This window comes from Callorhinus ursinus, unplaced genomic scaffold (assembly GCF_003265705.2).
Source record: "Callorhinus ursinus isolate GAN/ISIS: 27379988/994484 unplaced genomic scaffold, GSC_fseal_2.0 scaffold38, whole genome shotgun sequence".
NCBI lineage: Eukaryota > Metazoa > Chordata > Mammalia > Carnivora > Otariidae > Callorhinus > Callorhinus ursinus.
The window spans coordinates 10,598,348-10,730,879 of NW_027397100.1; the positions used below are offsets into that span (position 1 = coordinate 10,598,348).

Genomic DNA, 132,532 nt, shown 5'->3' on the forward strand with positions numbered 1-132,532 from the left:
ATATTATTGATTAAATCCCTATGATATACTTTTCATCTCTGTGACTTATTTCGTAACTGGGAGTTTGTACCTCTTAATTCCCTTCACCAATTTACCCATTCCCCCACCCCCCTCCCCTCTGGCAACCACGAGTTTTCTGTATTTATGAGACTGTTTCTGCTTTTTTGTTTATTTGTTTTGTTTTTAGATTCCACATATGAGTGAAATCATATGGTATTTGTTTTTCTCTGTCAGACTTATTTCACTTAACATGATACTCCCTAGCTCTATCCATGTTGTCAAAAATGGCAAGATCCCATTCTTTTTTATGGCTGAGTAACATTTCATTGTGTATATATACACCACATCTTCTTTATCCATTCATCTATGAATAGACACTTAAGTTGCTTCCATATGTTGGCTATTGTAAATAATGTTGCAATAAACATAGGGGTACATGTATCTTTTTGAATTAGTGTTTTTGGGGTGTAAATACCCAATTCTTCTCTAAGTACCCTAAATAAACTCTTATTCTTTCCCATTTCAGGACTCTTGCCCTCAAATCTTCTTTCCCTTTCTCACCCCCCCAATACTTGCTGATAAAAATAGCATGTTCAGAGTCACTTCCCATGGCCAGCTCCTATTCATCCTTTGGATCTCAACTTACATGCCACCTCCTCAGAGAGGCCTTATCTGGCCATATTATCTAAAGTGTAGTTTCCCATGTTATTCTCAAGTTTAGCTCTTTGTTGTTTCTTTCAAAGCACTTACCATATTTTTTTTCATAATTTTATTTTTTCATTGGTTTACTAGACTTTTGCATGCCTCCCCCACCAGTCTAGGAGCTCCACAAAGCCATTATCCACACCTGCCTTGTGACCAGCGCATAGCGAACATTTACTGGGTCTTTGCTGACTGAATGAAAGGAGCTTCCACCCACACGCCTTTTCTCCTCTACTGCTCTTGGGATACAATGGAAGAGATGTTCCAGCCAAGGCCATTCTCTCCCACCTCCTCAAGAAACTCCCTGCATCCTTGATTCTTTCTTCTGTCAATACTCAAAGATGTTCCCATGAAACAACCAACCTGCCAGAAACCCCAAAAGTTCCCTTCAGGCCTCAGGTCAGCCCTTGACGGCCCTCTTCCCCTGACTTTCAGGACTCAGCTGAACACTCTCCTGTGCTCCTCTACAACTCTTTCTCAGGCCCTTTTTTTAGGGAACCCTTAAATGTTGGGATCCCCCAAAGTCCTTTTTTTTTCAACCCCCCAGTGACAAGGGGGAGGGATTCCCGTGGGGGGTAGAGTCTGGAAGCATTCTGACAATGGGGCGCTGAGGAGTGAGGTTGGGTGAAGCGGGGTGGATAAGGAGAGAGCTATGAAAAGCCCGAGGCCATTGGTCAAGGAGGACAGGTGCTGCGGAGAGGACTTGTGCGTCTGTGACGTGTCGTGGGGGGGAAGACTGGAGAGAACGGGAGGCGCGCGCCCGAGCCAGACTGCCTCGCGCTCCGCGGAAAAAAGCGCGCGCTCGTGAGCGCGGCGGCCTCTGTACGCCTGCGCCGCCGTTGCCGGGCACCCGCCGGCGAAAGGACAACATAGGCAAGGGGTGGGGGCCGCGGGAACGCCGGAAGGCCACCCTTTACCCGGAAATGGTTGTAGAGGAACATGGCGTTGCTGGTGCGAGTCCTTGTGAGTGAAGGAGTAATTTGCTGCGGTCGCCCGCTGGGCTGGAGTGGGAGAGGGCAGGGCGGGAGAAACTGGAGGAAAGTGCAGGAGGGGAGCTTGTGCGGCAGCGAGGCTACGCGATCGCCTCTCTTGCGGGGAAACTGAGGCAGCGTCGCACTTCCCCCTACCCGCTGTTTGGCTGTGGCTTCCCCCTCTTTGGAGGAGGGAGAGAGTGACATGGGACCTAAATTTGGCGAAGTTCGCTTTTTCTTAGTCACCTCATGCGACCTCTTTCCCGCAGGGAGAGGCAGCACGTGGGGGCACTGATTGGAGTGTCGGGAGACCTGGGTTCTAGTTTCTGTTCTGTCACTGATGCCCAGTGTGACCTTGGACGAGTCACTTTCGGGCCTTTTCCGGATAGGAAAAACGAGGTTAATCTGCAGTCCCTTTGGTTTCTGAGGTTCTCTGGGTTTGTTTCCGAGATCAGTAAGACGATTCATAACTGTACAGTTAAGTGGAATACTATTACAGGTTGCTAGGTTGAAAGCTGCACGAAAACGGGGCTCAAATCTGTCGTTTTGACTTTGTCTAGTACAGTGTATGGCACATCATAGGTGTTCAAGAAATATTTATTGAAGGAATTAATGAATAAGGAAGGAAGGATTACTAGACTGCTTAAGGGAAACTGCTGCGCTTGTCATTCAGTCCTTTTCCTTCTCCATACTCTGACATCTGGGAATTCAAGGAGAAAGTGACAGCAGAAAAAGGTTAGGGAGATACAGAACTTAGTTACTGATCATTGAGGGATGGAAGGGTTTATAATTTTAGTGAGTCTTTCAAAAATTGGGTCAAGGATATTGTTTTTCAGAGCAGACACTTTCCATTCCTGCCTCTGGCTATCTTGTGAGTTGTTATTTACACTTAACGTTTCTGATCTTTTTATATATGGTTTACAAGGACTGCTGTTTTACCTCTTGTATTTCTTGTCAGCCTAGCAAAGGCAGTACACTCTATTGCTGCTCAGTAAGTGTTTGAAGAATAATAGCTCATTTAACTTACAGAAAGATTGATTTGGTGAAGTAATTGTTGATGCCAGGGCAGAAGTTGATTCAGATTTGAGAACTGCTGTTGGAAATGGCAACTAGGATGTCCTTATTTAGTTTTTAAGGTGGGTATGTCAGGAAAAAGGTAAAAAGTTTATTGGGCTGTATATCCAAAATGAACACCTTGATTTGTCTTGGGAGTTAGTGGCTGTCTGATATATTAAATATTCTTGTCCCCTGAGTGTGTGGACTGTTGCAGGTTTATTCTTAGGTGGTAGCATCCATTGAAACCACCCAACTGCCCTCTGTTAGTCAGATTTTTTTCTATTTTTTCGTTTCTGTTCATCTTTTTAGATAAAAACGAAGTTTAGATAAGGAAAGTCACTTTTACTTTTTTAGGTTTTAAAATCACTTTCACTTTATACTGTGATTGTTTAAAGGCCTCTTATAAGATACAATCTCCCTTAGGACTAGTTGAAAGTGGCAGTAAACATGAAAGCAGCAGGTATTTATTGAATACCTATTCTGAAGAGGCATTTGCATTAGGTGCTGAGGAATTCACAAATACAGGCAATGTACCTGTCTAGGAGCCTGAAGAGCCTTGGTTGAAAGCTTGGCTCCATTACTTACTATGAATGTGGCCTTGAGCAAGTCATCTAATTTCTCTGAGCCTCAGATTTTCTTAAGAGTAAGTTTGATAGGATTGATCAGAAAATCGATTGATACAGGTGACATTTAAGTGCTTTTCTTCCCTTCCTTTTAGTTTAGCAACCGTTTTGAGAGTTTACTACATTCTAGGAACTATCCAAGGGACTGAGGATGAAAAACACTTTCTCTCAAGTTTATAATCTAATAGGAGAGACAGAAAAGAGAACTACTAATACAATACTTGAAAGGCTGTGATAGAAGTCTGTACCAGGTGCTACAGGAGCAGAGCAGAGACATACCTAACCCAGCTTGAGGATAAGCATCCATCAGGGAGAGATGCCTGAACTAAATGAGAGCACTAGAGAATGGGAGAGAGAGCATAGAAGAGAAGCATTAGCTTATGCTACTAATGCCAGATGACCAAGAACTGTATATGAATCTTTGGCTTGACTCAGGGACACTTATGGGGAAACGGCGGGAGAGGAGTCAGGGCCCCTTGTGTTTCATGGTTAGGATTAGAGGCTTCTCCTGAGGCAGAGGGGAGCCTTTGAAATATTTTAAGCAAGGGAAGATTTATTTTTAATAGGGTTTTTTCCAAATTTTATTTATTTATTTTTCAAATAATTTTCAAGTTGAAAACAACCCGATCTTCATTCTCAAGTTGTTATTATGCCTATAATATAAACCACTAAGGTACTTCTATAGGGTGAGACCCTGAGTCTTTCAAATGGGCTGAGGAGATGCATCATGGGTAAGTTGCAAATGCACACTGAGGAGGTTTGAATGGTGTGCAACTTAATGTGAACTGATAGCAGCCCAGTGTCCAGGCTGGTTTCCTGTGGTCCCCTGTTTGCGCCTGGCCCTGGAGACTGGGTTCTAGGACAAGGTTATGCACTCCCTGACTTTTTGTGACTTGTGCTGGAGATAGGTAGTCTGTGATAGTCATGTATATATATATTGTTGGGCATCATCTGTCATGCTGTAGATGGCATTTATGTCAAAGCTTCTGTTTTTCGGGCAAAAGGGTTTTTGATACATTTACTTTTTTATTTAAATTTTTAAAGTTAAAGAATAATTGACATACAATAAGTTATACTTATTTAATTATACATAACTGTTAACATAGATATACACTTGAAAAGCTATCACCACAATAAAAATGATGAACATGTTTCTCACTCCCCCACATTTCTTTGTGCTCTTTTTCAGTCCTTTTCTCCTATTGTTCTCCCCCTGCAACCACTACTGGTCAGGGGAACACTAGTTTCTTTCCTCATTTTTTATTTTTATTTTTTAAAATTTTATGTATTTATTTTTTAAAGCTGTAGTCTTTTTAATTTTATTTTTTTAAAAGCTCTACACCCAATGTGGGTCTTGAACTCATGACCCTGAGATCAGGAGTTGAATGCTGTACCAACTGAGCCAGCCAGGTGCCTCTCTTCTCTCATTTTTAAGTTGAAATTTAAAAATTTTATTTTGAAAGTATAAAAAAGTTAAAAAAAAAAGAGAAACTTGTCATCGTAAACTCTCATACTCACTATTAGATTTTTGCTTTACTAGATCCCTGTAGCAGTTGTGGATGGATCAGTCAGACGGCTGAGATTCAAGTCCTGAAGGCCAGTCAGAAGCTACTCAAGCAATCCTGGAAGAAGTGAGGAAGGCCTGTACTAAGAGGGGAAAGTGTGGTTAAAGAGGAAGGGATGATTTCAACAGGTATTGAGGAAACCATCTACAGGGCTTGGTGAAAGGTTAGATATTGAGGGTGAGGGAGAGGGATGTCTTAACAGTGAGTCCCTGGTCTGCCTTGGATGACTGAGTTAATATAGCAGTGTCCTTCACTGAGGACTCATATTCAGCTGAGAGGATGGTGGTGTTTTGTTGTTACTGTTTTTTTTTAAGTAGCTAGAGAGTTGGTGTTCAGGAGAGAGTAAGGAAGCTGAGATAAAGGTTGTAGTTGAAATAAGACGTTGATATTTCCTGGGCAAGAATATAGATAGCTAACATTTTTAGGGCATTTATCGGGGTGCCCTGGGTGGCTCAGTAGGTTAAATGCCGGACTCTTGATTTCAGCTCAGGTCATGATCTCAGGTCCTGAGATTGAGCCCCACATAGGGCTCTGTGCTCAGCAGGCAGTCTGCCTGAGATTCTCCCTCTCCCTCCACCCCCCTCAACCTCTGTGCGTGCACATAATCTCTCTCTCCTCCCCTAAAAAAAAGTTTAACGTTTTTAGGGCATTTACCTTGTGGTAAGCACTCTTATTAAATACTTTATACATGTGAATTTACTTAGTCCTGACAACAGCCCTTTGAAAAGGTAGGCACTGTTGTTTTCTCCATTTTAAGATAAGAAATTTGAACTCCAGAGATGTAGTATTCCTAAAACATTCTCATTAGTTTCCCCTTAAGTTTTTCTTCTCTTTTCCCTTCTCCAACAATGGGTTTAGGAAACAGGAGGAAGCTAAAACACTGCTATTGCTGAGTAGCTCTAGCAGAGGAACTGGACATTAGAGCAGTGCAGTGTGACTTGTTTATGGTTTTATGAGCTGACCTGGGCATTGGTGATTGTTTTTGCTTTACTTTGACAGTAGTAGAAATTGCAGAGAGCCACTCTGTACTTTTTACAAAAAGATTTATTTATTTGAGAGAGAGAGAGTGTGTGTGTCGGGGGTGGGAGGAGCAGAGGGAGAGAGAAATTCAAATAGACTTTGCGCTGAGCACAGTTCTGGATGTGGGGCTTGATCTCACAACCCTGAGAACATGACCTGGCACATTAAAATGTACCATTTTAATAATTTTTAACTATACAGTTTAGTAGCATTAAATACATTCACATTGTTGTGCTGCTATCACAACCATCACAATCATAGAACTCTTTTTTATCTTGCAAAACTGAAATTCTACCTATTTAATAAGTCACCATGCCCCCTTCTACGTAGCCCCAGGCAACCACCATACTTTCTGTCTTTATGATTTTGACTACTCTAGGTACTTCATATTAATGGAATCATATGGTATTTATCCTTTTGTGACTGGTGTATTTTACTAAGCATAATGTCTTCAGGGTTCTTCTATGTGGTAGCATGTATCAGAATTTCCTTCCTTTTTAAGGCTGAATAATATTCCATTGTATGTATATACCACATTTTGTTGACTCAGTCATCTGAGGACAGACACTTGGGTTGCTTCCATCTTTTGGCTATTATGAAATAGTGCTGCCGTGAACATGGGTGTATGTATATCTGTTCAAGTCCCTTTTCTCACTTCTTTTGGGTATGTACTCAGAAGTAGAATTATTGGATCATATGGTAATTCTATGTTTAATTCTTTGAGCATTTGCCATTTTATTTTCCACAGTGGCTGCAGTGTTTACATTCCCACCAAGAAAGCGTAAGGGCTCCAGTCCAGTTTCTCCACATCTTTGCTAATGCTGGTTATTTTTCCTTCCTTTCTTCCTTCTTTTCCTTCCTTCCTTCCTTCCATAGTGACCATCTTTTTTTTTTTTAGAGAGTGTTATCAAATTATATATTTATACATTGTGTGCCCATCAGCATAGATTTACAATTATTCTTTATGCAGTTGCCTTTGAAATTAAAAATAACAATGGAAATAAAAAATAATTATAAACAAAAAATAGATTCATGCTTTATTTTTTATTTATCTAAGTAGTTACCTTTATCAGTGTACTTTATTTCGTCATGTGGATTTGAGTTACTATAGTGTCAGAGGTCTCATTTCAGCCTGATGTTTTCCCTTTAATATTTGCTGTAGAGCAAGTCCGCTGTTGACAGATTTTCTTAGTTTTTGTTTATTTAGAAAGTCTTAATTTTTCATCTCACTGCCTTCTGTCTTCCATGGTTTCTGAGAAGAAATCAGCTGTTAATATTATCAATGATCTCTTATACATGTTGAATAGCTTTTCCTGCTTTTAAGATTCTATGTCTTTGTCTTTCAGCAGCTTGATTATGATATGTCCATTTATAGATCTATCTGAATTTATGCTACTTGAATTAGTTGAGCTTCTTGGATTTCTAGATTGATGTTTTTCATCAAATTTGGGATATTTTCTGCCAGTATTTCCTCAAATATTTTTCTGTCCCTATATTTCTCTCTTGTTTTTCTGAGACTCCCATTATATGTTGGTACATTTGATGGTATACCATAGTTCTCTGAGGCTCTGTGAATTTTTTTTTTCATTCTTTTTTCTTTCTGTTCCTTAGTATGGATAATCTCAGTTGGCCTGTTCTCATGGTCACTGATTTTCTCTTCTTCAAATCTACTGTTTAACCCCTCTAGTGAAATGTTTATTTAGTCTTTTCAACAGAAGAATTTCTATTATTTATTTATTTAATTTATTTGTCAGAGTGAGAAAGAGAGAGAGAGAGAATGCACAAGCAGGGGGACTGGCAGGCAGAGGGAGAGGGAGAAGCAGGCTCCCTGCTGAGCAGAGAGCCTGACATGGGGCTTGATCCTGGTACCATGACCTGAGACAAAGGCAGTTGCTTAACTGACTGAGCCACCCAGGCGCCCCAAGGATTTCTGTGTTTTAAAAAAATAATCTCTCTGTTGATATTCTCTATTTGGTGAGATAGCATTCTTATACTCTGCTATAGTTCCTTAGACATGGTTTCCTTTAGATTTTAAACATTTAAAATAGCAGGTTCAGAGTCTTTGTCTAGTTTGTCTAACATCTGAGCTTCCTCAGGGACAGTTTCTTTATTTTCTTTCTTCAGGGACAGTTTCTATCAATTTTTTCCCCTTTGTGTATGGACCATGCTTTTTTGTTTCTTTATATGCTTCATACTTTTTTTTGGTTAAAAACTGGACATTTTATGGGGTGCTTGGGTGGGTCAGTTGTTAAACGTCTGCCTTTGGCTCAGAGTCCTGGTATCGAGCCCCGCATTGGGCTCCTGCTCTGCGGGAGGCCTGCTTCTCCCTCTCCCACTCCCTCTGCTTGTGTTCCCTTGAGACACAGTGAGAAAGGGAACAGAAGCAGGGGCAGAGGAAGAGGGAGAGGGAGAAGCAGGCTTCCCGCTGAGCAGGGAGCCTGATGTGGGGCTCAATCCCAGGACCCTGGGATCATGACCTGAGCTGAAGGCAGACGCTTAATGTCTCAGCCACCCAGGTGCCCTGGATAAATAAAATCTTTAAAAAACAAAACAAAACAAAAAAACCTGGGCATTTTAAATAATATAATGTGGCAATTTTGGAAATCAGATCTGCCCTTTCTCAGAGTTACTATTTTTCTGTTTAGTGACCTTTCTGAATTCTGTAAAGTTTGTATTCTTTGTTGTGTGGTCTCTGCTCAGTTAGCTTAGTGGTCAAATAATGATTGGAGACTTCCTTAAATACTTGGAACCAGTAAGTCTCCTGCTTTTTTTTTTTTTTTTTTTAAGATTTTCTATATTTATTTGATAGAGAGAGTTAGTGAGAGCAGGAACACAAGCAGGGGGAGTGGGAGATGGAGAAGAAGGCTTCCTGCTGAGCAGGGAGCCCGCTGTGGGGCTTGATGTGGGGCTTGATCCCAGGACCCTGGGGTCATGACCTGAGCTGAAGGCAGACGCTTAACAACTGAGCCACCCAGGTGCCCCATTGTCTCCTGGTTTTTGCTGAGGGACTCTGTGCACATGTTGGGGCACACGATCAATGTTCTGCAGGTCGTTTAACATCTCTGTCTTAAACTTCACTTCCTAAGAGCCTCAAGGTCAACCAGAGGTCTCAGGTCTTTCCTGTTCCTGTACACAGCTCTGTGCATAAGCATGGCCTTCAGATTCACAGGAATATGTCAGACCTTTTCAAAGCCCTTATGAGCTCATTCTCTTGCTTTTCCTTTTAAGCTTTTTTATTAGCCTATTGTTTTCCCCAGGTATTATCCACTACCTCAGGCAGCCATGAAGTTGAACAATTGCCTTTATTTGTTTTCAACCAATGTTCCTGGGGGCATGTTTTTTCATATTGGATGAGTTCCAGGACAGCCTTGCAAATGAAGTCTTCCAAAGAGCCACTAACAGATCAAATAATGCTAGTGCTTTGCAAATAAAGCTTTAAGGAGCATCAACTCCATTCAGAAGTCAACTTTTCTCCAGAGAACACTAATTCTTTTTAGTGAATATTGCTATTTTGAAACCAAACCTGGATGCTAGATGTAGTCATTGCCTCCAGGACCTATCAAGACAGGGATAAGAAGTATATGTAAGTTTATACATATACATAAATACACATCTGTTTCTATATTTATATGCATTAAAAACCCATACCAATTATTCTAAATCCATCCTAGTAACAGGGTTTATTTTACCCTTCTGTCTTTTCATATTTGTTAACTCCTTTCTCTAATAGGAACCCTTAATATTTGTAATAATATATATGCCTATTTGCTCAATCTTAATGTATTTACTGATTTGCTCAAATCTTTCCCAGATTTAATCAGTCTTTTAAAGCTTAGATTGGACACCCCAACAAAGTGGGAGGAGGCAGAGTATTCAGTAATTATGAACATTCTCTGCTCTTCCTGTCCGTGTAAGTATCCTTTTATAGTATGCCACTTTGTAACTTGCAGGACAGTTTGCTAAGGTAGTGTTTATCTTTCGGTTTATGGAATTGAATTAGTATCCATGGTATTCAGAGTACAGGAGCCAGTGGACATTTGCAGAGTAGTTTTGGTGACTGTGGTTGATCTTCATTATTCACAAATTCTGTATTATTGAATTCATTATACTTGCTAAAATTTATTTGTAATCCCAAAATCAATACTCATGGCACTTTTGCGGTCATTTATGGATATGTGCAGAGGAGTGAAAAATTTGAGCTGCAACATGCAACAACACAACCTGCTTGTGTTCCCTCGCTTTGTCTCTGTCTGTCAAATACATAAATAAAATCTTAAAAAAAAAGATTTTATTTATTTGACAGAGAGAGAGCATGAGCGGAGAGAGGGGCAGAGGGAGAGGGAGAAGCAGTCTCCCAGCTGAGCAGGGAGCCCGACACCGCACTCGATCCCAGGATCGATCCTTTTCACGGTCTATTTAATGCCATGTTTTTTTTTTTTTTCTGCATTTTTGTGCTTTGTTGGTGATTTCCCTGTTTAATATGGTCCCCAAATGTTAGTGCCATTTAGTGCTATCAAGTGTTGCTAAGTGCAAGAAGGCTGTGATGTTCCTTACAGAGAAAATTTATGTGTTAGGTAAGTTTTGTTCAGGAGTGAGTTATGGTGCTATTGGCCATGAGTTCAATGTTAATGAATCAACTATATATGCATATATATACACATACGTAATAAAACAAGATGTCTTTAAACAGAAACACACAAGGTTATGTATTGATTGGTTGATGAAAATGTGACCGGAGGCTTGCAGACACCTAAGCCTGTATTTACCCTAGGAGCAATGGTTCAGTATTTACTAACTCAGTGTTTGTGTGCACTTTATAAAAGAACACTATGGGGAATAGGAGAATGGACTCCCTGTAAAGCCTTTTCCAGCTCATGAGTAAGCTGAGGAAAATACTATGTATCTTAAAAACCACATGCGGCAGGGCACCTGGCTCGCTCAGTTGGTTAAGCGACTGCCTTCAGCTCAGGTCAGGATCCTGGAGTCCCGGGATCGAGTCCCGCATCGTGATCCCTGCTCGACAGGGAGTCTGCTTCTCCCTCTGACCCTCTTCCCTCTCGTGCTCTCTATCTCTCATTCTCTCTCTCTCAAATAAATAAATAAAATCTTTAAAAAAAAAAACAAACCACATGTGGCAACAGGCTGGTCAGTGGACTGATTAAGGTATAGTTGAAAAATTGGTCTGTCAGAGTATTTTGAAATACAAATGTAAAATCACCAGCAATTTACAATATGCACAGGAAATAAAAACGTGAAACCTGTCTTTAAAATTTTGGTTTTGAAGTGTTGGTGAGGCAAAAAGACAATAAAACAAGTTCCCATTTAATTATGGTGTATATATTATCCTAAGTTAAAGCAATAATTTTAACCATTGGAAATGGCTATAAATGTTTTCCTAAACTTGGGAGTTGAGGTATGCTAATTGTTACAGGCCTGAAATGTCAGTATCTTTAAGAGGGAGAGAAGTACGTCCACAGATTTATATTCATTTATAAATATAAATCTGGGAGAGGTGCGGAGGAAAATGGGCCGAATAGAGTCAGTAGAACCAGTACCTGGAGTTTGGGGAGACTTCTTGAAGCTAATGAGCTCATGGGTTGGGTAAGAGGGAGGAAAAGAGTCCCAGAGGAACTGACCAGAAGGGGATTAGCTTGTGTGGAGAGGAGCAGTAATTCCCAAACCAGGGAATCTGAGTCAGGTTTTGGAACTGCTGAATGGAGAATACAAGGCAGGGTATGTAAGTATAAAGTTGAGTCTAGAAGGGTCCCGTTGGTAAAGATCAGGTGTTTAAGTTTGACTAAAAGGGCACTTGGAGGCACTGCAAACTTTTGAGAAAGGGAATACCAGGTTCAAAACAATATTTTAAGAAAGTAGTTCTTGCTGCTCTGACAGTTTGCTGTGAAAGGAGAAGCTTATGTACATAATTCAGTAACAATTGTTAAAATGATGCTTTTTTGTGTGTTTTAGATTTTAGTTATTTGACAGAGAGAGAGAGAGAGAGAGAGAGAGAGAGAGAGAGCGCACAAGCAGGGGGAGCTGGAGAGGGAGAAGCAGGTTCCCCGCTGAGCAGGGAGCCCGATGTGGGACTCAACATGACTTGAGCCGAAGGCAGACGCTTAACCATCTGAGTCACCCAGGTGTCCTGTGCTTCAGTGTTCTTGAGGTGCTTTTACAAATGATGCTTGGAACACTCCTGTGAGGTAGCTTTTATTATTCCCACTTTACGTAAGGGAAAATGGAGGTCTAGAATGTTGAGTAACTAGTTCAGGGTCACACAGCTATTTAATAACTGTCTTGGGATTCAAATACCCTTTCTGCTGCACCTCAGTTTCAATTAAGGGTTTGGACAAGAAATTGTTGTTGTAGGACTGGAGAAGGAAAGAACAGAGCTGATTGCTTCTTTCTTCTAATAAGAACTGATTTAAAGTATTGGCATAAAACCAAGTAGAACCAAAATTATAGAGAAAAATTTTGTTGATGTGGGGAAAAAATATGATGAAATTCTTCAGAAAATCTTTCAAAAGTTTGTATTGTTCCTACTTGTAATTTCCCATTACTTTTCTTCCCCTGCTTTGGGCTTGAATCTGCAGAAGTTTATCCCGTATTTACATTTTTAGGAAAGGAACATCTAACATTGAATGATTCTGGCAAATGATTCAGTGTTAATAAACAAAAAGCCAGTAACTGTCTCTTATTTGAATATTATCCCAACAGATCAAATCTCAGCTGAAATAAAATATTTTGAAGCTTTACTTTTCATTTAAAACATAAAGTGTTGTGAGTGGTCTGTTAAAAATAGTTACACAGTTTCGGGGTGCCTGGGTGGCTCAGTCCTTAAGTGTCTGCCTTTGGCTCAGGTCATGATCTTAGGGTCCTGGGATCGAGCCCCGCATCAGGCTCCTTGCTCAACGGGAAGCCTGCTTCTCCCTCTCCCACTACCCCTGCTTGTGTTCCCTCTCTCACTGTGTCTTTCCCTGTCAAATAAATAAAATCTTTTAAAAAAATAAAAATAGTTACACAGTTTTGAAACTGTGAGGCACTTTAGAAAGCATCTCTAGGTTTAAAATTCCTGTACCTTTCTCCACATCACCCTTACCCTTTCCTGCCTACACATGAGGAAATGGAGATTCAGATTCAACTTAATATTTATTTGGACATGCTGCAAGGTACATTTGTTGATTTTTCTCAAATCCTGAGAAGTAGGGATTTTTTCTTTATTTTATAGAAGAGGCAACAAAGGCTTGTAGCTCATCAGTGGAGCAAAGAGTCAAATCAGTGCTTTTTGAGTCCAAGTACATGGCTCTTTCCACGGTACTATGCTGTGTTTTAATTGTTTCAAGACTAGATCATAGAGTGTTAGGAGAGACTTTGGAGATACTCCTTTTACCCTTTCATCTCATAAATAAGCATGGATTCTGGAGTTGGGCTGCCTGGGTTCAAATCTTAACCCTGTCATTATATTAACTATGTGACCTTGGGAAATTACTTATCCTATCCATACCTCAGTTTCTTTATCCATATGAAATAATGGCAATATTCTTAGGTCATTGGGTGGTGATTGTGAGCTTTAAATGAGTTTATATATGTAAAGTACCTAGAAAAGTGCCCAGCACATATCAAGTGCTCATAAGTATTACTAATAATTGCTATGAGGAACCTGTGCATTTTAGAGGGTAAATTACTTGTAAAGATCATATTAGAATAGCTGAGTTTAAACTAGAATCCAGATCTTTGGCTCCTAGTACTGTAGTTTATGTGTTTTTTTTTTAAATTAATTAATTTTTATTTATTTATCTTTTAGAGAGTGTGTGCACATGCATGTGCACATGAGTGAGGGTGGGGGGTGGGGGGCAGAGGGAGAGGGAAAGAATCTCAAGCAGGTTCCATGCTCAGCATGGAGCCTGAAGTGGGGCTTGCTCTCATCACCCTGAGATCATGACCTGAGCCGAAATCAAGAGTCTGACGCTTAATCTACTGAGCCCCTGGCAAAGCTTTTTAAACAGGTGCCCTGGCAAAGTGTTTTTAAACAATTTATGTATCCAGTCCTTATTATGGCCCTATAAAGCCTATAGGTCAAGTAGAAAGAAACCCCTTGGATCCCTGAGTTGGTTTCTAGAATAGAGATCTCCAGTACTGTGTACATGAATGCCATTTATACAGTGGAATGTATTTCAGGTTTGTAAAATAAAGCAGGCTTCTCATTTACAAAATGGAGCTCTTCTTTTCCCCAGCCTAGTCTTTTACTTTGGCTGAGGCCTTTCTGAGGTCATTTAATACCAGAGGGGAAAACTGAACTCCAGTCATAACTCTAACAGCCATTTAATCCTCCTCTTTTGTTTTGGAAATCAAATTGGCCTGCTGTGTTTTCCCACCCTAAAAATTTCAGCCCTAGGATCTTCATCCTTTTGAGGATAATAATGATCCCACACGGCTTACTATAAAGGGGTTCTGTAAAGATCAGACAAGTCTGTGTTTACGAAAAGGCATTGCAAACTCTTGTTTAAATGATAATCTAATTGTAAAATGCCTGAAGTCTGCTTATTTTGTTACTTTTCTGAGAGGGAACCATGTCCCCCTTTTTGAGTCAGCCATTACTAGAGTTGTTTTGGTTCATGGATCAGGAATAGACAGGGGTTCATCTTATCCTTAGAGAGATGAGCATGGGGAGGTTTGGTCCTGGTCCTATTTTGGAAGTTCTCTTTTTTTCTTAAAAGATTTTTTTCATTTATTTGATGGGGCGCCTGGGTGGCTCAGTCATTAAGCGTCTGCCTTCGGCTCAGGTCATGATCCCAGGGTTCTGGGATCGAGCCCCGCATCGGGCTCCCTGCTTGGTGGGAGGCCTGCTTCTCCCTCTCCGACTCCCCCTGCTTGTGTTCCCTCTCTCGCTTTGTCTCTCTGTCAAATAAATAAATAAAATCTTAAAAAAAAAGATTTTATTTATTTGACAGAGAGAGAGCATGAGCGGAGAGAGGGGCAGAGGGAGAGGGAGAAGCAGACTCCCAGCTGAGCAGGGAGCCTGACACCGCACTCGATCCCAGGACCCTGGGATCATGACCGGAGCCGAAGGCAGACGTTTAACTGAATGAGCCACCAGGCGCCCTGGAAGTTCTCTTTTCATGTACCCTGTTCTGGCAGGATTTCTACATTTCTATACATGGAGTTGGAAATAATTCTTGACAGACACTTTTTTTCTTTCTCTAGAGGAACCGGATTAACATTTCCCAGTGGTTTCCAGTATGCAGCCGATTGGTACCTGTGTATTCTACACAGGGACAGTGGGGCAGGGCTCTGTCTGGTACTTTCCAGGTAAGGTTTGTTGTTCCTTTGCTTGGTATGAAAACCTTAGTGTTTATTTGCAAATGTCATATATTTATAGATTAACCAAACAAATTGTGTGATGGAAAAACCTCATGAGACCACTTCTGGGTCTCTGTGGTGCCAGCTCAGGACTGATTCCTACAGTATGGTGTCTAGGGCGTTGCTTCTAAATACCCCAGCAGTGGAACTTAGCCTAGGATACCATGCTACAGTCTGATGATTTTTGCTGTTGGGAATGTTCCAGATATTCGTCTCAGAGTTAACTTCGGTTTTCTTTTTGTAGCCACATTGTGCCACTTTTATTTGGGGTAAGAAATGTTTCTTCCATTTTTTTTTTCTTTTTATGAACACCAAATCCAAAGGAACAATTATTTGAGGCCTTAGTTTACCATTGACCACGTGATTCATTACCTTGGACCCTCCTTGAGAGTTTTTTCTCCTGATTTTTGTTAATTATACAAATAATTTAGTAATAAAGGAAATAAAAATCATCCATGACCTCAAACGTGAAAACATCTGCTGGTTTTTTTTCCAGTCCTTATGTGTGTGTATGTGTGTACTAATTTTTTCCTTAGATACCTTAACAAATATCCACAGAATTTTTTCTTCTGGTGTGTTTTCACTTATTAGAGCAGACATTATTCATGTTAGTTAGATTGCATAATTAAATTTTTTAATGGCTACGTGTTATTCTCTTAGGCTTTGTTTGATATTAAAATTATTTCCAATATTTTTTTGCCATTATAGGCTTTAATATAGTTACCATTTTCTTGATATATAGTTTTTTTTTTTAAAGATTTTATTTATTTATTTGAGAGAGAGAGAGAGAGAGAGAGAAACAGCATGAGAGGGGAGAAGGTCAGAGGGAGAAGCAGGCTCCCCGCCGAGCCGGGAGCCCGATGCGGGACTCGATCCTGGGACTCCGGGACCATGACCCGAGCCGAAGGCAGTCGCCCAACCAACTGAGCCACCCAGGCGCCCTTGATATATAGTTTTTAAAATTTTTAATAATTTATTAAAGATAAATTACTAGGAGGGTATACCCTGGGTCAATGAGCATGAGCAGTTTCTCTCTCCATAAGGAGGTTGTTTTAATTTATAGTGCCACCAGCAATGTATATATAACTAGTCTTTCATTATTAACTCCTCTGAATTGGGTGTTTTAAAAAAAATTAACTGGGTAGAAAATGTTACCTTGTTTTGCTTTTTTTTTTTTTTAAAGATTTTACTTATTTGACAGAGACACAGAGAGAGAGGGAACACAAACAGGGTGAGTGGGAGAGGGAGAAGCAGGCTTCCCACGGAGCAGGGAGCCTGATGTGGGGCTTGATCCCAGGACCCTGGGACCATGACCTGAGCCGAAGGCAGACGCTTAACAAGTGAGCCACCCAGGTGCCCCCACCCCCCACCTTGTTTTGCTTTGTATTTCTCTGTTTATCTATCAGGGCTAAACATTTTTCTATGTTTATCTTATATTCTAGTTTGTAAAAATCATAAGCTTGTATAATTTCTCCATTTATCTATGGGAATTTATTTTTCTTACTAATTTATATGAATTCCTTCTGTAGCCACTAACTTCTTTTTCATATTTGATGCAATTAAAAATATTTTTGATATAAAATTGTGTTACATAATTTATTTATGTAAATATACCAAAATAATTTAAAATAGTGTAATTCCCTCTAGTGTGTAAGCCTTGCCCTTCTTTTTTTTTTTTTTAAGATTTTGTTTATTTGAGAGAGAGCAAAAGTGAGAGAGATCACAGGGGGAGAGGGAGAAGCAGACTCCCCACTGAGCAGAGAGCCAGATGTGGGACTCGATCCCAGGACCCTGGGATCATGACCTGAGCTGAAGGCAGACGCTTAACCAACTGAGCCAGCCAGGCGCCCCAAGCCGTGCCCTTCTGAGGACGTTTTGTTTGTGCCTGTACTTCCTGGGCTTCTCACTCACCCTGGCACAGAGTAGGCACTAAATATATGTTGAATGAGTAAAGAATATGTCTGTACAGAGGAGGCATTCTACTTTGTGTAGTCATGCAGCTATTTCTTTTCAGAGTTGGGGTATGTTCTATGCATTGGAAACTTTTAATGGAATTTATCATAGAGTTCTAAGTCATTTGTTTTTGTGCATACATCGGTGGTGGAGGGGGAAACTCATCATGTGACTCTCAGACTTGTGCCTCGTTCTGTGAATCAGTAAACATTTCTTGAGTACCTAATATGTACCAGGTACTGTATTAGGTTCTGGGACAGCATTAAAGCAAATCATCCATGTAAATAACTTAGGGTGGTTTATCTCATGCTGACAAGATGTAATTTTAGCTAATGTTAATAAACTGGACATTTTGTCGTGCCTCATTGACACATTTTCCCACTTTGAGGACCCCTGGTTGGAAAACTCTGGTTTTCCTCAGGTACATGTCTGACAGATTTAGCTCAGAATGGAGAAGAACTTTGTGTTAATTAGAATTGTGGGGTCATGGAATGTGTGGCTTGCATTTTGACATAGTAAATTTCCTGTTACTGGAAGTATTCAGGCAATGGTTGGAAGACTGTATGTTAAGGGCATGACATAAAAGAATTCTTCATTAGTTGAGTCATAGTATCAGATGATCTGCAAAGTAATGTCCAATGCTATAATCCTGTTATCATTTTCAAAAAGCTAGGGACATTGTATTCTCATCTCTGTCTTTCCTAAATAACCTTTTGAAGTTCTGTCATACTTTGATGAGTCTACTTTAAAAACACTTTTTTTAGGGGCGCCTGGGTGGCTCAGTAGGTTAAGAGTCTGCCTTTGGCTCAGGTTGTGATCCTGGGGTCCTGGGATCGAGCCCCCGTGTTGGGCTCCCTGCTGAGCAGGGAGCCTGCTTCTTTGTCTTCCTCTGGCTCTGCCCCCCACTATGTTCTCACTCACTCTGCTCTCTCTCAAATAAATAAATAAATAAATAAATCTTAAAAAAAAAAAATGAAACAGGGTACCTGGGTGGCTCAGTCGGTTAAGCGTCTGCCTTTGGCTCAGGTCATGATCCCAGAGTCCTGGGATCAAGCCCCACGTCGGTCTCCCTGCTCAGAGGAGAGCCTGCTTCTCCCCTGCCTGCTGCTGCCCCTGCTTGTGCTCTCTCCCTCTCTCCCCCTCTCTCTGTGTCAAATAAATAAAAAATCTTAAAAAAAAAAAAATAAAAACTTTTAAATTTTGAAATAAATTACACTTACAGAAAAATTGTAGAAATAGTAGGTGGCTCAGTTGGTTAAGCGACTGCCTTCGGCTCAGGTCATGATCCTAGAGTACCGGGATCGAGTCCCACATCGGGCTCCCTGCTCGGCAGGGAGTCTGCTTCTCCCTCTGACCCTCTTCCCTCTCGTGCTCTCTCTCTCTCAAATAAATAAATAAAATCTTAAAAAAAAAAAAAAGAAATAGTAGGGTTCCCATATACCTTTTGCCTAGTTTTCTCTAATGCTAATATCTTCTGTAACCATAGTGCAATTATTGAAACTAGGAAATTAACACTGATATAATACTATTAACTAATCTATGTAACTTAGTCCAATTTTACCAGTCTTTTTTCCATTAATGTCCTTTTTTTGGTTCTTCAATTTGAGTTTGTTTAATATTTTCTTATAATTAGGTTATGCAGTTTTGGCTAAAGTGATGTTCCCTTCTCAGTGCGTAATTACAGGGGATATATGATGCCAATATGTATTGTTACTGGTGATGTTAACTTTGATTACTTGATTATTAAGTTGATGTCTGTCAGGTTTCCCTACTATAAACTTACTATTTTCCCCTTTGTAATTAATAAGTACCTTGTGAGAAGATACTTAGAATCTATGCAGATATCTTGTTTCTCAGCATACTTCTGCTCACTACTTTTAACACCCACCAGTGGTTCTTTTTTTAAGATATATAATATTAAATAATTAATTAATTTAAAAGTGGGGGCCCCTGGGTGGCTCAGTTGGTTAAGCATCTGCCTTCAGCTCAGGTTGTGATCCCAGGGCCCTGGGATTGAGCCCCACATCAGGCTTCCTGCTCGGCGGGGAGCCTGCTTCTCTCTCTGCCCCTCCCCTTGCTTGTGCTGTCTCTGTCTCTGACAAATAAATAAATAATAAAATCATAATAAATAAATAAAAAGCTGTAGTTAGAAAAATCACATAGCATTAAATTTACTACGTTAACCATTTTTTAACTATATAGTTTAGTAGTGTAAAGTATATTCGCATTGTTTCATTTTTATTTTTTTAAAAGATTTTATTTATTTGACAGAGAGAGACACAGTGAGAGAGGGAACACAAGCAGGGGGAGTGGGAGAGGGAGAAGCAGGCCTCCTGCCGAGCAGGGAGCCCGATGCGGGGCTCAATCCCAGGACCCTGGGACCATGACCCGAGCCGAAGACAGGCACTTAACGACTGAGCCACCCAGGTGCCCCGTATATTCACATTGTTGTACAGTAGATCTCTAGAACTTTTTCATCTTGCTAAACTGAAATTCTATACCCATTAAACACTAATTCACCCCACCCCACTCCACCCCTGGCAACCACATTTCTACTTTCTGTTTCTATGATTTAGACTATTTTGGATACTACGTATGAGTGGAATCATATAGTATTTGTCCCTTTGTGACTTACCTTGCTTAGCATAATGTCCTTAAGGTTCATCCATATTGTAGCATGTGACAGGATTTTACTTTTTTAAGGCTGTGTAATTTTCCATTACATGTATATACCACATTTGCTTTATCCATTTTGATGGACATTGGGTTGCTTCCACATCTTGGCTATTGTGAATAATGCTGCAGTGATATAGTGTGCAAATATCTCTTCAAGGTCTTGCTTTAAATTCTTTTGGATGTATACCCAGAAGTGAGATTACTGCATTATGTGATAATTCTATTGATGGTTCTTGACTGCAATAATCATTACTGTGGTGTTTGTATAATGATTTTCTGTTTCCATCATGACTATTATGTTTATGCTTGGAATTCTACCGTAAGGAAGAGTTGTTACTTCTCCATTTATTTATTCAATTAATTATATCAGTATGAGCTCATGGATATTTATTTCCCTCTGTGAGTTATAATTCATCTTGCATATTATTAATTTTGTTGATCAAATTGTCCCAGGTTTGGCTCTTAGGAACTCCTTCAAGTTCCTTTCTACATGCTTTCATCATTTTTGAGCACTCTTTGTTTCCTGGCACCACAAGATGTTTCAAGTTCATGTCGTATTTTCTTTTCTTTAGCCCTGGATTCAGCAATTTCTTTAAGGAGCACTGGTTCCTTTAACTGGAGAGTGGTATTTGGAGTGTTTAGAAATTAAGATATTTGTGTTCAGTGTGCAGACCATAATGTCATTGACCTCTACTTAAGTTTTTGAAAGCAGCTTGATATAGGGGAAAGAAGGTAGCTCTGAATATATGTTTAATCCCTCAATGAACTTTTCTTCTTTGGGCCTTAGTGTCCTCATTTCTTTCTTTTTTTAAATTTTTTTTCTTTTAAAGATTTTATTTATTTATTTGACAGAGAGAGACACAGCGAGAGAGGAAACACAAGCAGGGGGAGTGGGAGAGGGAGGAGCAGGGAGCCCGATGCAGGGCTCGATCCCAGGACTCTGGGATCATGACCTGAGCCGAAGGCAGACGCTTAATGACTGAGCCACCCAGGCGCCCCTAGTGTCCTCATTTCTAAAATGGGAGAAAATAGTATCAACTTTGTAGAGTTGTGAGATAATTTAAGTAAAATGTCAGGCATATAGGTGTGGGGTATATAGGAGATGTTCAGTAAATTGTAATTGCTGTTTTTTTTTTTGCTATCTATGTTCATGCTACTTGGGTAAGTTTTATCCTCACTGTATAAATTGAAACTTAAAAAAAAAATTGTCCTGAAACTACCTCAAGTTGCAAGCTTTCCCTGGGTCTTAGTTTCCTCATCTGTGAAATGAAAAGGTTGGACTTAGATCTATGAGATTTTTTCCAGCTCAACTGTTATTCTGAGTTACTCCTTAGTTCTTCAGTTGCTTTTTCTCCAAACTCAACAGCCTCAATTCATTTTAACCCTTCCACTAGGACCTTTTATTCATCTCTTTGATCATTCCTCTGGTTCTTTTCTGGACCTTCTCCAGATTGTCCTTCTATTTAAAAAAAACAAACAACAACAACAACAACAAAAACCATTGGAAAAAAATCCACCTAAGTTTTATTGAGTGCTGACTCCATGCCCAGAATGATATTGAGCAATGGGACAGAAGATAAAAGAAGTATAAGATAGACTGTGCCCTGGGAGAGCTTATAGTTTTGCTAAAAGGATCAGTTATGTACACCATGATATTCCAGAATTGCTGGAGTCCTTCCTTCCTTCCTTCCTTTTCTTCCTTTTTTCTTTTTTCCTTTCTCTTCCCTTCCCCACCACGCCCCTCCCTTCCCTTCCTCCCTCTTTCTTTCTTTCAGATCAGGGAGGTCTCTTTACTTTCAGAACCTTTCTGAAAGCAAAAGAAAAAAATAAGGGTCAAATCTTATATTTATTTTAATGAGGGGCTGCCTGCAAAAGAGCTTATCATTGGAGTTGTCTGGAATAGGTCTTTGCATTTATGTTATGCCTTATAGCTTGCTTATCTTTTTCACGTACACTGTTTTATTTGGTTCTCAAAACAAATTTATGACAAGCAGAGCTGGTTGTTCTGCTTCTGTGCTTTTCCATTCTACTGCGCTTCCTCCACTTTGACTTCTCCCCTTCTCTATTCTGCCCACTTCTTAAGGCTTCTTTGTGAAGTCTTTTTGGATGACTATGTAATTCTTTTCCCCTCCAAATTTCTGTATTTGTTTATTACACACCTTTAAGCATTTTTGTACATTTTATTGAAGCATAATAAAAATATAGATAAGGCATAAATCATAAGTGTACAGGTCAATGAATCATTACAAAGTGAACTAACCAGCACCCAGAACCAGAAATAGAACCCAGGAAGCTCCTTGAGCCCCCAGTCATTACCCATAGCCAAGGTTAATCACAGTCTTCACTTTGAATATCCTAAAATAGTTTTGCCTTTTAAACATATAGTAGGTACTCTATGTACAGTATGTCTGCTTCATCAGTATTGCTCTGTGTAGTAATAGTTTATTCATTCTTATTGTTGTATAGCATTTTATTACATAAATATACCATGACTCGTTTACATATCTATTGATGGGATTTGTATTTTTTCCAATTTGAGCTGTTAATAATAGTGCTGCTATGAACATTCTTTTTTTTTTTTTTGCTATGAACATTCTTATACATGGTTTTTGGTAAACATATGTACACTTTTCTGTTGGTGTATATACTTAGAAGTGGAATTGCTGAGTTTTATAGAATGTGATACTCAGCTTATGTAGATAATGCCAAGTAATTTTCCGAAGTGATTGTGCCATTTTACACTCCCACCAGCAATGTATGAGAGTTCTGGTTGCTCTGCCTCTTCGCTAACACTTCTGTGTATGTGTGTGTGTTGGGGGGGGTACAAGATCTTTAACCATTTTATTTATTTTTATTTTTTATTTTTATTTTTTTAAGATTTATTTATGAGCGAGAGAGAGAGAGAAAGAGCATAAATAAGGGGAGGGGCAGAGGGAGAGGGAGAGAGAGAATCTCCAGCAGACTCCCACTGAATGCCGAGCCCTGTTGCGGGGCTTGATCCCATGACCCTGAGATCATGACGTGAGCTGATCAAGAGTTGGATGTTTAACTGACTAAGCCACCCAGGTGCCCCTTTAACCATTTTAAAATGTGATATTTAGTTCTGTTTCTTGTGTAGTGAGTCTTCTTTCTGTTCTCCTTAAGACTATGAGCTGCTTGAGGATAGGAATTGCTTGTATCCTAAAACCTCACACAAAGACTTGCATGTTGTGGGCGTTTAATAAAGTTTGGGTGAATGAATGTATACATGGCGTATATGTAATTAAAGACAGAAGGAAATAATAAGAAATAACCATATAAGTGGTTGGGTTTGTTCATTCAACAAATATTTGAGTGTTTCCCATATCTAACACACTGTATTTGATTCTGGTAATATGCCTGATTTCTACCCTCATGGTTCTTTTTGGTAGTGGTGATAGAAAATAAGCAAGTTTCATATATATATAATTGTACATTATAATGAGTACTATGAATGAAATGAACAGGCTACTGCTGTGATAGAGAATAATGGGATGATAAGAAACTGTTTTAGATAAAATGGTCAGAGAAGGCCTCTTTGAAAAAGTGACATTTGAGTATTTCAGGGTATTTTTTTTCTTTTACAAAAAGTTGTTTATTGGTATCTTTTCATTTTAAAGAAAGGAAAAATTGATGCCTTTAAAGGTCAAGGGAATCTTTTTGAACAACAAATAGTAAATGTGTCTATTTATAGATATGTGTAGGTATGGGGAAACTAGGTGGTGTTCTTGGTACTAGATACCTAGTTACTTCAGTATTTCAAATAGTGTTAATGTTAACTCATGAATAATGGTAGGACAGAAATATAGCAGTTGGTGAGACAATCACACAGGAATCCATTGGTTACTCCTGGAGCTATGGGAGAAGAGAAGGATCATGTAATCTAGTAAAAGAGAATTTGCGCCAAAGCCCAGATAGTTGAAATTGTTGTTGGTTGTTCTTTGAATCTGTTTGAGTGCTTTTTGTTCTAGATAAACCATTATATTGATGTATGTAATGTAATGGGAGGTGTTCTGTGTTTAGTCTGTTTTACAAAGCCTCCTTAATACCTATGAATTAAAGTGTAAGTGTCCTTGGGACTAACAAGGAAAATCCTAACTAATTTTTTAATATCCTTATTTGGAAAGAAAGAAAAGTAAATGGTAACTCTCAATTAGAAATTCTGTTTTTCCCTCATTAGGATTAAAGAAAAAAATCATTTTCATTTCATGTTTTCCCTCTCTTCTTGGAATAAACCAGAATTGAAGGGGTAACCCTCCTTCTGCTCCCTCACCCCTTTTTAGTAAAGAACATTACTGAGAATTTGGAAACTATTCCTAAATTCATCCATAATTTTACTACCTTACAAAATAACTCTTTAATTTCTGTATGTTTCTAGAGATGCCCATATGCATTCATGCTTTTACCTATAATTTTATACATTTAAGTGTTTTCATGTTGCCAGCAATAATGAGCTTTAATGTAAATTGTGGACTTTGGGTGATAATGATGTGTCAGGGTAGGTTCATCTGTTGTAAGAAGTGTCCTGTTCTGCTGGGGAATGCTGATAGTGGAGGATGTGAGTGTATGAAGAAGGGGTTTATGGGAGTTCTCTGTACTTCCTGCTCCGCATTGCTGTGAACATAAAATGGGTTTAAAAAAGAAAGTGTATTAAAAAAATCTCAATGACTACATGATTTTCCATTGAATGACTTTACTGTAATTTAATTAACCATCTTATTGGACCCCCCCCACCCAGTTTTCACTCTTGTGAATAATGCTACAGTGAGGCTCTCTTACATGAATTTTTTTCCCTTGGGAATTTATTTTCAAAACTATGTTTATTGGTCTTGATTTTAATACCAACCTAATAGTGTTATGGTGAGTATTAAAGAAGGCGATATATGTAAGGCACTTAGCATAGTACCTGGCACATGAAAATTGTAAATAATGGCTGTTTTATTACCAAAGTACATTCAAGTGCAATGGGAACATAAAAGGAAGGCAATTCTGATCTGACCAACAATGATGGTGATTATGGTAAGGATGGAAGCTCCTATTTATTAAGTATTTTGTTGAAAGGTACTTTACATGTGTTATCTTCTTCAGTCCTCCCTACAACTGAGGTTCAGTAAGTTGCTCATGGCCACCCAGCTTATATGTGGCAGAAGCAGGCTTTAAACTTAAAATTGATTGTTAAGAGTCTTTTTTTTCCTCCCTTATACCACACTGCTGCCAATGTTTAGGTAGGTCTTTATTGCAACTCTAGTTCCTAGAGTTGACTCAGATTTATTTAGTTCCAGGTTTCCAGGACTGAATCCTTTTATTTATTCAGGTATCCAGCAGATGTTTATTGAGTACCTACTGCATACCAGGCACAATTTTAGGTGCCCATCTTGGATTCTTTTAGTGATCAGATCACCAGGAACTAGGTTAAGCAAAGCTGGAAAGATTCTATAGTCTTTACTTTGAAGCAGCTCTACTCAGAGTAATGCTCTCTGTTGCTTACATCTGTTTTTTTTTAATCCCCCAGTGGCCTCAGATGAGCCAGTCCCTAGAATGTGGTGGATCAGAACAGATTCCTGGGATAGATGTTCAGTGGAGTAGGAAGTATCACACCACAAATAAGGTGAGAATTATTAGTGTTCTCTACATTTATAGACTGCTTTCACACAGGTCTTCTTATTTGAACCTCAGCAAAATTGTTAGCTGGATGAAGGAAGGAATTTTATTGAATGCAGAAGGTGAGACTCATAGAAGTGAAGTGACTTGCCCGAGGTCACAAGGATAAGTGATAGACCAACTGAATATTTGAACCTAAAGCTTTTGATCCTGTGTCCTGTATTTCTTCTGTTGTACTGCCTTGCTTGGAAAGCACTTTAGAGAAGAAAGTTGTTACGGATTTTTTATATGTTAAAAGTAATGTAAAGATTTTTATATGTTAAAACATAATGTGTTTAATTAACTTTTGGAGAATTTCTTATTGATTATATAGCCTCCCTTCATTTGGAGAGGCTTAGCGTAGAATAGGTTTTTCTTGGAGTTTATTTGCAAACTGCAAGATTCATATCTTCGATAGTCATAAATAAATGTGTTATAATAAAAAATACAAGTTTAGGAACATTTATTCAGTGCTTGCTTTGGTTGATTATGATTTTGAATGACCTTTGACTGCTTTCAGACAGGAGTTTTCTTTCTTTTTCCTGTTATGTTAAAAACATAGAGCATTCTTCTTCTCAGAATTCTTCTTTGAGAGATGCGGGTCAAGATTTCCTTTTAAAAGTACTCTTTTCCATAGAACTTTTATTCTCATAGCTCAGATCTGTCATTTCCTCAACATGGGTTCATAGGCATATGAGGTGGCTCTAAAATTTGAAGGATACCTATTAGAGTTCCAGATGTATTTGCACTGAGTGATAAGATGCCCAGAAAAATGAGAATTAGAAATTCTAGGTGAAAAAAAAAATCTAAGCAATAAAAAATACCCTTAGATCTAATAAGAAACAAAAGCATTCTTTTTTAAAAAATTCTTTTGCGGGGTGCTTTGGTGGCGCAGTTAGTTAAGCATCCAGCTCTTGGTTTTGGCTCAGGTAGTGATCCTCAGGGTGGTGAGATAGAGCCCCACGTCAGGCTCCACACTCAGCGAGGAGTCTGCTTAAGACTTTCTCTCTGGGGGCACCTGGGTGGCTCAGTTGGTTAAGCGTCTGTCTTCAGCTCAGGTCATAATTACAGGGTTCTGGGATTGAGCCCCTTGTGGGACTCCCTGCTCAATAGGGAGTCTGCTTCTCCCTCTCCCTCTGCCCCTCCCCCTGCTCATGCTCTTTCTCTCCAAAAAAAAAAAAAGACTTTTTCTCCCTCTGCCCCCCCAAATAAATAAATCTTTTTATTTTTTATTTTTTTTAAAGATTTTATTTATATATTTATTTGATAGAAAAAGAAGCAGAGGGAGAAGCAGGCAGAGGGAGAGGGAGAAGCAGGCTCTCCGTGGAGCAGGGAGCCCAATGCAGGACACAATCCCAGGACCCTGAGATCATGACCTGAGCCGAAGGCAGACGCTTAACTGACTGAGCCACCCAGGCACCCCAAATAAATCTTTTTAAAAAATTATCTTGCAACTAATTTTGTCCCCTTCTTTTTGATGAAATAGCTTTCTACTACCAAGGATTCCCCACAGCCTGTTGAGGAGAAGGTTGGTGCCTTCACGAAGATAATAGAAGCCATGGGATTTACAGGACCTTTGAAATACAGTAAATGGGTAAAATCTTTTTAAATTCTTCTTATTTTCTTTTTGGGCTTTGGGTGTTCTGCTCCTTAATAGGTTTTTTGTAAAGCTTCTGCTTTGTTTCTGTGAAATTCATACATTATTTTGAGAGCATTGAAATGTGTTGTCCCTCCCCCCATCCCCCATTCCGAGTCAGATCTATGTAATATGTGGATCTGGAATACTTTGTTCCCTTAACCTGATTCCTTAGAAGTATCTCAGGACAAGTCAAGCCAATAAGACTGGGCTTTCCAGGCTCTTGCTACATGATATGCCATACAAATGAGTTATAAGGAAGTAGATGGGCCAAATGTTTGGATGGGTAGCATTCTTAAGAAATATTACTCTTTGATGAATCCATATTCATAAATGATTTTTTTTCACTAGGTCATTATGGTGACTTTTGTTAAAATTTTACTAATAAGCACTTTTAAATTAATTAATTCTGTAATTTATTATAATTCTTATTATGGAGGGATATTTGCTAGCTGTGTCATTCCTAGTCAAGTCTTGGCCTAGCACATTATTTGCTATAAATTCATGAATGTCTTCTCTGCATCAGGTGCATATTTGCCCCTGGGTTTTTATTTTTATTTTTATTTATTTATTTTTTTAAGATTTTATTTATTTACTTGAGAGAGAGAGAGCAGGGTCAGAGGGAGAAGCAGACTCCCCGCTGAGCAGGGAGTCCGATGTGGGACTCGATCCCGGGACTCCAGGATCATGACCTGAGCCGAAGGCGGTCGCTTAACCAACTGAGCCACCCAGGCGCCCGCCCCTGGGTTTTTATAACAGTGCCTCTAACCAATTAAAGTAATAAAATATTAGCCCAGTTATCTCCTGGTGCTAGCATTTCTCTCTAACTTTATAGCAGAAGTGCCTTTTAATACTTCTCAAGGTTGCTAGAATGTTGGATAAGTCTAATCAGTCGTAAGTTATATGTTAATCAAAGCAAGTCAACACAAAGCAGTAGGGAGGACTTTTCTAGAAAACATCATAGCTTTGCCCCAAATGATCAAATAATGCCAGTTATACCATTTTAACAGGATGGATTCAAATTAGAATTTCAGTTTTATTACAGACTTGTAGTTTCTCCTTGCAAGGTTTGGTTCTCTTCCTAAGATTCTCACTGCAGCAAGTATAGGCTTTTCCCTATAATCTCTCTTTTACATAAATTCTGGAAAGCAAATGGTGATTCCACAAACATTTTGTTTTTAAGGGGCTTTGAAAAGTATAGAAGATAACACATATACTAGGTAATAATGATGTTCTTGAGACCCTAAGATTATGAAGTGCCTTCTTAATCATCAGCAAAATATTAGTTATATTCATTAAAGTTATCTTTTTTACATCTTAATATTTTGTCAAATGATAATCATTGGTATATGTGCTGCCAAAGCAAGCATGATAATCATTGGTATATTTGGTAATGTGTTTAACAAGAATCTTTTATGAAAAAAGATTTGTGATTATGGCATTTGGATTCAAAAACTTAAAATATGTGTTTTGTTTGAAAATTAGAAATTAATTAAAAGAAAAGGGAAGTGAGAGCAGAAAGAAAAAAAAGGGAAAAATATACTGTTTTATTCATTTCTTGATGGTTGAGTTCTGCTTGGTTGCTACCATTGCTTTGTCTAGTCTGTTTTTTTATGATTCCAGAGGGAAAGTTGGCTACCATTTGGAGGATTACTAAATCATCAGGAAAATTTCTTCACTGTTGTAGTTTAAGTTAGCCTTTGATTTTTCTTGGTTCCTTTGTGACCTCACCTAATATTTTCATTTTAAAAGGCTTTATGATGTGGCAGTGTCTACTTTCTGTAACCTTCATTTTTTAATTTGTGATATCAAAATGTCAAAGTATGACATTCTAGTATAATTTGGGTGGGAAAACATAGGTATAACTTCCCATTTTGAAAGATTACAAGCCCTGGGTGCCTGGGTGGCTCAGTCGGTTAAGCTTCTGCCTTCAGCTCGGGTCATGGTCTCAGGGTCCTGGGATTGAGTCCCACATTGGGCTCCCTGCTCAGCGGGGAGTCTGATTCTCTCCCTCTGCTGCTCTCTCTCTCTTTCAAATAAATAGAAAGATTGCAAGCCTTTTTCAGTAAGTGTTGACTTAGTTATCTTTGACTAGACACTTGGATTGGATTGCACTGGAAAGATCTTTGAGTTTTGTGTTTTCACATGTCTTTCATTAGGGAGTAAAATATCTGTTTGACATCAGCAGTATCAACCATCTTTCCTCCATTTTTTTCTGTAGCATTTTCATATGTAGTTTCATTTTTCTTCTAGATTCATATTTAGGAATTTAAATGTAGCTTTTTCTTACTTGTTTGTCCTGAAATCGTTCTTTTCCATTATCTTTATGTAGCAATATCAGTTAAGACAAGGACAACATTTCCCAGGTTCAGTCACATGTCATAGAATAGGCAATTTCCAGATTAGCATAAAGCCAAAAAATTATTTCTGTTCTGAAGGATACTGTCAAACTGGAATGCATTCAGAAGTGGGCAGTGATGGGGCGCCTGGGCGGCTCAGTCAGTTAAGCGTCTGCCTTCGGCTCAGGTCATGATCCCAGGGTCCTGGGATCGAGCCCCATGTCAGACTTCCTGCTTGGCGGGAGCCTGCTTATCCCGCTCCTTCCCGCTTGTGCTCTCTCTCACTGTCTCTGTCACTCTCTCTCTCGGTCAAATAAATAAATAAAATCTTAAAAAAAAAAGTGGGTAGTGAGCCTTGTGAAGGCTTCAGGAACTGTGTTGGATGAAGAGTGGTTGAAGGAAATAGGGATGCTTACCCTGGAAAAGAGAGGACATGATTATTCTTCTCAGGTATTTAAAAAAATAAAAAAATAAAAAATAAAGAGACTTAATCTAACTAAAGTATTCCACTGGGCAGTGGATGTTTCGTGAATGTTACATGAAGCAGATTTACATTCATAAAACAAAAATCTAACAAGAACTGTCCTTCAGGGGGATAGGTAACCTCCCAAGGTCATTGGACTTGTTTGAACAGTGGCCCAGATGGTTGACTATGAATCAAGAATGCTGTAGAAGGAATTCCAGTACAGAATAGAAGGTTCAAATGACTTCAAAGCCCCTCCAACTTCCACACAGCTGTTAGGGCAAACCTTTTATTGCATTCATTTTTCATCTTGTAAGATGGCACAAGATGCATCAGTCAGTGGGAGAGCTGATTTTCATTTCTTAAAGCTGTCTGAGGTGCTTGTGTTTTCATCAGGGACACTGATGAAGTCTTCCAGAGTTAGAATGAAATAAACATGAAGTCTTCTGAGAACCAGAACGATTTGTATTGACTGGGTGGAATTTAGTCCACCTACCTCTTTAGCTTATATTAATGCATGAATCTTGGAAGAAATTCTTTCCCCAAGTTGTTATTTCCAGTCCCTCTGTGATGGTCTTAGGGGACTTGCTTTAGACATTTGTCCAGGAAAATGGCTCACCCAAGTATAAAGGCTTGGCTTCACTGCAGGAAAAGTGAGGAACTATAAAATGCTCCTGATTGCCACATTATGAGCAGTGTATAAATACCCTGGCCAGTCTGGTGAAGTCTTCATTATTTGTAATGAAGGCTTTCTTCATGAACATGTTGTGGGGGAAAACCTTCTTAAGGGAAGATTTGGGTCTTGGTGGCAAATACGCCTTTCTCAGGCAGAATGATTAATTATCAACCTAGAGAACTCTCTATGTGAGAATCTGAAGGAAACTGTGGAGTTAGAGAAAAAAATAAACAAGCCATTAGGAATTTTACTTAAAATTGTAAATGTGTTGACATTTATATACCACTACCCATATTTGACAGATACTAATTTTTGCCATATTTGCTTTGGTTTTATTTTTTCCAAGATAAACTTTTACAGAAAATAAACCAGCCCATTTCTCCTTTCTTTTCTTTCTTTCTCCACCGAGATAATTACGTTCTAAAGTTGATTTTTGTCATCCCCTTGTACATTTTTGTTCTTTTACCACTCATATACTATCCATAAACAACGTATATACTATTATGTATTGTATTCATAAAAACTATGTAAGTGGTATCTCACTTTTCAACCTGTTTTTATTAGTCAACATTATGTTTTTGAGTGGAGATCTGAGTTTTTTCATTTCCACTGCTTAATAGCTTCACATTGTATAATTAAACTACAGCTTATCTATTCCTCTACCAAAGAAAGCTGTTTTAGCCTTTTCATAATGACAGTACCTTTTAAATTGTGCAGGAGTTTCTTGAGAGAGAGATGGAATTACTGGGTACTAGTGTATTAACTGCATTAAATTATAATCATCAGTTTTATCAATTTATTATGTCCATCAGCTAGGGTTTAAAGGTTCAGTATCAACACTTGATACTGTCAAACTGTTTAATGTTTACCAATTAGATGGTGTGAAATGGTATTTTGATTTAATTTGCATTCCTCTGGTTACTGATAAAGTTGAGTGTCTTCTCCTATGTTACAGGCAAAAAAAAAAAAATTATCAATGTGTCTATAGTTGAGGTAGGCGGTAGGCTTCATGAAAGCAGGAGTTTTTGACTTCTTTGTTTACTGCTCTATTCACAACATCCAGATCCACATCAGGTACTTGAGTTAGGTACTCAATAAACTATTTGTTGACTGAAGTGAAGAGCTAATAGATGTCCTAAACTCCCTGTCTCAAGCATAGAAATAGGCTGGTCAAAGCCAAAGCATTCGGATAACAATATGAGGATATCATTAGTTTGATGATGATACAGACCAGTACTTCCCAAAATGTGTTCTGTGTCAAGTACTTCCTAGAGCTGCAGATGTTAACAAAGTTAACAGCAGGCGTCTTTTTTAGCCTGCTAATATGGTGAATTACACCAATTGATTTGTTAATGTTGAATCAGCTTTGCATTCCAGGGATAAGTCCCAGTTGGTTGTGATTTATTGTCCTTTTAAAATATTGCTGGAGGGCACCTGGGTGGCTCAGTTAAGCATCTGCCTTCGGCTCGGGATTGAGCCCCACATCGGTCTCCCTTCGGGGGGGGGGGGGGGGGGGGGTGTGCTTCTCCCTCTCCCACTCCCACTCCCGCTGCTTGTGTTCCTGCTCTATCTCTGTCTCTGTCAAATAAATAAGTAAAATCTTTAAAAAAAATATTGCTGGATTTGATTTGTCAATATTTTGTTAAGGATTTTTGCATCTATATTCATGGAGGCTGTGGTTCTATAGTTTTATTTTCTTCTAGTGACTTTGTTTTTGATATCAGGGTAATATTGGCCTTATAGAAGGAGCTAGGAAATGTTCTTCCTTCTTGTTTTCTGAAAGAGTTTATGTAGATTTAGTATAATTTCTTTAGGTGTTTGGGAGAAACATTGAGTGATGTTGAGTGATGCCATTGAGTGTGGAGTTTTCTTTGGAGAAGATTTTTTTTTTTTCAAAGATTTTGTTCATTTATTTATTAGAGAGCAAGAGAGAGAGAAACAGCATGAGAGGGGAGAGGGTCACAGGGAGAAGCAGGCTCCCCACTGAGCTGGGAGCCTGATGTGGGACTCGATCCCAGGACTCCGGGGTCATGACCTGAGCTGAAGGCAGTCGTTTAACCAACTGAGCCACCTAGGCGCCCCCAAGATTTTTTTTTTTTTATCACAAATTCCATTTCTTTAATAGATGTAGGACTATTCATGTTATTTATTCTAGGGAGTTTTGGTAGTTTGTGTTTTTTCAAGGAATTTCTCCATTTTCTCTAATAACACATCTGTTGTCCTAAAGGTGTTCATAATAGTCCCTTATTATTCTGTGAATATCATTAGGATATATTGTGATACCCTCTCTGATTCTTGATACTGCTAATTTTTATCTTCTCTGTTTTTTCTTTTTTCCTTGATCAGTTCTATTAATGTTTTATCAATTTTACTGATATTATTGAGGAACCGGCTTTGGCTTCTTTGATTTTCTGTGCTATTTTTCTGTTTCCAATTTTATTGATCTCTGTTCTTTATTATATCATTCTTTCTGCTTGCTTTTAGGTTTAATTTGCTGTTCTTTTTTAGTGTCTTACCATAGGTTTTGTTTAAATTGGCTTCTATTGCTGATTTATTCCCATGTAGATATATCTGTTTTTCAGTTGTTATGTTTATTCTGTTTTCCCCTATATGAGCTTTACTCTAAAAGACTTGAAAACATGACAGACCTCAAATTAGCAAAGAAAAAAATCTTGATTACAATTACAGACATAATCCCTTAACTTTATTCTGGGTACTTCTGCCTGTTAGAGACATTGCTGTTTTGATCCTAGAGTGTATTGAGAAATGAGCATTATATAGTATTGGATATGGTATATTTTTGGTGACTTTGAGCCTTAATAACATAATTTTACTAAAGTTCCAGATTGTTTTTTCTTCGGTTGCTATTTTATTTTGTTTCTGCATTTTTTTTTTAGTCTGCATATTTGAGTTTGTAATTTTCTATTATTTTAAGAAAAAATAAGCTTCTATAAGCCTCTGTGGATGGGCTAATTTATTTAATTGTATCCTTAAAGAAATATTTTGGAAGTCCCTAGGAATACTTCCTTACTTTAGCACTGAGTTGGTCTTCAGACCTACAGTTTAACTTTTAAAATAATTTATTTTTCACTTTTAGATCTGTTTTTATGGAGGCATAATATACATACAGTAAAATATGCAGATCTTAAGTATACAGTGAATAAATTAAAACCACCACTCAGATCAAGATTCTAAGAGAATTCTTTAGTGCTTTGGGGAATAGTAAAATGTTGATCCTTTTACTATATTTTGCATTCATTAAAAACCCTTATTTGTAAGCACAGTCTTAATCAGCAAACTATAAAACTAGGGAAAATATAGAAAAAAATAACTCTTTCCCCAAGGTATAAAAAAGACTTACAGAATAGATAGTAGTGCTTCTGAGGTAAGGTTGAAAGATTGAGGGTTTTTTTTGGTGTGTTTGATTTTGGTCAGAAGAATGGGTAATTTTTTGATGTAAGGGGTTTCAGAATATAAAGAGTTAATGTGAGTGATGCCAAACAGTGGTTTAGAGCCTTCACTGATGAAGTGAGTTTGAATTAAAGGAGAGATTTCATTTAAATATTGGAAAAATCTTTTTGACATTTTTTTTTTAATTTTATTTATTTATTTGAGAGAGAGAGAGAGAATGAGAGATAGAGAGCACAAGAGGGAAGAGGGTCACAGGGAGAAGCAGACTCCCCACTGAGCAGGGAGCCCGATGCGGGACTCGATCCCGGGACTCCAGGATCATGACCTGAGCCGAAGGCAGTCGCTTAACCAACTGAGCCACCCAGGCGCCCTCTTTTTGACATTTTGATGCTAAATCATAAAATGTGAGGTTTGTGAATGGTTAGCTTTAAGAAAGAAATAATCTATGTTGGTTTAGCTATTAAATTTGCCTAGAGATAGGTTTGGACTTATCCTCCTAGTTGAAGATGTTGTGACCTACATCTGATAGCACTAGAACATACTTGGTCATATCTTGAGTTTGGTTTTATTTTTTTTTGTCTAGAAGATTAAGATTGCGGCCCTGCGCATGTATACTAGCTGTGTGGAGAAAACTGACTTCGAGGAATTCTTTCTAAGTAAGTTATTGTTTTTGATAGTTCTGAAAAGGAAAATGAATCTACTTTTCATGGGGTGCCTGGTTGGCTCAGTCGGTAGAGCATGTGACTCTTGATCTTAGGGTTGTAAGTTCGAGCCCCATGTTGGGTGTAGAGATTACTTAAAAATAACATCTTAAAAAAAATCTATTTTTCATTTTTATGACTGTATCGGTTTTGAGTCATTAGTGAAACAATTTTTCCTGTGCAGAGTGTGTAATAAAAGCTGCTTATTTTTATCTTTTAATAGAATAAACAAGGGCAAGAAACCCTATGAATAAGACACTTTAACAAGTTTGAAAAGAGAAGAAACCTAAAAATTTGTCTAGTACTTTGACATTTTTCCACACATGCATCTTTTTACATATGAGTACTCATAGTAAACAAATCCTGTTTACATTCTGGTGGTTTTACTGAGCATTTTGATGTGAAATGAACTTTCTGCCAATCATTCATTCCTCTTTTATTTCTAGTTTTTAATTGTTTTGGTTGATTCCTAATGATTGTTTTATTTCTGTTGAAGGATAATTGGGTCAAAAGGTATATATATATGTGTGTGTGTGTGTATATATATATAATTTTATTTTTTATATCCCATTGATAAATTGTTTTCCAAAAGGGTTTTACTGGTTTAGACCACAATTATCATTTGATTATATCAATATAGGATTCATTTTGATTCTGTAAACTGTTTAGTTATAAATAAAGTTAGTTAAAGCAGGTACTTATAAAGTAACTGGGAAAGTTTAAGCTGGGGGCGCCTGGGTGGCTCAGTCGGTTAAGCGGCTGCCTTTGGCTCAGGTCATGATCCCAGGGTCCTGGGATCGAGCCCCATGTCCGGCTCCCTGCTCAGCAGAGAGCCTGCTTCTCCCTCTCCCTCTGCCTGCCACTCTGCCTACTTGTGCTCTCTATCTCTCTGTCAAATAAATAAATAAAATCTTTAAAAAAAAAAAAAAAAGAAAGTTTAAGCTGTTCCTGGTTCTACAGATTTTGGAAAGAAATGTGTGCTTTGCACATCTGTGGTAACAGCCATTATCCTGCAAGCCACAAACACTTAACTGTATATATTTGATATTTTTCATGGAGAGCAAATATTTATATAGAATTATGTTAATAACAAGGAAGATAGCTAGATGCTGTTTGGATTATTTAATCACTATTTTGGTTTTTTAAAACCAAATGCAAGTTGTTTTGGTGATTTTACAATTTCAGCAGATTGATGTTATGTTAGAAACTTAAAATACCCTACTGAGTTGTAATCCTGATTTAGTGTCTACCTTCTGTTTCTTATTTATTCATGGGGACAAAAGTAAACTTTCCTGCTTCCTTTTAATCTCTAAAAATTTCTCATTTTAGGAGAAATTAGTTGAAAGGAGAAAATATTCTTTATTTATTTGATGAAGAAACTACTGGAGCGCCTGGGTGGCTCAGTCGGTTAAGCATCTGCCTTCAGCTCAGGTCATGATCCCAGGGTCCTGGGATTGAGCCCCACGTTGGGCTCCCTGCTCAGCGGGGAGTCTGCTTCTCTCTCTCCCTCTGCCTGCCTGTCTGTCTACCTACCTGTGATCTCTCCCTCTGTCAAATAAATAAATAAAATCTTAAAAAAAAATGAAGAAACTATTAATATTAGAAGCTGGATTTTTCTTTTTCTTCTTCTTTTTTAAAAGATTTTATTTATTTATTTGACAGAGAGAGACACAACGAGAGAGGGAACACAAGCAGGGGGAGTGGGAGAGGGAGAAGCAGGCTTCCCGCGGAGCAGGGAGCCCGATGTAGGGCTCGATCCCAGGACCCTGGGATCATGACCTGAGCTGAAGGCAGACGCTTAATGACTGAGCCACCCAGGCACCCCATAAGAAGCTGGATTTTTCTTTTTTTTAAAGATTTTATTTATTTATTTGAGAGAGATAGAATGAGAGTTAGAGAGCACAAGAGGGAAGAGGGTCAGAGGGAGAAGCAGACTCCCCGCCGAGCAGGGAGCCCGATGTGGGACTCGATCCCGGGACTCCAGGATCATGACCTGAGCCGAAGGCAGTTGCTTAACCAACTGAGCCACCCAGGTGCCCCGAAGCTGGATTTTTCTTAAGTGATTTCTAGAATACATGTCCCTAAATATTTTTCATCAGATCTTTTTAAATCTTCATCCTCAGATATCTGTTTAATATTTGATTCCATAAATAACTCATAAATTTATAATTATTTTGAAATGATGTTTACTAGTTATCTTTGTCTTAGCCAGTCCTCATTATTAAAGATCCTTGAGTTAATATTATAGATTGAATAATGAGATTATTATTACATATTTAAGGTAACATGTCATGTTTCAATGTATAATCTGTTGTAATCTACTTATAAAAATAAAAGTTAATACAAATTATTACCATTATATGCTAATAATTTACATTTACATGGTATGCTTTTACATTTGTCTCATTTAGGAGTTACAAAACCTTGTAGGATAGGAAGGACTTGTATTCTTGTTTTCATTTTTATTTTCTTTTCAGAAACAGTTGAAACTTAAAAGGCTAAGTGATTTCCCAAAGTTGCTTAGCTAAGGCTTGATCCTATGTTGTCTGGCTTAAAAGCCAGGAATTTTTCCACTATAACATATGGCCTGTGAAAGAATGTAACTGCAAATTAGAATTATAATCCATTTTAACATTTTTGTATGTTACTGTTTTCAAATAAGAACTACCTCTAGGCGACATTCTATTAGTATTATAAACTGATGTTTACATATATTAGAGTATGTTCACCTCAGTAAGCTTTGTTCTAGCTTTGCCCTTTGAAGTAGTTACCTGAGGAAGCAGTACATTTTTCAGTGACGCCACTCTTGCTTAAGGTTTTTTAAGACTCAATTTAAGAATTGCCTTTTAGACTTACGGCTTGTTCATTTGTATCATGCTCCACCGTGGTCCATCTTTGTCATTTGTGGGTAGAGTAAATTTTAAAAGGAAACCAAAGTGGTTCTGAACTGTGGCTAGGAATAAAAAAGGGAGCCAATTTGAAAAATACTATTTGGAGGCAGATAAATATCTATGAAACAATGAGACTTTCTTGCATCTTCTAAAGGAAGGTTCTAAAGAGTAGGCCAGGCAGGTTTGGGGTAAAAGAAGAGAATATATATATCACTTCCCAAGATTATACCTTTAAAGTGGCTGTTGCTCCCTTGGATTTTTGGTATTTTAGGGCTTGACTTTTAGAGTCCTGAGCATTCAGTAATTTTTAAAAAGGATAAAGAGGCTTAGGTAGCTCAGCACTGTCATCCTTACTCTTCCAACAAAAGTAAGGCCAGTGTTAATTCATGAAGATTGTGTAAGAATGAGTTGTTTACTCACAGTGTGCTTGTGAGTAAACAATAAGCCTATAGCTTCTTGGATAGGCCCCCATAAAGTGCCCAAGTTATAGACTCTCTAACGTGTTCAGAGGTCTTTCTTGATCCAGAGACCTAGACCTTGGGGATTCTGACTGTTGAGATTAACAGCCAGCCCCCTGTTGTTTCCAAGATGTTCTGATGGTGTAGGTCATTTGTGGCGTCAGTGAGCATAACCTCTGTGAGCCTGCAGTGGTTTGCTAACTGGTCTTTTGGAGATCGGTTCTGTTATGAGGAACACTTTGGAACAGATGGGGCCAATCAGTAAAGTTTGGGTTTAATTCCATACTGAAATTCTGTACTGTATGAAAACTGCTTTGTCTTTAGCTCTTAAGAGACTTAATACCTTGGAGAGGAGGCTCCTTAATGAATAAGTTCTGAGTCAGTGATTGAGGTTCATCATTTTATTGACACAGTCTTAAATGGCGAGCTATTTAAGATATTTTAAACCCTAGTGTTTAAATAATTCACCGAGAAACAACAATAGTAAATATTTATTGAGTACCTATGAAATATTAGCCATTTTGCTAAACATTTTACAGGCCTTATCTCATTTAATCCTCACAAATTCCTATAAGGTAGGTTCTCTTGTTCTCCCCATTTTGACAGAGAAGACAGCTGAGGCGCAGAGAAGGCTAAGTAACTTTACACAGAGTCACGTAGCAAGGAAGAGGTCCAGTCAGGGTTTTGAATCGGGAGGTCTGACCCCAGAGCCTGCATTAAACAAACAACTGTGTTAATACTGCCACTCCATAACAGTGATGAATTATTTAATTTTATCCAACTTGGTATTGAGGAAGAAAGTACCTAGCCTCAGAAAATAATGCAATGAGTGTGTATTGGTGCAAGAGTGTGATCTTGACAAAAGACAATAACAGCTTTTAACTTTGAGGTGTTTAAACATAGTTCATTGAGCTGGAGATCTTCTGTGTTTTTGTGATGCTTATGGTCAGACATTCAGTGGTCTTGTTTCTTAGGGCTTTACCCTGTGAGTTTCTGTTCTGACTCCATTGGGTACAGGGAGTCAGTATGCCAGCTCTTTTCCCATCATTAGCCCTGAGCCGACCCCCGGAATGGAAAATTGTGACCCAAGTCCAGCTGCTGGCCTGTCTGTCTGTGCTTTCCAGCCCAAGAATTGATTCCCTCTCTGAGAGAATTGGAAAGGCTCCTGGAGGCTGCTGAGAAGCTTTGATGTAGAGGTAGCAATTGAACAGATTGTCCTTTAGAAGCAGCCAAATTTCGTTTTCCAGATTGAAAGACAGATTTCCAAGAAAACTTTTCTTTTTAATGTTTTGTTCTAGCATCCAAAAAAGACCCAACTTCAGATCTGGGCTTGAGAGTTTCTCATGGCTATTCTTGTTTGGTGGAGGGTGGTTGGCCCACTCTCAGATGGCATGTGTCTTAATAGCTGTATGGTTGGCCAGACCAGCCTTCACCTCCCTCCTGCTGGGTTCCAAGAGGAAGTCCACTTGACAACTGCTGGGCACCTCCTAGTAAGCTCACCAGAGTATTTTGGTGTCACTCTGTGACAGACCTGGACTTAAACTTCAGCCCAACCACTAGCTTGTTATATTGTGGCTGCCCTCAAGTTACTTAGCCTTTTTGAGCCTGTTTCCTCATCTCTAAATGAGGATTGTAATGCCTCCCTTCAGGGTTAAAGTGAGGATTAAATGAGATAATATATTGACATGAGTAGCAGTGGACCTAACAGGAAATACGGGCCCTTAGTGAATGTTAGTTTCTAATATTAGTATTAGAGAAGCAGTTAGCGATTAAGACGACAGTGCCTAAAATCAAGCAGATCTGAATTTGATCCTAGATGTTTCATTTCATAGCTGTGTGACCTTGGGCAATTGTCATGGTGTCTCTCTAAGAGTCCATTTTCTCACCTGTCATTGAGGGTATTGTGAATACCCACCCGATAGGCCTGTTGGTAGAATTCATTGAGATGCACGTAAGCATCAATTACAATGTCTCGCACAAAGTAAGCCTGCAAGGATTTACAACTCTTTATTATTGGTAGTATTAGTGTGCTTCACAGAGGTTCTGCTCTGTGTTTTCTTTCCCAGTGGCCCCAGTTTGTTATCGACGAAGTACATTGTATTGTTTGCTGCGAGGCAGAAAATATCCCCTTTTTCTTGAGTCATTGCTCAAAGGGCGGATTCTACCCAAAGGGCCCAAATTGACTGATACTCACTTTTCTTCATCCTCTTGCTCCAGCATTTCTCCGTGCCATGTAATAGGTAGGGGGCATTCAGTGGGGATCCCTCATCTAGCCAGTGGTATCTCCTAGCGGTCTGAGAACCGAGAGGCGTGGATGTCTAAGCGTTGACCCGAGTTTTAGTATCTTAAAGTTTTGTCATTCCTGGGGGGCGATGAATAGCCTTTCATTAGATGTGATCTGCTTTCTCATTTAACTACAGCTCCCTAGAGCCTCACTTCTTTCTCCTGGTCATTTATTTTGGGTGAATCATTCTGCATACCCATGTTTGTAGCATACTGGGTCGCCTTAAAGAAGAAAGACAGGAAAAAGAAACTAGAAGTACTTAGACTTCTCAGTGGGGCTCCAGTGAAAAATGCCTATACTTAAGTGGGGTAGGCAAAGTAGTGTATGCCGAGCTTTCCAGATGAATTTGAGACCAGGACGGGAAAATAGCATGTAAGTTGGAAGGAACCATACAGATCATCTAGGCCACATTATACGAAGTGAGAAAACTGAGCATCTGAGAAGAAAAGTGATTTGCCCAAGGCCACACAGCAAAGTGGTACTGGGGCTGGAACTAGAAGGCTGGTTGTCTGACTGCATTCAGTGCTCTTTCAACCCATTGTCTCGTCCTGTGGTTCCACTGGCCCTCTCTGTGGTCGCATAATCAAAGAGCACTGTACCTGCCATATATTTGAGTTGAACAGATTCCTACCAATATTTAAAATACAGTCAACATTCCTTCTCTAAACCCTCACATATTTATACTTTATTGTTTTTTTCTAGGGTGTCAGATGCCTGATACATTCAATTCATGGTTTCTCATAACTCTGCTTCACGTCTGGTAAGTGAGCAATTTAAATGAAGTCACCAAATGTATTTTTTTTTTTTTTGAAACACGGCTAACTTGTAAGGTATAGCCTTCAGCAGGGCTGATTATATGAAATGGCAGTTGTTCAGGCATTAAAAACTGTTCCTTTCATTTTAATAACTAGTGTCTTTTTTTTTTTTTTTTAACTAGTGTCTTAAATCACATTTTTATTAAAGGTCAAAGCATAGTCCCAGAAAGAAACTAATATTTGTAGGCTTTTCTCAAAGAACACCTAGCCTGGTGAACAATGCTATCAGTATCTCTAAGAGACTCTGTGAGCTTGGATGGAAAGTTCTCTCCCTTGGCTGTTTTAGGAAAGTTCACATTTACGTAAAAGTGGTTTGAATTGTGAGAATCCGTGGTCATTTTCATTGCTGGTCATCAGAAACCTATAACAAATTATAGCACTGACATTTACGCCTGTACCTCTAAAATGTGCATACAGGTTAGATTCATGCCAGGTTTGTTGCATGTAAAAATATTTAACACCTTAAACAGTATATTTTTTCTTCAGCTGCAAATTAAGTAGCCAAAAAAAATCAATTTTTCATCTAATGTTACACAGTATTAAAGGTCAGAAGGATATAGGAGAGACGTTGAAGTGGGGGCTGGGGAATGCATTTATTGAACTGCCAGATCTTGGGAAAGTAAATTCTGGAGAACTATGTTTACTACTCTGACCATAGTGAGTATCTGAGGAACGTGGGGAATGGTTGCCCTGTCAAAAGGACCCTTGTTTGAGACTGCCTTCAGCTGAGCTTTGCATCACAGGACTGACTACTATATAAAGACTTTTTGGTTTTGATCACCTCTGAAATATTTCTTCTTCTGAACTCACATAGTCACTGAGATTGGCTGAGGGGCATAAGGTAGCAATTTATTTTATGTTATTTTTTCTAAGCGGGTACTTCATTGAGTGCACACTATGTCCCGGGCAGTTTGCTGGGAACTAGCAGTGGTTCTCAAGAAGCTCACAATATAACGAGGGAGATAAGACATTTAAAATAGTCAGTGATAAATAGGAATGGCTAAGTTCTATACTAGATCTGAGTAAGTAGTGCCTGTGCGACCACAGAGGAAGCCACAATTATCAAAACCTTCACGAGTTCTGCCTATTGTTTGAAATATACTGTCTTTTAGTCAGGCAGCTGAGAAGGCACACTACCTTCTGTCCGAATGGTGAGGATTAAGAAAAGGTTTAGGGAGGGCAGCTGGATATGCTGAGAGGAAAACCACTTTTTCAAGAGGAGAGGACTGCAGAGGTGGCATTGCAGAATTACTCATTGGAAAGGTGGGAGGGCTGAGAGGAGGCTGGGCTGTTCCCAGAGGAACTCAAAGATAATATTCAGAGCTTGTATGAAAGACTCTTTATTGCCCATATAGCTAGAGGTATCAGAGTGTTAGAGGGAGTGGATGGCAAAATAAAATATATAATCCCTGTAACCACATCCCAAGGTCAATCCCTGACTAATAGTAGCCAGGAGAACCTTGAAGCTACTTACAGTTCCTTCAAGATAGCCACCATTTCCCAACATGCCTCCTGCATCTTCCTTGCTGAGGTTGGTTTTAATTTCTCAGAGGAGTGGGGAGTACTGCTACCAGTTAAGTAGGGGGAGGGAGGCTGTCTGCTTCAAATCTACACTTGGCCTCCCCTCCACACTGCCTCTTTAGTTCTTAGGATCTGCAGTCTTTGGTAGAATGAAGTGGTAGCTTTTCACTTTGAATCGGGAAACTCATTATTGAGAACTCACTGTGTGTTAAGGACTGGGGGGCTTTGGAGAGAAGGGTATGACATGGCATGCACCTTTAGAAACTTAGTCTAGCAGATAACAGGCAGAGAACACAATTGCCCATAATGGATGATAGTGAAAGAAGTGTTGTGCCCAGGGCACAAGCAGACACTATGGAAGGACAAGGGGGTGTGACTAAATCCAAATGTGGTGGTGGCGGGCGGAGAGTATTGGATAAAGAGCTCTGTGGTAGAAGTGATGTTGAGATGTACCATGAAGGGTGAGTAGAATTTCTGTCAGAGAAAAGGAGGGCATTTTAGGTTGAGGGAATATCAGGAGCAAACTACAGAACGTATGTGCAAGGACATGGAGTATTTGAGGACAGCCACTTGTCTGAAGTGTCTAGAGCACGTTTGTGGAGGAATTTTAATGGGAAGGGTCGCCATAAATGTAGTTTGGGGCCCAATTGTGCTGTCATCCTTCAAGAAGAATTGGGAAACTTTCTCTTCTAGGGGAGAGGGGTATTAGGAGGAGTAATGGATCCAGTCCAAGTCTGTGGAGAAGCTATGTTCTTTCCAGCCCTGCTCTCTTAGCCAGAGGGATAGCCATATCCAGTATTACAGGACTCAGTGGACTTCTTAGAGGTGTGTAGGGTTGAAATACCTCCTGTAGGTGGTAGTATGAGGGAGAGCTAGGGAAGCTTAGAAAGCAGTTACAAAAGTAGAAAGAATCCTCCCATCCCCTAAGAAAAAAAATAAACCCAATAAACAGAATACCCTGGCAGTGGACTTTTCAGAAAGCTTGCTTGGGTTCCCAAGGGTGATGGGTCCCTGTTGGCTCTTAGAATAGGGACAGGATTTCTCACATCCTTTTAGTTCTCTGGAGGAGGTGTCGATTCCCTTATCCTGTCTGCTTTCTCTAGTTCTCAAGTTTTTCTGTGTATTTTCAATTTCTAGAAGTCCCTTATCAGTTGTGTATTCACATGAGCTTGCAGCTGCAATGACTATGTGTCCTTTGTCTTTGTCGAATAAGATTAGTATTGACTGTGGCCGCTGAAAAATTGTTGAGAGAGGTTGCTGTCTGGGCTTTCCTGCATCCAAATGTGGACTTGATAAAGGCAGGCCTCCTCCTCTGTTCCCTGTCTTGGGCAATGGCATTGCAATCCATTCCGGTATCCACACCAGAAACCAGGGAGATCTCCTTGACTTTTCCCTTACCCCTTCATCCAGTCTCAAACTTTTTTGACCATCACCCACAGTAACAAATGAATTTTACTCTGCAACCCAGAACACACACGTCTCTGATATTATAGTTGTAAAACTTGTCCTTACAATGTCAGATAGTCTCTGATATTTTCTATTCCATTTGAATTCATTATAAAGAAAAATTTAAGATGTCACCCATTAAATTGATTTTACTGGGTTATAAGCAACAGTACCTGGAAACTGGTCTTCGGCCTCCAATTTCCATCTTCACATGCCGTTGGTCTTCTCAATACAAATTGGATCAGTACACACACACGCGCGCGCACACACACACACTCACACACACACTCTCGCACACACGCACACACTCGCACTCTCACACGCACACACACACACACACTCACACACATACTCCTTAATATTCTCCATTATTCTCGGGACAGAGTAGGTTTCTTAGCATGGTATTCATATCCCATCCGTGTGCCACCTCTGCTAGTCTTATGTGCTAGTCTAGGTACCACTATCACCACCACTCCCTCCTCTGCAAAATAAAACAATATTACATCATGGAAATAGCAAGTCTTCTGTACAAAGCTTTCTTCTGTCCAGAAGGTGCTTCTCCTTGCTATCCCCCTGGCAAACTCCTGTTTTTCATTCAATATCCAATTTAGATGTCATTTCTCTTTGAAGCCTTCCCTACCCTTTGAAGGCAAGAGTTAGTTCCTCTTTTGTGTTCTCCTAGTATTTCAGACATCTTATCATAGCATTTGTCACGTAACATTATTATGTTTTATCGTATAGTCTTTGTGGATAGTGAATTTATGAGAGCAACAATTATTTTTATTACTTTTTTGGAAAGATATGAAAATGAGATATTTCTTCCCTCAATTGCATGTCTGACTCTTAATTTGTATCAATAAGTGTTCATTAAGTGATTGATGGCCCCAGATCTGACTTGGCTGCCACAGCATTTGGAAGGGTCCTGGTCTTTTGGTTGGGTGAGAGTGGCAGAGCTCCGCTCCTACTTAAGTTTCTCTGGTGGTTACATGTATGTAGCTGGAATTTATGTTGCTGTTAGTGGGTTTGTAAGAGACTCCTCTTTTAGTCGTGGAAAGCTAATACCTTCTAGATGCAGAAGTGAATGTTAGAAAATGGAATGGGATAAATAAAATTAGCATATGCCTATGATGGAGATGGAATGCAGGGAGTAAATTTGTAAGTTTGTATTTTATTTTATTTTTAAGTAATCTTTACATCCAATATGGGGCTTGAGTTTACACTCCGAGATCAAGAGTCACGTGCTCCACCGACTGAACCAGCCAGGTGCCTCTGCAGTTTGTATTTTTAAAAATTATTTTAAAGTCAGGTGTATCATATATGTAATAATTATTAAGCCTTTTACATATATATATATATATATTTTTTTTAAAGATTTTATTTATTTGAGCACGAGAGGGAAGAGGGTCAGAGGGAGAAGCAGACTCCCCGCTGAGCAGGGAGCCCGATGTGGGACTCGATCCCGGGACTCCAGGATCATGACCTGAGCCGAAGGCAGTCGCTTAACCAACTGAGCCACCCAGGCACCCAAGCCTTTTACATATATTATCTTTTATTTATTTTACATGTATTGTCTCACACATTCGTACAACTACTTTATTTTACATATGAGGGGTCAGCAGCTTAGAGAAGTCAGAGAACTTGCCCAAAGATCTAGTTAGTACATGGTGGAGAGGAAATTCAAAGTATAGGTCTGGCTAACTCGAAGTATTAAGTTGCTTTCCTCATTGGTAATTAAAGCTACCAAAGTTAACTAATTAAATGATTGCTTATTAATACTAATACTATTTAATTTTATTAATGCTATTTATTATTTAAAGTACTTGCTTATTCTTAAACATAAATCTGTAAATTATAGGGGCTCCTGGCTGTCTCGGTCCGTGGAGCATGTGACTCTTGATCTCAGGGTTGTGGGTTTGAGGCCTACAGTGGGTGTAGAGATGATTTAAAAATTAAAGAAAAAATTAAATCCATAAACTTATAGCATTTATTCTCCAGTTGAATCTACTGTATGCTGTAAATTTGTCTCCTGCCCTCACAGGGCTTAGAATGTGGGAGAGAGACATTAAATCATTAATAAAATATAGCTGGAATAGTGTAATGGGAGGAAATGGTAGCGGGGAAGAGGGGTCCATAATTTAGATGGGGGTGGGTGGGTCGGTCACTCAGGGAGTGCTCACTGAAGAGATGACATTTAAAATAACACCTGAATGGTAAGTAGAAGTTAGCAAGTCAAAGGGTGGATAGAAAAACATTGCAGGTATAGGGATCTAGTGGTTCAGTTTTACCAGCTGAGCCCTTTTTAAAAACGAAATTTTATGCTCAGTCACCATGTATGAATAAAGAATTGCTACTTGGGTTGAGGAAGTGGGAATGACCTGCTTATTTCAGGTCTCCACAATGTGCCCACTGGTAAGGGGCTCTTATGTAGTTCTGTGGAGACTCAGACCACAGTTTAAAAACCACAGATGTAGGGGCACCTGGGTGGCTCAGTTGGTTAAGCAACTGACTCTAGGTTTCAGCTCAGGTTGTGATCTCAGGGTCATGAGATCGAGCCCTGCGTCCGGCTCCATGCTTAGTGTGGAGTATTCGTGACACTCTCTCCCTCTCCCTCTGCCCCTCCCCGCCTGCTCTCTCTCTTTCTCTCTCTCGTTATCTCTCTCTCAAATAAGTAAGTAAGTAAATAAATAAATCTTAAAAAAGTAAAAAATAAAACCACAGATCTAGTTCAACCCTCATTTTACAAATGGGGAGATGATTTTGGCAATTTTAAGGAATTTGTCACATGCCTCTTCATGGAGGATCTGAGACTCAAATCCAAAGCTGACTGCTGCTTCTGCAATCCTTGGCTTTTTGCTTGTGTGTCTCCTTTTGCTGGTCATGGGGATGGGGGTTTCTTCCCATGAATATGAACAGCATAGCCCTGACCATCAACTGTACAAAACTGTGTTTCTTGGTACTCGCTGTCTGTGTCCTGGGAGAGGAAACAAGTAGACCAGTAAGGGGTGATAGGTGCTATGTGCAGCAGACACACAGGTCTTATGGGAACACAGGGGAAGGGGGACTGCCTGGGGATGGTCAAAGGAAGCAGTTACATTGGCCTTCTGGGGTCTAGAATCAGAGCACACGGGGTCTTGAGGAGTTATTAGGAGGGTAGGAAGTAACTGTAAACTACTTTTTAAGACATTCCAAGTGGTTAAGAAAGATGATCACTAGAGGGAGAAACAGGACAGAGGGGAAGCATTTTGTTATTTGCTTTCTATTTTTTCTTTTAAGAGGGGGAAACACTGGAACATTTTTATAAGTCTGCAGGAAGAAGCCTCTGGGAAAGAAAAGAAGGAAGTAAACTGCACAGGTGGGAAGGGGTTGGAAAACAGACTGGTCCCAGTCTCAGTCAGCCAGAGAACTGCCCTGGCAGACGCTCCGGCTTTTGCAAGTGGGCTCTTTAAAACCACCACAGCAGTTTTGATGTAGCTGTAGGGCTTGCAAGCTCACGCTGGATTCCAGCAGCTCCAGACCTGCTATATATGGTGAGCCCTGGCCATGTGCACATCCCTACTCTCCCTCCCCGAGCCAGTCACTGTGTTCAAACACTCACACGTGTTGCTTTTGCCCAAACCGAAGGCCTATGCAGCATCATTTTATCAACATTGCCTAACCTAAAAGCACGGGTCCTGCTACAGAAGCTTGTTCTCTATAGTGGATCTGAGAGGCAGGCCACAGGCCAGGTGTAGTTCTTGGAGGAGGCTTGCTGTCAGGTGAGATGGCTTCAGGAAGTGCCTCACCCCACTTTTCTGTTTGTCCACAGACTGTCCTGTGGCCCCCATACTCCCCACACTCCCCACATAAAGATTAGGCTTCATGGGGAGGGAGTTTAGGAAACCAGGTGGAGATAGCCATGTACACAGCCCCAGGAAAGGGTAAGCATGCCAGCTCACAAATAAATAAACTCATTCATTAGCACACTGCTGAGGCTTGAGTGTGGGCATGTAGGCTCTGTTTCCTTGGCCTCGGCTGGTGGCAGAGTAAGGGAAACAGGCTATCCTTTGGGATTCCTTCACAGCAGCCAGGGTGACAGACCTGCCTTGAATGCCCACTAGTCTTCATTGAAGTCAAAATCAGATCCACTCTGAACAGCGAATAAACCACCATGAGGGAGAAACAAGGCCAAGACACAACTGGCATCGTCAGAAGGCCCAAACAGAGCAAGCAGGACAGGGTACTCAGAGCTGCCAACACATGGCAGGAGGGCAGCACCCGGAATCACAAGAATTCTTCCCTCCCAGATGTAGGCAGAGAGGGGCAAAGCATGGCCAGGACTCTTGTTCCTTTGAACTCTGCAGCCAGTGTTGCTGTCTTCCTCTTCCTCCTTATCTGATCTAGCAGGAGGAGGCTCTTGGAGCTGTGCTGTCACAGAATGGGGGAACAGCCCATACTGACACTGGCCTGGGAGACACTGTGGCCTAGAGGAAAGAGGGGGAGTTCAGGCTTCATTCCAGCTCTGCTCTTTTCCATTGGGCAACCTTAGGTTACTTAAGTAATTATGAACTACATTTTAAGGATTTCCAAATGATTAAGAAGGTGGGATGGAGGGGAAACATTTTTTTATTTTTTATTTTAAGTTGGGGAAACACTGAAACATTTTTATAAGCCTACAGGAAGAAGCCTCTTTACTTCCTTCTCTTCTTTCCTCAGAGCGTCAGTTTTTTTGTTTTTGTTTTTGTGAATTGGGAGCAGTTATACAGTTAATTGAAAGAGAGTGTGGATGCAGATGCATTTTCAGGTGACAAGTCTGGTATTAGAGGATGTCATAAATGGCAGTAATCACTGTTATTATTTGCCATAAAATAAAATTTGTATCTTAGCCCTTTGTTTTTGGAGACGCCTAGCGAGTGAGTCTTTTTCCTCTTTTTCCTGCCTCTGTGCTTGCCCTTTAGCGATAGTTGGGAGCCAAGACTAAGGCTTGACTACTCCTTTTTTTTTCTTTACTTTGCTAGCTGGGTTATTTGCTTTCCTTATATGTAAAGGAGATCAGTATTATTTATGAGCCACTGGAATCACTGAGAGACAAGGATAGTACTGTGAAGCTTAAAGCCTCAATAATAAATTGTGGGTTTAAGAACATCATCAAACTTGGGAGGGGTAACTGGAATTGTTTCTAAACAGAGAGTAGTTTATATACAGACAAGTTTATACTTAGAGTAGGTACTTAGTAAATACTTGTTAAATGAATGATTAAATTAATTGTTTAATATAAGAATATTTTTATTGCTTAAAAATTTTTTATTTTTAGAGCAGTTTTAGGTTTGAGCAGAAGATTATCTTTTTTTAAAGTTTACTTTGCATTCTTAAGGGCAGTTTTTATTATGTTTTAGCAGGGAAGTGTCCCCCGTTTCCCTTCCTCCATTTCCCCCTGGAACAGAGCTCTGAAATTATGAAGTTGAATCAGTAGCAAAATGTAATTTGATTTCTCAACACTTAATTTAAATATTTATTATGAGGAATGCATCCATAATGTAAATTGAGGTAGAGCTATCCTGTTCTGTTCTTTAAACCTAGTGTTCTCAATTGTTGTGGAATATAGTTTACCTAGTGACTCAAAACATTGTTGTGCAGTGAGAGCCTGTGTGTGATAAGTGTTGGCTTTGTTTTGTAGTGGATACCAGGATCATCAGATCTTTTTTGTTTTTGTTTACCATTTTGGACTTGTTTCACTCATTTTCTTTTCACCTGCCAATGTACTTTAACCTTTTCTGAATGATTCAGGAGGTCTTGATAACTTTTTTTTTTTAAAGATTTTATTTATTTATTTGTCAGAGAGCGAGCGAGGGAGCACAAGCAGGGGGAGCGGCAGGCAGAGGGAGAAGCAGGCTCCCCAGGACCCTGGGATCATGACCTGAGCCGAAGGCAGACGCTCAACCGACTGAGCCCCCCAGGCGCCCTGGTCCTGATAACTCTGAACTGTACTTTGCCAGGCTATCTGTTTTGAGTTGTACTGGGTATGTTACCCTGCCTCTTGAACCTCAGTTGCTGTGCTATTTTTTGTGTGTTTTCAGTATATTTTTAGTTTCTTTCTTTCCTGTTAGGCTGCCAGCAGTTACTTTTGGTTGCTGTAGGTACGCTTGCCTCAGGTTAGCCAGTCTTTCCCCTCTGATATGCTATTTCTAATGTGATGCTAGTTTTGAAACTGTTACTGCCCTTGTGAGGATTAAATGGAAACTATAGTAAATGGATTCCGTAAGACTTGTACTTGCCGTTAAAGGAGGCAGAGAAACAGTAGGGTTCAGATCTCACCTTTGACTAGGTTTGTAACTCAGGGCAAGTTACTTCTCTAAGACTCAGTTTCCTCAATTATAAAGTGTGGACAGTAGCAACCCCTGACTACACCAAAAGAAAAAACTTTTTGCATAGTGAAGGAAACCATCAACAAAATGAAAAGGCAACCTACTGAATGGGAGAAGATATTCACAAATGATATATCTGATAAGGGGTTAATGTCCAAAATACATAAAGAGCTTATATGATTCAACACTCCCCCAAAATAAATAATCTAATTAAAAAATGGGCAGAAGACATTTTTCAAAAGAAGACACGGATGGACAACAGACACATGGAGAGATGCTCAGCATCAGTAATCATTAGGGCAATGCAAATCAAAACTACAGTGAGATACCACTTTACATTTGTGAGAATGGTTAGAATCAAAAAGACAAGAAATAACAAGTATTGGTGAGGATGTGGAGAAAAAGGAACCGTCATACACTGTTGGTAGGAATGCAAACTGATGCAGCCGCTGTGGAAAACGGTATGGAGGTTCCTCAAAAAATTAAAAATAGAAATACCATTTGGTCCAGTAATCACACTATTGGGTATTTACCCCAAAAATGAAAACATGAATTTGAAAAAATATATGCACCTCTGTGTTTATTGCAGTATTATCTACAGTAGCCAAGATTTAGAAACAACTAAAGCCATCAATAGATGAATGGATAAAGAAGATACACACACACACACACACGTGCATGCAGTGGAATATTACTCAGCCGTAAAAAGGATAAAATCTAGCCATTTTTGACAAGGATGGACCTAGAGGGTATAATGCTAAATTAAATAAGTCAGAGAAAGACAAATACCATATGGTTTCACTTATATATGGAAGCTAAAAAAAAAAAACAACGAATAAACAAAAAGCAGAAACAGACTCATAAATCCCCAGAACAAACTGAAGGTTGCCAGAGGGGAGGGAATGAGGGATGGGCAAATTGGGTAAAGCAGAGTGGGAGATACAGCCTCCTAGTTTATGGAATGAATAAGTCATGGAGATAAAAGGTACTGCATCGTAGGGAATATAGTCAGTGGTATTGTAATAGGGTTGTATGGTGACAGATGGTAGCTACACTTGAGGTGAGCATAGTATAATACATACTTTATGGTCTGAGAAAATCTGTGCCTTTTAAACCTCAGAGGGCAGGTGTATTAACAAACTACAGAATTTTCAAATAAATGAAGAATTCCATTACCTCACTATTGCTGTTGATGAATTGGCCTCTGACGACATGTAAGCATCAAAACTCACAGTGTCTTTTCAGGTGAGAGGCTGACATGAGCGACTTGATTAACTTTGAGAAAAATCTTATGAAAAAGGACTGTTGAACTTTCCCGAGTTTGTTTCTGCTTTGGAATATATCTTGTGTCATGTGAAGTAGTCAAATCTTTTTCCATGACCTGTTTTTATTGTTACAAAGTGTTATTTCTTAGGCACTAACTGGGTTTAGAGGTTACAAATTTAAAATCACAGCATCAGCAAATCTCATGGTTGGAAGGGATGTTAAAGATCATGTAGTCAACCTGTCAGATAGCTGAGTTCTCACAAAGCGTTCATTCACCCTTCAGAAGTAGGCAGATTCTCTGTCTTGGGCTTATTCATTCCATTATTTGAATCTTCAGAAACTCTCCTGTTAGAAAGTTCTTTCTTTCAGTGTTCAATGTTGAGGAATACTTTCTCTCTCTGTGGCTCACCCGTTGGTTCTGATTCTAACTCTTGGACAAATAGTCTAATCACTTGTCTACAATATTTAGGAAACTCTCCTGTTTTTCTCCAAGGCTATATGTCTTCTGATCTTTCATCTTTTCCTCTTGTCTCTTAAAATATAATGTTCAAAACTATGGACACTATTCCAGGTAGAGTCTGACCTGTGCTGAATGGAACAAAAATTTCACTTTGCACATTTGATACTATATTTCCATTACTGTATCTAAAATCACATTAATTTGGGGGACAACCTCATCATCACCTTGACTTCCTTTGAAGTTAATTGTCAACTTAAGCCTATAAAGCTTTTTCATACATAAATGGGCATGACTCACCTATCCTGTACCACTACAGTTCTTTAAGACCCAAGTGCAGGACTTTAGATTTACGCCTTTTCAAATTCATTCTGTTAGATTCAGCCCATTGAAACAGTCTGTTGAAGTATTTTTGGCTCATGGTTGGGTCATCCAGCATATTTGTCTTCCTGCCCAGCTTTTTGTCATCTGCAGATTTGATAAGTATGTTTTCTTTTCTCCATCTTAGTTGTTAACAGAGATGTTGAGGCAGTCCAGGCTGGAATCATTCCATTGTACCATACTATTGCTAGTAGAGTTTAATGGGCAGGATTAATTGTATATGGAGACAGAATTGTCAGTTTAGATCCAATATTCCATAATTATAGCAGGAAATGTCTTTTGGTGAGTAGTCCTATTGTAGCCGCTTAAAAACTATTAAGTGAGAGATAATAGAAGTAAGGATGTTCATTAAGAGTGAGATAAGGAACTAGTTTGGAAAGTTGATGATCCTGCTTATATTCTTATATATAGTTAAGTATAATATATATTTACTAATTAATAAAATAGAATACAATTCTTATATTCTTATGGAAGGTCTTAAGCAGAGACCTTTATGGACTGATTAGAGGCAATGTGGTATAGGAGAAGAATCCCTTAACTAGCCCTGAGATGTTTTATTCACTTATTTATTTAGCAAATAAATATTAAGTGCCTACTATACTTACTTAAGCCCTGGATATACAATGGTTAAAAAAAAAAACAGCCCAGACTTGATCTTTACCTTCAATGGAGCTTACATTCTAATGGGGGAAACGATTCAATAATTACACAGGTGAAATCAATACTTTCTGTGATCTGTATTCTAGATAGGTACTGTCCAACAAACAACGCAAGTCATATATTGAATTTAAAAGTTTCTAGTAGCTCCATTTAAAAAAGTAAAAAGAAAGTAATGAAATTTATTTTAATAATTTTATCTAACTCAGTATATCTGAAATAATATTTCAACATGTAAGCAGTTTAAAAAATTTGAGGTATTTGTATTCTTTTTGTTGAACTAAATCTTTGAAATCTTAAACTTATGCCACATGGCAGTTGAAACTAGTCACATTTTAAGTGTTCAGTAGCCACATATAGCTAGTAGCTTCTGTGTTGGACAGCACAGCACTGTGCCCATCTTTACAGACTACTTGGTGGTGTTGGGCAAATTACTTTCCTTGTGTAGGGCTCCTGTTTTCATTCAGTGAAATGAAAGATTTTGATTTGCTTAGCTTCTAACAACTAAATGTGGGTCCCTTGCATGTATGAGAGCATCTTTTGAAGTGCTCTAAATCTCCATCTTGATCTGGGTGCTGCTTACATAGGTATATATAATATGTAATTTATCAAGCTATACACTTAAGATTTGTATACTTTATAGTATTTGTGTTATACCTCAATGAAAGTTGTTTTTTTTTTTAAATAAGATCACTTCCAGTTTTTTTATTCTGTGTTCTTTGCTGAAATTACTCAGATGAGCTGACCTTCAGTATGAATATGTGATATAAAAAGTGCAAACAGCCAGTTACTCTTTATATCTTCTTCCCACCCAGGATGTGTCTAGTCCGAATGAAGCAGGAAGGCCGGAGTGGGAAATATATGTGTCGGATCATAGTTCATTTTATGTGGGAGGATGTTGAGCAGCGTGGCAGAGTCATGGGGGTAAGTGAAATGCTGTCCCATTCTGGTCCTGGAAAACTCCAATGAGGGATTGCCTGACTTGAGTTGATGCTTTTTTTTTTTTTAATAAGGGTTTTATTTATTTATTTGAGAGAGAGAGAGAGAGAGAGAGCACAAGAGGGGGGGAGCAGGAGAGGGAGCAGCAGACTCCCCGCTGAGCAGGGAGCCCGACGCGGGACTCGATCCCGGGACTCCAGGATCATGACCTGAGCCGAAGGCAGTCGCTTAACCGAGCCACCCAGGCACCCTTGAGTTGATGTTTTATGTGTTCTAGAGTGGCTTTGCTTTTAGATTTCTGTGTAATGCTGCCTAATGTCAGGTGGTAATTCAGCTAGAGTTGTTTCTGCCTCTATGGAGACTTTATGTGTTTGCACACAATATTATGGTTTGTCAATGCGAGGACATCCTGTGTGTGGAAATGGAATTATTAAGCCCAAGTAATGGTGGTAAGAGGGTTGGATTTGTTGAATGGAGGAAATCAAATAATAATTGAGCTTTAGGATGCTGTGCCTTTGACACCAATTCAATGTTTGAACCAGTCCTCCTCTAAATTTGTTCTGATGGAAATACCCTGGCATCATGCCTGCACTGTCCTCAGAAACTGAAAAACAAGCTCCTTGATCACTAACAACCTAGAATAATTTGGCAAGGTATCTAATGAAAATGTACATTAGTACATTTAATAATTAACCTGAGAAAGGGGGATATATAGTATATATATATATATATAAAAACATAGAATGTAATGGTAATAGAAAAATGAAACTAAAACATTAGAATACAGTTGTTTATATAAATAGTAATCTTCCTTTGGGTATATTGCATATTTTTGTGTCCAGACCATATTTTAGTAGATTGTAAACCTTGTTTTCTTCCATTTCATTGCCTCCCAGCTTAGGATCATCTAAAGCAGAACCATCAGATGGGGTCACAAAATGGGTTATTTTGGTTTTTTTTCATTACAGTGTTCTCCCTACAGACTGAGGAGTAAACAGTTTATATATGTTCTATAAAAGTCATACATGTTCATAGAATAAAAATCAAAAAGTAAAAAGCATTTAATGTAAAGACAAGTGTCTTTTCCCTATTCCAACTCCCCAAAAGTAACCATTGTTAAGAGTTGATGTGTATCTTGGGGCGCCTGGGTGGCTCAGTCGTTAAGCATCTGCCTTCGGCTTAGGTCATGATCCCGGGGTCCTGGGATTGAGCCCCACATCGGGCTCCCTGCTTGGCGGGAGGCCTGATTCTCCCTCTCCCACTCCCCTCCCTGCTTGTGTTTCCTCTCTCGCTGTCTCTCTCTGTCAAATAAATAAATAAAATCTTAAAAAAAAAAAAGAGTTGATGTGTATACTTCTAGCTGGTTCCTATATAAATGCAAATTATAAATACGTATTCTTTAACATAACACAAATGGGCTTAACCATACACAGTTTTGCATCCTGGCTTTTTAACTTAATATATATTAGATACGGATTTTTTTAAAGATTTATTTTTTATTTTTTTTAAGATTTATTTATTTATTTTATTAATTTGAAAGAGAGACACAGAGATAGTGAGAGAGAGCACAGGCAGGGAGAAGAGGGAGAAGCAGGCTCCCCGCTGAGCAGGGAGCCCCATGTGGGACTCAATCCCTTGGGATCATGACCCAAGCCAAAGGCAGATGCTAAACCCACTGAGCATCCAGGCAACCCTAAAAGATTTTTTTTTTTAAGTAATCTCTACACCCAATGTGCGGCTCAAATTCAGCACCCTGAGATCAAGAGTTGTTCCAATGACTGAGCCAGCCAGGTGTCCCTATACTAGATATGTTTTTATTTTATGATTGTTTTTAAAATTCAAAATGTTTCAACTAAGACGGAAATCCCTTTAATCATCAATCTCATTCCTGGCCAGTTACCTCCTTCCAGGAGGTAATCACTGTTTCCACTTTGGTATATATCTTTTAAGGCCTTCTTCTATGTTATCTATAGAAAATATATACTGTTGGTTTTGTGTGTGTATATTTGATTATACATGATATTGTCCTCCGTGTACTAATAGCAATTAATATGTACTTAATTTTTTTCACTCAGCAATATGTCTGGAGATTTTTCCGTGCTCCATGGGAGTTAAGTGGGAGGTCGTCACCCATGTTGTATTTATTGTAATTATTTTCACACACTCCTGTGTCATTGACTAATGGTATCATGTGCTTACTCTATGTGTAAAAGTGTGGTCTTTGAGGCTCAATCATGGAGATGATGGTTTCCTACTGAGAGGGTATTTCCAAATTCTCGTATCTTTGGAGGAACTGCAAACATAGGAAGCACAGTGGACATGGATTCATCTTAAGATGTCTTCAGTGACATATACATGCCTTTCTTTGGGACAGTAGACCATTGGTGTTTCTGTTCATTCTAAAAAGAGGATAGCATATGTCAGAATTTTAGCTGCTGTCAGCATCATCATCATTTGTTTTGGAGTCAGTGAATACTGACTGTCTTTGTGTGTTCTTTGGTTGCTTGTTCATTTTTTTCACTGTCAGGCCTTTCTGCTGTCTTTGCTACCCAGAGTAGATCAGCAGCCTTGAAGCTATTTGTGTAGCTGAGTGTCCCACATACCCTCAGGTACTTGTATCCAACTCTGTGGCAGCACCCAGTGGACATACGGTGGTGCTGCTAGTACCAAATCATTTAATGATAGCCAGTGACACCCCCTGGCCAGCCACAGCCTTGGCTGACTGCCGTTCAGTGACACAGTAGTTCTTCTAATTAGTTAGCCTGTGTTTTCTTATCACTATTGACTGAACTTGCCTGGACGTTGGACTGCTAGACCCATGTGGGTCACATGGCTTAATGAGCCATACATTACTGACTCTTGAACTACAGGAACCTTTTAGTTATTAACCCCCCCATGAATTTCCCTTGGACCTCCATAAATATCTCCATCACAATCTCCAGCACTTTGAACCTTCTGTGTTACTTTATAATGTTACTTCCACTTGACTGCATGCTTTATAAAGGCAGGAGACTTGTTTTAACCACACATTTTTGCTTACATGGTAAACATTGGATGAATAAATACTTGTTGAATGAATGAATAAATTGAATCTCAGCCTCTGAAATTCTGTTTTGAAGCCAACTTATCAGATAGATGATGCTTGATTTATTTGTTTCTAGACCATGTGTGCATCAGTGCAGTCCTGTGGGAGTTAGTTTTTCCTTTTCTTTTTTTCTTTTCCTTCATTTTATCCACCCATTTTTCTTTGTGAATTTTTCTGGATACGATGTCTTATAGAGAAGTGTGTTAGATCGGTGTTTCTCACACTTTAATGTGCCTGTAGTCCACCTGGGGATATTGTTAAAATACAAATTTGATTCAGTAGGTTGGGGTGGAGCCAGAGAGTCTACATTTCTAGAAAGCTTCAGGTGATGCCAGTGCCACAGGTGGAGCAGGGTGAGGATGTGGCAACCACGCTTTGAATAGCAAGGTTTTAGATGATCCATAATGCTCCCCAAGTACAGACTTGTAAACTCACCTGCATGAAGAGAAATGTCAAGCCCCAGTTCAGTCACAAAGACTATAAATAAAAGATGGTGATTTAAAAATAACAGATGTTTGGAAGAGTTGGGGAATTGCTATTACTGCTTTTCTATTGTAATTGACTTGGTCCCCCCATACCCCTATTCCAAACTCATGGTATAAACAGATGCCCTTTATACAGGCAAGAAAACTGTATTTTAACCACTTCTGTTATGAGTGTGGTTGTGTGTGTAGAGGGGTTCTCAGTCTTGCGTGTGTGTACAACCTAAAGAAATGGGAAAGTTAGGGACATGTGGCTGGAGAAAGTAGTAGGGAGCCAGTCTGGCCTGGTTCTGACCTGGCTGCCAAGTCTCTCCTCCTCAGTGCTTCAGTTTCTTTTAAAAATTTGAGTTGGGGTGCCTCAAAAAATCTGATTTGAAGGTGGTAATTTGTAAATCTGTCTCTGTGTAATTTGGCATCCCAAGTGTACATCTTTAAGAAAACTTATATAAAAAGTAGAATTTATAAGACTGATCAGTGTAGTGGTGATCTTTTTCATGCCAAAGAATTCTTAGAGGCTATTACTTTGAGTGGAACCACTTGTGAATTAATGGCGAATCAGAAATTTGAATCAAGAACTCCTTTGAAATTAGAATTGCAGTCTCATTTGGTGGGGAAATTTTTATTAAAAAATTTATGCTTTTTATCAGCTTTTTAGGAGCCCAACTATTGTGAAAAACAAGGCAGACTCATATATCATTAGTGAAGCCGGTATAAAATGCAAGTGTTAAATTTGAGGTTACAGAAATCACATCAATAATTTAGAGCGTTCTGACTTAAAAAAAAAACACATTATTTGGGATTTAAACATATAAATTAGCTGTGGAAATAAAGTTCATTATATCACCTCATCTGGTCTTGTTTTATTTCATTAACTGGTTCTTAAAAACCTTTGTGAGCTGAGTTGCAGCTGAAGAGGTTGGAGACCATTTTTCCTTGGGCCCTTGCCTCACTCCTGAGTGTTGGTAAGAGTAGAGAACTAAGACTTGACACAGCTGTAAAAACAGACAGGCCTTTGGCCTCAGCACTTTCTCCTGGTGCAGGCACATTTCAGATGTAAATTTCACTTTCTGCCTCTCCTACTAATGAAGTAAGTTTCTTTTGCTGGGTTTGCAGCCAGGTGTGTCCAGTCTTGTGGCTAACCCTGGCGCTTTAGTTAATTTTTCCATTTGTGACATTTCAACCAAACTTAAAAAACAAACATAAAAATTAGCTCAAGGCAGTGGCTCAAAGTGTTAATGGTAACCTTAGGCTGGCTAAACGACTTCCTCTCAGTTCTGCCCTGCCAGACATCTCCACCTTGTGGCTCACAATGAGCAGGTTTAAGCTTTCCAAGCCTTGGAGACTAGGTGGGAAAGAGTATTAAGAAATTCCAAGTTTATCAATGGTCCCTGGAATGCCAGTTGTCTCATCAGGACTTCAGATGATTTCTTGCTAGCACCATTCCAGAATAAGGATGAACCTCCTGTCACCTCAAGGTCTCCTGTCCTCTCTAGCAGAGCTGCCTCTTGGGGTGGTGCAGAGGGCCTAGAAAGAGGTGGAGGAGCTGTGGGCTGAACTGGACTCCTTTGTAAAATTCTACTTTTCTTCTTAGAATCAGCATTTTGCTTTGCAAGGTCCTCTCTGATCACATTCCAGACTACCTTTCCAAAGTCATTTCCTCTAGCTCTTCTTGAACTGTAAATATGTGAAACCTTCTAGCCCATGTGCCTGGCACATAGTAAGCACTCAGTGAACATCACATTCCAGCCTTGCTTCACATACTCTTCACTCCAGCCAAGCTGAATGCCTTGCTCTTCCTGTCTTGTGTCTTGCCCCGGGTGGTACATAGACTATGTCACAGCCCCACTTCCTTTACATCCTTCCACCCCATACTGGAAGCGGGTCCCAGTTGTCCCTAGCTGGAAGTACCTTAGTAATTTATATGTACCCTTCTTCTGGGTCTTACTGTTTCTCTTTTTTATCATTGTTATTCGTGAGTATTGATTACCTTCCAGGTGAATTGCCTCGGGGCTGGATCCCCTGTATCCCTCTTTGTCGTCTCCAAAGTGCTTATCATTGCCCCTTGGCCGAATGCATGTCCACTAAGTAACTGACAACAGAAGACTGTTCTGGAAGCCCTCTATATGTATTAGAAAAAGTGGGGTGGAGAGGTAGCCCTTTTCATTCTGAGCATATTTGTTTGCTCTGTCTTAAATATTGTAAGAAAAAGAAATGAGAAATTGTTTCCTTTACCCTCAAATTTTTCTCTCTCTTTTTCCAGGCTTTCCCATCTTCTAATGGATTTGACTAAAAAAAAACCCCAACAACTTATACATGAGGCCTTTTATGTTTCTGAACTAACAAAGACTTTAACCCTGTAAAGGGTGGTAAAAATAAGAATTATACATACTTTAGTTTTTCTGGAAATTCTCTTCCAGGCCTCTGTAATTCCATTCCCTTCTCCGCCCTACCTCCCCACAGAAATCTTCAAACTCCTCTGTTTTACCATGAGGTAAAAATTTTGCTATACTTTGCATCTCTAGGTCAGAATTAACACTCACTGCTATCCACAGGTATTGTTTTAAAGGCAAGGACCACTTTAAGTTCATAGTTTTGTGGCCAATGATATGAATGGTGGAGTGTAAATATAGAGCAATTCCTTGGGCTTGAGGCCTTTAAAATAAGACATGTTTGTTCCCAGATATCAGTTGTTCTTTTGAAAGTTTTTGAATGTCCTAAGCTGTTGGAGTGGATATTTGTTTATTAGGTGAGAGAAGGCTAAATTCTTAGAAGGCAGAGCAATTTCATTTTGGGATTGGCTCATGAACTTTAGCAGGGTCCAACTGAGATGTATCTTTAGTAGATGCTTTCCTTTCTCTGTGCAAGTGTCATGACCCCAGGTCTCAGGAGGTAGCAAGGGTACATGGAGTGTGTGCTTTAGGCAGTTTTGTGATTCATCAGCTGCCTGGGAGCATACAGCCAGAATGCCAGTCTGATGGCTCAGTTTGCCTGTCTTTCTGGGCAGCATGCTGGACTCACTTCATTTCAGGGATTGTCCCCGAAAGAGAAGTTATAAACCTATCTGAAATTGAAATTAAATAGAGCATGAAACTCCTATCTATGCACATGATGGTTTATCTCTCTCGTGGCCGTTTTTACCTTCAGTTACAGGTTGTGAGTTTCCTGAGGTCTAGTTCGCAGTTGTCTTTGTATTCCTCTGGTACCTGAAATGGAGCTTTATCCTTAGTAGGCATTCAGTAAATGTTTCTTGACTGAGTAAATCAGTAAGTGAATTTGATCCTCTTTGTTATCTTCAGTTTACCTCATGGAATTTCTGTAGAAGAAAGACAGTGACCTAATTCTGTTTTCAAAGCCCTGCCTGCGTTGGGGAATTGACACTGTCCTGTCTTTCTAGGGTACCCTTCTTAAGTACTCTTCATATTAAGTACTCCCACTTCAGCTCATTGTCTCAGAACTGTTTACCTCTCTAACCTATCACTTATTTTTTTTGCTCCTCCAGCCCCTCTGGGTGTCCTGTTCCCTTTGATGTCTTTTGTACCATAGTTCTAGTACTGCTTAGAGCTGTGTGCATTGGGCACAGCTAGAGCCATTTTCAGGTGTTGCTAATGGTTCTCCTAAATAAATCTCACTCAGGAGGTGGGATAAATAGCTCCATGTGTTTCCTGTCTCACTTCTGATGTCATCATCAATCTAGCCCCTCCAAGCTGGAATTTTTAGAGTCCTCCTCAACTCTTGCCTCATCTTCTGCACCCAAATTGTCCTGTCACTTTTCTGCCCAAAATATCTTTGGATTTTTTTTCTCTCTTTTCCATTGCTTCATATCAACCCTCATCATCTCTCCTTCATTGCACATGGCTTCCTAACTAGTTCTGGACTTTCCCCACTCTAAACCCTGTCACCATATAAATCACCAGAGTTTTTTCCAAATTCCACATCTGATCATATCCCTCTGTCTAGAAATCTGAGGGACAAAATTCAAATATTCTTAGCAATGGTATATAGAACGCTTCATTGTTACATAGGAGAATGTTCTTAGAACATACAGTGTTTAGTATTTAGGAATGAAATGATTTGATATTTTCACATGGTTTAGCAAAAGAAAAAAGGGCATGTGTATGTATATATAGAGATGAAGCACATGTTAAAAAATATTAACAGTTGTGAATCTAAAAATTATACAAGTTTTTATTGTAGTACTCTTAGATTTTTAAGTAAGTTTGAAACTTTTCAAAGTGAAAAAGTGGGGCGGGGGTGGGGAGAGAAGAAATCTTCACATTCTAGTCCCAACCCATCTTTCTAGTCTGATTGCCAAGAGACCTCTCTAATACACAGATATTCATGCATGTGCGCGCACACACACAAACACAGGTTTCACTCATGCCACATTTTTACTGATGCCATGTTCCTTTATGCTTCTGGGCTTTTGTTTATACAGTTCCCTTTGTCTGAAGTGGTCTTAACACCTGTCTTCCCTGCTCATGGCACTGTGAGACACAGCTGGATAGTGCCTCTTCCACGAAGCTTTTCCCAGCACCCCCCAATAATATTGGTATGTTTGGCCACTTCCTTCTCTGTATTGCTGCAGCACTTTGCACAAACTTCTGTGATAGGACTTACCATGCTGTCCGGTAATTGTGGGTTTGTGTAGGTCACACCCATTAGATGGGACGAGGAATCCTAGGATTCCTGGTGTCTTAACACAGAGTGCCTAACATGGTCACCCCTCAGATACTTGGGTGGACACAGGTACCTGCTGCTGTTATTAGTGACTGGGCAGCACTGTCTCCCATATACTGACTTAATGAATGATCTCTTATCACACCTGGATTCAATTTCTCTGACCACCCTCTCCCCGGAGAAAGTTTCATTTTTCTCTCCCTGCCCTGCCTCTGGGGTTCCTTGAGTCTCTCATCATTTATATTTCTAACTCACTTTATAGAATAGATGAACCTTAGAATGTTAGACTGAGTGCCTCATATTCTCTGGTTCTGTGGTTCTCAATCTGAAGGGGCTCAGATACATGTATTTTAAAAAGTCTCCCCAGAGGTTTTCTGATGTGCATCTCAGAGTAAGGACTATAGATTGGTTCCCACTGGCTCGTTTCTGTAGTGAGAAAATGGGGTCCCAGAAAAGTCCATTGAATTTGCCCAAGGTTGTGCAGCTACAAATAGCAGAATGAGGACCCAAACTAGGGTATGCTGATTCCCCGCCCAGTGTCCACTTTACTATGGTAAATACCATGATCCCTCCCGGGGTACAGGAGGGGGATCAACTTCATGGCAGGTTCCTTCTCTCTGGTCTTCTTACCAAGGACTTCCAAAGGCCAAGAAGACAGCTCTTCTGAAGTTTCAAGGCATTCCATTTCTTCAGCGCAGTCCCAAGCCTGAGGCCCCTTTTATTCAGAGTTTCTAATCCAATACAGCAGAGGTTTCCTACTCAACAGGACTAATTGAGATTAGGGGGGAAAAAAAGACAGGTGAGAATGCTAACAATGTTCTGAATTTGTTTCTTTTTTCCATCATTTAGAGTCTGAATGTCTCCACATCGGCTGAATTTGCCTTAAGTTGATTTTACAATTATTTTTCAGAGACTCCGTGGTTGTGTTTTTTTAAGAGTAGAGGAACACCGAGACTGAACACCGTGCTCAGAGAGGCTGGGCTGGGAGACTAACAAAGGCGGTATTATACTGTGCACGGCAAAGCCAATAAATGAATTCAGGAGACACCTAGATGTGTTTCTCGAGGAGGGCGTGAGGGGGAGGGGTCTGGTGAAAAGGCAGAAAGGTGGGATTAAGATAAATTAAAATGGGGCCAGCATGTTGGATAAGGGGACAGCCCCTTCCTGTTCCCACTATTGCTTAAGATTTTTCATTCTGCTTAGTTCAAAAGTTAAAACTAGTCCTTAACCATGGACTTCATACTCTTCCATCCCCCACTTTCTTACACAGGAAAAGAACTTCGTTGTAAAGCTATTCTGGCCTGATACAGCAGTGTTTATTATTTGAATGCTGCATCTATGGGGTGTCTTAGACTATTAAAACTGGAAAGGAACCTTGAAATAATCTAGACCAGAGATTTTCAAAAGTGAGGTCCCCAGACCAGCAGCCTCAGCATCACCTAGGAACTTGTTAAAAATGTAATTTGAGGGCCCCACCCTCAATCTGCCACATCAGAAACTCTGGCTGTCGGGTCCAGCAGCCTGTGTTTTAACAGACCCTCTGGTCAGAGGGCCACTGCTTACCTCTGATCCTGTCATTTAACTAACGGAGAAACTGGCTCGAGGAGAGGAGTAAATTTGTTAGAAACCAACTAAAGAGCAGAACTTGGGTCCCCTGATTGCCAGCTCTTCCTGCTGTCCCTGCTGAGGGGAGCAGGGTGTGGGCATGGGCAGGTGCCCTGTGAAAGTTGAGGATTTCAGCATAATACAGAAACAGTTCACCCGTAGTAGTAGCTAAAATTCACTGAGAACTTTCTCTTTGCTGTGCACTTTATAAGCACCATACGAATTTGACATTTTACAACAATCTTACCTAGGAGGTAGTATTTCTGTCCTCATTTTATAGATGAAGACACTAGGATCAGAGAGGTTAGTGGATTCATTTCCTATAGCTGCTGTAACAACTTAACACAAACTTGGTGGCTTAAAACAATAGAAATTTATTCTCTCATAGTTCTGACGGCCAGAAATCAGCTTCATGGGGCCACAATTGAGGCATTAGGAGGGCCATGCTGTTTCTGGAGGCTTTAGGGGAGAATCTGTTCTTTGCCCTTTCCAGCTTCTGGAGGCCACTGACATTCTTTGGCTTGTGGCCACATCACTCCAATTTCAGCGTCCCTCTTTAAGGGTAAATGTGATTACATTTAGGGCCCACCTGGATAATCCAGGATAATCTCCCCATCTGAAGACTCCTGATCTAATCATAGCTGCAAAGTCCTTTTTCCCCCATATAAGGTACATTCCCAGGTTCCAGGAATTAGGCTGTAGATATCTTTTGGGAGACCATAATTCCAACCTACCAGGAAGATAACTTAATCAGTCTTACACAGTAAATATGAGAGCCCGGATTGGAACCCAAACCTGCCAGACTTTAGAGCCCATGCTCTTAATCACTAGTTTGTACTACCTGAAAAGGTCATCACTCAGAACTATGGCTCTAACATAAGCATTAAGATTTTTCACCTAAGTGATGTTTCCTTCTTCCTCTAACTTGCACAACATTACTTGTCACATAACACTGAACCTCTGAGTCCTTAAGCATGTCTGTATGTTGGTCCCGACTCCTTCGGTTAAATTGTTAGCTCCTAGAGGGCAGAGATTGTATCTTTTTCCTTTATTTTTTTTAAAAAATAGAGTTATAATTCATCTATCATAAAAGTCACCATTTTAAGTGTATTTTTTTTTTTTTAGTAAATTCACAATGTTATGCAACCATCACCACTATCTAATTCCAGAACATTTTCATCACCTCAAAAAGAAACCCTGTTCCCATTAGCAGTCACTCCCCATTCCTCTCTTCCCCCAGCCCCTGGCAACCACTACTCTACTTTCTGTTTCCATAGATTTTCCTATTCTGGGCATTTCGTATAAATGGAATCATAATATCTGGCCTTTTCTCTCTGGCTCCTTTCACTTAGCATCCTGTTTTCATGGTTCATCCATGTTGTAACGTGTATCAGTACTTATTCCTTTTTATGGATGGTCTATTGTATGGATATGCCACATTTTATTATCCATTTATCAATTGATGGGCATTTGGGTTGTTTCCATTTTTTTTTTTTTTGGCTTTTATGAATAATGCTGCTGTGAACATTCATGTACAGGTTTTTGTCTGAACATAGGTTTTCAGTTCTCTTGGGCATATTATCTAGGAGTGGAATTGCTGGGTCATACGGTGATGTTATGTTTAACTTTTTTGAGCAATTCAGATAGTGCATTTTGTATCAAGTTGTTTGAATTTTATTGTGCCACCCATTGTTATTTGTTTATAATGAAATAACATTTCATAATATGTAGTTTTAATCATATTTCTCATCTTAACTGCCAAATAAATATTTACACCTACAATTTTCGATAGTAAAGAGAAGGGATGGGTGGTATGGTATAATGCAGGGAGTTCTGGCCAGGCTGGCCACTCTCTGAGTGAGCTCGAGTAAGTCAAATCACCTCACCTCTCTGGGGAGGAGAGCTAGATGATTTCTAAATTCTCTTCCAGACTTAACATTCCGCAATTCTGTGAGAGTCTGAAAAGCTAGCCTTGTGTTAAATCCCAGAGCTTGTGTTCTGTTTTTTTAGCAGTTCATCATTCTCTGTCTGATTTCTGTTCCCAGACACAAACAAGGTTTTACCCATCTATCCGTCTATTTTATTGTGGTCTGCTAACTTCAGGTACTCTGCTAGGCACTGGAGATACACAGATGATGAAGATACTGTCCTCGCCTCCCTGGTCTTGTAGGAGAAGACAAACGTATAAGCAGGTGATTACAATACTGAGAGATTATGAAATTTAAAAAAACTGCTGAGAAGGCCCAGAGGAGAAGAGCTTGGGGTAGATGACATTTGGGTTGTGTCTTTCAGATAAGTGTTTAATAGACAAGAGAAACCTTCAGGGCAGAGGCACGGTATAGGTAGAGACAGAATGGTGTGAGAGGACAGGGCATGTTTGCCTTTGTATGGTGACTGTTTTCCTTTTCTTACAGTGCTGAAAGTGGACTCTCTGTCCACACTCGCTCCCATTTTGAGATCCTTTTGGGTGTCCAATATTCACAGACTCATTGACTCAGAGGTCTGCGAAAGAACCTATTTTGTGTAAGTCCTGGACACCTATAGATCTTCCCAGTTTTTTAAGGGCACTTCAGACTCAATTTCAGAGTAATGAGGTTCCCCGAATGGCTAAGGAGCCTTGATCAAGATTTGGGTTTTCTCTTAGCATCAGCTTAGTTTGGACTCCTTGCAAATGCCCTCTGGTCCCCCTGAGGGTCTTAGTTACATAAAAATATTAGGAACATAAAATTTTACAGTATGATCAGCACAGCACAAACTAAATTTCTAACCTTTGACTAGAATCATATACGGAAGGCTTTGTGTTTTAAACTGCCCCCTTCCCAGCCTCCTAGCCTTCATGAGAGGTCATTGTACAGCTCTTTCCATGGTCACTGTTCTCTTCCCTTTTACTGGAGGGCAAAACTAGGGCAGAGAAATAATTTTTATTCACTTCTGAAAGGTTACAGTAATAAAGAAACTCTTGTTAACATCAGAGAACGTTGCAGCCAAGAGTTTTCACAGTCTGGCATTGTTTATTTTACATGTAATTTGGAACCTTCTGCACTCTTAAAATATTGGCACAAAAATGTTTTAACTGTTGAAGTACTTCACTGCATGCGGCAGTATGCGGTGTTAGAGGGGCAGCAGGGCTCTGGAGAGCCATTTGCCCTGTTCCTGTTGGAGAGAAAAACAATGTAAGCGTGCGTGTGTGTGTGTGCACATCCACATCCACTCGACTGTAGATGAGCCTCTCTGCAGTTAGAATTTAAGAGCTTTCTCTGTCCTGATGAACTTATGTCTCCCTTTACTTGACGATGAGAATGGTATAACAATCCTTCCCCGTTGCCATGGCTTCCAGAAAGTACAGAGCTTCCCGTATTTAGGTATTTGATATAATTTTTCATTATCCACTTTCTCTCACACATACACTTTATTAACCCTTTTCTTTACCTTTTTTTTCCTTTTCCTTTTTGGTTGAGATGTCTACTGTGGGCTCAATTCTGGCAGGCATTTTACAGATCTCATCTTAGTCACAAATTGCCTGGCTAGAGAGGTGAGTATGCCCATTTTGCAGCTGAGGAGAACTGAGGGGCAGAAAAGTTAAAGAACTTGGCTGTGGCCACCACAGTGAGTCTCAAGTCCAGATCTGATTGATTTTCAGACTTTTGCTCTTTTGGCCATAGCACGTGCCTTTTTTTTATAAGCCAACTTGAACCTTTTTTTGGAGGTAGGTAGAATACAAGAACAAGTAAATGAACTAATGGCTAACCTATCCATTGATAGGAACAAAGTCTTTTGTGTTGATCAAGATAGTAATACACAGAAGTATCTGGCTCCATCAAAGTGTTTTTTTTTTTTTTTTTTAAGATTTTATTTATTTATTTGAAAGAGAGAAAGAGAGCACACAAGCCGGGGGAGGAGCAGAGGGAGAGAGAGGAAACAGACTTCCTGCTGAGCATGGAGCCCAGTGAGGCCCATCCTGAGATCATAACCAGAGTGGAAGTCAGACGCTCAACCAACTGAGCCACCCAGGCACCCCCATCAAAGGATTTTTGTTGTTTTGTTAGGTTGAAATTAAGATTTGAAAACAATTACAGAAGGATCCCATGCTGGAGTGGTGATTGGGCTTCCATAGTTCCAGGCTCAACTTTGCTTCTAGAGTTTGGAGGACCTTCTCTTTCCCCCATCTGCTTCTTGTCCTGTGGGCTTAAAATAGAGCTATTTATATTGACCTTGCTAAGACCCAGCGATTCCCCAAGGCTGATCATGCTCTCCCTGTGGACAGTGGCCTGCTGCCGCATAAGCTCTTCTTCCTTCAAATCTTTCTTCCTTGGCCTCCAGAATGGAGCCTTGGCAAAAGAGGCAGAGGTTACCCCCACCAGCTGGGCTCTGTAGAGCTGTCACCAAGCCAGAACCTTCTCCAGGGATCTCTAGCAGGGGCCTCCTTCCTCTACAGGAGTTCTACTCTGGCTCTGAGAAAAGGAGGCTCTGCTGTCATGTATGTATATGTTTAACTTCCCAAGCACTTACCTCCCATTAAATGGGCTTTGGAGCCAGACAAACCTGGGTTTTGATCATGCTGTGCCATAATGTGGCCTTGAGACCCTGGGCAAGTCTCTTTACCTTTCATTGTCTCCATTTCTTTCTCTGTAAGATAAGTCACACATGGTGTGTGACTTAGCAGTATGATGCTAGTAAAGACTTAGTACAGTGCTTGGCACATAAATGGGCACTGTTTGGACCCTTTCTATATAGCACCTAGCATCGGCTGCTTTATTTCAAAACGATTTATGTGCACGTCTGTCATGCTTCACTGGCTTCTGACTTTCTGGAGGACAGAGATCATATCTCATCCTTCTGTCACCTGTTCTGCCTGGCACAGGTCATATTCATTGCAGGCCCTCAGTCGATGTTGGCTGAATCTGTTAGGATGACTTGGACAGGGAAAGGCCGCCATGAATGTTTTAGTTTCTCCATCTGAACCTGGGGAAATAGTAACTCCTTATTTTGGAGCCTTTGAGGACAATTTAAAACGATATGTGTGAAGTGTTTGGAGCCCTTTGAAAGGAGGGTACAGGGGAAATTAATGGTGTTTTTGCTGTTCTTGGGAAAGCCCTTTGTGGTTCCCAGCGAATAAATTACTTGGAGTGAGTTTTCTAACACCTCCTACTCTGCTCTGTTCACTAAGGCTTTCTTTTCTTTTCTTTTTTTTTTTTTAAATAACTGTCTGCTGTAATGCTTCTTTTGCTCTGACTTATAAAGATATATATTTTTGGTTTTGGACTTTTGACCCCTTTCTGCTCCCAGGAGAGAAATTTCTATCAGAATAATAAAAGGTGTAAACTGTGTGTGTTGCCCCTTTTGTGGGCCTTGGGCAGTTCAGCTGCTGGGGTTAAGAATCAGCAGGCTTGTGGTTTGTGCCTGGTTATGGGGGAAGTAGGAGACCATTCCCATTAAGCATTCAGTGGCATTCTCAGTGTCCCCCACACTACTTCTTTCATCCCTGTCCTATGCCCTTTTGCTAAGATTCTTTGGATTTCAAATGAATTCTAGTGTCTTTGGTATTTTGAGTACAGATAATTTATGGCTCTACCTCTTCTCTCTCAAAGACAGAAGGTGTTTATCATCTGCTGTGCTTTAGGTCCCAAGCTGAGTTGCCTGCCAAAGAAGATCCTCCTTCTAGAGGAAGGAGAGGATGGGAGAGTTGAAAAACCACTCACTAGTTTTGGAGTCAAAAAAGTAAGGAATTAAACTTGATTTCACCTTTAATCAGCAGACTCAGGTGAAGAGCCTGGACCAGATTATTTCTCTCTCTTTTTTTAAGATATTTATTTATTTACTTTTAGAGAGAGAAAGAGTGTGGCATTTTCACTGGGGCTTTCTATAAATTGTGTCTTCAGCAAAAGGAATGATTGCAGTAGCCCTGTGGGGAGCTCTTAGGGTATGGCAGGATTGTTAGTGCCCCTCACTCTGTGTCCTGCCAGAAGGTAGGCAACTATCTGCTCTTTTCTCCTGTGGGTTTAACCCTGCACTGGGCACTACCTCTGCTCAGGACTGGATGACTACGTGAAAAAGTTCTGGAAGCTAAGGCATCACACTGGGGTGTAGTAGAGGTAGACATTGGTTGTAACTGCCCTGGATGTGCTTTTGAGTATTTCTGGATCCATTGGTAAGGCAGTTATAACAGTTCTCTTGCCCGGTTCCCTAAAATGCTGGGTGAATAATCCTGTGGCGACAGTTAGACCTGAAGGGGCCTAGATGGAAAGGAGGGACTTCTCTCTCCACGTCGAGGCTATCTGTTTAGCTACTCTTTTCTGAGTGGCAGTGATATGGACCATAAATGTAACTTGTCTGGTCCTCAAAGGAGCAGAGAAACCACAACCACTCTCTGGACTTGAGCTGCCTTACTTGACACTTGGATCCAGGCCTGACCTCTTACCTCAACTCACCATTGGCTGCTTCACTGATCCCCTGCCTCTCGGCTCTCTTCATCTCAGATGCATCTTGCAAATCATTCAACAGCCTGGCTCATCTTCTTAAAAACTGCTTATGTCAAATACTCAATAAAATTACCATCTAACATTCTATGTATTTTATTTTGCCCTTTTCCCCTTCCTAGAATATAAGCTCTAGGGATTCAAGTATTATCTCTTTCCCCCCCCTTTTTTTTTTAAGATTTTATTTTTAAGTAATCTCTACACCCATTGTGGGGCTCAGACTCACAGCCCTGTGATCAAGAGTTGCATGCTCAACTGACTGAACCAGCCAGGTGCCCCTTGTATTGTCTCTTGTTTATTGCTGTAGCCTAAACTCCTATATTCAGTTAACACTGAATATATATTTATTAATGATGAAGGCAATATTGAATTTTTTTTCTCCAGGTCCGGCAGCATTATGAATTTTATGGCTCTGTTAAGGATTGTTTTACTCATTGATTGATTGATTGATGTGTTGGATTTAATTTATTTATTTTCTCATTTATTTATTTAGGGAACATTTTTGTCCCTCACCATGTGCTAATCCCCAGATGCTCTTGGTAGAGAGTGCTCCAGAGAGAAATGATCTTACAGGGCTTGTATGCCAAAAAGAGAAATGAGGTTGAATCTTTCCTAGGTTAGGTTCTGAACTAAATAGATGAACAAGTAAGATTGGAATTCACCTGTTTTTTGTTTAGTTGTGTTTTTGCTGCAGACTTCCTAGAGAAGCTGGCCCAGCACAGGGCTGGGTGTGATGGCAGGATGGGGCTGGAAACTAGGCAGCCCCCAGGCGCTGAAGGGAGGGATGTAGACTGGCAGCCCTCTGCCCAGGTGGAGGAATTGGTTGGGTTTGTAACCAGCTTTCTAAGGCAGAATCAGAGTGGTTGAGAGTCCTTGGACACCAAAGCCAGACTAGGCTCAGATCCCAAACCAGCTGTGCGACCTTGGGTAAGGACCTTAGTCTCTGTGCCTCCATTTTTTCTCTGTAAAATAGGAATAGCTATAGTACCTACCTCACCTTACTTACAGCATTGTGGAGGTTTAAGTGAATTACCACGTGTGAGACTTTTTGAACAGTGCCAGGGGGCTAGATAGAGGTTTGCAGCTCTTCATTTTATTACTTATTAAGTATAATCTGACGTGATAATGTAAATAGAAAAAAGAAAGGCAGTTTTGCATAGTTATACGGAAAAACTGAGTCTCAGAGATTTGTTTTCCAGTTACAAGGTGGGGAAATGGAACTGTTTGGGCCCAGAGTTTGCTTAGATTTCAAAGTATTTCTAAGGTCAGAGTGGGACTTGAATACAGATCGCTAGAGAGAGCAACTCTTTACCAGATACAGCATTCCAACTGAGGTTTTCTTTTTCCTTTAGATAAAATGTATACTGTTTTAGCAATATTTTACTGAAAAGAGAGGACAAAAAGAATTAACCTAAAGAGATGAGGGCCACTCTCAGAGCTCATAAAGCCAAGTCCATTCTATTTTCTGGGTTTCGGAACGTTACTGCTTGTCTCACCATTGGCCTTCTCATTACTTGAGTAGGAGTGTTTCTACCAGAATCCAGGCTCAGCCATTCCTAGGGTACTTCTATATGGTTCTGTCAGTGGCATAGCACTTCTGTTTGAGCCTTAAGACAAAAGAATGTTGGACTAAGAATCAGATGACATTGTTTCTGTGAACTTCACCATCTCTGAGCAGAGTGACAATGGGTGACTCACCGTCCTGAGCCTTTGTTTCCTCATCTCCACAGCAGGGACCAGCCTGTTTCTGAGGTTACCACAGGGGCAATATTTGGGAAATTGTATGGTTTTGAGCAGTTAGCAGTAAGGAGACAGGAGTGAAAGACAAGCACTGTGTATGACCCATGGAGAGCAAGGGAAATGCCCATTTGACTGTTTGGGGCTGTAGACTTTGGTCTGACCTCCTCTTCCCAGCTGGAGTCACCAGTTAACCTGTGTGATTCAGTGAATTAGGGTGGCCCATCTCCTTTGCTTCCCATTACTGTAGAGAAGAAGAAGACAGGACTGTTTGGTAAAAGGGCTAGGAACCTCAAGATTGGGAAAGGGAGTAGATTTTGGATCCTCCAAGAATGTTGTTTTCCAGGCAGCATGATGTCTGTCTTGGAATTGCTGAGTGGGAAAGGACAGTGCTGCCTCCCGGTCTTCTGGGATGTTTCGATCCTCAGCACCCAGGACAAACGACAGTGCCCAGGCTCCATTAGCAAAGCACTTACTAGCTTGTTAATTCTGCATTTTCATCTGTTTCGCTTATACATCTGTGCACTTGAGATGGCCAGTACTGATGGGGAGCAAGCGTCCTGTAGTTTCCCACTGTCCCAAGTCTGCCTAAATTCAATAAAAAATCTTTTAGAAAGCACTGTTGTGCCTGCAGCTTTCCTGCACTCATAAGTGCAGTCATGAGGTCCATTGTGCATTTGGGAGCCTGCAAGTGTTTCTGGAAACCTAAGGTGTGTCAGCATCCTGTTGACCTCGTGACTGCAGGTAGAATGCAGAGGACCCAGATGGATGATATCCACTAACATATAGCGAACGGATTGCTGGGAAAGGGGATCAGGCTCCTCGGCCCTGGTGTTCTGTACTTCTGCTCCACTGGAGACGCCTGCCGGGCTCAAGCTAAGTACACATCTTGCTCATATTACATCTTGTTCAAGTAGGATTTTCCATTACCACAACACAGGAGACATCGAGGGCGCCGTGAATGCTAAAATCCTACAAGACTGCGACCAGGGTCAGAAAGTCATCAGCTTATGATTACAAATAACTGTTGCATTCTTTTTTCAGCTGGCATTCAGCGAGGTCTGATTATGTGCAAGTCATGGCCTCCTCACCTTTTCTCCTCTGCATCCACCTGATAATCAAATGCTGTTGATCCTGCTGTAGACATTTCTCTGGAAAGCCTTCCTCTTTATGCCTGTTGTCACTTAAGTTAATTCAGTTCCTTACCAACTCTCACCTGGGCCATTGCTGCAGCCTCCTCTGGTATTCCTACCTCTGGCCTTTCCCCCAGCTTTGTGGTCTGTACTTTATACTTCTAGGGTTAATTTTCAGAAATATCCCCTGTGCTCAGACCTCCTCATGTGGCATTCAGGGCCATTTCCAATCAGACAGATACTGCCTTTCCAGTTCTGCCTCTGCTTCTTCCCATTCATGGCCTCTTTGTTACAAATTTTCCTCTGCAAATGCAGTATTTGTTTACCTCTCTGTGGCTTTGCACATACCATTCTTTCAGTCTGAAAAGTGGTAATCCCTGTTCACCCTTTAATACCTAATACAGTAAATGTTGCTTCGTCTCTGAAGCCTTTCAGCCCCCAGACTCGCTGTTGCCATTTTTTACAGTGTGCTAGGTGTTTCACTTGTGTGTGGTGTGTCTTTCACATAAGACCACAGACTTCCTTAGGACAGCTACTGTGTTTCATTCATCCTTTATGTCCACTGCATACCATAATGCCTTAAATATGGTAGGCACTCAATATATGCTTAGCGAATGTGTACAAGGCAGTGTAGAATTCTGCACCCGGGCAGCTTATGGTCTAGCAAGGAATATAAGTTACTTCATAATACTACTGCTCAGAATGGGATAAGTATTGTAAGAGAGGCTTTAATGTATACACATGGTTAAGTCACAGATTGAAATTCTTGTGTGAAAAGAATCATTTGTAATTGGAATTGTCTTTTTTTTTTATTTTGTGGTAACATATACATAATATTTATCATTTTAACCCTTCACAAGAGTACCATTTGGTGGCCTTAAATGAAATGCATTCATAATGTTATGTAACCATCATCACTGTCTAGACCAGTTTTTTCATCATCAACAAAAAATCCCTCATTTCTATTCTCCCCAACTCCTTGTAGCCTCCTGTGCCTATCCTAGGTACCTGACAGAAGGGGAAATCATACAATATTTGTCCCTCTCTGTCTGACTTATTAAGTGTAATGTTTTCAAGGTGTATCCATGTTATAGCATATATCACTTCATTCCTTTTTATGGCTGAATATTATTCCATTGCATGTAGATACCACATTTTTTAAATCTGTTTATCTGTTGATGAACGCTTAGGTTTTTTCCACCTTTTGGTTATTGTGGATAATGCTGTTATGAACATTGGAGTACAAGTATCTGTTCCAGTCTCAGCTTTCGATTCTTTTGGGTATCTAGTTAGGAATGGAAATTAGTAGGTCATAGGGTAGTTCTGTGTTTAACTTTGTGAGAAATCGCCAAACTATTTTTCACAACACTGTGCTATTTTACATTCCCACCAGCAATGCTTGAGAGTTCAAGTTTTTCTATATTCTCGCTAACACTTGATATTTTCCTTTTCCTTTTTTTTAAATTATAGCCATCCTAGTAGGTGTGAATGGAATTATCCTTTGCTTATACTCCTGGTAATTGCCTGCTGATTGGTTCTACCTTGATTATTGGCCATTAATGACCACTGATACATGAAACTGTTTTCACCTTCCAAATCTTGTATTTAACAACAGAAAACTAAAGCCTGATCAAAACTTTCGTGCACTGGCCCTTGTTAGCAGGGCATGAGCCCTTTGTTAAACTTGGAAGTGTAAGCAAAAGGGCATTTCTTAGAAAGTTTCCTAGTTATTCTTCCATAGCACTTGTTATAGAGCAGGCAGGGTTCAAAGGTCTGTTAATGTTTAACCTGTTCACTTCAGGGAGTTAGTTGGCTATTATCTCATTAGAATGATCAGCGAGAGAGGAAAAACTCAGTTGCCCACTTCATGCTTTCTTACCCTGACAGTTGTGAAGTTCTTTCTCGGTTCAGTTGGAAGCTCTCCTTCTTACTTCAGACTTCTGTTTAAGTATTTTGACTTCAAGTCTAGAACACTAGCAGATGGTAGTCATGGAACTAGAGGTGGTCTTGAAATATTTCAGTGGAAGAGACTGCTTTGAGAGAGGTGTGTGTGGGGTTTCAGAGGCTATCAGAGGACACCCTGAAAGGACAGGAATTGGGCCTCTTCAGCCTATAGTAGTAGGCTGTAGTAGTAGTAGTAGTAATATATATAGTAGTGTTTGGAAACCATGAAAACAGCAGCAGCATGTACACAGACCTGCTCAACCCCTTTCCAAATCCTTGTACTCAATCCTTGTACTCAAGGGAACTTTCCTGAAATTTGTAAAAGTGGATGGACATCACTAATGCAAGAGGTAATTACGACAGGAAATACTACATTGAGTCATTCTGCAGACATGTGCTGAGCAGTGCCATCTTTGCCCTCAAGGAGCTCACAGTCTAATGCAGTGGGGAATGAGTGGGGCAGACTATAAACAGATCATTAAAATAGCACAGTATGCCTTCCTGGTGGAAATACTAAAAACCACGTGAAGGAAAAAGCAACAAGCTTTGGGGAACTTGAAAGACTTCACAGAAAATGAGGTGATGCCTCTTCTGTAAAATGAGGACAATGACACCCCCCTTTTAGGATTATTGTGAAGATTAGAGAGATAATACATAAAGCTTTTAATACAGTTGCTGGCACATGGTAGGCATTCAACAAATGTTAGCTAATGTTTTTATATTATTATGGAAAGGTTTTATTGAATTGATGAATGACAATATATCCATTGATTGCACTCAACAGAGACTGACTTGAGCTAATTTAAGCAAACAAAGGCATTTATTGGAGGCTAACTAGTGCTCACAGAATGGAAAGGAAAGTTTGACAACAGGCCCCAGGAAGCTCAGGGATCGCAGTATTAGAAACAGGAACTTAGTACAGTCTCTTTGGGATGACCCAACTTTAGCTGCCTTTTATCTTTGAATGTCTCCGCTCAGAAGCAAAACTCCGATTAGATTAGCTGGGATTCTCTGCCCATCTCTGCGTTGAGGGGACAGGTCTCCAGGACCAGCAGCCTGCCAACTCATATGGAATTGGGAAGGAGTAGGTCTGGGCCCTAAGGAATGGATGCAGAGAGTGAGTGATCTTTACCTCAGGCAGTATCAGAGTACTTCCCAAATCTGCTGATCCCTTGAGACTGATGATGGAAACAACCAGACCAACTCATGGAACAGCCTCTGGGTGTTTTTTTTGTCCACAGAATCTTGAATGCTCTGGCTTATGACCAATGGCAACCCAGCGTGACCATACCTATCTGACATTCTTCATTGAAATTTCTCTAGTTTCTCTATGTTTATTCTTAAGTATGGTAGCTAAAACAAAGACTCTTGACTATTACAATAGTAGAAGAAAGAAAACTTTTTGACCTTTGTATATGGAATTTCTTTTTATATGTCCACCTTAAAAAATTCTCATTTGTCAGCTCATGATCAGAGATTTGCTCTGGGACTTTATTATGACTATGTAGTCAAACCCTTTCTTCAGCCGTTACTTATTATTATTTTGGCCTATACATGCTGCAGTGTATTTGACCTTGTTGAATCTCATCTCGTTTCTAGGATAACTTTTCAATAATTCAGAGTCGTTTTCATTTTACTCTTCTTTTTCAAAGTACTGAAATTAGCAATTTTAATTTTTTTGCTTGTGTGATTCTCCGTTTCTGATATGACTCATCAGAAGCAGAAAGGTGTGACATTTTATTTTTTTCTTTAAATTTTTTATTGTTATGTTAATCACCATATATTACATCATTAGTTTGTGATGTAGTGTTCCATGATTCATTGTTTGTGCATAACACCCAGTCCACGCAGAACGTGCCCTCTTTAATACCCATCACCAGGCTAACTCATCCCCCCACCCCCTCCCCTCTAGAACCCTCAGTTTGTTTTTCAGAGTCCATCGTCTCTCATGGTTCATCTCCCCCTCCGATTTCCCCCCCTTCATTCTTCCCCTCCTGCTATCTTCTTTTTTTTTTTTCTTAACATATATTGCATTATTTGTTTCAGAGGTACAGGTCTGTGATTCAACAGTCTTCCACAATTCACAGCGCTCACCATAGCACATACCCTCCCCAGTGTCTATTACCCAGCCACCTCATCCCTCCCACCCCACCCCTACTCCAGCAACCCTCAGTTTGTTTCCTGAGATTAAGAATTCCTCATATCAGTGAGGTCATATGATACATGTCTTTCTCTGATTGACTTATTTCACTCAGCATAACACCCTCCAGTTCCATCCACATTGTTGCAAATGGCAAGATCTCATTCCTTTTGATGGCTGCATTATATACCACATCTTCTTTATCCATTCATCTGTCCATGGACATCTTGGCTCTTTCCACAGTTTGGCTATTGTGGACATTGATGCTATAAACATCGGGGTGCATGTACCCCTTCGGATCCCTACATTTGTATCTTTGGGGTAAATACCCAGTAGTGCAATTGCTGGATCGTATGGTAGCTCTATTTTCAACTTTTTGAGGAACCTCCATACAGTTTTCCAGAGTGGTTGCACCAGCTTGCATTCCGACCAACAGTGTAGGAGGGTTCCCCTTTCTCCGCATCCCCGCCAACATCTGTCATTTCCTGACTTGTTAATTTTAGCCATTCTGACTGGTGTGAGGTGGTATCTCATTGAGGTTTTGATTTGGATTTCCCTGATGCCGAGCGATGTTGAGCACTTTTTCATGTGTCTTTTGGCCCTTTGGATGTCTTCTTTGGAAAAATGTCTGTTCATGTCTTCTGCCCATTTCTTGATTGGATTATTTGTTCTTTGGGTATTGAGTTTGATAAGTTCTTTATAGATTTTGGATACTAGCCCTTTATCTGATATGTCATTTGCAAATACCTTCTCCCATTCTGTCAATTGTCTTTTGGTTTTGTTGACTGTTTCTTTTGCTGTGCAAAAGTTTTTTATCTTGATGAAATCCCAATAGTTCATTTTTGCCCTTGCTTCCCTTGCCTTTGGTGATGTTTTTAGGAAGAAGTTGCTGCAGCTGAGGTCGAAGAGGTTGCTGCCTGTGTTCTCCTTTAGGATGTTGGTGGACTCCTGTCTCACATTTAGGTCTTTCAACTATTTTGAGTCTATTTTTGTGTGTGGTGTAAGGAAATGGTCCAGTTTCATTCTTCTGCCTGTGGCTGTCCAATTTTCCCAACCCCATTTGTTGAAGAGACTGTCTTTTTTCCATTGGACATTCTTTCCTGCTTTGTCAAAGATTAGTTGACCATAGAGTTGAGGGTCCATTTCTGGGCTCTCTATTCTGTTCCGTTGATCTATGTGTCTGTTTTTGTGCAAGTACCATACTGTCTTGATGATGACAGCTTTGTAATAGAGCTGGAAGTCCGGAATTGGGATGCCACCAGCTTTGCTTTTCTTTTTCAACATTCCTCTGGCTATTCGGGGTCTTTTCTGGTTCCATACAAATTTTAGGATTATTTGTTCCATTTCTTTTTTTTTTTTTTTAAAGATTTTATTTATTTATTTGAGAGAGAGAGAATGAGATGGAGAGCACGAGAGGGAAGAGGGTCAGAGGGAGAAGCAGACTCTCTGCCGAGCAGGGAGCCCGATGCGGGACTCGATCCCGGGACTCCAGGATCATGACCTGAGCCGAAGGCAGTCGCTTAACTAACTGAGCCACCCAGGCGCCCTATTTGTTCCATTTCTTTGAAAAAAGTTGATGGTATTTTGATGGGGATTGCATTGAATCTGTAGATTCCTCTAGGTAGCATTGACATCTTCACAATATTTGTTCTCCCAATCCATGAGCATGGAACGTTTTTCCATTTCTTTGTGTCTTCCTCAATTTCTTTCATGAGTATTCTATAGTTTTCTGAGTAAAGATCCTTTGCCTCTTTGGTTAGATTTATTCCTAGGTATCTTATGGTTTTGGGTGCAATTGTAAATGGGATCGACTCCTTCATTTCTCTCTCTTCTGTCTTGTTGTTGGTGTATAGGAATGCCACTGATTTCTGTGCATTGATTTTATATCCTGCCACTTTACTGAATTCCTGTATGAGTTCTAGCAGGTTTGGGGTGGAGTCTTTTGCGTTTTCCACATAAAGTATCATATCATCTGCAAACAGTGAGAGTTTGACTTCCTCTTTGCCGATTTGGATGCCTTTGATTTCTTTTTGTTGTCTGATTGCTGTGGCTAGGACTTCTAATACTATGTTGAATAGCAGTGGTGATAGTGGACATCCCTGCTGCGTTCTTGACCTTAAGGGGGAAAGCTCTCAGCTTTTCCCCATTGAGAATGATATTCGCTGTAGGTTTTTCATAGATGGCTTTTATGATATTGAGGTATGTATCCTCTATCCCTATACTCTGAAGAGTTTTGATCAAGAAAGGATGCTGTACTTTGTCAAATGCTTTTTCTGTATCTCTTGAGAAGATCATATGATTCTTGTTCTTTCTTTTGTTAATGTATTGTATCACATTGACTAATTTGCGGATGTTGAACCAACCTTGCAGCCCAGGGATAAATCCCACTTGGTCGTGGTGAATAATCCTTTTAATGTACTGTTGGATCCTATTGGCTAGTATTTTGGTGAGAATTTTTGCATCCATGTTCATCAAGGATATTGGTCTGTAATTCTCCTTTTTGATGGGGTCTTTGTCTGGTTTGGGGATCAAGGTAATGGTGGCTTCATAAAACGAGTTTGGAAGTTTTCCTTCCATTTCTATTTTTTGGAACAGTTTCAGGAAAATAGGTATTAATTCTTTAAATGTTTGGTAGAATTCCCCTGGGAAGCCATCTGGCCCTGGGCTTTTGTTTGTTGGGAGATTTTTGATGACTGCTTCAAGTTCCTTAGTGGTTATAGGTCTGTTCAGGTTTTCTATTTCTTCCTGGTTCAGTTTTGGTAGTTGATACATCTCTAGGAATGCATCCATTTCTTCCAGGTTATCTAATTTGGCATATAGTTGCTCATAGTATGTTCTTATAATTGTTTGTATTTCTTTGGTGTTGGTTGTGATCTCTCCTCTTTCATTCATGATTTTGTTGATTTGGGTCATTTCTCTTTTCTTTTTTGATAAGTCTGGCCAGGGGTTTATCAATCTTGTTAATTCTTTCAAAGAACCAGCTCCTAGTTTTGTTGATCTGTTCTACTGTTCTTTTGGTTTCTATTTCATTGATTTCTGCTCTGCTCTTTATTATTTCTCTTCTCCTGCTGGGTTTAGGCTTTATTTGCTGTTTTTTCTCTAGCTCCTTTAGGTGTAGGGTTAGGTTGTATATTTGAGACCAGAAAGGTGTGACGTTTTAGCGTAGACACCGGATTTAGGGACCAGCTGTCCGAGATAAAAGTCATAGCACTGTCACAAGAAGGGTGTGACTCCGGGGCAAGGCATTTAACATTTTTGAACTTTTCTTTTCTTGTTTATAGAGTCAGGACAATAGTAGCAGTTAGGCTGTGAGCTCCTAGAAGGGCAAGGTTATGGTCATGAGGCACAAAAGAGATCGTATATAGGCATATATTATCAAATCAAATGTGATGTATGCTCCTTGTTACTACCACCACTATCATAACTATTATCAGTTCAGATTTTCGGTGGAGGCCCCCAAAATTGTTTCCTTTAGGACTTTGTGCTGTCAGTGTTGTTAAAACAGTGAGTCTTTCAAGCCAATATTCGTCCCTCTAACTGGAATATGCGTGAGACTTACTATCTGAGATGCAACAAAAAACTTCAGAAATGAGAGTAGATTAGAGCTGTTACTATGTCCTGACACAGAAGAAAATTAAATTGGCGTGATAGTTTGATCATCCCAGGATCATAGTGTTCCTCATCAGCTCTCTTCAAGGTGATTTCAGACTTAACTGTTGTGTTTGAATGTCTTGTCAAGTGGGTACATGACTGTAATTTTCAAGGACAGCTGTCTCTTGCTTTGCTCTTTTCCAAGCCTGAGGAAGAGGCTCCCGTACTTTGTAACCATTCAAAAATTAAAGCTGGTGGTTCTGCAGGTATGCCTGCCAAACCATGTACCTCGTTTTTCAAGACATGATCAGGCTATGCAGATTTTGAATATGCAGATTCCAAGCTGCAAGACTGGGATTTTTAAAATAAATAAGTAAATAAGTAAGTAAATAAATAAATAAATAATTTGAAGAGGCATTTCAATGTACCAAGCTTCCCTGTGCATTAAAAGTTTGAAATGATTTATTAAAATAAGATGTAAGAATTATGTTTTGTTTAGGTTGGCTTTTCATCACAGCTGAAATACGGTTTACTCAGATTCACATGATTTTCTAAAGAGGGAAGAAGAAATTGAAGCTGACCATCTTTTCATGTTTTATTATTTTTCCTTTTCTTCTTGGTATTAATACAATTTTCTCTGGATCTGCCTAACACACACACACACACACACACACACAGAATTTTATTTTGTTGTATTTTGTGATCATTGCTAAAAGGTCCTTAGTAGATCTGTTAGTCATCATGCAAGTACGTGAGTTACATGCACGCATGTGTATTTGGTCTCTCCATGTCCCCCTTCTCTCTATCTCCTCTCACCTGTTTCTGTGTGTTTCACATAATATTGCACAGTGAGCTCATTCTAACATTAAATTTAATAGATTGGCTGATGTTCAGTGCACATTAGCCTGTTGCCATGCAGTCACTGTAGCCCATGGTGTTGATACTGCAAAGCATGGCTGATGGCATTTCTGACTGCTGGAAAGACCTGACCTGCGATCTTTTGCACTGTTGTACCCTTAGGATGAATTTTGTGTGTTCCTTATGCTTTAGTCAGCAACTCTAGCCACCCTTTATTATTCATTCATTCCAACAAATTCTTTTCTTTTTTATTTAGGATTTTACTTTTTAAGTAATCTCTACACCTAACATGAGGCTCAAACTCACAACCCCAAGATCAAGAGTTTCGTGCTCCACTGACTGAGCCAGCCAGGCTCCCCCATTCCAACAAATTCTTATTAGCCGGCTACTGTTAGTAGCTTTGCCTCAAGCCAGTAGCTGTAAAACTTATCCTTACCTTCATGTGCATCCGTTCTTGTGTTGTCATCACCAACCTTCTTCCATTCTGTCCTCCTATGCCCTAATCACACCCTTTTGCCCACTAGTTTTCCTAGGAGTAGGGCTGAGCTATGCTAGCGATGTCTGATGTCTATTAGTAATTGGCCACTGATGACCCATCTCTAGCCACCATTGCAATTGGGAATCTCTGAATTGTGTTTACCCAAGACCATATTAGTTACTCTTAGCCCTGCCTCTACAGATAATCTAAGTTGTAGGTACATGAAGGGGTGACCACATAATTTTTTGTGTTTGTTCTAACGTAGATAAGCATTGGAATCAGACTGCTCTGTATTCTCATCTTCACCCACTATTTCCTAGTTTCCCAAATGTCAGTTTCCTCTTCTCTAAAGTGGGGATAGTAACAGTACCTGTCTCAGTCACTGGGAAGAATTAAATGAGCTCACATGCATGAAGCTCTTAGCATAGTTCTTGGCACATGGTAAATAGTTATGGGACCTCTTTCTGGACTTGAATCACCTTTGTGGCACTGTAGACTGGGGAGAGGAGAGGCTTTGCAGAAGGTATAAATTTATAAGCTATGTCTTAGAGGATAAGGAGTTAGCATCCCAGTGGACAAAGAAGGGGGAAGGAATTCTGGCAGCAGTATGCTTAAGAGCTATCAGAGAGCAAGGCTTATTTGTGGAAATTGCATATCGTTTACTGTGAATGAAGGGTGAGCTAAAAGTGGGGAGGTGGGAGGAGGTGAGGCAGGAAAGATGACCAAGAACAGATCACAGAGAACCATGTAGAGCTCAGTAAGGAGTTTAAACTTGATCCTCCATCGCTCCCTCCATCCACATAATCTGGTTCCTCTGTTAAGCAGTCACATAAACGTCTTTAAGAGCAGCAGCAGTGAAAAGGGGGAAGAGGGCAGCGAATTGGCCTCAAATGAACTGGCATCTCTTTAAAGCTAATATTCCTCCTCGAGAATACTATATTAATTAAACATGTGCCTTGCAAGGTTCATTATTGTTTTACTTGTGTTCCCTGTTGGTTGTCTCATTCATTAATCTGCTGATTAGTAACCCTGAACTCTTGTATCTCCCCACCCCCTTTTTTGGCATTCCCTTTTTAATATACTATGCTGTTCCCCCTGGGACGTAAACTCCAGGACCCGTCCCTGGCCTGCTCGTGTTTGTTTTCTTTGCCCCTTGTGCCTGCCTCTGCTATAACATTTGTAGTATGTGTTAAGTAATCCTTAAGGTAACATTTTTATTATGTCATAAAAAGTGCATGGCAAATATATTATAACTCATGGACTTTGTTTAAAAATGAACGGATAATTTATTGAGTGTGTTACATGAGCCTTGCTCCCCTCCCCATTTCAGCTGAGACTTGCTGCTCATTTAGCCTAGCCTCCTATTGAGTGCTCCCACCCTGTGACATGCTGGGAAAGCAGACCCATGGTTGGCTAGAAATGACATCATAGTTTATGTACTCAATAAAAATTTAATTAAGTCATTACAGGAATTGCAGTCATCATTTAACCCTCTGATTTCTTCTGTTTAGTTTATTATTAAACATTCAGTAATACCAGTCACCAAATCCTGATGGCTTATAAAATATCTGCATGAATTTTAATAGCTTAAATAAATGGGAAAATATGAGTAACTGATATAAAAGGAACCTTTTCCTTGTGGTGGTGCTGTATATATGGGTTTTTATGAAAAGCAAAGCATTATGGAAAGGATAAGAGTTGACTAAGGGAACAGCCCAAAACTATCTGGGAGGAGTTTCTCATTTGGTTTGTCCATCTGTGTATTCATCATGGGCAGCGCGCTCCATATAGAGAATCATCTGGCAGTGGGGACACAGAACCTGCAGGTCAACAAACAAAGCTTAAGTGAGGGAATAAAATCCCAACAGAGGTTCGCCAGAGGGAATATCCAGCTAGCTCCCCTTGGCTGCTGGGCTGGCTAGAAGGGCCCAGTAGGGTGAGTCCAGTAGTTCAGGAAGCTGTTCTCACTCACCCTCACCTGTTACTTGCAGATCATGTATCTGCACTGATCAAGCTTCCACCCTCTTCCAGGAAGGGCCTTTTTCATGATCTAATCCAGCCTGGGTGATGATATCTGAAAGCCATTCCTAGCAGTGGCTGCTTGCCATCTCTCAGAGGGGAGAGGGAGAGGCAGCTTACAGGTCACTGGAGTTAGACTATAGGAGCTACTAGAGGTAGTGGAGCCTTGCTCATAGGGACTTCTAGACCTGCTCTCCATTCTTCCTGGGTCATAGCTAGCCAGAATGCAGTTGCATCCCAAGAGGAGAAAGTGTGTTTGTATGTAACTGGACCTTGCTGGAAACTGAGGTTTGCAGATTAATGTGTAGCTGATCTCTGGAAATGCCCTACAGATGGTGAAGCAGATAAAGCACTTGTCTATAGTCAGGTTCCAATCCTGGCTCTGCTTTCTTTGTGACCTCAGATAAGTCCCTACCCCTTTTTGGGTCTCAGTTCACCATTTCCTCAGAGGGATTGAGCTAGGTGATCTTCGAAGACCCTTCCAGCTCTAAAGCTTACTAGGTAGATGCAACACATAAACTAGCTCTGCTGAGCAGGTTCAGTGCATGTTTGCCTCTGAAAGATGCTCTTGCCTTTGTGTGACGTCTCTGACATCTGTTTGTGGCTCTGATTCTTCTTGCATGATGAGGAGAATAATGTACGGGAGTAGGAAGAGCCCCAGAATGGCGCTCAGTGGGGCTAGGCTGTAGTCCCATCGTCTCACTTCAGAAGGAATGAACTCTAGCTCTGGCTTGTTTCTTGACTCTGCCTTTCACCTCAGCCCATTCTGGAAGATGGTGCATTAAGAAGTTGGGCAGTACATATTTTTGAAATTTCAGAAACATGCAAGGTATTCAAGCAGCAAAAAAGGGGAAACAAACAAAAGGGTGTCATTGGACAGAACACACTATGCGTGACACTCAGGCCCCTGTAAGGAGTCAGTCATCAGCGTGCCAGCCAGTCTCAAGTCCTGCTCTGGGCCAGGCCCTGGGCTAGGTGTCTGTCGGGGGTGCCAAGATTAATCAGAGTTCCTTATGATCTTTGAGTAGCTCACAGACTAGTGGGAGAGACAGGTACATATGCAGCTCTCAACCACGTTGGCTTCCAGGAGGAGGAGTATGGATGGAGCTCTAGGAACATAGCGGCTGGAGGTCTGATTGGGCGTGGGTTGAAGGTAGGGGGGAAAGGTCATGGATTGTACCACCACCTGCATCCAATCTCACATTTTCCAGTCTTGAGCTGGGCCATTCTCTCTTCCTTTTTGAAAATTATCCCTGACTATTGGAGCTGGTTTTAGTTTTCTCTAAACAAACCAGAAGGTATTACCCATAAGTCATTGCATTTGCAGAGCACTTTACAGCTTACTGAGGCTTTCAGCATACATTGTTGAATTAATGAATGAATACATGCTAATTCATTTGCTGTTTAAACCAGCACTGTGTATAGAGCATTTGAAATGCAAGGAAATAGGTTATTTGACTTGCCCAATACCACATCCTCTGTATATAGCAGAATTAGAACTTGAACCCAGGTTGTCTGACTGAACCCAGGTCCTTTCACTACTCCTTTCTGCTCTTCTTCAGAGACTAGTTATGAGCCACAGGATTAAATCACTCAGTCTTTGATTTATGATCCAAAGTAAAATCATCCTTCTGGAGGCAGGAACCTGATGGAACGTAAGGCACATGGACTTTGGACTCAGACTGACCTGGATGTTAGTCTCAGCTTTATGACTAATTTGCTATGGGACCTAGGGCCAGTCACTTCACCTGCCTGGGGCTCAGTTTTCTGTGTCCATAAAAATGTGACTCTAGCATACCTACCCTTTGAGTTCCAGTGACGGTTAGAGGAGATGGTATCCGTAAAAGCATGTGGCCCATTCTAGGTCCTCAGTAAATGGAGGAGATGACAGTGGGCATTGTTATGGTCAGGGTTGTTAAGCACAAATCTTATTCTCCATGTAAAGTTCCAAATAACTTGGTTGTTTCTAAAACCTGTCAGTTTAAATATCCAGTGAGTCCTCACTTATGTACTGCACATTACACCAGGCTTTCTGCTGGGATCTCAGGAATGAAACATGGACCGGGCTTTCAAGCATACTCCTAGAAGTCCGGAGGTCAGAGTTTTACCCTACTGGAGACATTCAGTGAACTTGCAGTCTGGACTCTGAAGGCCCACCTGGCTGTTCTCTGAGAGAAGTTCTACCTGGGTGTCCATGGTCTCCCTGGAATTGTATTTCAAAACAGTCTCTTAAGATTAACAGTCTTACTACTTCAGCCTGGCTTATTCTCGCCTCCTCTTCACAGCCTCGGGGGTTTCGGGGGCTCTCCTTTCTCCTCAGCATCTCACTCAGGGTCCTGCCTCTCTCCCTCCTCTTTGCACCTCTGACAACTTCCTTCTGTCTTTTACCACCAAAAGCTCCTTTGAGTAGCCCTTAGACTTTTCCTAACCTGGTCTCAACATACCTTTCCAGTGTTCCTGCCCATTCACCTTCCCTGGGACTCCCCAAACATTTTCTTTCCTGCCTCTGCACCTTGGCACACCTTGTTCCCTTTGTCTAGAATGTCCTCTCTCCTCCAAGGTCCACCTAAGTATTACCTCCTGCAGAACTCTTCACCTGCTCCCAGAGCAGAGATCATTTGTACCAAAATTCATTTATTGCTCACCACTTTTGGGATAGAATTTGAGGCAACATACTGCAGTTTAATTATTTTTTACATGTTTGTTTTTCCATACTAGACTGTGTGCTCCTCCAGCTAAGAAACCATTTCTTACATTTTGTGTTCATAGGGTCTAGCACAAAGCCTGACATGTACTTGGGGCTTGGCTCATTAAACTGAGTTACTGCTTTGTGTAATTTGGGATCAAAACCTGAAAGAAGCTGTCAAATTGGGGAGAATCCTGGCAGATCAGGGAAATGGGGATGGACAAGCAGTTCGACCTGTTAGAGGCCTTCTCTCTTTGTTTTACTAAGAGACTGTGATAGTTAAGAGGCAAAAATCATATTTTTTGTTCTTTTCCCCTTTTTTCATACTTTTGTTTTTGTCATTTTGTTTCTGTAGGTTAATTCTTATATCTTGAAGAAGAACATGATCCTTATGACAAATAATTTCTATGCAGCAATCTTGGGATATGATGAGGTAAGATCATTTGCCAAGCCTTAAGCAGAACATTGGCTTCCCCCAACAGACTTTTTTTTTTTTAATTTTAATTTTAATTTTAATTTTAATTTTAATTTTAATTAGTGAACACACAGTGCAGTATTGGTTTCTGGAGTAGAATTCAGGGATTCATCACTTACATAGAAAGACTTTTGATGAGAAACTCTGAGGGAACCTTCAGGGGACATCATTACTACCTACCATTATGGCTTAGAATTTCCTCATCTTCATTGACTTGGCAACAGAAATTACTATGCCCAGCAGTTTGCCTAGTGCTTGGGAAAGAGAGCACAATATAATATGGTCAAATCATTCAACTAGTAGCGTTTATTGAGTCCTTATGGGGTGCTGGATGTAGGGACAAAGGCAAATCAGTCACTGTTTTAGCCTCCAGAGATAGGAAGACATACACATATAAACAGCACAGGCTGCCAGACAAATCGCAAACTTTTGTGGCTTTCATTATAAAAGCAATACATACTCATTTCAAAAACTCATAAAACTGCACACAAGTGGTTGAAGTAAAAAGTAGAAGGCCCCTTTCTGTCCTGCCCAATTCCCTGTCCCAGAGGAAAACTTTGTTAATAGTTTATTGAGTGTCCTTCCAGACGTTATGTTTGCATACACAGGCACCTATGTATTTTCTTTACACAATGGAAGTTATACTACATACACTATTCTGCACCTTGCCTTTTTTGCTGAACAATATATCTTAGGCCTCCTTACACATCAGAACATTTAGATCTCATTTTTTTCATTGTAAAATATACATAACATCAAATTTACCATTTTTAAGTGTACATTTTAGTCGTCTTAAGTACATTCACATTGTTGAGCAATGGTCCCCACCATCCACCTCCAGAATTTTTTCCATCTTCCCAAACTGAAGCTCTGTACCCATTAAACCCTTACTCTTCCCTCAGCCTCCTCTCAGCCCCTGGGAACCACCACCTTCTCCTTTCTGTCTCTGTGAATTCGAATACTCTGAGTACCCCCGTGTAAGTGGAATCATATGGGTTTTATTCTTTGTGACTGGCTTATTTCACTTAGCATAATGTTCTCAGCGTTCACCCATGTAGTAGCATCCATCTCATCTTTTTCTCCCCACTGTTATCATGGAAATTTCAAACACATCAAAAAGGTAAAAGAATGGTGTAATGAACACCTGTATGCACACTACCAGGGTTCCTCAAAACTCATCTTTTTAAAAAACACATGCATTTATGCTCATTTTGTGGTGATTTAATGCAAGCACCACCCCTTCTGGGAAACAGGCCTGGAAATTCCCTGGGCTCAGCTCCTTCCACCTACCCTGGACTCCACAGCACTCGCTACACTAGTGTACCCTGGCTGGGTGGGGACTCCTTCTGGGTGGTGGCAGTGTCTACCGTGTTTGCATTTCTCTTGCCTGGTGTGGTACCTGGCATGTGGTAAGTGAGGAATGAGGAAGGGAGGAAAGGCATAAAGGATAAAAGTAAGAAACTGGAGTTCAGACTGGAGGAAGTGTTATCAGTCTGAAGATAATAATTAAAGCCAGGAGATAAGCTTACAAAAATAGGACTAGTTAAAATTGAGGGTTCCTGATTCTCAGTCCACCAGATATTTGCAGAAAACAGGAAGGTTTATCAGAGAGCAATTTAGATTGCATACCACACACGTCTTTGATTTAACATGAGCTTTGTGGGAGTGGGACGGGAGTTGAGAAACACTGCTTACATCTACACATTAATTGTTAAATTAGATACATTCTGACTGCAGAAGCCTTGCAGTGTATAGAAAAATGAGGCTTAGAATTGAAGAAATAGCATTCTCTATTAGCTAGTATTTCTTTGAGGACTTTATTGCAGCTGGCTCAGCTGATTCCTTTCACCAGTATTAATAAAGATGTTCTGAATTTTGTCTCTTTTCTGTCCCTCCCATCCCAGTCCATCCTGGCAGAGCCGTCTTACAAACATGCCTGATCACAAGAGTCACCTGGAGAGCTCTTCAAATCTAATTCTTGAGCACCTCTCTAAAGATTCCAGGTCAATAGGAGTGGGGCCTGGTATTTAGCAAGCACCTCAGGTGACTCTTTAGAGTGGGAAAGTTTGGGAAATATACTAATTACCTGGGACGCTTTTTTAGAAATACCATTGTTTGGGCCCTGTCTCCCAAAAGTTCTAATTTAACTGCTGTAGGTGGGCATCTGTTGTAAAAGTTCCTCAGGTAATTTTAATGTGCATGCAGATCACGTAGGTAAAATTCAGATTCTGACTCAGCAAGTCAGCGGGGAGGCCTGAGATTCTGCATGGTGAACAAGCTGCAGGTGACATGATGCAGCCCTTCTGCAGACCACACTGGGAGTCACGGATTCTAGAGCTGTGCTGTCCAAGACTAGCCACGTGCGGCTCTCTTTTTTGTTGTTTTGAGTAGGCCCCACATGCAGCATGGAACCCAGCTCGGGGCTTGAACTCAAGATCCTGAGATCGAGACATGAGCTGAGATCAAGAGTTGGATGCTTAACCGACTGAACCACCCAGGTGCCCCCACATGTGGCTATTTTGATTTAAATTCCTTAAATAAAATTGAAAATTGAGTCGCACTGGTTACATTTCAGGTGCTCAATAGCTTTATGTGGCTTGTGGCTGCTGGACTGGCAGTGTGGCTTTAGAGCATTTCTGTCATCACAGAAAGTTCATTTGGACAGTGCCGTTCTGCAGCACCCTTTTCCTAGAATGTTGCTTGGGTTGTGCCCCTACCCTGGCCACTTTTGAAACCTTCCTGTTTTCTGCTACATTGAGTCCACAAATTCCTCCATGGAACTTCCAGGTCTTCTGTCAACTGTCCCCATCTTGACATGTCTTATCCACTGTTATCTCCTATTGTTTTTGAGTGTGTAACCTTCTTTCCAAGTGAGGCCATTTGCCCCACTGCCCCACAGACATGCTGTGCCTGCTGGAAGATCTCCTGAACAGCTAGGTTTGGAGGGCAGTGGCCGAGTCTTGTCAGCTTTGAGCCTGGTACCTTGTAGGCACTCTCTCTGTAAATGTTCAGTGAACCAATGTATTCTGTCTTACTTAGAATGTAGCTCTCCAAATATTCTCCACTCTTAAAGGCCCCCTTCTCCACAGAGCTTTCCCTGACCTCTCTAGATTTGTGTTTGTTTACTCTGAATTTCAACCTCATCTATCCATCCATCCATCCATCCATTTATCCATTTAACAGTATAAAGTGCCTGCCATATGGGATGCACTGGGAATATATTGGTGAATAAAACAAACATGGTGTAGTTCTTTCCCATTGGAGCTTACCTTCTAATGGGAGATAGGCAGTAAACAGGTAAACAAGCAAATAAATATCTGGTTACAAACAGAGGGTCATAGCAGCTAAGACTGAAGAATGAGGAGTCACCCATGTACGTAGTCTACCTCGGAGTCTCCCTGTACGGATTGGCAGTTGTTCACTCTCTAGGATTTGATCCTGTGCTGCTGTTTGTTGGGCACTAGCTTGTCTCTTCAACTGATTGCAAGCTGCCTGTGAGCTGAGACCATTTTGCTGTGATTCTGTGTTCTCGGCATCATGCTAAGCACGTAGTGGTGTCACAAATCAGTCTTTTCGGAGTGAGACTGGCACTCCAAACCCTTAACTATAACGTGGACCCTCAAGGCACAGGCTTCCTCTCAATTACTCTAGACCTAGGTGTCTTAATCCTGAAGGATGCTTTTTTTGTGTCATGAGGGAAAACAAGCAGGCCCCCTAGTAGATTGTGGGAACATTGCTATGCAAACTAATATTTGGCCACCAAGCACCCCTTTTCCTTTCCTGATTTCTCTCTCAGACCAGTCTCCCATATGTTTTCATTGACTTACTAGCAGTTTGGTGGAAAAAAGGGTGAAGTTGGGCTTATTGATTTGTTCAGCCATTTTTATTGCACCCCCCACTCTGTGCCAGGTACCGCGTCCTACCTAGAGCTAGTCAGGCACCATCCCTTGACCTCACCAGTGCATTCTGGTCCTGAGTCTACCACCAATTAGCTAGATAACCTCTAAGCCTCTGTGTACTTATCTTTCAAATGGGGATAATCATATCTGTTCTTGGCATACGTAGTCATTAGGAGCCAGGTGTGTGAAGGAACTGACAGCCTGGAACAGTCAGGTGCTATCACTGTTGATCGGAGTCCTGAGTCACCCTTTTCTTTCCGACTGATTATGGACTTGCCCCTTCCCAGGCATCTCCCCCATTGCCAGGGGTACCTGTTTGTAGCAGGCCGTGGCTCCCAGGGCTTTTGCTGTCCTGTGCTCTGTGCTCATTCTCTAGGTCCTCATGACACCCGCTCCCAGGCTCTTCTTTCCCACGTAGCACATGTGGATCTCTGCCAGCAGCTCTCCAGCTTGTGCCCGGGGCACTTTAGACACAAGCAGGCTGTTGTGTTAGCAAATAGCTTGGAGAACGGTGATGTGCCTGAGCTTGTTCTTGGGCCCTGTCCCCATCTGCCAGAAGAAGCTGGTTTTCCTGACTCAGCCATTGTGCCAACACAGTCTCTTAAGCTGGGGAATTATAGGGATGTTGAACAGGAGGCATTTGGAACAGGTTGACTGTTTTTCCACCAAACTGTCAGCACCCCATCCTGGACTTGGCCCTTCGTGGCAGCAGGCCTGACGTCGGACCTCATATGCCGCCATGTCCCAGAGGCCAACACACAGTATCACATTGAAGACATGATCTGGGGTCTTCGTGTAATGCTTTGCCACTTACAGAGCCTGTCATGGCCATGATCTCTGAATTCTCACAACAGTGCTGTGGGCGGGTCTTGCTATGTGTGTTTGGCTCATGAGAAACTGAGGCTCGGGAAGGGCTGGTGGTTTTCCAAGGGCCATGCAGCTGTCAAGTGACAGAGCTGCCATTTGAACCTATGTGGTCTGATCCCTAGATCTCACTGTAGTTTCAGCTGTAGCCACAGCTGCCTGTCGCAGCAAGCTCCTGGTCCTTGTACCTGACATACTGCACATAACAGAATACCTTTATGCGGACCCACTTTTATAATGCAGCTGTGCGTAGGGCAAGCACTTTCATCTCATAGATGAGTGGTGAATTGTCCGCCATCTCTGAACCTTGGTAGTGGCAGAGCCAGGACTTGATCTGGCCTTCTGACTTGTAAGTCCCAGTTGGTGCTTTGTCTGGTTCCATATTAGCTTGGCACCTGGACAGAGCAGCTTTTTGGGGCCTTTCTCTTCAGTCACCCTCCCCCCACGAAGCAGGACCGTCCCCTCTCCTTCCCTTAGAGGTCCAAGCTAGAAAATGGCCCTAGTCCATGGCCCAGGTGCTGATTAGTCTCTATGATATTTGGGCTTCTCGACAGACCCTCCTCCGTGCTGCAAAGGACAATATTAGACACACGCACACAGGCTCTGGGCGTTCCCTCTGGCCCATGGCAGCCCTGCTGAACGGCCTGTTCCTCTACTTGCGGCAGGGCTAGCCATGGCCAACCCAGAGATGGGTGACAGTGAGGCCAAGGTGTTCCTTTCCCAGAGAGCCAGCTGCCTTGCAGACGTGTGCCCTTGGACCAGGAGAGAAGGTGCAGTCTATGCCCACCTCTGTTTCTGAGAAAAAATACCCACCCACAACACTCTGTGCCCATTTCTTGCGGGCAGCGGTAGGAGCACTGGGCCACCGTTTCTTTTCCTGGCCTCACAGGTATTGGTGGGTCAAGTACAGTGCAGGCGAGTAGCAGGAGCTGTGTGTGGCCTGGGAGGGCAGCCAGACATGAACCCCATCTCTGCATTAATCTTAGCCAGTCACTCGGCCCCTCTGGCTCCCATGTCCTTCCTGTGCATAAAATGAAAGGGTTGGACCAGATGCTCTCTGAAGACCCCATCTGGCTCTACCATGTAGCTGCCCCGTTTCTTTCTTGTGTCTATAAGGTCTTTCCAGTCCGATTCTGTGGTTGTCAGCATGTTCACAATATCCCCAGCTTTTGTACGAATGGCTCTGCCATACTCCCTGGAAGACCAATTGTACTCTCTGTTCCAGGGGATCCTTTCAGATGACCATGGGCTGGCTGCTGCCCTCTGGAGAACCTTCTTCAACCAAAAATGTGAAGACCCTCGGCAGCTTGAATTGTTGGTGGAGTATGTGAGGAAACAGGTGAGCAACCCCAGCTCTCCCCTCCAGAGGCTCATGGGAAGCAGGTCTTTCCTGAGGTCTGAAGATGCTGGACTGTAGAGGATTATGAGAGGTTGAGTTCCCAGAGGCCAGTCTGAGGGAATTCTGACCACATCCTGTCTGCAGCAGGTGCTGATGAACACCTTCTGTGTGCCCAGCCATGAGCTAGGCTGGGAGTGGGGAATGAGATGGAAGAAGAAGCACTGAGTAGTCTGCTCTCAAAAATTTTTAGGCATTCATTCACTACACATTTGATTACCTGTTATGTGCCCAGTGCTGTGTGAGACCACCGGCACACACAGTCCTGTAGGATATGGGTATGGGGTGCTGTGTAGTCGCCCACTCTAGCCCCCTCTGATCCCACTTTGAAGCTTCAAGATTCATGTTTCCTGCTCCTGATTTCTAGCAGAACTGGGCTCCAGGCAGCATTCCACGGGTGTCTCTCAAACCTCTCCCCACTGAGTGCTAGCCACAATCAAGTAGCGTCCTCCTACTTCATTCCCCACCCCCTCGTCCCCCAGGGCTCCCTGACACCAGAATTTCTAAGAGAAAACTCCAGAGTGGGGACTCTTAACTATATCGTTTTCCTTGAAACCATGGCAACTTCACTCCTTGATCTCTCTGCCCCCCTGATCTGTATTGATGGGAAACCCATATTCTATAGATGAGGGAGCTGAGTGGCAGAGAAGAGGAACATAGAGGCTTTTCCAGGGTCTCCCAGTGAGTCAGCCCGCACAGCTGGCCTACAACCCCACGCTGGTGATTCATGTAGCCACTAGAGAGGCCTTAGCTGCTCCAGACAGCTCATCAGCTCAGGCTGTCCCATGAGTCACACCTTTGCTTTGTGGGCCTGGCCCTGGAGCTGAAGGGGCCTCACCCCACAATTATTCTCTTATTCACCTGTGTCCACGGCCTTCAGGCCTTCAGCAGCCAGGCAGGGGAAGGCCAGGCCCTGGCTCTTGGGGAGAAGACAGGGCTGGCAGGAACAGCTTGCTGATTGCTGGCAAAACCACACAGTGGGGCTCTTCAGACCCAGAGGGTAGAGAACCCCAGAAGCCAGGACTTCTGTTTGACCATTCTTCAAATCTGCCAGAGCTGGGAGAAGGCACTGTGGCCAGAGGGCTCCACCCACAGAGAACTCTTGAGACTCACACTGTTGACTGGATTCATCGTCAGACACAAGTAGCAGTTGGCAAAGCAAATGCTGTGTTTTTTGAGAGACCAGCCTAACTTTTCCATCTGCCATGGTGGGCTTGTGCCAGGGGCCACAGCAAGGACATAGCTGGGACTTCTCCGAGGGCCCTAAAAGAAGGGACTGCACACCATTGCCCCTAGAAGAAATCCCATATTGTCCAATGAGAAGCAGGCAATAGGAAAACAGTGATGGGGCTCTTAGGGAAGTAGGGAGCTTTGATGGGACCCGGGCCTGTCAGCAACACTGAATACCTGCTGTGCCAGGCACTCTGGTGAGAAAGCAGAGATTCATAGGACCCACACCTGCCCTCCAGCCAGCTCATGGTTTGGTGAGGAAGCCAGTCAGGCACAAGGCTGACCCTGGAATAAGTCAGTCTATGATGATGCAGGTAGGAACAAAGTGCTTTGGAAGGCCAAAGAAAGGCGAAGACTGTGAGTGAGCAGATCAGGAAAGACCAGGAAGCCGGGCCCTCAACAGACTAGCCCTGCACCATGATCCCAGTTGGTCTGGTGGGTAGCCCAAGAGCCAGTCCGAGGTTATGTTGAGATTTTCAATGCAGAAGATGGGCAGAGAGGTGGCATTAGGCACAGAGATGGAGCTGTTGGAAAGAGGAGTGTGTTTTAGGCACGGTAATGGGTCAGTCACTCTCCTTGAACTAAAAGACAGCAGGACGTGTGGAAACCTAGACCTGACGTATATGGGAGAGATGGGCTGAGTTCCGGGGTCAGCAGCCTGGCGGTGAAACAACAGGAGTGAGGGCTTTGGGAGAGGGGGCCGGTCCGACGACTGGGATGAGGCCTCCAGGCTCCTGCCGCCTTCTCCCACACGCCTTCTCACCCCGCCGTGCAGCTTTATTTCTCTGAATCCAGAGCTCTCTCCTGCTGTGATCAGCTCTCCCCTTGAATGTGCCTGTCCACTTGAAAGCATTTCTCATTCTGCTGTTGTTACTAGCAGCAGCCTGGGGATCCTCCCAGACACCGCCTGTATCTCCTGAGACTTGGCCACTCATTAGATCGCCTGCCTCTTGCACAACTGCCCAACCTCGCCTCCCCTGCAGCCGCTCCCCGTTCTCCGTATTGTGGGTGTCCCTTCTCCACTTGCTGTTCAGGGGGATAAGCTCCCCCAGCCGTCCCCCTGGGTGAAGCTAGACCCACTGGTCAGCACGGCGGCCTGCTAATTGTGGGGTCAGAGCTCACTAGAGGACAGTAGAGGCATACATATTTAAAATTTTAAGAAGTTCCTGTGACTACAGTGTACACGTGTTGTATCATTTAATCTCTTCATGAGCCCTGGGGGGGTACACATTCCCATCCCCTCTCTCAGACAAGGGAACTTGAACCTCAGAGAGGGAAACTGGCTCACCTTTAGTAACCTCACTACCCCGAATAGGCAGATAAAACACACACGCATCCCAAGGACGTGTCTCCCCTAGCACATCCTCCCTAGAAACTTCTTGCAGCCCAGAAAGTCAGGGCTTGTGTGTCTTGTCTATTCAGAGGTATGATGAGGAGTTCCCTAAAGCCTTCCCAATGAGCTTCCCCGGGAATTCGTTTCTCCCAACCCACTTTAATGAAATAATCTGGGAGATCAGAGACCTGCTGTCCTGGGAGCTGGGATGGTCAGACCGCCTCCCTTCCCCCGAGGCCCCTCCCTGTCCTCTCCGTTTGAAGGCTGGTTCCTTACGCCATCTTGTGTCTCTCCTGCCCTTGTCCTCTGTTTCCTGCTCGCCCTGTTGCAGATGCAGTACTTGGACTCCATGAATGGTGAGGATCTGCTTCTGACGGGGGAGGTGAGCTGGCGCCCTCTTGTGGAGAAGAATCCTCAGAGCATCCTGAAGCCCCATTCCCCAACTTACAACGATGAGGGTCTTTGATGGGGGCTGGTGTCTCTGAACAGCTGGCCCGCTGGCTTTGAGGAACTGCCAGGAGAGAGGTGCTTGTTTGGCCCGGAACCCTGCAGAAAGTGGCCTGAACTGACCTTTGAACGGCATCTGTCAAATACCTGGCCCCATTTGTGTTGATTATCCTCTTAGTATGCCCAGGAGTCTGATCTGGTGGGGTACTGTGCTGGGAGAACCCTTGGCTCTTCTGAGGTATCCTACCCCCCCGCCCCAGGAGAAGCCTGGAGCAAGAGCTCCCCAGCACACACTCCCCTGGTCCCCTCCAGGAACTGTGATTGACAGCTTTTCCCAAAGGCCGCAGAGGGATGGGGATAGGTCAGCAAGGGGACACTTCCACCAAGGGCCCACCGTGGCCAAGGGGCAGTTTGGAATGCTGCTGAGTCAAGACGGGTAACCACGCTCTGTCCTCCGGCTTTGAGCCATGGAGTTGAGTTGGCCATTAAAAGATACAGAGACTTATCTCTGCCATGGCTCGTCTTTATTCCAGGGTTTTTAGAAACCTACCTGAGATGGCAGTTGCCATAAGCTGAGGACCACCACCCAGCTCAGTTCGAGGCAGGGAGGGCGAGAGGGTCAGGAGGGTCTCTGTTGCTCCTTTTGTCTCTAGTTCACGGAGATGTCACTGTTCTGGCCAAGGCCTAGCCTGCCAGGCTCCATCCTCTGGGACCCAGAAGGCCTCTGATGGCCAAGGGGCTTGTCACATCCTGAGTCATTTGGAAAGAAGCCCCAAGAACATAGGTCCCATTGTCACGAGGGGAGGAACATGCCGTCTTTCCTCTGTTGACTCCCTTGATGTGAGATACTGGGGAGAAGAGAAAATTCTCTCTGGCTTCATTGTACCGTCCCAGGGCCGAGCCCCGTGCCCAGCTTCCTAGCCCCGTCCCAACTTCTGGAGCGTGCGCTGCAGAGCCAGCTCGGTCTGTGCACTTGAGGATCAGTCCCCTCCTTCCTGAGTGTGGGCCATCTCTTGGGGGATTTTCTTTACATGGAAGAAAGGGGGCGGGGAACCATAGTGCCCCTCCTTCCCCCATCAAACTTCCTTCATTTAACTTGCTATAAAATGAGTCATATAAAGAAATTCTATATGGGTGAGGTATATCCCACTTCTGTGAAAACATTACAAATCAGACCGCTTTCTCAGAGTTTATTTAAGATGCTTTTGTTGCAAGCGGAGTTCTAGAGTGAAGCCCCCTCTGTGTGTGTGAGATAGTAACACCTTGTAACTCATTACAGCTGGGCACTATTTACATAAACCAGAGCTGAGCCAGGCAGGAATTTGCTGATTAATTTATTTTTAATGGAGTGAAGTATACCATGCACCAAAATAAACTTTACTGTGTGTACCTAACTGCTCCTGGAATGGATGGAAAAATTAATGGAACAGATTTTGGCTCCCAACTCCACACATTAATTCATATATAAAAGTTATTTGAGCCTTAACCCATTTGCTGCCCCGGGCAGCTCCCCAGCCACAGACCCCAGCCCACAGCTCCAGGCCAGCTACTGGGCTTGTTTGAGAATCATGGAACTGCAGATTTAGAAGAAACTTCAGAGGTCACTTAATCCAGCCTGGGTCCAGAACTTGACTCCCCTTCTCAGCATCCCAGTTGGCCTCTGTCCATACAGGCCGTTTATGAATACCTCCACCTGCAGAGCCAAGTCCTATCTCCATAAGCTGAGTAATTGTCAAACAGTGCAACTTGTAACACGGAGCTGCGTTTTAAAGAGCCGAATTGGATCTGTCAGGTCGGGGATGTCCCGAAGCCCTCACTTCCAGACTGTCAGCATCTTTCGCCCACTACACACCTCCTTCCCCTTCAAGATAAAATCCAGGCTCCTAGAGGCTGCAAGGCCCTTCTTAATTTGACCTGTGCTCGAATTCATTTCTTCTCTGAACAAACTGAACCGCTTGGGTGTTACCTGAAGAGATCATCCTGTAGGTTTCCTCTGCCTGGTATTTTTGCATCCCCTTTTGACTAGAGAAATCCCATGTGTGCCCACGTACCCACCCCCCGTCCAGCCTTGTCTGCCCCAGCTGCAAACTATGGCTGACACACCCACCCTCCGTCCTGCACTGTGAGCTCCTTCAGAGTGGGCACTGTGTTTGGGTCAATCACCTTTGTTTTTCTAGGGCCCCAGGAGTGCCGGGCTCACAGTAGGCATCAGTATAAGCTTGGACAGATGAAAGAAGGAATGCATTAGATCATCAGTCATCAGTACAAGCCAACAAAAAAGTCCCCTTCTGGATCATTCTCTGACCTACAGTTCAGCTTATTTTAACTATTCAGTACAAAGTACTGGCCTTTGCGTAGGAACGGAAAGCTAAACGTTCGTTCTGTAGCTACATGTTTTTCTTTCTCTTTTTTTTAAGTAATCTCTACACCAATGTGGGGCTCAAACTCAAAACCTCCAGACCAAGAGTCGCATGCTCCACTGATTGGGCCAGCCAGGTGTCCCTGTAGCTACACATATTTCTACTGTAAATTGTTATTACACAAAACAAGTGAGGGACATTTCTTGCCTTCAGGGAGATTGCTCTTTAGAAATACTTTTGTTATTTATTTATACTTCCAGAAAGGATTACAGCAAATTAAAAGACACAGTTACAGTAAAACTGCAAAATGATTAGAACAAAGTTTAAAAGATAAGATGCAAGTATTGGGAGGTGGGAAAGGGAAATAATCACGTCAGAAAACCTGTACTGCTAATAACTAATTTTCATGGGAATTTTTTGGTAATTTATAGTTTTAACACATTGTCTCAGTGGTCCTGTAAAATAGGTACCCTCATCCTTCTTCCCCCCTTTCCACAGGTGAGGGAACTAAGGCTTAGGTTATCCAGCCACAGGAAGAAGGGGCCCAGTGTGCCCCAGTCCTCATCTTCCAACCCCAGGGCCCTTGCTCTCTCCCCATCCCACACTGCCCCCCACAGGTCAGCGAGGAAATCTGCAACTGAGTATAAAACCTTGCTCCGAGCTTCCCGGGAGCCAAAGGCAGAAATGGGAGTCAAGGTTCTAAGAGTTGTCACATAAAAGGAAGTATACTTATTCGTCAGAAGAAATGTTTCAGGGAAGAATGTATTATAGGGATTTTAAATGAGAAACACCACAAACAGTGCAGTGAATAGTACCTCTAAGATTTCGGTTTTGCCTGTAAGTTTGAGAACCATAAATAATTGCTGTTTCTTACATCAAGTTGAGATTAAAGCCAAGGCCCCAGTTCAGCCACTATTTTTTGCATTTCTGTTCTGTGTCAGACACTGCTTGGTATTTTCACTTGTTTTCTATTTTAACCTTCAGTGATAAATCTGTGCCGTAAGTTTTATTAAGCTCCTGTTACCATTGAGGGAAACTACATGAAGTTCAGCGGGGCCCAAATTGACTCTGGGTGCAGAACTCAGGTGGTTCTGAGACCCAAGTCCAATGCGTTTAGTTTCAGAGAAGGAGAACTGGATGGGGAAAGGGACTGATGTGCTACAGTTAAAAAGTAAAAGGAAGCCTTCAGTGATATTCCAGCCACGTGGGCTTGTGTGGACACATTCTCATACTAACAGGGAAAAATCAGAACAAGGGGGTTAGACCTCAGAAAAGCCCTGAAGGGAGTCGAGACATAAAGGATGGGCAAGGTTTTAGGTAGGTGGCAAGAAAAACAGGAAGTGGGGAGCTGCCTAGGGGAAGGCACGGAATAGGAAGCTTCTTCAGGCTCAAGTGGACCAGCTCAGTGGTTGGCTAAGGGCAGAAAAGGTTGCAGAGAGCCGGGTGGGGCCACGAGTGGGGGCAGCCTGGGTAACGCTGCACCTGGCAGGCATTCTGGGTAAGGACTGTGACCTGCTGGGAGTGAAGATGTACATCGGTGTGCAAGGTAGATCGGCTTAGTCAGGAACCAGCCATCTAGGCTTGGGAGCCTGGGGGGTGATTGTAGGAATTCAGAGGGAAGCTCAAACCGAAGAGACATTTCAGAGAAATCATGGGGCCTTGATAACTCCCTGCACATGGAGCCTGAAGAAAGCCGTCTAGAGCTCTCCTGGGAACCAGGAGAGGGCGATGTCAGGCAGAAGAGGGAAGCTCGAAAAGAAGAATCCCCTGTACTGTGTTTCTCCAAGTGCCAATTACATTTTCCTACAGGATAGGCAGGGCAGGGATTATTGCCCCCACCATGCAATAGGGGAACAGGTCCACTAGGGAGAAGCCACGAACTGGTGCAAGGTAACCCTGTAGAAAAGCTGAACAGTCTCCTGTCTTTTGAGACCTACTCCATTGCTTTTGGTTTATGTTGTTTGTATCTGTATGGGAGCCAGTCAGTGGAAGGTGCCCCAGGGAGGGCAAGAGAGGGGCTGGACTTCAGGTGATGATGAGGATGGAGGGGCTAAGGACTTTGGCCTTGTCTTGCATGTAGAAGGGGGCACTTGAAACCATGAAAATGGGTGAGTTCCCAGAGGTGAAATGTAGAGGGCTGACCAGGGACTGGGGTGGGTGTGGGAGAAGACATTCCGGGTTGGGGTGGAGCGGGGCGGCAGGGTGGGACGGGTGGGGAGGAGTAGGAAGAGCAGGAACCAGCATAGGAAGTAGAGGCTGGAGTAGAAGTCAGGGGAGAGGAAGCTTCCAGAAGGAGGAGGTTCTTAATGCTGCATGCTGCAGAGTCGGAGCCAGGGAGGAAGTGAACACGGCTTAAGGGCTTCAGACTATTCCAGGGACAAGATTTTTGAGCGAATACAAAAATTGCAAAGGGTTAAGAAGGCAGGGTATGGCAGCAGCTGTGGTATCTTGGTAGGTGCCTAGCTGAAAAGAAATGGAGAAAAATTGGGCAGGAGTTAGGAGAATAGGGTAAGAACCAAGGTGTTTGCAGCACAGAAGAAAGCTGAAGAGGTGCATGGGGGTGAGGAGGAGCTGGATTCAATGTAAAGCACTCAGTGGACTAGGAGACTTCCCGTCAATGTTAGGAATTATTAGATCCCTCTTGAAGTGGGAGCTGAGACCAGAGATTAGAGCCAGATGGGGACACGGGATTTCTGAGGTGAGGGCTGAGAGGGGAGAGGCCAACCCATGCTGGTCTCGATGCCCAGGGAACCTAGAATTATCGGCCGTTGGGGTGAAGGGGAAAGGAAGGGGGATCCTGCAGGTCTGTGGGCAGAGAATGAGACAGTCCCAAAGTGTTTGAACTTTTCCCTTGGGAGCAGTCCTCCTGTACCTGTTGCCCTGGTTCTGCTCACTTCTAGCCTTCCCACAGCATCCCCACTATGCCTTGCCCACCCCCACCACTGGGTTTGGCCTTAGGGAGGGCTAAGCCAGACCCCAGGCCCCTGGCCATGATCCTCTGCCCACTCACCCCTGCCCCAGTGTTAACACTCCTCACAAATCATCTGTGGCTTCCAGGAGACTTCCCTTGAGCCATGCTGGTGAGCCCAGGACCTGACATTACAGGTCAGTACTTGAAGACGCCTTACTGAGAGGAGAAAAGGTCCTAGAGATCCTGCCTGGAGGATTCTCAGGAAGGGAGTCTTCAAGTACTGACCTGTAATGTCAAAAAGTGATGGGGGAAAAAAAAGGTGATGGAATATATGAGTGCTAGAAGAGACTCGGAGACCTCCAGCCCAGGCTTTACGTTACACATGGGAGGCTATGGTCCTGAGAGGCTCACTCAAGGTTTCACAGGTGTGAACCAGAGCCATAGGCCTGTGCTGGCCCGTTTCTTCCCTAATTTTATCTCTCCCTGTGGCCAGAAATGGCTCCTTCACCTCCCAGTCACCATCTGAGAAAAAGCCTGCCGCAGGGCTGTACCCTAGTTGGGGATGGGGAGGTGGAGACATGGTTCCTCTAAAGTTCTAGAATGGGTCATGAGTGCTAAACCTCAAAACACTTGGCTTAACCTGTGGCTTATAATTATTTATGAGTCTGCCTTCCCCACTAAACTGTGAGTTCCTCCAGGGCAGAGACCAAGCCTTACTCATCTTTGGGACCATGGTGCTGGCCTAAAGGAGGCATTAAATACATGTTGGATGAACTGGATGGACAGAGGGAGAGGAGAAGAGAGGTTGGGATAGGATGGGGAGGGTGAGGAAGCTGGACCAGTAATGGGGCCTTAAGAGATCATTAGATAATATCCCCTCCCAAGTTCAAAATGAATTGAGAAATAAGACATAAGAGACAGACAGACGTGAAAACTGTTTTTTTACCAATATTTCTGACAAAGATGATTGAAGAGTGTAGTTTTCGCTCTCTGGCCAAATGTGCTTGTTCATAACCTCCTAAAACTTGGGGCACCTGCGTGGCTCTGTTGGCTGATCGTCCAACTCTTGATTTCAGCTCAGGTCATGACCTCAGGTTGTGGGATTGAGCCCCCATGTCAGGCTCATGCTCAGTGGGGAGTCTGCTTCTCTCCTTCTTCCCCTCCCCTGGCTCTTGTGCACATGCTCTCTCTTTCTCTAAAATGAATAAATAAATATATTTTTTAAAGATTTTATTTATTTGACAGAGAGAGCGAACACAAGCAGGGGGAGCGGCAGGCAGAGGGAGAAGCAGGCTTCCCATTGAGCAGGGAGTCCGATGGGCTCGATCCCAGGACCTGAGCTGAAGGCAGATGCTTACCCTGACCTGAGCCACCCAGGGGTCCCTAAATCTTTAAGAAAAGAAAATAACCTCCTCAAACTAACCATGCTCACCTCCACCCTCCCCCCCCCAAAAGAGCAGACCTCTCCCTCCCCACGACAGGGGCAGAACTTCCTCTGGAAGTTTACCATGTAGATCAATGAGGAATATGCTTTTTTTTTTTTTAAGATTTTATTTATTTACTTGAGAGAGAGGGTACATGAGAGGGGGGAGGGCCAGGGCCAGAGGGAGAAGCAGATTCCATCGGGCAGGAAGCCCGATGCGGGACTCGATCCAGGGACTCCAGGATCATGACCTGAGCCGAAGGCAGTCGCTTAACCAACTGAGCCACCCAGGCGCCCAGGAATATGCTATCTTTGCCTACAACAGAACTAAAAGGGGTGGGGGAGCGCCGAAAGATTCAGCCCAGCTCCTTCTAAGCCACCAGTCAGACAAGCCTCTTCCCTTGGAGAGGAAGGGTGAGTGAAGAGAAAAGAGGGGGCTGTCCTCTCACACCTCCCCCTCCGGGAAAGTAGAGTGGGAATTCCCTCCCTGTATGGAAATGCCAGTGAGGGCAAGTGTGTCTCCCCCGCCGTCGGATGGGATGAGGTGGATGAATGGGTGGAGGGGGGTTGAGGGACGGCAGACTCCATCATCCCAGTGTGTGCAGTCTAGACCCCGGGCACAGCCACCCTTCCAAGATAGAATGCCCAGATTCTCATTCCTGTGATCTGCCTGCCAGAATGCTCATCTGTGTGTGGAGAGTGAGGAGAGGCCCTTGCCTCCTATGTGCTGGACTAAGAGGCCAAATCTCAGAGCCACACTCCACTGACACAGCTAGAAGGCCATGTTCACATTCAGAGCCAGCCTTTGGCCTAGAAGGGGTGGAGACTGATGAGGGGAGTTCCTCTGGTTGCTGCTTCATTTGTCTTCAGGCCTCCACCAAGCCCCCTGCCCTTTCACGGCCTGAGAAAGCTCTAGAATCTAGCATGTACTGAACTCCTCCTCCTCTCAGGCACTTGCCATAGAATAGTCCATTTATTCCTCCCAAAAACCTGGTGAAGGAGGTGCTGTTGGTCCCATTTTACAGATTAAGCCACTGTGACTCAGAGTTGTGATTGTTCAATTTACCCATTAAATGCCAGAGCTGGTGGGGCCTCCCGAAGGCCTGTGTGGTGCTCAAGAACACAGAACCACACCCATCTGGGTTGTTTCTGGGAGTCTGGTGCTTCGGGTCACTCTCCGCTTGGGGGGCTGCTTCGTAAATTATCCTAAAACACAGCTCTAGGAATCTTGCCAACCTTGCGCCACTGTCTGTACAGAGAACCAGCAACTTAGCAAGGCCCGCCTCCGAGGGTGGCTCCCGATGGCGTTTCCCACAGCTCTTCCCCTGCGCCACAGCCCCCATCTTCCTTTGCAGCCATGCCCTCGCCCCTCGTGTCCTCCTGCTTGCCATTCTGCACGTCTTCAAGTCTTTCTCATCCTTTAATATCCAGCGCGGGGAGCCCTCACCGCGTGTTCCTGTGTCTCTAGCTCGCATGTCACTTCATCTTGATTCAAGGGATCTGGGCACACCCTGGCTCTTCTACTATCCCTGGCTGCTCGTCCCAGGAATATTGGCCCCCCGACCCAGCAGTGTCGACATTGGAACAGCCTGCAACTGAGGCGCTCACAGCCCACCCTCTCCTCCTACCAGCCCCACATGACAATCACCTGTCCAGGCGCCACATGGCTTACAAGAGACAAAAGACAGGGCTAAATGGCCCCCAGGATGGCAGAATGATGCCAGGCAGGCGCCTGACACATCTCCTGGACATGACAATATTTTTTGTCGTTTTAATAACAGTTATTAAGGGGACTGTGCCAACACACTGCAGCCAGGGGCTGGGCTTTGCTGTCTGTAGGCTCCTATCGTGCTGGGTCTCCACCCCGAGGCTCAGCCCCAAGGCCAGGATACACCTGTCTCCCCTCCCATTGCCCTTTACCCATCCAGCCCAGAGGAAGGGCAGCCAGTCTTGCCACCTGGGGAATTTGATTTGATTTACACGCTTCCATGATCAGGATGTCAGGGACACCTTGGGGCCCTTTTCACTTCAATTCAGTCTGCCCATCCCTGCCTCTCTCAGTTGAGCTCCCTTTGCACACACCCAGTACTGCACTCCAGAGTTAGGGTCAAAGACCCCTGCTGCTGCCCAGACGCTCATGCACACAAATAGATCTGCACCCAAACATGCACACAAGGATACATACACACATGCGTACACAGGTAAACACACACTGACATATGACTATTTAAAGACAGCCAAGCAGACATACAAACATCACAGATGGTATGTACACGTACATACATGCACAGGTATGGTTATTCATGGGCATGTGTATGAGTTGAGCCATATGAAATTATCAATATTCACTGTTTTCTTGTTTGTTTGTTTGTTATTACAAAAATAGAATCTAGGGATGCCTGGCTGGCTCAGTCGGTAGAACATGCGACTCCTGACCTCAGGGTTGTGAGTTCAAGTCCCACACAGGGTGTAGAGCTTACTTAAAAAAAAAGAGGGGGGGTGCCTGGGTGGCTCAGTCAGTTAAGTGTCTGCCTTCGGCTCAGGTCGTGATCTCAGGGTCCTGGGATCGAGCCCCATGTCCCATGTCAGGCTCCCTGCTCAGTGGGGAGTCTGCTTGTCCCTCTCTCTCTCTGTCCCTTCCCCTCACTTGTGCTCTCTCTCAAATAAATAAAATCTTTAAAAAAGAGAGAGAGAGAGAATCTAATACAAATGTGGGCATGGAAGGAAGTATACAAAAATCTAGAGCCAAATTTGTACACCCACATTTAAGCAGCATTATTCACAATAGCCAAAAGGTGGAAACAACCCAAGTGTCCATCAGTGGAGGAATGGATAAACAGTGTGGTATATACACACAATGGAATATTATTCAGCATTAAAAAAGAAGGAAATTCTGACTTCTGCTCCAACATGGGTGAACCTGGAGGACCTTATGCTAAGTGAAATATGCCAGTCACAAAAAGACGAATACTGTTTGATTCCACTTAGATGAGATGCTTAGAGTGGTCCTATTTATAGAGTCAGAAAGTAGAGTGGTAGTTACCAGAGGTTGGGGGAGAGGAGGGAATGGGGAGTTGGTGTTTAATTAAGGGTACAGAGTTTTGACTGGGGAAGATGAAAAAGTTCTGGAGGTGGATGGTGGTGATGGTTGCACAACAATATGAATCTACTGAATGCTACTGAACTGTATACTTAAAAATAGTTAAGATGGTAAACTTTATGTTACATGTATCTTGCCACAATTAAAAATAATTTTTAAAAAGATAGCCAAAAATATGTATCATCAGATAGATGGTGTAAACACAGAGCGATAAACACAGGAACTCAGCAACACAGAAACGGGCTGCCTCCCCTCCCAGCAGCACTTCTCCAACCCAGATAAGGCCCTGGTTCTCCCCCTAAACAAATCTGGAGATAAGGCCTTAATGAAGGCCCTGCCTCCTTGGATACCCCCACAGCTCATTACCCTCCCACGGTCTGGCTCTGCTTACTCAACCTCCTGCCCCTCACGCAGCCTCCCCTCCCCTAGGGAAGGGCCTCCTTAGAGCACCTGGTGCTCCAATTTCTGCCCCTGCCCCCAGAATGTGATGGAATGGCCCAGCATTTCACCTCCTGGCCTTACCCTGACCCCTGGGCTCCTCCCTTCTAGGTTCCTCAAAGACAAAGCTCCAGCCCCATTCCTCTTTGGTCCCAGGGCCCAGCTCGACATGGGAACCCCTAAATCCCTCTGCCCCCTGCCATGCATGTGTTAGGCCCTGTGTGAAACTGTGGACAGAGGACCTGTGTCTGGTCTGAACATGATCACAGACCAGATAAAGCGAGTGCAATCAGTTATACAAGGTTGTGAGACACGGTGTTCAGTCTCTTGCTGTCCAGGCCATCCTCATCAGAGTTCGTTCCTCCTTAGAAGGGGGGCACCTCAAGCTGGTACTGTGCACTGTGGTGACCACGTCTGCCTGGCCTGTCTCCCTAACTGCCATCTGCTGAACCCCTCTTCTCCAGAGCCTCTTACTCATGCTACTGAGGACTCTGGGATTCTGGCCTTTGTTGGGGGGCAGAGAACGGAAACCTGCCTGCTCTGTTTGCCTCCTGACCTCGAAGGTGCCCCTCATCCTCTGAAAACTTTCTTCCTCCCCTGAGTTGGGGAGGAGGGCTGTGGTGTGGCCCACACCAGGTCAAGAGCATCCCTGGAGTGGAAGGTGTTGGAAACATAGCCATCTGGAAACAGCATTTCTCAGGTGTGGGCCTGGGCGCACTGCCCCCAGCGGCGCCGGGATGCGTATAAAAAGCAAGCTCCAGAAACTTACTCAGACTTTCTGGATTTGAATCTCAGATGGGTGGAGCCTGGGGATCTGCCTTGTAACATTTCCCAGCTATTCCCAGGGCCTAGGGTGAAAGTCACTGCTCTAGATCCTTGGAGGATGGGCTCAGAACCAGAGTGGGGGTTGGACAGGGGACTGCGAGTGTCACAGTTATGGAGGTAGAGCCATTATGGGAGCAGAGAGTCCCGGATGGGGGACAGACAGGTGTTGATGTTGACAGTTCTGTGTGACATTCTGTTCGGTTCTTATTTAGGGCCTGTGTGCAGGTGTGTCAAGGCTTGGGTTATCCACCATGCTTTGGGGTTATTGCTAGTCTCTGAATTAGCATTTAGGCCTGTTTACATGAGTTTGATCAAAATGTGTGGTCTGCATATGTCAGCCTATACTCTGTGTGTCAACCTGTCTGCTTGTGTGTTCACGCCTTTATCTCCATGTCTTGAGTCATTTATCCACCCTGGTGTGTATATGCGTGTGTGTGTGTGTGTGTGTGTGCACGTGTGTACGTGTGTGTCCCTGAGCAGGCCTGAGTCCCTCTGGACCATAATCCAACCTCCCTGGGGGCCCTGGAAGGTCAGGGTTTGGAGGAAACTTGCTAGGAGCCTGGTGGGGATGGGGCAGATGATGCTGGGTGGGGCCAGGGTGGGGGTGGGCAGAAGTGTGTGCTAAGGGCCTGGCACCGCCATTTCCCTGGGTGAGCGAGTCTCAACAGCAGGTAGACAGGTGAGGCTGATCTGACAAGTTCTAGAGGCCGGGGGCAATGGGGCGGAGCATGGCTCTGACTTAGGGTGGCAACAGGTTGGGGGCCCTGGCACACAGAGGGCGGGCGGGCAGGCAGTGGTTCTCTTGGTTGAGAGCAAGGGTGCAGCCCCAGGGTGCAGGCCATGGAGCCTGCTGGAGGCTGAGGGCAGCCAGGCGGGCAGGCATGTTTGGAAGCCTAGGGCCTGGGGACTTGGGAGCCCAGGGCATGGCGGGACCCCTGCGGGGCCGGGTGGAGGAGCTGAAGCGGCCGTGGTGGCGGGAGGCCTCACCGCTGGTGCTCCAGCACAGTGAGGCTGCCCGGCTGGCAGCCGATGCCCTCCTGGAGCGGGGCGAAGCTGCCTACCTGCGGGTCATCTCTGAGGAGCGGGAGCTGCCCTTCCTGAGTGCCCTGGACATGGACTACATGACCAGCCATGTGCATGGGGGCCCTGAGCTCAGCGAGGCCCAGGGGCCAGAAGCTTCAGGGCCTGACCGCCTCAGCCTGCTCTCTGAAGTCACCTCGGGCACTTATTTCCCTATGGCCTCCGACATAGATCCCCCAGACCTGGACTTGGGCTGGCCTGAGGTTCCACAGGCCACGGGCTTCAGCCCCACCCAGGCTGTGGTCCACTTCCAGCGGGACAAGGCCAAGAACATCAAGGACCTTCTGCGTTTTCTCTTCAGCCAGGCCCGCACGGTAAGGGCCTTATCTTTTCAGACATTCATTTCACAGATGTGGAAACTGAGGCCCAGGGAGGGAAAGGGACCAACCCAAGACCATACAGCAGCTTAGGGGCAGCACTGGGACTAGAACCTCTGCTCTAGAGGGTAGGCATGTGTTTTATTTACCTTGGTAACCCCTTGGCACTCAAGAACATTAGTCCACAAACATTCTGGAAATGGATACAAAATTGTGCATATTGCAGGAGGGATCCTCTGCATCTTTCTTGGGACAGGGTCCATGGCCTTCATCAGATTCTCAAAAAGGTTTTTGATCCCAAACTAAGAATTCTAACCTTGGTGAACATTTGAGTCACTGCCTTGACCTACAGAGGAGGAAACTGAGGCCAGAGAGGGGCTGGAACTTGCTCAGGGAGGTCCAGTCAGTTGGTGAAATAGAGTTCAGGGGGAGAGAAAGGGGTCCTGACTCAGGCCCTGGGCCCAGGCTCGACCCTGCCTCCTGGTGCATATCCCCAGCTGCATCTCACCCTTCACCCACTGCATCTCCAGCTGGGCCTGAAGCAGGGAAGGGTCACTGGTACCTGGGCCTCAGCATGGCATTGGAGGGCTGGGCTTTCAGTTTTGCACCAAAAGGGAAGAGGAATGGAGGCTTCTGGGCTCAGGGATGGGGAGCAGGGGCTCGGGAGAAAGAGAAGCAGAAGAGCTGGTATAGGTGGTTGGTACCTGGGAAGTCTCCAGCCACAGACTAACATAGCTTCACTCCTGAGCTCTGATCTCTGACTCAGGAGGCAGGGAAATGGATCAGATGACCCCAGGAAGGGTTTGAGGTGAGTTAGACTCTGTCTTTGTCTGGGGGAGTGGCCCAGAAGGTGCCTGCTGCAGAGATCAGGAGCCAGCATGCTGGGATCTCACGGATACCTCCAGAGCCTCCCTAGCAAACCTGTCTGTGCCCCAGGCGGGGGAGGGCCAGGCCTGATTGGCACTGGGAATGGGGTTATTAGTAAGGTGGCTTTGCTGCCGTCACTCCTGCCCCTTTGATCTTCCCTGCCTGGCCTTCTTCCCCCCACCTCTGGCTAGGCCTGTGCCAAAGAGGCATCCTCCAGCACTTTGCCTCCTTACCCCCATCTAGACCCCCCCTACCCCCACCCTCTGGGCCAGGAGCCATGCTTCTACTCTGGGCTGCCACTGACTCTCAGAGTGACCTTGGGAAGTGCTTCCTTTTCCTGTGGGCTATGTCCTTGTTTGCTGAGCAGGCAGGAGGAAGGGAACATTTCTTGAGTGCCTGTCATGTGTGGAGTATTTTCACATCTAAGCCCCAGAACTATGACATATAGCTATCATTGTCCCCATTTAACAAGATGAGATTGAGGCCTGCAGAGGTAAAGCAACTCGCCCAAGGCTGCATCACTAGGAAGTAGCAGAGTGCAGATTCGAACCCCATTCTGTCTGGTTCCAACACTGGGGCGCTTTGCCTTGCACCTCTTGCCTCTCAGCCTGGACGATGAGACCTGGTCTCCCAGCACATATACGCAATGGGAAGAAGGGGCAGCTGGGGACTTGATGGTGCAAGGGGTTTTTCAGGGCTTCTCTGAGGCAGTCCATTGGAGGAGGAGAAAACACGCCCCAGCCCCACAACTGAGCAGAAAACTTGGTCCCCCCTAGCGTGAGGGAATTGAGGGAGTCCGTGGGTAAAGGATACCATGCCAGACCTCTGCAGCTTCACAGGGAAACTGAGGCAGGTCTGGCAAAGGGCTTGAGGATCCCAATAACCATGGCTTGCAGCTCTAATTCTTGAGGAGGGAACCTCCAACAGAGCTAGGCCTGGAGCTAGTGGGAGAGTGTGAGGGCCTGCACTGGGAATCGGGGTCTGGGTTCTGCTTCTGACTCCCCTGCTGTGGGCCTCAGTCTCCCCACAGTTATCTTTGAGAAGCTCATGACAGATGAACACTCTATCCTCAAAAATATGCACACAGAAACTTTCAAACATATTCTGGGCATTCAAGACAGAGGAACCTCCCTGTGTCTAAGTGAAGAACTCTTGAGCTAGGTTGTTGCTAAAGGCCCTTCCAGTCCAGATGTTCTCCCAGGCTCCAGCCTCCCGATATTAAGCCCAGTTCTCTTTTCCTGGGACCCCCGCTCCTAGCCCTGGGCTGGGCAATGTTCTGGGCAGGGCTGAGATTACCCTACATCCCCCAGGTGGTGGCTGTGGTGATGGATGTATTCACTGACATGGAGCTTCTGTGTGACCTCATGGAGGCCTCGAGCCGGCGTGGTGTCCCCGTCTACCTGCTTCTGGCTCAGGAGCACCTCAGGCACTTCCTGGAGATGTGCTACAAGATGGACCTCAATGGGGGGCACCTGCCGGTCAGTGGGGGACAGGGGCAGTAACCAGGGGGTGGAGCAGGGAGTTGGGGAGGGCAGAAGAGTCAGTGGGGTGGTCAGTAAGCATTGGGGGTCCAGGGGAGTGGGCGACTGAGTTCTCTTAGGTGTTTAAGGTTAAAGACTGCATGGGATTTGGATAGGGCTTAAGCCCCATTCTCTCAAGATCACCACCCAACCCCCCTCCATCCTTGGCCCAGAATATGCGTGTGCGGAGCACGTGTGGGGACACATACTGCAGCAAGGCAGGCCGTCGCTTCACGGGGCAGGCCCTGGAGAAGTTTGTTGTCATCGACTGCGAACAGGTGGTGGCAGGCAGCTACAGGTGAGCGTGTGGCACAGGGCAGAAAGGGGCCAGGGGCTGTGCCACCGGCTGGGGGTGAGGGCACCGGGGATCTGGCAGCTTGAACTGGCCTCCCTCCATCCAGCCCTTCCAGCGTGGACTGAGCAGCTACCACGAGCCGGGCATTGTGCAGGGTGCCAGGGATGGTGTGGGGAGCAAGACAGCCCCAGGCTGGGCCCTGGAGGAGCTCATTCTGTGGAAGGATTGCTTGAATGCCTTTGGCATAGAAAATGACTGTTGTTCCTCAGAACTGGAGACTTCAGGGAATCTTGCCCCCAGTCCATTTTACAGATGGGTGAGTTGAGGCCCTGAGATGGGAAACCATGGGCCCAAGTCCTCTAAGCTGAGCTTGGATTAGCACAGACTCTGAAGTCAGAGCTCTGCACCCCTCCCCCCTCATTTGGGTCCTCAAGGTGGTGGAGTTGTCTTGATATGCCCCCCTGGTTTTGACCCCTGCCTAGCCCCAGGCTCCTGCACTTTGCCTTCTGACCCTGACCTTCTGCCCCCCAGTTTCACCTGGCTTTGCAGCCAGGCCCACACTAGCATGGTGCTGCAGCTGAGAGGCCGCATCGTGGAAGACTTTGACCGGGAGTTCCGGTGTCTGTATGCCGAGTCTCGGCCTGTGGAGGGCTTCTGCGGTGGCGAGGATCCCGTATCTCCTAGGGCACTGTGTCCTCCCCCAGCAGCCCTGGGCTTCGGGCCCGGTGTGCCAAGCCCCACATCCTCCTCACCCTCCAGCACCAGCTTCAGCAGCATCAAACGCTCACCTCTAATGGGCCACTCCTCTTACCTCACTCCACAGGGAGGTGGTGGCTGCAGTGACATGGGTATGGGGTCCTCAGCCCTTGGCCCTGCCCGCCGCGAGGCCAGTGGCCAGCCCTCTCCGCAGCGCCAGCTGTCAGACCCGAACCATGCCTCCCTGCTAGGGCCCTACAGGTCCAATCTAGGCAAGCTGGGCACGTCCCCATGGTCCCAGTCCTCTCCTGCCCTCAATCACAATGGTGTCAGCCCCCTGACCCTAGCAGTGGGGTCGCCTCTGCTTGCTCTCCAACGCCCCCTCCTCCCCTCCGCCAATGCTGTAGCCCTGTCCCGGCTCCCAGAGAATGGGCTCCTGGGAAGCCAGGAGTGTAGCCCCCAACGAAGTCGCTGGGTACCTGGCACAGCCCTGGAGACAGTGGAGGAGAAGAAGGTGTCTCTGAGTCAGAGCCATAGCCAGTTGGATCTCCTTGTCCCCTTCCCCAGAGCCAGAGAAGCTGGAGGCCCTGATTCTGGGGTTAGCCCCAACTCGGGCTCCCTCTGGCCTGGAGAGCAGGCTCCAGAGGGCAGGAAGTTGTCCCCAAACCAGAGATACAACCAGCTGGATCTCCTGCCCCAGACCCCGGGTGCTGGGGGTACCCCCGAGTCAGGTTCCCCCAGACCTGGCAATCGAACCCCAGAGGACAAGAGGCTGTCCTCAAACCACAGCCAACTGGACCTCCTGGTACAACACCCCAAGGCTGGGGGCTCCAGAGTGCCCCCTGAAGCCAGCTCCTCAGCCAGGGCTGGCAAGCAGCGTCAAGATGAGCGACGACGGACCCTGGGCCACAGCCAGCTGGACCTCATCACAAAGTTTGGCCCATTCCGGGGTGAGGGGCCTGGGCCCAATGGTCTCCCCAGACCAAGCCCTGCTCGAAAGGCTGGAGTGGGCTCAGGGGATGAGAAGCGGCTGACCCTGGGCCACAGCAAGCTGGACCTCATCACCAAGTATCATCAATTGCAGGGTGCCAGGCAAGGACCTGAGCCTGGCCTTCCTGGGGGCCCCACAGGGGGACATCACAATGGCAGTAACAATGGCCTGTTTGGGGATGAGAAGCGGCTGACCCTGGGCCACAGCAAACTGGACCTCATCACTAAGTACAACAAGTCCAAGTTCAAGCTGCTCCGAAGCCGCTTTGAGTCTTAGTCCTACTCCCAGCAGCGACGTGTCCCTCTTCCATCTACTTAGACTCTAGATTTACCTAGTTTCCAGGCTCTGGGGTACTCCAGCAGGGGCTGCATGGGGAGCAGAGGGTGTCCAGAAGCCCAGGTTAGACACTCACTGGGCTCAGGATTGTTTATGCACACACACACACACACACACACACACACACACACACACAGAAATGGAACCCACAGTACCTGCCATTTGCCAATGTGCTGTGCATTTCACACTGGTTAATTCTCATCCTTCATCCTCACAATATCCTACAAGATAGACCTCTAGTAGGTATACATTTCTAAGGTCATAGATATTATCTTCCCTATTTTATGAATGTGGAAGCTGAGGCCCAGAGTTTCATGGCTTGCTTGGAATCAGATCCAAGTCAATGGGAGAGCTAGGGCCCAAACCCATGTCTCTGACTCTTACGATTGTGTTTTTGCACAGGGTACACTATTATCAACAGTTCACATGTCCCCATGCACACAAAATATGCACATCACAGAGATGCCCCAAATGCCTACACAATACACCAACAGGGTTCACATCCACAAACTGCTCACCCATAGACACACAGTAAGTACACAAAGGTCCATGTGATAAACCCAAACACCCAGAATTCTAGTTATAGGTACTCAATAAATGTTATATGGCTAAATGAATGGCTACACAAAATATATGCATTCAGTGCACACTGTAGACCCATCAGGATCCACAGATGATATGCATACACACACACACACACACACACACACACACACAGCCATGCACACACAAACCAGTATCTTCTTTGACCTAAGCTGTGTACCTGGCCCTGTACTGAGCATACCATAGGGCTCACAAGTGAATCAGACTCAGTCCCTGGGAGACAAGGAATAAATGCATAAACTATTGGTGGACAAGACAGAACTATATCTAACTAAAGGCTAATCAGTGACAGGACGATGGAGAAGGAAGGACGGAGAGTGGTGGTGATGGTGGAGTGGTGAGCAGTTTCAAAGGAGGCAGCCTTCGAGCCAGGCATTGAAGGATGGGGAGGATTGGACAGATGGAGGAAAGAGGAATTTCTGGTAGAAGGAAACAAATGAAGAGAGGCCAGGGAGAGGACTGGAGGAGTGCGTCTGAGATGAGCTGGGAGGATGTAAAAGGCATGGATACTCAGACTCTGATGCATGCATGCATGCACACACATCATTTTGCTGAGTGTCCCTGGAAGCACAGGCTTTGACAGGTTCTACGTCCTTTTCCGGACCTCACCACCTGCCTGAGAGAGTTGTCACAATACAAATCAATAAAGGCAGACATGCTATGACTCAGTAGCAGCCTGGTGTATTCTGAGAAAGGCGGGGTTATGGAAATGCACGTTGAGGGCTGGGAAAGGGCACCATTCAGTCCAATTATGGAGGGCTCCCTGAGGGAGAGTGGATGGCAGCAGAAGGGCTGGGGCCGGGCCGGGGGTGGGGGTAGGACAGGGGCTCCAGGCCCCCTTTACCCTCATTGTGACATTCTTAGAGGCCCTGGGGCTTTTGTGGATTCTACAAAATGTAGATCAAGTTCCTCTCATCCATGAGATCAGGTCCCTTGACTGCCACCATTTATCTCGGGGGCAGAAAGTGGCTGCTGACTGAGTGATCAAGCACATGTAAGGGGCACACAGTGGCAGCCAGTCAGGACCCACACCGTTGCCCATCTGGACCCTCCCTAAGACGCGGTTTCATCCACCCTCCCCTCTCTCCAATACCTTCTTCAGCCTGGTTTCTTCTACTTCTCTGGCCACGCCTCCTTCTCCAGCCTTTGTCCTCGTCTCATTTCTCCCCATTGGACGCCTCCATGGGTGACCTCATCCACCCCAGGCTTCAGCCCCAAATCTCAGTCCTCACTCTCCCCTGGGCTCCAGATCTGGCCTGGACGTCTGTCTCGCACCTCACGCTCGGCCTGTCACCTTCCTCACTCCTGCTCTTCCTCCTTAGGCTTTACTTCAGTAAATACCTCCATCATCAATTCTTCGTTTCTCTGCGAGACATCCCTGGCTCCTCCTCTCTTATGCCTCGCATCCAACCAGCCCAGGTCTCGGTCAATTGTATCCCCTAAAAAGCTCCTGAAGGAATGGATGGATGGACGGATGGATGGATGGATGGATGAATGGATGGATGGATGAATGAGAGCATGCTTGGGGCGGGGCCAGGTGGGGTCCGGACCGGACCACTTGCAACCACGGAGTCCGCCAGGGGGTGGAGCTACGGTGGCCGCCTGCGTGGCTGGTTGCGCCTAGAGCTCCCGGAAGTCTCCCTGGGCGGAGGCGGAAACGGAAACCTACTTAGGGCCGAGTAGAAGCCTTTGCCGCGTGCGAAGGTTGCGGTCGCTTGGTGATCCTGTGTGGAGGGATACCGGAAGGGACAGGTCCGGGCTTCCCTCATCGTTAGTGGTAGGAGCCAGAGGATTCGGGGCTAGAGAGTCTAGAGAGGCCCAGTGGGCGGGACCCGAGATTTGAGGGGCCGAGAGGGGCGTGGTCGCAGCGGGGCCAGAGGGGCCGAGGCCGGCGAACCCGGACCCAGGGCCGGTAGAGGATCCTCGGGCCCTGAACTACCGGTCCCGCAGCCCTTAGGCCTCATGGCGGTCCGAGCGTCTTTCGAGAACAACTGTGAGATCGGCTGCTTTGCCAAACTCACCAACACCTACTGCCTAGTGGCCATCGGAGGGTCAGAGAACTTCTACAGGTGCGGCGGGAGCCCCGGGGCACGCGGACAGTGGGGTGGCTGGATGGCGGGGAGGGTACTGGGAGTCGGGGGCTCTGGCAGAGTGAGGGCTCACGCCCCTCAGCCCCGTAACCACTGAATCCATGTTCCTACAGTGTGTTCGAGGGTGAGCTCGCCGATACCATCCCGGTGGTGCACGCGTCCATCGCCGGCTGCCGCATCATCGGACGCATGTGTGTGGGTAAGCCGGCTGGAAGAGGCGGAGCGAAGGAGTGGAGCGCCCAGAACCTTTAATTGTAGCCTTGGAGGGAACCCCGACTGACCCTGTCATTTCCAGGCTTTCATCCACTATCTCCAGAGACTAGAGAATCTCTCAAGCCTGGGCCGGACCCAGTTAAAGTGTCGGCAGATCTGACACTGGCGAAGGCTTCGGGATCATAGAATAACAACACTTAGTGCTTTCACTCTTACACTTGATTTCTTTCCTTCTTCACCCAGATACTGGCGGGTAGGGGCATTATTGCTTAATCTGACTAATGATGAAGCTAAGATCCAAAGAACCCAAGTGACTCACCAGGTTCTACACCTAGTGTGAGGGAACATTGAAATGTCATCTCTCCCTTGCTCCTGACTCTGGGCATGTTGCTTCCTCTGAGGGTCCAGTTCCACCACTACAAAATGACAAGCTAAGATTCTGGGTCATCCTATTCAGTTGTCCATTTAAATCGTAAATCCCCTTTACCATGTCTCTGAGTGGCATCCCCATCCTACGCCCCTACTTCCCATCACTGTTGAGTCTGGCCATTGGTCTTTTCTTTGAGCTGGATCTGTCTCACTGTCACCCCTTATTTCTTTACTGTCACCCCTTAGTGCTAGTTCTGTTCATTGAGGCCATATAGGAGTTTGTTCTTTTATTTTTTTATCATAAGCCTGATGACCTTGGCCTCTGAGTATTTTCTTATTCGGGCCAGACACTCTCATCCCTACTCATGACCTTTGGACTTGATGCTGGGTGTTTTTTTTAATAATGTGGGTAACTCAGAGTTCAGAAGTTCAGAGTTGTGTTCTTGCAGTGGTAGGCGGAGGTTTAGTTATTGTTGTCACAATATAATTGTAGTTTGTTCATTCTTATTGCATTTTGTGTAAGTATATACCACAGTATATTCAACCATTGTGTTCACAGTAGGCGTTTGGGTAGTTTTCGGTTAGTTCTTTTTTTTTTTTTTTTTAAGAATTTTTATTTATTTATTTGACAGAGAGAGAGAGAGCACAAGCAGGAGGAGTAGCAAGTAGAGGGAGAGGGAGAAGCAGGCTCCCTGCCGAGCGAGGAGCCAGATGTGGGGCAACACAAGTTCCTCTTGATAGTCCTGGTCCCCCAGGGTTGATGATGGCAGAGTGGATGGGGTGTGTTGGGATAGATTCCTGGGCTGTCTCTGGCCTACCCAGTGGGACTCCTGGTCCCCCTGGGTGTTGCATGGATCAGTAGGTTGGTGGGCTGGGTTTGGGCCTAAACCTTTCCTGGGAAAGCTAACTGGGCTGGATTGTGTCTTCAGCCCCCTGAGCTTCGCAGGCATCTTGTGTATTCGTGGTCCATTCCTGCCCCACCTCCTAATTTCGGTCTCTCTAGGGAACAGACACGGTCTCCTGGTGCCCAACAACACCACTGACCAGGAACTGCAGCACATTCGCAACTGTCTCCCAGACTCAGTACAGATCCGGCGGGTGGAGGAGCGGCTCTCAGCCCTGGGCAATGTCACCACGTGCAACGACTATGTGGCTTTGGTCCACCCAGACCTGGACAGGGTAAAGTAGCCCAATTTGGCCCAGGAGTCACAGGACCAGCCTAGTCAGTGGTTAGTCACTGTTCTTGCCTATCAGGCAGGACTTAGGGGTGTCTCTTGTGGTTTCTCTTTATACGTGGGCTCTCTCATGTCAGGCATTCATTGGATAGTGGTAATAGAGGCCTTCTATGGTGTGGTCAGTGCCAGAAAGAAGCTGAGGAGGGTATTAATCCTTCAGAATCAGGGAGACAGACCCATCCTGTCCTGCAACCAACGCCAGGAGGGATAATGGACAGTTGAACTCTTAAGTGTGGGAAGAGGGAAGAGAGTGATGTGGAGACCAGTCTGTCTGCTCAGGGCATGCACAGATATTAGGGGCTCCGTAGCGGGTCTAGACCCTGCTCCAAGCTATACTCCCTCATTTTTCTGTGCGAAGCTTCCATACGCAGCTACATAGCAGAGGAATGAGGGGCCTAGGGAGCCAAACCCTGGGTGGTTCTGGGCATGGAGGGCCCTGGGTTTCTTGACCTGCAAGTTCTGGGCTGAGTACCGTGCCTTTGGCTAACAGGAAACAGAAGAAATCCTGGCTGATGTGCTCAAGGTGGAAGTCTTCAGACAGACAGTGGCTGACCAGGTGCTAGTAGGAAGCTACTCTGTCTTCAGCAATCAAGGAGGCCTGGTACATCCCAAGACTTCAATCGAAGACCAAGATGAGCTGTCCTCTCTTCTTCAGGTCCCCCTTGTGGTAAGCGTTCCTTTCTCAGACCTCTGCCTCCTGCTGAGGCAGATCCTTTGCCCAGTGTTAGGGATCGGAGTTATTACCCATCACAGTTTGCAGTTGGGTTTGCAGGGCAGGGAGCAGCAGGGTTTGGGGAACGTCCTCATCAGGGAGCGGCAAGACTTTGGCTTTTGGTGCCATGATCCACACTGAGCCATCCCTTGGCAGGCAGGCACTGTGAACCGAGGCAGCGAGGTGATTGCCGCGGGGATGGTGGTGAACGACTGGTGTGCCTTCTGTGGCCTGGACACAACCAGCACAGAGCTGTCAGTGGTGGAGAGTGTCTTCAAGCTGAACGAAGCCCAGCCGAGCACCATTGCTACCAGCATGCGGGATTCCCTCATCGACAGGTGCGTGGGCCTCTCTTCTGCCTTTGGAGGGTAGGGGAAGGAGAAGCCACCTAGAATGGGAGCCACACTGCGTTCATACCGGTAGGTTCTCCTCGTGTGGGAGGGCACACCTGCAGCGCTGCTGAGGGGTCACAGGGCACAGCAGGCAAGCACTGCCTGAGTATCTGCTTATCGCCATCTCTGAAGGCTCAGCTCAGCAAAGCTTCCCTCTGGGCCATCTTATTTTCTCACCATGTTGTTTTTGTTGTCTGTGGCTGCTTGTGTGTCCATGTCCCCAGCCAGCAGCCCAGAGCCTGAGACAAAAAGCTCTTTACAGAGGAAAGGAGGGGAAGCTGCTCTTAGGAACTGAGGAGACCCTAAGGGGCTTGTTGGGGGTGGGGTTGCATCAGAATCACAGTCATCTGGATTTTTATGGGTTTAAGAGAAAAGTGGGTTCTTGGGCCCTAACCCTGGAGAGTCTGGGGTGTGAGGCTCTGGAAGAGCAGCAGGTGTGGATATTCACCCTTGAGGGTTCTTCTCAAGGCATGCCACCTCCCAAGTATCACAGGAGTCTTTATGAGGATACGAACCCCATAGTAGAGCAAGCACTCAGTAACAGAGTCCCTGCTTACAACAGGCAAAATTACCCTTCATTCTCCCTTCTTCATTCATTCGTTCACCTGATGTGCATTGAGCCCTGTTCCCTAAGTGTCTCAAGAAGCTCCAGTGAGACACTCTGGTATCCAGAAAGGTTTTGTGGAGGACACATCATTTAGTCTGGACCCTGGGGGAATGAGTAGGTATTTGAATACGCAGAGATGGAGGGGGGCTGGGGGGATGGAGCACTTCAGACAGACCCCGAGATGGGAAAGTATGGCAAGTGTGAAGGGGAAAGGTTACATTGCCGGAGTGTCAAAGACCCTAAATGCCCACATCAAGAAGTTTTGACTGTAGGCCTATGATTTTGACCTTTAGTCTCTGTTGAGCTGCTTGTTAATGTAGATTCCTGGCATCACCCCTCACTTACTGATTGCCTCGGTCTGGAGTGAGACCCAACCATGTGTGGTTTATTTTAATAAGTTTCTCTGGGTGATGCTGATGGGGAATCAGCACTGGGAGAGCAACTGAAAGGGTCTGAATGGGAAAGTGATACCAGTGGTTTTGTCATTTGTTCAGTAACTTTTTTTGAACATCTACTATGCCATTCATGATAGTGATGAGTAAAATACACCCTCCCTGCCCTTGTGGAACATAGAATCTTACAAAGAAGACAGTATGTACACAATCATTTAATTAAAGAACAAAATTTAAAACCTCTTAGCAGCCTAAGAACAGAAAGAAATTTCTGCAACCTGATAATTGGTACCTACTAAAAAACTACAGCAAATGTTGTATTTAATGGTGAAACTTTAGAAGCTGCTCTTAAAGTCAGGCAGAATTGTCCACAGTCCCCAGCACGGGTCAGCCTCTGGTGGTCCAAGCTCATGCAGTTAGGTAAGGTAAAGAAGTGGGTATTAGAAAGGAAGAGCCAAAACTCATTGACCTCCTTTGGTTTTGAACCCGTTGATTCGAGGTGCCCGTCAGAGCTCATGATGACAGGGTCAGGTAGGTGATTAGAAATAGGTTTTCTAGTTTTACAATTGTACACATAATTATTACCTCCAGGAAGAATGTTCTGGCCCTATTCCTGCCACTGGGGGATTTGTGGTCTGGGCATGTTCCTTCTCTTGAATCCCCTTACTCCCTTCTCTGATGTTTGTTGGACTTGACTTCTGAGGTTCTGGTTTATGATGGATAAGTTTGAATAAATTTTGAGTTGAGTGGCGAAGGAGTTACTTTTAGTTTTTAAGCACTGAGAGTCCTAGACTGGATTGTGACTCAAGGAAGCAGTGTAATCTGGGGGTGGGGGGCTCTGAGTGTGGCTCTTTAGGGCTGAGCTGGAACAAAGGGGTAAGGGTGGAGGCAGACATCTTAAGAATAAAGGGTGAGGTGTGCTCTGAGAAGCACGTACTGACAGTGTTTCTTCTTCTCTCCCTAGCCTCACCTGAGTCTCCTTCCATGCTGTTCTGTGGGCTCCTGGCTCTGGACTTTGGCTCCCTCCATGCCCCACCCAGTCTGTTTTGGATGCTGGCAGGGAGTTGGCAGAGAGCTCACTGGGACTGAGTGGCTGGATGCCCAGCGTTTCACCTGTGCCCATCTCCTGAATCTACAGTTACTGCAAAAATCTGCCATGTTGTGCTGTCAGGCCTTAAGGGCTCCTGACTGACTGCTCTGTTTGCTGTACCACCCCCCCCCCATTAAAGGGCAGCTGCCTCTGGTTATTCTTGAATGTGTTGTTTGGGGGCCTCTGCCTGCAACCCTCCTTCCCTAGCATTGTTCTGGGGGAAAGTGGGTAGGATGCACACACACACGTCAGTTTCACAATCTCCCACCCTCCAACCCCCATGATCAGGATGGGTGGCTTCCTCCCAGGGCAAGAGGAAGAAGCTCTACTGTAGTTCTCGCATTTTCCACACAACTTAAGCCTCATACTTACGGGCTTAAAGGGATAAGAATCTGTTCCAGCTCTCCGCTGGGCCGGTATGAAGACCTATAAGGGGTCTGAGGCACCTGGCTACACGGCGGTCTTGTCTCCTTGGACCGAGGTGGACGGAGGTCGCTAGCCTGGCTGCCAGGTGCCCTGGACATCCTCAAAACAACTTCCCTTAGTAGCTTCAGTCGGTGTGGGAAGAAGCATCCAGCGGAGTCGTTTGTGTTCCCGGGTTGTGTGCGGGGCGGGGCCCGGGACGTTGGAGCGGCATTGGCCGGTGGCTGGTGGGTGGGGTCGGGTCTGTCGGGCCCGCCCCCGGGGTCTGAAGCTGCGCCGCGGCGGCCGGGAGGCGGGGCCGGGGGGGGGGGCAGGCGCGCGGTGAGGTCACGACGCCAGCCCCTCCCGGCGTCGCTACGCTGACCAGCGGAGCGCAGACGCCGGCGCTGGGATTCTGGAGACCCGCGGCTCCGGCGGCGCGAGGTGAGGGCCGGGCTGGAGCGGGGCGGGGAGCCTGGGTGGCTTGCGGCTGGCCCACACCTGACGGCCTCTCTTTGCAGACCATGGGCGCTCGGCTGAGCGGCGGTCAGGGCGCCCCGGAGCAGGTGCAGCCCCAGCCCCAACCTCAACCCCAACCCCAACCCCAGCCCGGGGCGCCCGAGGCCCCTGAGCGGCCCCAGCCTGAACCTGGTCCCTGGGGGCCGCTGGACGATGTTCGCTTCCTCATCGCCTGCACCTCCTGGTACTGACAAGCCGCCCTCCGCAGTTACTGCTCGCCGCCAACTGTCGTTCTGTCCGCCTCACCTGGTTCGTCTCTTGTGGTCTCTTTCCATCCCCGGTGCCCAGGAGACGCTCGGAGAGTCGGGGAGGTCACGGAGGACCATGAATGGGGCACCGGCTCGCCTCTAGCTGCTCCTTGTTCGCCTCTCAGCCTGCACCCAAACCAGCTCAAACCTTCGTGCTCACCCCCACCCCGTAGCTTCTTAAGCGGTCTGGGTCCTGGGGCAGCCCTCCCCGGCCCTGGGTTCCAAAACCATGCCAGGACTCCTGGTAAGACCCCAAGACTGCTGACCTGACCTCCTCTCGTCTGTCCCTTATTGCTGAGAACCGGGCTTTTGCTTTAGTCTTTGGTTATGGCGCCATGTGTCTTGGCTTCAGAGAAGACCTAGCCATGGTAACCCTCCCCATACTCCTCCTAAGAGAGGTTGCTCTGTCATCCTGGATCTCAGTGAGGCATAAGCAGGCTGTGTTCCAGGAACCCCAGTAACACTGGGCCTCCAGGGCCAGCCTTTTGGAGAGAGGAGACGTGATTGCTGGGCTGGGAGATGAGATGCATGGGACAGTTCCCAGACACCCCAAAGCCCCTTGTTCCCCTTCTCCCAGAAGCTTCTGAAGGCCACTCCCAGAACCTGATTCTTGTTCCCATAATCCAGGGAAACAACACACTCTGTATTTTTGTTTTATTTAGAAATGATTTAAAAAACATTATACAAAGGCTGATCAGTTTAAAATGTGACCGACACTGAAATGCTGTGATGTTCCCCAGGCCGAGGGAAGCTGGGCTCTGGGGTCCCCAGTGCTGTGCCCCTCTGTCTGCCCGCCCTGTCCTGGGGTGATGGACAAACAGATGACCACCAGACAGGAGAATCCGAGATTGGAAGCCTCCAGGCTGAGCCCTCTCCGGGCCTGGCCCTGTATCCCTCACATCTGCAGCCTGTGCTGGCCTCCATCTCTTGCTCTTTCTCAGCTGGCCTCGGTAGTCCCAGGAGCCAGTAGGGAGCCTGGGGAGCCTAGAGCTTTCAAGAAGTGAGAGCACCAACCTGAGGAGTGGAGAGGGACCTAGAAGGGGAGAAGGGAGGCCAGGAAGAGATGGATAAAAGAGACCCTTCTGATCTCATCTTGGACCCTAGAGGTGTCCATAGGTGGGGACCCAAGGCCCAGCCAGCCCACCCGATGGCCTGGGCAAGAAACAACCTCTCTGTGCTTCATTGGAGGGCACGGTGAAAGGTACCTTAGGCTTCCCAGGGCCTACACAAGTTTCATGTGAGTGGACAGGTATGAGCTAATAAAGTGCTTTGCAAAGTATAAAACACTATACAAACCTATGAATCACTAATATCTCTGCAGTTGTTCCCCACCCGCCCCAGGGAGCCCGCCCTTGGCCAAAATGAGAAAAAACAGAAGGATGATGACAGGGAACACAGTGGACCCACATAGGTGCCTCTGGGACAAGAGAGATTTTGCTCAAGACAGCTCCCAGGGCAACAGTAGTCCCTGTCTGCTACAGGTTAGGCCAACCCAAAGCCTAGCGGCCACAGGGAAGGGGCAAGGCCCATGCAGGCTCAGAGGGCCAGGATGGCATCTGAGGCTCTGCCAGCACCCTGAGGACTGATACCTCCTTTTGGCTTTGGCAGAGAGCCAGTGGGCACCACTGAACCCACTGGTCTTGCCTAGGGCTCTTCAGCGACAAAGGGGGCTGCCTCTACCAAGTTGAAGAGAGGCAAGCTGAGCCCTAGGAATTCCTGCCAGAGACAGTGAAGGGTGGGCCCCTAGCATTGGGACCACTACCAGTTGGGGGTTCCCTTTTCCAAAGAGCAGTGCAGGATGATGGGCCCAGTGAGCTGGGTTAGCAAGGGCCAAGCTTGTTATAAACACTGCTTCCAGGCTAAGAGATTGAGTTGGCCTCAGGGTAGCTGGGGGTGTGGGCTCTGAACACTTCAGAAGGCTGCCCTGGGCCCATTACCCCAAAGCCATGAGAATGTTGGCCTGGAGCCATTTCTGCTGCACCTAACGCACCTAACATCAGGCTGAGCCCCAGACCATAAGCCACAGGGCCGGGGACTGGGGGAGTGGGGGAGAGGGGCAGGGGAGTGGAGGATGGTCATAACTCAGATCAGCCTCCAGAAATAGGGTCAGCTCCTGCCCCAGCCCTTTAGCATCATGAGCAGAATCCAGCTCCTGGGGTGTCTGGGCGCTAGAGTGGTCTTAGCAGCACCTTGGTCCTTATCTCCTGGGGAAGGGCCGGCCACGCTGGCCTCACCACCAAGATAGTCACCTCTAATTCACCTAACGCCTCAAGCAGCCTTTGCAGAATGGGACTTTTAAAACAGTAGTGACAGGACATTTAAATATTCACGATGTGACAGCTGGGTCCTTGTCAGACCCAGCTGGGCCACAGCACTGCCTGCAACATGTGACCCTAAATCCTAGGTCTCAGACGAGACCCTGATGTGTGGAGCGGGTTTCCTGAGGGATCTGCTGCATGCCAGCAGGGGAAACCCAGGCTTGTTGCCTACCATGTTGGCAGCAGGGGTCTTGTAGCCTTGGAGGACAGTGGAGTGGGGGTAGGGGCGGGGGGACATCTGACCAGCAGGTGTTGGCAAAGGGGGACCAGGATTGGTGGCATCTCCCAGATGGGGCTGAGAGTGCTAGTGCTGGCTTCCACAGAAGGTGCTGGGTCCAGCCAGGAACGGAGCTGTGGTGCCTCATTGATACCACAGGATTCAGTGACCACAGGACCTCCTCCTGGCATGGTCCCTGCCTCCTGATGGGGCCTGACCTATCCCCTTGGGTAGGGAGCAGTTTACCCAGGACAGAAGGCTGGCAGCTGGGGTGCCAGACACCCACCCTGGGGCACAGCCACCATCACTCCCTGCCCCACGCTCAGCCTAGGCCAATGTACCTACCACTTCAGCTGCATGACCACCGGCCTAGGGCCCTGCTGGCCCCAGTAGGCAGTGGCCAGAGTGGCCCCTCAGACCCTGATGAGGAAGGGCCTGGCTGGCCAGACCGAGTGGACGGAAAGGGCTCTGGGCTGTTCACACCCACTCCTGGACTGGCCGCTTATAGTAGGTGACAGGCTGAGGGCCTGCCTTGTTCTTGAACTGGAAGATGGTGTAGACCAGCACCAGGATGCAGAGGGACAGGATGCAGGGGATGACCACAGCCACGGCGTTCACAGAGCCTGGCACATCGTTGATAGTCACCATGATGTCCACATCGTCCTGGGGCAGCCGCCGCTCTTTCCGCCGCTCCACGTCCTTCTGGTTGCAGCCCATCCAATCACGCAGGATGTTGCGTGGGTAGCCTGGCTCTACACTTAGTTTCTGGTTGTCAAACTTCCAGTAGTCCCGGCCCTTGTAGAAGTAGGTGTAATCTGCAGAAACATGGCCCAGCATCACCACTCCCAGACACCTGCTCTGACCCCTTGTGAGAGGGCAGCATGGAGGAAGGGCACCTCTCCCACCCTGGAGTCCAAGAGGAGCTCTGAAGGAGGGGTGGGCATATGAGGGGGTGGGAGCGGTGCGTTGGAAGGCTTTGAGGTGGGGGGAGGGCAGTGCTTGGCACACTGCGCACAGTGTGGCAGGGTCACGGAATATGGTCTGCACAGTGGCAGAGAGGTGCTCCCAGGACCTGGAGCAGCCTAGCCTGTCAGCTCAAAGGTGCTGGGAAGCTACTGAGGGGCTTGAAGTAGACAAGTCCCAATTTGTGCCTCCCTGCCTTAGCTTGGGGTCACAGCTCCATCACACTTGCCTTTGCCATCCCCCCACCATGGGTGCGATCACCTCCCCTACTCTGGCTTGGACAGCACCGCCTTCATAGCTCTAGAGCCTCAGTCAAGCTCCTGCTTGAGGCAAGGGAGGCAGGGAGCAAGATTTCTCCTTTTGTTGACAGCGGACATCAGCTTGTCACAGCTATCATGGATTTTCTTCAGCTTGTCACACATGACAACACAGATGCAGGGTCTCTGGGACCCTGCTGGGGAAGGGCCTGGAAAGAAAGGAGGTGGAGGGGCTGGGCAGCCACAGCGGACTCCCGGGCTCCCGGCAACAGCCTTCACGGTAGAGACAGCAAAGCAGCTCACTCAGACCCTCCTATTGACCAGCCCCCCACCCTGGGACTTTCATTGGCCAAAGTCCTTGATGTCACCTGTCTCTGAGCCTCCCAGAAAGCGAGACCACATGTGTAAAGCATCAGGTACACAGGAAAGCTACCAAGTAGCGGCTCTGCCCCTGAGACTTTTGGATTTCATACCAGTGACATGGAGAGCCCTTCACGAAGATGCTCTCTGATGCGCCCTCCTCCACTCCCCACCCCCAGCTCTCCCACTACATTCCCTTCCTTTAGAGCATTTGCTGCCACCTTAGCTGTTTTCTGCCTCTAGACTGGGAGCCAGGGATGCAATGCAAGGCTTGTTCTCTGCTCCTTCCCCAGCTCTCCCACAAAGGCTGGCTAGTAATTATTGTGGAGTGACCCAACGACTCCTGTCATTCTACATAACAAAACACACCAACAAGATGTTGATAATGGCAATGACGATAGCCCCTAGAACACATGTGGCAGGACCATGTACTAGGTGTTTGTCTAAGTGCTCTACTTAATTTATCTCATTTAATTCTTAACAATTGCCAATGAGGTAGGTACCATTATTATCCCCATTTGATAGATGAGGATGCTGGGAAAACTGAGGTGGTTTGCCCAAACTCCTAGTAGGTGGTGGAGGTGGGCCATGAAGCCAGCCAGGCTCCAGAGTCTGTGCTTGTGACCAGATCAGGGGAAATGTATTTAGCAAACATTCATGGACTCCCACTCCGCACCTGGCAACACCCAGCCCCTCCTCTTGAGAAGCTCCTAGTCTGGTGGGAAGCTCCCCGCCTGGCCTCCAGGAGGAGCTTTGGAAATGTCTCATAAATAAAAAAGGCTTCTCTTTCCATCTGTCTGCCCTCAAGCCTTATACACAAGCACTTTTGAAAGCACCCATATCCATCATTGCTTTTCAGGTTTGATAACTCAAGGAACCCCTAGAGTACATCTGAGGACCACTATTTGAGAAATGCTGTCCGAAGGGATGAAGTCAGTCTGTGGAAACATCTCTCAAATGTGAGTCATCCCTGCAGATGAGAAGTGTGGCTTGGTAGCTGGGAAGAGAATGAATCGACTGTGTGAACCTGGGTAGATATGAGGCCGTTGTCCTTACCATCAGGCACTTTTCTCAAATCTGGGTACCCTGAGAGTATGCCCATGGGCCCTGTTGAGACCCACATAAAATCAGCCACCCCCTACACAGCCAGGCTCTTACGTACATCCTTCCTTGCTGATGAAGGCCCCCTGGGGAGCCTGTGGGATGCCCTTCCACACAGTGATGGGCTTGGGGTAGCCAGGGTCCGTGGCCCGCCGCTCCTCACTGTAGCGCCAGTACCGTTCACCTTTGAAAAAGTAGGTCTTGCCCACGGGTTCCCAGCGCAGAGCCGTATCAATGCCTTCTCGGGGCAGACAGCTCCCCAGCTCCCCTAGGCTGTGGGGGTACCCAGGCTCCACCGTCACCTCCTTAAACACCCAGTACTTGTCACCTGTAGCCAAGAGAAGCCCAGGATCAGCCTTCCCCAGTCACACGGTGCCAGAGGTGGTGGCTAGTGCCACGGGTCCCATCTTCTAGGACTGAAGTCATTCATAGAGCCACAGTGTCAGGGGGAAACAACCGAGGCCTGCTTGAGGGCCTCTGTGGGAGACTGAGGCCCCTTGGCCCCGGCAGAGCATGGGGGCCAGAAGCCAGTCACTACAGATCCTGGGCAGCTGGCCCCATGCTGCCCAGCCTCCGTGCCTCACCACGCTGTTGCTCCTCTCCTCTGGGGTGTCCTCAGTCACTCCTGTGGCTTCACACTATTAGGACTCCTTCACCTTCCACCAGTGACACCCAACTCTGCGGGCTCACAGCCACTACCATGGGACCTGAGCCCCAGACCCAGGAACCCTGATCCCGGCCTCTGGGCATTTCCACATCTGCTTCCCAGAGTTCCTCATCACCGCCTTAGGGGGCTCCCTCCCTGTCACCTTTCTGCCTCCCACTTCCCCAACTAGAAGCCCTAGCGTCACCTTTGACTCTCCCTTTCTTCCTCCTCTCTGGGTTCAGCCTCTTATGAAGCCTTTTGCATCTTTTAGCTGTCCCCCTCTGGCCTCACTGGCCCTCCCCGGTGTGGGCCTCACTGATTCGCTCACCCCCCACCCCCGCCTCCGGCAACTGACTCACAAATAGCCTCCCCACCTCTGCCAGTCCAATAGGACTGCCGCCTGCCCTCTGGCTCTCCGCTGCTCATAAGCGTCCAGTGAGCTCCCAGCATTGCCCTAGCGGGTCAAGACCACATTCTAGCCTGGCAACCAAGGCTCCGCAGGACGCTCCTCCACTCTCCTCTCCAGGCCACTGTTCACTGCTCTCCGACGTGGGCCTCCATGGCCGGTCAGTGAGTCTTCTAAGCTCTTCCAGTGTACCCGAGCTGTCCCTTCCCCTTGGACTGCTGTCCTCACTTCTCACTAACTGTATCTTACCCTTCTGGGCTGGGCCCACCTCAGGATAATGGAAGTGAAAGAACCTAGCACTGGGGCGGGGGGGGGCATACCACACATGCCAGCTCCCCCCTGCCCCCTTCCCTGACCTCTCCAGCCTGTGTGACCTCCCCACCAACTCCTACAGACCTGCTGGGCTGGCCTCCCATGGAGCACTGCATGGTCTTCAGGTACCTGGACCATCCATTGTGGCTGAACCTTATTCTCCTGCCAACCTGGGCACACACAGACCCTCAGCAATCACTTCGTGACTTGATTCCCCCAGACTGTGCTTTGCCCACCTGCAGGGATCTGTTTTGTCAGAAGACAGTGTCTCTGTTAGGGCCAGAGGGGCCCTTGGAGGGCATCTGCTTCTCACCCCACCTCTTCCAGTGTACAGTGTACAGGGGAAAGGGGGTCCCAAGAAGGTCAGGGAACTGTCCCAGGTCTCTCAGCACAGGCTGTATTACCTTTGAAGAAGACAAATCTTCCATCGGCCCTTTCGTAGGCTGCATCTATGCGGGCGGGCAGGCCCTTCCAGAATTGCTCGATCTGCATCGGGTAGCCCTCTTGCACCCGGTTATTGCGCAGGCGCCAGAACCAGCGATCCTGGGGGTCAAGGAGGGGCGGGGAGAAAAAGGCATGGCAGGCCCTGCCTCAACCTAGTGATCTCACCCCTGGGGCTCAAGCCCCAATAACCCAAAAGCTTCCCCTGGGCCCGGCCTTGCAACCCTCCGTGATGTCTGTCCATCTACTGCTTCTAGCTTCCAGTACCCTGTGAGGAAGACAGGATGCCCATGAATTCTCTTCATAATAAGCCTTCTGATGGCTCTTGCTGTCCAAGGGGCCATGAGACTGACAGCAGCAGGCCTGGTGCAGGGATGAGGTGCAGAGGAGCTGGGAGGGGTGATGCCCAGGCCTGGAGTGGCCACATGAGGGCAGCAGAGAGTCACTGACATCCCCGGGGGCTCCTCAAGCTGGCCACTGAGCCTGGGCAGAGTGTCCCCCTCACTGGCTGGCTCCACCCAGCAGGGCAAAGACCCTGGGAAGCAAGCTGTGGGAATCCCTCAAGACCTGGGTGCGAATTCAGATTCCTGCATTCAGAGTGGCATGACCGTGAGCACAGTGCAAGTGCCTCACCTACAAATGGGGGTAATAATGGGGATTGGATGGGAGATTATGGGCAAAGTGCCTAGAACAGCAGGGAGCACATAGTTGATGTTGAATAAATGGCAGCTCAGTAGGCCAAGAGTCTAATCAAAGCCCTCTTCAAACTAGTGTCTTGTGCCTGTGCAGGGCCTGTAGCCGGTAGGCAGTCTGGGCAAGGCCTACAACCTACCAGGTCCTCAGTTTTCTCATGTGTAAATGGGGATGATAAAACACAGACTTGACTAGTTGCTGTGGGGGGGTTAGCATGCAGAAGAATGAATGTGATGTGCAAAAGATGGCACAAAAACTAGAAAAAAAAATTTTTAAGGTGTTTTACAAAGTACTTTCACATTGAGTTTTTTAAACCTGAGTTTGACTTTCACAAGTCTGTTAAGTAGATTTGAGATACACCGAGTCTTAAGGAAGGCCAAATGACTTTCCTAGAGCTACTCTCTGAGAGGCAGGATTGGCATTGACCCATGGCGCCTGATTCTTGCTCAGTACTCAGAGCTTGCTGGGAGAACTCCCTGAGAGGAGTGGGGCAGCCCCCTACAACCACCCAGTGTGACGGAGACACATTGGCCAGATGCCCTTCAGTGGATGGCTTGTTGCCCTGGTGGCCCGGGGTGTGGTCAGCAGGCTGTTTTCAACTGTTAGCCTCCCTGGGGATGGCCTCAGCTTCAGAGAGCTCCTCAAGGTCATACCCCTTCTCATCCAATGACTGAATGAAGCAGGGGGGACCGAGTCCCAGCCGTTTGGGTCCCAATGTGGGATGACCCTGATGGGCCATTCTAGCTCCAGAACTCCCTGTGGGGGTGGCCAACTCTGCAATGGGCCTAGTCGCTGCTTATCTCCTTCTGCCAGTCTTGCTTCCTTCCCTCCTTCCCACACATGTTGATCCCAGAGGTACTTCCTAATCGAAATCCTGCATTCCGAACACTGTCTCAGAGTTTGTAGCACATCCACCAAACAGGCTGCCACCAGGTCAGCCCATGGCTAAAGCAACAGGAACAGGACAAGTGACAAGATGTAGCCTGGCCAGCTTTCTATCAGACACCCTTGGTACCGGCCTCTCAACCCTGGTGGGATCTGGAGACAAACTCAGCCACCACCGTGCCAGCCCCTACTCCAAGCTGCTATCTTCACGGCCATGCACTCATTTGATCTTCATACACCCTTCATTAGGGGGATGACTCCCAGCTTTCAGACAGAGAAACTGAGGTCCAGAGAAGGGAGGTGACTTGCTCGAAGTCACTAACCAGAAGCAGGTCTCCAGCACTTTCCCCCAGCATTCAACCCCTGGGAAGGTGTAGGATCACCAGTCCCCCGGCCTCCCTCTTGGAAACAAGTCAAATCACCCGGCAGCACCAGAAAGGGACCCCATGTCCTGGCCCCCGGGCCAGCTGGTGTCCAGGCCCAAAGCGGGCCTAATCCCAGGGCAGCAGCCTTCTCCTGCTCCACAGAGGGGGAATGAGTGCCGGGGACCATCTGGGTGTTGCCAGTGGACTGGCCCTACCTTAAACACAAACATCTCGCCTCGGAAGAGCGCCACCGTGTTGAAGTTGCCATCACAGATGTTGGGTTTGGCACCCGGTGTGGATGGCCGGTCCCCTAGGGGCGGCCTGGGGGGCCTGGGCTGGCGCTCATGCTTCCTCTCACTCGGTGAGTGGATCCTGCGGATGGGGAGTGTGGGGAGTGGTCTTGTGGGCTCCAGGGGCTCGGCTGGAGGTCCTGGAGAGAGGGGCTGCATTTAGACAGGGCCTCCCAGGGCCCGTGCCTCATCACCACCCAGGCAGCTCTGGGGTCTGCCACCCTCCAGCCCCCTGTTTCTTCTTCCATTTTTTGCTCTCCCCCCGTCTTTAAGAAAATGGATGAGAAGAGCCATTAAATGGGACTCTTATCCTTCCACCCGCAAATCTGGTGTCTCCTCTTCTAAGGGAGAGCGCGTCCTTCCTTAGGCTCGGTGTCCCATACCATCGCCCTCTGCCCCCTCTTCTAAGGGAGAGCGCGTCCTTCCTTA

The 132,532-nt window shown here is 44.4% G+C and overlaps 5 protein-coding genes across 10 annotated transcripts in view; 4 read left to right on the forward strand and 1 right to left on the reverse strand.

The window, feature by feature from the left end:
• Positions 1-1,497: 1,497 nt before the first annotated feature.
• On the forward strand, positions 1,498-98,212 carry UQCC1 (ubiquinol-cytochrome c reductase complex assembly factor 1). Of its 5 annotated transcripts, none has more exons than XM_025876085.2 (11): positions 1,510-1,665; positions 4,893-5,045; positions 15,139-15,243; positions 25,454-25,549; positions 27,068-27,175; positions 34,690-34,762; positions 41,143-41,200; positions 54,140-54,248; positions 87,530-87,607; positions 93,638-93,751; positions 96,703-98,212. In XM_025876085.2, the coding sequence occupies exons 4-11, from the start codon at positions 25,463-25,465 to the stop codon at positions 96,835-96,837; spliced, it is 762 nt and encodes a 253-aa protein (XP_025731870.1). In that variant the 5' UTR covers positions 1,510-1,665; positions 4,893-5,045; positions 15,139-15,243; positions 25,454-25,462; the 3' UTR covers positions 96,838-98,212. The 5 variants fall into 5 exon arrangements, with proteins under 5 accessions (XP_025731869.1, XP_073736610.1, XP_025731868.1 ...); XM_073880510.1 differs by having other exon boundaries at positions 4,893-4,983; XM_025876083.2 differs by lacking the exon at positions 4,893-5,045 and having other exon boundaries at positions 1,504-1,665.
• Positions 98,213-108,756: 10,544 nt separating this feature from the next.
• On the forward strand, positions 108,757-113,967 carry FAM83C (family with sequence similarity 83 member C). The gene is made up of 4 exons (XM_025876644.2): positions 108,757-109,269; positions 111,450-111,617; positions 111,833-111,957; positions 112,486-113,967. The coding sequence occupies exons 1-4, from the start codon at positions 108,757-108,759 to the stop codon at positions 113,915-113,917; spliced, it is 2,238 nt and encodes a 745-aa protein (XP_025732429.1). The 3' UTR covers positions 113,918-113,967.
• A 2,254-nt stretch (positions 113,968-116,221) lies between these two features.
• On the forward strand, positions 116,222-121,845 carry EIF6 (eukaryotic translation initiation factor 6). 2 transcript variants are annotated; one of them, XM_025876645.2, is made up of 6 exons: positions 116,226-116,649; positions 116,784-116,869; positions 118,256-118,431; positions 118,978-119,154; positions 119,356-119,537; positions 121,555-121,845. In XM_025876645.2, the coding sequence occupies exons 1-6, from the start codon at positions 116,543-116,545 to the stop codon at positions 121,562-121,564; spliced, it is 738 nt and encodes a 245-aa protein (XP_025732430.1). In that variant the 5' UTR covers positions 116,226-116,542; the 3' UTR covers positions 121,565-121,845. The 2 variants fall into 2 exon arrangements, with proteins under 2 accessions (XP_073736612.1, XP_025732430.1); XM_073880511.1 differs by lacking the exon at positions 121,555-121,845 and having other exon boundaries at positions 116,222-116,649; positions 119,356-119,586.
• Positions 121,846-122,418: 573 nt separating this feature from the next.
• On the forward strand, positions 122,419-124,182 carry MMP24OS (MMP24 opposite strand). Its single transcript, XM_025876133.2, has 2 exons — positions 122,419-122,526; positions 122,604-124,182. Exon 2 carries the CDS (start codon positions 122,607-122,609, stop codon positions 122,790-122,792), a length of 186 nt encoding a protein of 61 aa, XP_025731918.1. The 5' UTR covers positions 122,419-122,526; positions 122,604-122,606; the 3' UTR covers positions 122,793-124,182.
• A 1,668-nt stretch (positions 124,183-125,850) lies between these two features.
• MMP24 (matrix metallopeptidase 24) overlaps positions 125,851-132,532 on the reverse strand; it is a 21,983-nt gene continuing 15,301 nt past the window's right edge. The window contains exons 5-8 of the mRNA XM_025876269.2: positions 132,029-132,243; positions 129,834-129,972; positions 128,127-128,393; positions 125,851-126,199 (exon numbers count right to left, since the gene is read on the reverse strand). Coding sequence (XP_025732054.2) covers positions 125,862-126,199; positions 128,127-128,393; positions 129,834-129,972; positions 132,029-132,243 — 959 coding nt within the window. The 3' untranslated portion in view covers positions 125,851-125,861. The remainder of the gene's footprint in view (positions 126,200-128,126; positions 128,394-129,833; positions 129,973-132,028; positions 132,244-132,532) is intronic.

What these genes read in the sequence shown, in the direction of transcription:
- EIF6 (XM_073880511.1), top strand. Translation starts at nt 116,543, where the DNA reads ATGGCGGTCCGAGCGTCTTTCGAGAACAACTGTGAGATCGGCTGCTTT. An exon ending in GGGTCAGAGAACTTCTACAG is followed by an intron (nt 116,650 to 116,783) that starts GTGCGGCGGGAG and finishes ATGTTCCTACAG; the next exon opens with TGTGTTCGAGGGTGAGCTCG. An exon ending in TCCACCCAGACCTGGACAGG is followed by an intron (nt 118,432 to 118,977) that starts GTAAAGTAGCCC and finishes TTTGGCTAACAG; the next exon opens with GAAACAGAAGAAATCCTGGC.
- MMP24OS (XM_025876133.2), top strand. Translation starts at nt 122,607, where the DNA reads ATGGGCGCTCGGCTGAGCGGCGGTCAGGGCGCCCCGGAGCAGGTGCAG.
- FAM83C (XM_025876644.2), top strand. Translation starts at nt 108,757, where the DNA reads ATGTTTGGAAGCCTAGGGCCTGGGGACTTGGGAGCCCAGGGCATGGCG. An exon ending in TCTTCAGCCAGGCCCGCACG is followed by an intron (nt 109,270 to 111,449) that starts GTAAGGGCCTTA and finishes TACATCCCCCAG; the next exon opens with GTGGTGGCTGTGGTGATGGA. An exon ending in GTGGTGGCAGGCAGCTACAG is followed by an intron (nt 111,958 to 112,485) that starts GTGAGCGTGTGG and finishes TCTGCCCCCCAG; the next exon opens with TTTCACCTGGCTTTGCAGCC.
- UQCC1 (XM_025876083.2), top strand. Translation starts at nt 1,642, where the DNA reads ATGGCGTTGCTGGTGCGAGTCCTT. An exon ending in ATAACTCTGCTTCACGTCTG is followed by an intron (nt 41,201 to 54,139) that starts GTAAGTGAGCAA and finishes CTTCCCACCCAG; the next exon opens with GATGTGTCTAGTCCGAATGA. An exon ending in AGCGTGGCAGAGTCATGGGG is followed by an intron (nt 54,249 to 87,529) that starts GTAAGTGAAATG and finishes TTGTTTCTGTAG; the next exon opens with GTTAATTCTTATATCTTGAA.